Raw genomic sequence first — 121,896 nt, 5'->3', positions numbered from 1 at the left:
AACAGTATGGTGCTAGGACAAAAACAAACAGATAGATCAATGGAACAGAATAGAGCCCAGAAATAAACTCACACACTTATGGTCAATTAATCTATGACAAAGGAAGTGAGAACATGCAATGAGGAAAAAACAGTCTCTTCAATAAGTGGTGCTGGGAAAACGGGACAGCTACATGTAAAAGAATGAAATTAGAACATTTTCTCACACCATACAGGAAAATAAACTCGAAATGGATTAAAGACCTAAATATAAGATCCGAAATCATAAAACTCCTAGAAGCAAACATAGGCAGAACATTCTTTGACATAAATCGTAGCACTATTTATCTGTTTCCTAAGGCAAAGGAAACAAAAGCAAAAATAAGCAAATGGGACTTAATTAAGCTTAAAAGCTTTTGCTCAGCAAAGGAAACTAAAGACAAAAGACAACCTACTGAATAGGAGAAAATATTTACAAATGACACGACCAATAGGTTAATATCCAAAATATATAAACAGCTCACACAATGCAATTAAAAAAACCTGATTAAAACATGAGCAGAAGACTTGAATAGACATTTTACCAAACAAGACATACAGATGACCAATAGGCACATGAAAACATGCTCAACATCACTAATCAGAGAAATGCAAATCAAAGCCACAATGAGATACTGCCTCACACTTGTCAGAAAGTCTATCATCCAAAAAAAACACAGATAACAGATGTTGGCAAGGATATGGAGAGAAGGCGACCCTCGTACACTCTTGGTGGAAATGTAAATTGGTGCAGCCACTATAGAAAACAGTGTAGAGGTTGCCTGAAAAACTAGAACTGTCATGTGATGTAGCAATTCCACTCCTGGGTAGGTATCTGAAGAAAATGAAAACACTAATTCAAAAAGATATATGCACCCCAATACTCATGGCAGCATTATTTACAATAGCCAAGACATGGAAGCAACAACCTAAGTGTCCATCAGCAAAGGAATGGATAAAGAACATGTGATACACACACACACAGTACTACTGGAATACTACTCAGCATAAAAACGAATAAAATTTTGCCCTCTGTAGTAACATGGATGCACCTGAAGAGTATTATGCTTAGTGAACTAGGTCAGAGAAAGACAAATACATGTTAGCACTCATATGTGGAATCTAAGAAATAAAACAAACAAATGAATATAACAAAATAGAAAAAGACTCACAGATATAGAGAACTAGTGCTTACCAGGTGGGAGAGGGAAGGAGGGGAGGGCAACATAGGGTAGGGGATTAAGAGGTACAAACTACTATATACAAAATAAACTACAAGGACATATTGTACAGCACAGGGAATATAGCCAATATTTTATAATAACTTAACGGAGTACAATCTAAAAATTTGAATCACTATGTCATATATACCTGAAACTAATATAATGTTGTAAATCAACTATACCTCAATAAAAAGAGGATGGTTGGGCTTCCTAGGTGGCGCAGTGGTTAAGAATCCGCCTGCCAATGCAGAGGTCACGGGTTTGATCCCAGCTCCAGGAAGATCCCACATGCCGCGGAACAACTAAGCCCGTGTGCCAAAAATAAAAAAATAAAAATTAAAAAAAGAGGATGGTTTTCTGTATGCACTATACTTGAATAAAAAGTTAACACACAGATAATGGTTTCAAATTAAATAAATGGAAAAATAATATGATCAACATAAATAGGAAGTTTCAATGCATCTTTTCAAAGATCAGTCCATTATACATAATTTGAACATATCTCAGTTAATCACTTGGCTATTTGGAATTCTTCCAATAACATATGTTTATTGAGTAAGTCCTATGTCTAGTTACTTTGCAACAAATAAAGGTTGTGGGGGGGGATATCCACAGGTTATTGATGAGGTCAAACTCTGAATTCTCTCAATGCCTCTAACTACAGTAAATCTCTCAGTGCTATGCACTGATGTGACCAAGGTTAACATAGCCCCTGGCACATTTGAGAATATGACTTTCACAGAAAACTGGCTTTCTGGTATAGCTTTCCTAAGTGTAAGTTATAGCAAATCTCTAAATGATGCTTTTTTGCAATTCTTTCTCCCTTTCATTTTTAAAGCTATATTGGTAATTTCTGTGTAATGTCTTACTTTCCAGTTGTTTAACATTTCTCTTGGCAGGAAGGAATTGCTTTTTGTTTGTTTAATGAGGAGAGATGTGAGAAAGGCCTGCCTCAGATGTCTTGTCTTACTGTATTCAGTTCATGCTAAGATCATAAGTATTCTGAATCTTAAATTAGGGATCTTCTCAGTCAGAGGTTGTTAGTACTTACACATTTATCATTAGGTTAGTATAAACTAAAGGAAAGAGGGAAAAAGCCCCTCATGGGGCTGAGGTTGGATTATGTTCTCATAGGAGTTCTAAACCATTTTTGGTAACTGTCATTTTCCAAGCATCAAAATGTGTAGAAAGTAAAGGGCCTCAAAACATGGGCTGTCACACCAGAAAATTACTTGAGCTAATCAATGAATTCGGTCAAGTTCCAGGATACAAAATTAACACACAGAAATCTCTTGCATTTCTATACACTAACAGTGAAAGACCAGAAAGAGAAATTAAGGAAACAATCCCATTCACCATTGCAACAAAAAGAATCAAATACCTAGGAATAAACCTAACCAAGGAGGTAAAAGACCTGTACTCAGAAAACTATCAGACACTAATGAAAGAAATCAAAGACGACACAAATAGATGGAGGGACATACCATGTTCTTGGATTGGAAGAATCAACATTGTGAAAATGACTATACTACCCAAAGCAATTTACAGATTCAATGCAATCCTGATCAAATTACCAATGGCATTTTTCACAGAACTAGAACAAGAAATTTTACGATTTGTATGGAAATGCAAAAGACCCCGAATAGCCAAAGCAATCTTGAGAAGGAAGGACGGAGTTGGTAGAATCAGGCTTCCTGACTTCAGGCTATACTACAAGGCTACAGTGATCAAGATAGTATGGTACTGGCACAAAAACAGAAATATAGATCAATGGAACAGGATAGAAAGCCCAGAGATAAACGATGGCCAACTAATCTATGACAAAGGAGCCAAGGATATACAGTGGAGAAAAGGTAGCCTCTTCAATAAGTGGTGCTGGGAAAACTGGACAGCTACATGTAAAAGAATGAAATTAGAACACTCCTTAACACCATACACAAAAATAAACTCCAAATGGATTAAAGACCTAAATGTAAGGCCAGACACTATAAAACTCCTAGAGGAAAACATAGGAAGAACACTCTTTGACATAAATCACAGCAAGATCTTTTTTGATCCACCCCCTAGAGTAATGGAAATGAAAACAAAAATAAATAAGTGGGACCTAATAAAATTTCAAAGCTTCTACACAGCAAAGGAAACTATAAGCAAGACAAAAAGACAACCCTCAGAAGGGGAGAAAATATTTGCAAATGAATCAACAAAGGATTAATCTCCAAAATAGATAAACAGTTCATTCAGCTCAATATCAAAAAAAACAAACAATCCAATCAAAAAAATGGACAGAAGATCTAAATAGGCATTTCTCCAAAGAAGACATACAGATGGCCAAAAGGCACATGAAAAGCTGCTCAACATCACTAATTATTAGAGAAATGCAAATCAAAACTACAATGAGGTATCACCTAACACTGGTTAGAATGGGCATCATCAGAAAATCTACAAACAGTAAATGCTGGAGAGGGTGTGGAGAAAAGGGAACCCTCTTGCACTGTTGGTGGGAATGTAAATTGATACAGCCACTATGGAGAACAGTATGGCGGTTCCTTGCAAAACTAAAAATAGAGTTACCATATGACCCAGCAATCCCACTGCTGGGCATATAACCAGAGAACACCATAATTCAAAAAGACACGTGCACTCCAATGTTCACTGCAGCACTATTTACAATAGCCAGGACATGGAAGCAACCTACATGTCCATCAACAGATGAATGGATAAAGAAGATGTGGTACATATATGCAGTGGAATATTACTCAGCCGTAAAAAGCAATGAAACTGGGACATTTGTAGAAACATAGATGGACCTAGAGACTGTCATACAGAGTGAAGTGAGTCAGAAAGAGAAAAACAAATACCGTATATTAACACATATATGCGGACTACAGAAAAATGGTACAAATCAACCCGTTTGCAAGGCAGAAATAGAGGCACAGATGTAGAGAACAAGCATATGGACACCAAGTGGGGAAAGCAGGAAGGGTTGGGGGCAATGAACTGGGAGATTGGGATACCAAATTGTACACTCTAAATATATGCAGTTTATTGTCTGTTAAAAAAAATATATACATATGGGCTGTCAGTAGTGTGGCAAATTTTGAACATCACCTCAGCTCAGATCTCTGTACAGATGTACCAAGTTGCAATCACAGAAAGGCAGTTTAAAATCTATTTCATTCAAATTTCTATTTAATTTCATTAATTTCTATTAAATGATAAACATTAAGAGGAATAACATCATTTTACATGTCAACAAAACTTCATAGTCAGCAGAAAACAGAACTAAGTAGCCAAATAGAACATTTCTATAATGCTTGAGCATTCAATACCTTCCTTGACATCATTTCTTAGGGCACTCAAGCAGGCAGCAGCCTATCACTTACAGCCCCTGTCATTTCCTCTTCCAATTCATTAAACCTTAGGCTTTCCCCAGAAACACACAACCCACATGGAGGTTCTTCTGCCAGTCAGAAAAAATCAATTCAAACGATGCAGCAATTGATATGCAACTCTTGCGTGGGCATGAACACCATAATAAATTGCTACCTACACATGGAATTATGTTTCCTAGGTTGATAGTGTGCGGGCAGAAGCAGCAGGAGCATATGCTTAGACCTTATAGTCGGGGCTTATTTCTTATTGACTGGCTTCTCTTTGGTTGCCAAAGAATTGATCAAGTTCAGAAGCTAAAGCCAAGTTGGCAATTCTTTATCTTTGCCTTTCTCTCTAAAAAATACCCTAACTAAGGCAGTATAGCCAGTTTACACACAGAGGCTTGATTAAAAACCTCAATCATTTGCCTCTTTCCTTCTCAGTGATACTTAAAATTCTAGGATTTCAGAATCACATTCACAAACACTTTTATAAACACCGCTGATCCAAAAAAAAAAAAAAAAAATCACATGGCTACTATATGCCCCAATGGAGATGAGGATAAAATAACAGCCTAACGCAGAAATGAGAGGGCTCAAAATAATGCAGCTGGTGCTCTCCTCTTAACCATGAGTGAGGCATCTGGGATTGCAAAGGCAACATTTAGCTTTCAGAAGCTTGTTGCTGACAGGAGTGGAAAGAAAGGATCTCACATCTCCTTTTCTTTCCTAGTTCTAAAGTGGTGGGCAAAATGTCTGTTTTTATTGGTTTGAAATGTCCTAAACCACTGCCAAAAAATGTGCAAAGGAAATTATATATACACATTCTCCTCCTAAAATGCCACCTCCTTTGTGAAGCTGTCTTGATTCCCCATTCAGAAGGCATAGCTTCCTTCTCTACACTCTCTCATATAATTTATACCTCCATTAATATTTGCAAACTATTTTCTATGTGAGTAATGTGTTTACAGGTCTCTCTCTCTTACTAAACTGTAAACTTCCACAGCTCAGGGACCAAGTCATTATCTCTCTGGTTCCCACAAGGCCAAGCAGAGTGCTTTATAAATGGTAGGAGCAAAATGTTTGATGAATGAATAAATATGGTGGTGTCAGCTTTATGATGACTAGAAGTTATGATGAGGCTAAGAGTAGTTGCTCCCCCCACCTCAATCTCTTTTCTCTGTATTTGGTATCATGATTATGTGCACTGAAGAGGGAGAAAGATTTAGAGATGTCTTTCAGAGAATATATTTTATATTAAATATGTCTATTTTGATAATCCTCAAGTAAACCATCTTTTGGAAAAGATTTCCAGGGTTAAACTGAATTCACTGGGGGTAAGTTTCAGACAGTCAGACAAAAGGTATCTCTACTTCTTGTGATGCAGTGTGCTGGCACACACCTCTGAAGAACTGCAAGATTCCAAAAGCTGAGAGCCTGCCTCCACAAGACTCTATTAATCAAGTACTAGCTATATAATATGATCAAGAAGAGGAAAGAAGGAATGTGGGAAGACATTCGGGAACCTTTCTGAAACCTTGAAAATGTTAAAGTATGTGGGCCGAGCGATGGGATTCAGAATGTCCTGCTTGAGCAGTGGAGGAACTGAGGGTGCGGGGCGTGGAGACTAATATCACCCTGTTTGGCCCTGAAGGACGGCTGGTTAGCCAAAGACGGGTAAGATTCCTCAGAGGAGGAACAACCTAAGACAGGCACAGCCGTAGAGGGGCCAACAGGGGTGGTGCATAGAGCCTTCCTTATATCACCCTGTTTGGCCCTGGAGGATGACTGGTTAGCCAAAGACGGGTAAGATTCCTCAGAGGAGGAACAACCTAAGACAGGCACAGTCGCAGAGGGGCCAACAGGGGTGGGGCACAGACCCCCAATATCTGAGAGAGGTCTCCTGCCCCCAGAGCTGTTTTGCTCTCCACCCCCAGCTCAAATCCACACCTGCTCAACTCGGACCCAGGAAGTAAACAAAGATAATTGCCTCAGTCATGTGAGGCCTTTGATTGTTTATGAGTGTAACCTGAGAATGTTAGCCCACGAACTCAATAAAAGCAACCTGGGATGAGTCAGCGGGGCTCTTGATCCGAGAGGTCTTGAGCCCCCCGGTCCCACTTTTCTCTTCAGTCTGTGTCTGTGTCTTCTTCAAGCTTGCGGCACCCATCACTCGCGTCGAGTCGCCGAGCTGGTCTCGGCAAAGGAACCCTGAATGGTCTTTAGTTCTCAAAAACTGAGAGTCTAACTAGAGACTAATGAGTGACAACTGTTTCAGGTACACAGAGTATAAGGAAACACACGTGTCTAAAGAGAGAAAGGTTAACTTTAGGCAATGAAAAGTCATCTCAAAAAAGATCCCCCTCCCCCCACCATTTTCATCTGTTTCACATGTTATTTTACTACTGCATACAGGATTTGGCAAAACTTTAACAACTGGTTATTTGGAAATTTCTAAATAATGATCACCTTCTACTGCAATGTTCAGTTTTTTCCTTCCAAAACAAACAAGATACTTTGCTTTGACAGGGACAATTTCCAATCTCTTGGCACGGAAAGGCATAAAAGATGGAAAATTGTTTGAATACCATACAGCACTTTTGAGTTTATTAGGCCATTATCCCCAGGGCTGGATTTAATCAAAAGATGAAGAGTACAAGCTCAAAAGCTTTTAGTTGACAAGAAGAAAGTCTTGGGCTTGGGATTTTTGTGTTTGAGCTGTAAGTGAGGTTCACAGAAAACTAATCAGAAACTAGACTGGCTGGAGATAAGAAAGAGCCTTGAAATGAGAGGTGTGACACCATGGGGTATACCTGTGACTTGGTCTTTCAACAAGCTTGGGGACCTTGAGGAAATTACCTAAACTCTCACCTGTAAAGTTCTTTGATAATTTCTAAAGCCCCCTGTAGTACGATCAATTTTTAATTATCTAATATTGTTCCTTAAGTCATCGATTAGTTCATTCAACAATATGAATACCTTCAGTGAACATAATAGAGAACAGTTTCTGCCCTCAAAGAGTAGATAAGTCAGTGGGAAAAGTGAATGCTTCACCCACGGCTCCTAGGTGTTCACTCACCCATTTAAGTTCTCAACAAAGATTACAAAGGAGCCCAGAAGGGAAGGTGGATCGAAAGGAGTAGGAGAAACTCTACAGAAGCTCTTGGGAGGAAGAGATGGTAATTTTCTTTCAGTTCACCAAGTTTATTGAGTGATTACTGTGTGCTAGCCACTGTGTTGGGCACTGGGGATCCTGGGGTAACCTGAAGAGATCAGGCCTCTAATGAAGGTTACTTGCATTCTAGGTGGTGAAGAGAAACAGGTTAACCAATACATGATATCCAGATTGTGATTAGTTCTAGCAAGATAATGAGAGAGAATAACTGGGGGGGGGGGGGCGGATGGGGGGTGGACCTCAGCATGGGGAAGGCTCTTTGGAGATGGTGGTGGTTAGCTGACTGAGACCAGAAGGCAGAGAACGAGCACAGCCAGCACAGAGGTGCTAGTGGTCCGGCTAGATAGAGGAAAGCAGGAAAATGCCAAAGCTGGAAAGGGCTGGAGCAGAGACCATCTGCGTGGTAGGTTTAAAGAGCAGTTACTTCTAGAAAGTATACAATTAAAGCAGTACAGCTGACACCTGAACAACGTGGGTTTAACTGCGTGGGTCCACCTACACATGGATTGGTTTCAATGAATACTTCAGTGATGCTACACGATCCACAGCTGGTTTAAATCTCCGATGAGGAACCTCAGACAAGGAGGGCCGGCTATAAATTTACACGCAGATTTTCGACACTGCGGGCTGTCAGCATCCCTAAACCCCCAGTTGTTCGAGTCAACCAGGGTGCATTTGACAACGTCTGGAGACATTCTGGGTTATCAAACGATTTGAGGAGGGAGCGTACTACTGCTGAGATTGAGAAAACCTGCACTAAAGGAATTTACTGCCCAACGTTTAGTTTGAATCGTTAGGTTATAAACTCATGTTTTTACCAACTTGAATCTTTTTTTTTTTTTTTTCCCCTTTACTGTGGAAACAAAGTAAAAAGAGGTTTCAAGTGGCCCGCTGCTTCATCCACGCTCTCAGGAAACCGCACTGCAGAGGTTCAAGTGAGAAGCGCCACAAGATACTAACTGTGCAGCTGAACCCGTGGGAAAGGGACCTGAGGAGACCCACACCCAACTGCTCGCGGGGTTACGGTGGCGGAAGGGCTGAAGTTAGGGGAAAGTGTAAGAGGACCACATATTCGTGTTTTATTTCCATAATTACTAATGAATATTTAAAAAAACGCAAAGTGAGGTCCACACGGGGACGAAGTGGAGACGCCCTCCGACGCGAAACCTCTGTCCCCTGGGCCTCTGCCGCCCTTCCGCGTGGACCCGCTCCCTCCAGGCTCCAGCCTCCCCTCCCGCACGCCGCCCCGCGCGGGCCCCAGGCCTCTCCGGGCCGCCCCGGCCGGCGCCTCGGCTCGCACTAACCCCACGGTCCCGCAGGCTCTCCCCCAAGCCCCGCCCGGCCCGCGAGGCCCTCCCCGCGGCCCCCTCACCTCGACGGGCAGGCGTCTCCTCAGGAAGGCCGGCAGCAGGCTGTCCTCGACGGAAGGGTTGCCCAGGAGTAGCGGCCCCGAGCCGAAGGCCCCATCAGGGTGTGTGGCGCCTCGAACTGGGCCAGGGTCTCTCACGTCCGCGAGCGCCGGGCGAGCCCTCGGAGACAAGGCGCCGCGGGCTGCCTCAGGGCAGGTGGACTGGGAACCACAGCCCGGCGGGAGCAGGAAGGGCAGGCGTGGAGGGCGGGGCTTGCTGGGGGCGTGTTAGCAGCCCGCCCTCTTTTGCATATTCATGAGACCGAGAGAGGCGAGCCGCCCAGGCGAGCGGGAGAAGTAATGAATTATTCATGAGAGCGTCTCGCACCGCCCAGGAAGGCCTCGTTGATTATTCATAAGCCCGAGAGGTGAGTTTGAGCCGCAAGAGGCCGTTGAGCTCCCCGCACTGCGAGGCGTCGACTCGCTGAGGTGAGGGCTTGCCCAGGCGCGAGGAATACGAAGAAAAACGGCGTTTGAGTGTTGTTAGTTCCCTTAGGTTACTTATTTTCCCTTTTCGTTTATTTTTTTACTTGAGGCTTTAAGTTTGATTTGAACGTATTTCTCTGAGGCCGGGAGTATACTGAGGAGTAGCGGGAAGGCAGGGGCTGAGGGGAAGGACAAAGGGGAGCCCCTAGGTAGCATTACCCCCCGCCCCCCCCCCCCCAAAATTCACATTTACTGGGAGTGGGAGAAGTGGGGTGGAGGATGGAGAGAACTGTACAGGGAACGCTCACATTCCCACTATCAAGGTAGCTTTTAAAGCGAGATGCTGGTGGAAAGGAAGAAATCGGTCCTGATGAGGATGCAGCAGCGGGTAATCGGCCGCCAAGCACCTGGTCAGGCCGACATCTGCGTGTTGCAACGAGTCGGATGGGGAGCTTTGGGGGGAGTCTATCTTCCAGCCAGATCAGGTTTTCTCCCTCCATTGAGGTATTCTGCCAAAATCAATGGCTGGCGCAGACCAAGAGGTGAGCGAGGGGGGTGTGAGTCCCCACGGGATGACCTCGGCTCCTCTTTCCCTTCATCCAGGATTTGCCGTTTAATCTTGTGGACTTTAGTTCCCCAAACAGTGCAGGGGAGAGAGCGTCTTGAAACTCAAGATTAGCCAATAACCAAAATGTGTTCAATTGTGCAGAGCGTTAGACTTGATGTTCAGTACATTATGTACTTGGCTGGTGAAAACGGAAAAAAAAAGTACGGTTCTTTCCCCAAAAAGGAGTTTTAATCTAATTAAGATAATGATCTAATTTCTCCCCCACTGGGCCATAAATCTCTGGAGCTGGGAATAGTATTTTACATCTTTGTAAGCCTACACGAAGATTAGCACACGGTAGTCGCCCAGTAAATGTTGAATAGAATGAATAATTGAAGTAGCGTGAAGAAGACATTAAAAAAAAACCAAAAGAGCATGAATAAATACTCAGTTAATATAGTGGAAACCATTTACTCTGAGTATGGAATAGAGAATTAACAGGACCAAATGGGATTTGTTAAAATGGAGAATAATACTTCATGGGAATAAACTCTGTGAAACCTCTATAACAGGGTGACCTTTGGCAAGCCAAATCCCCTTACTAGACTTCACTTTCCTCTTTTTTTGTAGCTTTTTATTTTACATTTAAATCTATGATCCATTTTGAACTAATATTTGTATGTGGTGTCAGATTTAGGTTGGGGGTTTTGGGGTTTTGTGTTTTTTTGGTTTTTCTTTTTTTTTTTTTTTGGTCTATGGATGTCCTGTTGTTCCAGCACTATTTGCTAAAAAGACTATCCTTCCTCCACTGAATTGACTTTTCTTTAAAATGAAGGGATTGGATTAGTTGCAGAGGATGTCTCCTCCCCCTTCCAGCTCTATGATGTGAGCCCTTTTATGTTGACATGTATTGTACTTCCTTTAAGTAAAGCCAACCTTCATATCATACACATGTAAGGAAGGTCATCTAGTTGAATTTTAGAATCCAGCTGTTGGATACTATTCATTTGATAGAAAAAAGATTTTCTTGTTTTAAAAAAGTGGTTTTGGAAGGTTGGGAAAGATTGGTGGAGAGCATTAGGAAATCAACTATTATTGTCTTTGGGCAAATGTAATGAAACTGTTTTTTTGTGTCACTCAGAATGCCACTATCCCCCCCACACACACCAAAAAAAAAGCTGGCATAGGCCTTCGGAAACTAAATAACAGCTGATTAATCTTTATCTGAATCTTGGATTAACACATAAAAGGGTAAAATAGTAATTTTGTCACCATTTTAAATAGGGCAATTGTGATGTAGGTCAAGAGGTAAGCCCAGGGTGTCTTTTTTGAGAAAACACAGAAATTTTGCCTCTTTCTCAGGAAGATCATAATTCTTGTTATAGAGTAGACATATGAAGCATAAGAATGAATGGTATTGATGCGCTGTGAAGTTTCAGATGTTTGTGGATCCAATATGCAAGCAAATACATGTCAAAGACATTTGAAAGTTAGAGTTCTGTTCTTAAAACCCACAGTTATGAAATCTCTCTTAGGTTTTTAGAACAAAGTGATAAAAAAAATCAGAGTAATTCTCTGAGTGTACATGATCTGTAGAGTCATACCTCCTGGGGCTGTCAGCTTGTGAGCTTTCAAAATTAAGCAGAGTTTGTGCTTGACTAGGAGACCTCCACAAAACATCTGCTCAAAGGGAAAACAACAGTAGCAACAGAATAATTAGAGGTTGAAAGGAGCCTGGCTATTTAAAACAATTATTTAGATCTTTTTTGCCTTTCTGAAACCAGCTTATACTAGAACACCAAAAAGAGATACTACCATATTTAGAAATAAGCAAGCAAGCCCCAACAACTAGGAAGGTGCTGGTAGTGAATTATATTAGATGGAATGAATGCAAAGGGGAATTTCATTGTGTGGAGTCATTGTAGAAAAACCCCTAAGTTGTGAGTCAAATTTTCTTGATTTTTATTCTCTGTTCTGCCACTAAGTGGTTGATTGACCTTGAGTAAGTCAATTGACTTCTCTGGACCTTGATTTTCTCATTTAGAAAGTTAGATGTTTGGACTAGATGACATTTAAAGTTCCTTCTATCTCTAAAATTCTGTAATTCTTTTCTAGACCCTTCATTCTTCCTTGTTCCTGTAGTACTTCTCTATTGATTCAGCAGATATTTATTGAGCACCTACTTTATTCCAGTACTGTCATGGTGCTAAGGATTCAAGAATGAGCTAACTAGACACAAAAGTTTATATATGATTCCAATTATTGAAACATCCAGAATAGGCAAATCCATAGAGAGAAAACATAGATTAATGGTTGCAAGGAGTCAGGGGAGGGGAAAATGAGGAGTTATTGCCAGAGGGTATGAGGTTTCTTTTAGGGTAATGAAAATCTTCTGAAATTAGGTAGTAGTGATGGTTGCAAAACTTTGTGAATATAATAAAACCTACTGAATTGTACCTTAAAATGAAAAAAACCTTAAAAAATATAGAGTGAAAGAGGCAGATACAACTTTGCCCTCACATTATCTCACAGCAGGTTGGGGTGGATATATAAATGCAAAATGATATGGTATATATTACAATGGGCACATCACCTGGACTTGGTGGTGAACCAGGGAATAATTCCTTAAGAAACTTATACTAAGCCATGTCTAGAAGATGAGTAGGAATTGGAAAGGGAGGAGGATGTTTCAGGCAGAAGGAACATTACAAAAGCCTGAAAGCTACAGAGAATATAGGTTAATAAAGTAAATAAGAATAGCTGATGCATAAAAGTATAAAGGAAAATGGTTAGAGGTGTGGCTAAGGAGGCATGAGCCAGATCTTGAGGCTATGGTAAAGAGTTTGGATTTCATCCTGAGGGCAGGGGAGCCACTGAAGTATTTAAGTCTAGGAAGTTACATAGTCAAGTTTGTAATCTAAAAAGACTACTCTGGCTACAATATAAAGAACAGACTGGAGAAAGGTAAGACCAGAGATAGGCAGACTGGTGGTTGAAGAGATCCAGGCAAAAGATCAGGCTGATCTGATCTAAAGGAGAGATGACAATAATGTACATAAAGCCGGGAGTGGAGGGACTTCCCTGGTGGCACAGTGGTTAAGAATCCACCTGCCAATGCAGGGGACACGGGTTCGAGCCCTGGTCCAGGAAGATCCCACATGCTGTGGAGAAACTAAGCTCGTGCGCCACAACTACTGAGCCTGTGCTCTAGAGCCCGCAAGCCATAACTACTGAGCCCACATGCCGCAACTACTGAAGCCTGAGCACTTAAAGCCCATGCTCCACAACAAGAGAAGCCACTGCAATGAGAGGCCCGTGCACCACAACGAAGAGTAGCCCTTGCCCTCCACAACTAGGGAAAGCCCTTGGGCAGCAATGAAGACCCAATGCGGCCAAAATAAAATAATAAAATAAGGAGTGGACATTTGAGAAATATTAGGAGACTGGATGTGAGAATGAGGGCGGGAACAGGGTTGAGTCATAGTTTTTAGGCTTGAGCATCTAGGTATTTGATGTTGTCATTCACTTAGCTAAGGTACGGAAATAGGTTTGGGCAAAAGAATTCACATTTGGATATGCTGGGAACACCAAATTGGAACTGGCTCATAGTCAGAGGTATAGATCTGCAACTCCCCAGTGAAACCTAGGTTGGGGGGTATACATATAAGAGTTGTGAGAATAGAAATAGTAATTGAAACAATGGGAATGTATTTATTCATCCAGGAAGTGTGTTTAGAAGTTAAAAAAAGAAAAAAAGCTCCTAGGACAGAGCCCTGAAGAACATCAAAAGCTAAGAAAGAGGCAGGGAAAAAAGTCTGAAGGTGACAATGAGAAGGAACAACTGGGAGGCTGGAAGAAAACCAGGAGTTCAAATACTAATATAAGATTTTAAAAAATAAACATGCTTTGTTACATATAATGAAATTTGTCAGATGGTGTTCCAAGTGCCTTACAAATAATGACTCAGTCCTCACAACAACCCTGTGATGCAGATACTGTTACTGACCTTATTTTACAGACAGGGAAACTGAGGCCACACCTGCACAGATGATATGGCGATATGAATTGCAGACTGGGATTTAATGCTAGGCAGTTTGACTCCAGAAGAATTCATGTACTTAACCTCTATGCTATGTTTCCTCCCCAGATAAATACATGCCTTGATAAACACTGTAAGAGCCCTAAAAGGCTGGATTTAGTGTCTTTTTATTTTACAAAAAGGAAACTGAGACCCAGAGAGATTAAGTAATTTCACCAAACCACAGAGGTACTAGGTAGTTGAGCAGAATTTGAACCCAGGTTCCTTAACTCCAAAGCCTTTCTCCTAGACTACACTGCTGGTTATTTTTCTCTGTATACACACACATGTGTATGTAAATTTTAACTTTACTTATTTTACAAATGTTAATTCCCTGGGTATTTACCAAATGCTAACAGTAACTAGCTTTGAATCCCTTCTCAAAAGCAAGTACCCTGGAGGTTTGAGTTTTCAGTGATAATTTAAACCAGCTTAGCCATACATTCCAAATATACAGATGTAGTAAATGCATTGTGTTCTAATTGCCTGATACTATTTTCAGGGCTTGATTTTCTAGAAATGTCATCAGAATATCTTATGATCGTAGAGAAATTTTTAAAAAACCCACCAATATAGAAAGTTATTTAAAAATCATTATTCCTATTGTTTATTGTCTCTAAGACTAATAACTACCCCAGTGGAGATGGTTTACCATGGTTTAATGGGCCAGAACTAGAGCATAAACTCTTGTAGTTACTTATTTTTCCCATTTTATTTCCTGCAGTTGTAAGGGAGATGATTGATATGTTGACTCAGTTTTGAAGGTTACACTCAGAAATGAGGTTATAGTCTGAAGTCAACAAAAGAGACCTTGGAATCTTTAAGGACCAAAGGACTATTGTGGTTTTCAGTCTCATAAAAAATCTTGTAAAAGAGTGTCCCCTAGTGCTGCTCTGAAAAAGTAAATTGAGAGAAATTAAGTATTACCTGTTTATAATCTATATCACCACCTTGTGGCAGTGTCCTTCAATAATTCTGCCCTCTTTTATTTGCAAAATCTCCCAGAATCTTGCATTAATTTATACACAAAAACAGTCACAAGCTATCCTGGGTGGTCCAGAATGGAATTTCTTTAAGTGGGTTATTTTACAAATATTTTGGTCAGAACTCCATAAAACGTTGACAAGAAACCACAATATAAATTAAGTCCTTTGAGAAGAAAAAGGGAAATTTACTTCTTTTTTATGTTAGTGAAGCAATAGAAGTGAAAACTATATGTATTTTAAACATTAATGCTTTTTATTGTGGTAAAATGTACATAACATAAAATTTATCATCTCAACCATTCTGAAGTGTATAATTCAGTGGCACTAAGTGCATTCACAGTGTTGTACAACCATCACCACTACCCATTTCTAAAAATTTTTCATCATCCTGAACAGAAACTCTGTACCCATTGAACTCCGCATTCCTTCTACCTTCTAGTCCCTGGTGACGTCTATTCTATTCCCTGTTGGTATTAATTTGACTACTTTAGGTTTCTCTACCTCATATAAGTGGAATCCTGCAATATGTGTCTTTTGTGTCTGGTTTATTTCACTTAATGTTTTCAAGTTTATCCATGTTGCAACATGTATCAGAATTTCATTCCTTTTTTAAGGCTGAATAATATTCCATTGCATATACCACATTTTAAAAATCCATTCAACTGTTGTTGGACATTTGGGTTGTTTCCACCTTTTGGGTATTGTAAATAATACTGCTATGAACATTGGTAAGTATCTGTTTGACTTCCTCCTTTAATTTTTTGAGTATAGACCTAGAAGTAGAATTGCTGGATAATATGGTAAATCTATTGAGCTTGTTGAGGAACTGCCATACTATTTTCCACAGCAGCTGCACCATTTTACATTCCTACCAGTAATGCAGAGGGATTCCAATTTTTCCACATCTTCACCTACATTTGTTATTTTCCATTTTTTGAATAGCCATCCTAATGGGTATGAAGTGTAAATTTTAACTTTTGAGTTGACTTTGAAAATCAATTACACATGAAGTTAATTCAAGAAATATTTCTGAGCCCCTGCTATATGGAGAGCACTGTTACACTCTGAGGGAATAACAAGGGTGAGTAAAATATATTGTTGAGTCTTTAGGGGATTTACAATTTATTTTTCTCCTCCAAATGTATTTGGGAACAAGTAAATCAACTTAAATTTTCATTGGGTGGTTGGAAAAACTAATCCAGAGATCTTTACTCTAATTTAATGGAAAATTGATAGTGGAGATAAAAATGTTTATTAAACTAATTTTCCAAAGAATACAATCAAATGCTAATTATATAGTTCCTTGGAAAATTTGCAATAAGGATTATATTACGCAAGGTCTCTAAATAATTTTTTTTTACAGGTTAAACTTGTTAAAATAATCCTGATACATTACCATAATGGCCACTGCTCAGCTCTCTCACACTACCAGAATTCACAAGGCATCTAAGGTATTTATTAAGAATTAAAAGAAAATCAATGACCATTTAGTGAGTTAGTTCAGAATCATGACTTTAATCTTTGGTGTTTTTTCAAACAGCAGTTTTATCAGTTAATTGGCACATAATATTCTGGCAGAATATGTCTACGTTTTAACTGGCTAATGGACTGAGGATGTTCAGGAAATTAGATTTCTGTAGAATAGATTCCTACAAAGTAACTTGTATGGTTTTAGATATTTAGACTTTCTAGAGTAAAAGAAATCAGAAGCAAAAAAAGATGTTTAAAGAGAATGGTTCTTTGTTAGACATTCACTTCCTGACACAATTAGGAAACTTCTGATGCACACTGTGATATAATTATAAGGACTGAAGGAGAGAGTACTGAGAGAAACTAGGATCCTGGGCCCTGGGGGAGCATGCCAGGGTCAGGCAACTCTGCTGGGTTCAACTGGGCAAGTTTATCTTGTCCCATGACATTCATTAATGAATCATTCATTTATTCATTGAGAGCTCAATATTATACAATATATATGTAATACTGTGTTATTCTCTGAGAGAGTTAAAAAAAAAATCTTCATCTTCCAGAAGTTTACAATCTGGTTAGGGAAATAAGATTTACAGGAGGTAAGTCAATATACAAAGCAGTATATGCATTAAATATATGTGAAGAGAGTAAAGCAATACAAATTATAGGAACTTAGAGATTGTATATAGACTAGAATGGTTTGTATATCCCTCAGGAAAGAGAGAGAATTTAAGGTGGACTTTAAATAATGAAGAAGATTAGGATAGAGGAGAGAGAAGAGAATTCCATGTGGAAAAACTAGCATATGCCTTGGCTCAGAATAAGAACTGAGCATGGCACATTTCAAAGAATAACACCCATCCTGACTGGAGTGGAGTTGCATCGTGTTGGACAGAAGTAGGAAATAAAATTGAATGGGAACTTTGGCGACAAAGTAATGTGGATCTTAAAAGCCAGGCTACGGAATTTATGCTTTATTCTTCAATCAATGGAAAGTCAGCGGTTTTACCAGGACAGTGAGTAAATAATGTTTTAGGAATATTAAGCTGTAGCAGAGGTAAGAAAGATTGAAGTTGAAGGAGAATTAGGGCAGAGAGAAAGCAGTCATCTTTCTGGCTCGAATTCAATATACCCACAAGCAGACTCCTGATCTCATTGGGTTTCCTAAGTGTGCTTCCTTCCTGGTGCGAAAATGCTGAGCTGGGCAAATGAACTGCAATCAGCTTGGCAGTCATTTTTCTCACTGTAAATTAACAAAGTGACCTTTTGATATAAACAGATCTTTGTAGTTTGGACTGCACGAGCTACTTCTTTCAGTAAATTTTAAGTGACTGTACGATTTTGCTATTTAGCATTTAAAACAACAATAAGAACTATAGAAGCCAACATTTATTCAGCACTTACCATGTGCTGGGCACTGTGCCAAGGGCTTTATATTATTATTTCAATTAAGCCTTGAAATAAGGAGAAAACTGAAGCTCAGAGAAGTAAAGTAACTTGCCGTAGGTCACGTAGCTTAACAGCTGTGCTGTCAAACATCACCTGTCATTAGCACACTTTCTTTTTTTTTTTTTTTTTTTTTTATAGTTGTGGCACATGGGCTTAGTTGCTCCATGGCATGTGGAATCTTCCCAGGGCAGGGCTCGAACCCGTGTCCCCTGCATTGGCAGGCGGATTCTTAACCACTGCGCCACCTAGGAAGCCCCAGCACACTTTCTTATTAAAATAATTTATAATAGTGCTTTCTATTATCAAGGCACAGTATTTTCATGTATTAGACATTTATAAAAACATGAATGATAAATACGGGGATATGTGTATAAAAACAGATGATTGAACCTGGTGTACCCCCAAAAAAATTAAAAAAAAAAAAAAAAAAAAAAAAGCATGAATGATAACCCTTAAAGTATTTGATCAGCTGAGCTGAGAAAAAAATCCCTGGAGTATGGAAAAGTAACAGAATTCTAGAGGCCTTTTCCAATTATTGATCTTCATTACTACAAATGGCCTTTTAGATTCTATGTGTAGAAGCTATATTAAATATAAGTAAATGTCTTTATATTTTCAGGTTATTTAATTTTACAAATGATTATTACTTAAGTATTGCCTCTGAATTTTGGCATGTTTTCAACAAGTTATTATCCAATAACCCCCAAAGAACCTTAATTTCTCAGGATCTATGGGTATAAAAAGCAATTTTCTGTAAAATTTTACACATACACACATATGCACATTACATACTTAATTCTCCTTCAACTTTAATCTTTCCTACTTCTGCTGTAGCTTAATATTCCTAAAACAACTGTTCTAATCACTCTCCTGATCAAACCTGCTGCCTTTCCACTGGTTACAGAATAAAGCATACATTCCTTAGCATGGCTTTTAAGATCCATATTAATTTGTACCCAAATTTACTATCATATTTGTAAGAGTAATAATTTGATATATCTTTTAAACAACTGAATATGATATGGTTTGACAAAAAGGATGAACTAATAATTCACTTTCACTATACAGTATACCAAAGAAGTAGCAAGCTTATATTGCAAAATCATGTTTAGAATGTCCAGAAGACATTCTAGAAGCTAGATACAGAAAAGCTTTTTTGGAGTTCTCTTTCACCTAAAGGTGTATTTGTGGGTGGTACCTGCCTCTAAGTAACAGAATTATTAAAACTTCAACAGTTGAAACTGTGCAGTATAGTAAAAAGACCTCTGAATTTGAATGAGGTCATCAGAGATTTACCATCCTGACGTCTAACAGCATAGATTAGTTTCACCTGCTTTTGCATGTTCTATAAAGGAAATCACATAGTAGTACTCATTTGTATCAGGTTTCTTGCGCTCAGCTTTATGGGTGAGAGTCACATTGCAGAACTTTTGCTTATTAAGTAAAGCACAAAGGTGTGGAAATACATGGTAGTAGAAGAGTAGATGAATAGTAGTTCCACATGGCTAGAGAGTAGGGTGCATAAGAGGGGATAAGGGAGGGGGGCAGAGGAGAGTGGTGGGAGATGAGGCAGGAAAGCTGGGCAAAGATAAGATTTTGATAGTTTTCACACACCTCACTTGAACTCTATCCTGTATAAACACTGGGAGTGTCATGATAAGATCTGTATTCTTTAAAGTTAATAATGATGGCAATATGAAGGACAGATTGAATAAAAGGAATTGTTGGCAGGGAGGTCAGAGGCAACTGCAGTAATAAAGGGGAGAAGTGAGCATGTCCTAAGCCAAGGCAGTGGCAGTGAGAAGAGAAAGGAGAAAACAGATTTGAGAACTCTCCTGGAGAGGATTAATAGGACTTTATGATTGGATATGGGGTATGGAGGAGAGAGAGAAGCTGAAGATGACTACTTCTAGCTTGGATGATTGGAGTGGATGCTGATTTATTAGTCTGAGAATGAAACTTGGAATCAGGTTTCAGTCAGGGTGATAGAGATAAACTGAGTTTGAGGGATCTACAAAGTGGTCTAGGTACAGACGTTCAGAAAATAGAGATGTGGAAGTAGAGCTCAGAACAGAAATAAGGACTTGAAGTTTCTCCATATAGGCTGTAGCTGAAGCAGTGAGACTAGATGAAATTACCCAAGAAGGGAGAGTTATGAAAAGAGAAAAGACTGAAGACAGAATTCTGGGGTGGGAGCAAAATTTAGAGAGCAGAAAAACTGGAAAAAAAAATAAAAGAGATTGAGATAGATATGGAGGATAGGTAAAAAAAAAAAAAAAAAGAAAGAAAATAGGCTTATGGCAGCTGAGAAAGAAAAGCAAAAGGGGGCAAAAGTATCAAATGCTGCAGAGGAGTTACATAGTATGAGGACTGAGGTGAGGTCAATGATAGGATGTACTTGGTGACTTTGGAGAGAACAGTATAGAACAGAGCGAGTGAAAGACAGGTTGCAGTGGGTTCCTAGGAGTGTGTGCCTGGGAAGATTATAGAACTATAGTAAAACTCCCAGTTTTGCCTCAAATCCATGGATCATTGTAAAGTAAATTATATTAGTCTTGAATTACTTGGATAACCGTCTGTCCCTCTATTCTCTGTGTTGCCAGTGAAGATCTAATTTAATGCAATATTCCAAGCCCTGGTTCCTGTAAAGGTGTCAGATTTGCGGTCTTGAAAAATCTTTCCATTTTACTTGTAATGGCATGATGGGCTGAATATATTAAAGAATACTAATCTTTTTCATTTTTCTACCCTCCCAGGAAAAAATTTTCCCATCTCAAATCACTAATGAGCATGAGTCACTGGTAATGGTGAAGAAACTTTTTGCGACTTCTATCTCATGCATAACGTATCTGCGGGGCCTATTTCCAGAGAGCTCTTACCGAGAACGCCATTTGGATGGTAAAGTTTAACTAAAAGGTTACTTTGGCTGGTGGAGCCCTTTTCCTCTATTTGGCAGGAGTAAAACTAATTTCTCACAGTGTGCTAATTCCAAGTTATGGGCTTGTTCTTCAAGATCAATTTACTAATTCATTTTCCATTTTAATTTCACTATGTTTAGTGGTTTTACTTATAGGAACCATTAGTTCCTGGCTAGATACCAAATGACTGACTGAAAAGAAATCTGTATGGACAAGCCCAATAATTCTAAACTACACCTACAAAAGCAGCAGCCAGGTTGAATCTATTTGAGTGCTGTACATTTGCACTATTTTGTCTCAATTGAATTTTTTTCTTTGAGGTAGGCTTTGGCATTGAGGAATCTTAATTGAGAAGTTTAATTCTTCCTGTGAACATATACAAATATGCTGGGAAAAATGCATACCCATGCCAAACCCATTTGTTCACTAACATGGAAATGTAAACAATTATTATTCTTTTTTTTTTTTTTTTGGTATTTTTATTGGGATACAGTTAACAGACAATAAACAGCATATATTTAGAGTGTACAATTTGATATCCCAATCTCCCAATTCATCCCCCCAACCCTCCCCGCTTTCCCCACTTGGTGTCCATGTGTTTGTTCTCTACATCTGTGTCTCTATTTCTGCCTTGCATTTCCTCTTTCATAGTTGTTAGCATTTGCCTTATGTATTGAGGTGCTCCTATATTGGGTGCATATATATTTATAATTGTTATCTCCTCTTCTTGGATGGATCCCTTGATCTTTATATAATGTCCTTTCTTGTCTCTTGTAACATTTTTTATTTTAAAGTCTATTTTATCTGATATGAGTATTGCTACTCCAGCTTTCTTTTGATTTTCATTTGCATGGAATATCTTTTTCCGTCCCCTCACTTTCCGTCTGTATGTGTCCCTAGGTCTGAAGTGGGTCTCTTGTAGACAGCATATATATGGGTCTTGTTTTTGTATCCATTCAGCCAGTCTGTGTCTTCTGGTTGGTGCATTTAGTCCATTTACATCCAAGGTAATTGTCGATATGTATGTTCCTATTACCATTTTCTTAATTGTTTTGTTGTTGTTTTTGTAGGTCCTTCTCTTATGTTTCCCACTTAGAGAAGTTCCTTTAGCATTTGGTGTAGGGCTGGTTTGGTGGTGCTGAATTCTCTTAGCTCTTGCTTGTCTGTAAAACTTTTGATTTCTCCATTGAATCTGAATGATATCCTTGCTAGGTAGAGTATTCTTGGTTGTAGGTTCTTCCCTTTCATCACTTGAAATATATCATGCCACTCCCTTCTGGCTTGCAGAGTTTCTGCTGAGAAATCAGCTGTTAACCTTATGGGAGTTCCCTTGTATGTTATTTGTCGTTTTTCCCTTGTTGCTTTTAATAACTTTTCTCTGTCTTTAATTTTTGTCAGTTTGACTACTATATGTCTTGGCGTATTTCTTCTTGGGTTTATTCTGCCTGGGACTCTCTGCACTTCCTGAACTTGGGTAGCAATTTCCTTTCCCATGTTAGGGAAGCTTTCAACTATAATCTCTTCCAATATTTTCTCGGGTCCTTTCTCTCTCTTGTCTCCTTCTGGGACCCCTATAATGCAAATGTTGGTGCATTTAACATTGACCCAGAGGTCTCTTAGGCTGTCTTCAGTTCTTTTCATTCTTTTTTCTTTATTCTTTTCTGCGTCAGTGATGATCACCATTCTGTCTTCCAGGTCACTCATTCGCCCTTCTGCCTCAGTTAATCTGCTATTGGTTCCTTCTAGTGTATTTTTCATTTCAGTTATTGTGTTGCATATCTCTGTTTGTTTGCTCTTTAATTCTTCTAGGTCTTTGGTAAACTTTTCGATCTTTGCATTCAGTCTTTTTTCAAAGTCTTGGATCATCTTCACTATCATTATTCTGAATTCTTTTTCTGGAAGGGCGCCTATCTCCTCTTCATTTAGTTGTTTTTCTGGGGTTTTATCCTGTCCCTTCATCTGGTACAAAGTTCTCTGCTTTTTCATTTTCTCTGTCTTTCTGTGGCTGTGGTTTTCAGTTCCACAAGATGAAATACTGCTGATACTGCTGTCTGCCCTCTTGTGGAAGAAGCTATCTAGGAGGCTCGGGTGTGCTTCCTGATGGGAGGGACTGATGGTGGGTAGGGCTGGGTGGGAGGAGCTCAGTAAAGCTTTAATCCGATTTGGTGGGCAAATTTGGTGGGCGGAGCTCAGTAAAACTTTAATCTGCTTGTCTGCTAATGGGTGGGGCTGTGTTCACTCCTTGTTGGTTGTTTGGCCTGAGGCCACCTAGTGCTGGAGCCCACAGGCTCTTTGGTGGGGCTAATGGTGGACTCTGGGAGGGCTCACACCAATAAGCACTTCCCAAAACCCCTGCTGCCAGTGCCCCTGTCTCCTGCTGGTGAGCCACAGCTGCCCCCCACCTCTGCAGGCAACCCTCCAACACCAGCAGGTAGGTCTGGTTCAGTCTCCTATGGGGTCACTGCTCCTTCCCCCTGGGTCCTGGTGAGCACATTTTTTTGTGTGCCCTCCAAGAGTGGAGTCTCTGTTTCCACAAGTCCTGTGGAGGTCCTGCAATCAAATCCCGCTGGCTTTCAGAGTCTGATTCTCTGGGGATTCCTCCTCCTGTTGCTGGACTCCCAGGTTGGGATGCCTGATGTGGGGCTCAGAACCCTCCCTTTAGTGGGTGGACTTCTGCAGTATAACTGTTCTCCAGTTTGTGAGTCACCCACGCAGCATTTATGGGATTTGATTTTAACACGATTGCGCCCCTCCTACCGTCTCATTACGGCTTCTCCTTTGTCTCTGGATGTGGGGTGTCTTTTTTGGTGAGTTCCAGTGTCTTTCCGTCGATGATTGTTCAGTAGTTCATTGTAACTCTGGTGCTCTTGCAAGAGGGAGTGAGTGCACGTCCTCCTACTCCGCCATTTTAATCCTGACAATTATTATTCTAATCAGCTGTTTTTTTCTCAATGTTCTCTTTCTACTTTTCTTCCTTTTACTTCTTATGTCCTTAAACTCGTGATCTCATTTCCTTGTATTACAAGCTGTTTCTGTCCCCTTTCCTTCTCTTGTATTAAAAAGAATGTTCCTAGGACTCTTCAAGTTTTCGGAAATCTTTTTGTTTAAGAAGCTGGATTGCCATAACAATTCAGAAAATCTTGCTGATTTGTCACGAAAGTGGGGAAGTGGGGAAGTATCATTTGGAAAATAAGTATAGAGGGCTACAAGTTTTCTCATAAGATGTTATTTTTCAAACTCTTACTTTAAATTTCTCACATCTTTAATGATATGCTTAGGCCTCATTCCAATTTAATTTTCTTAAACAATGTTTGGTTCTCTACATGAGCATCAATGAAATGTGTGCTGGAAATACAAAAGCATGATATTTGATTGTGACAACCTCATTTGTGTTATGTCCTCTTTTAGTCTATAGGATATAAATCTGTAATAGTGAAAATGTTTATATGTAGCATATAGTTGCAGTTTTTCCTCTTGTTTGGAATATAGAATTGGAAAAAGATATGTTTGGGGTAATTAATTAAGCACGTATTGTGTGTCATTCACTAACTTAGGCATGGAGGGTAATACCATTGTTTTTAGCTTTATTTTTTGTGACAGTTTTAATGGAAGGTATATATCTCCCTCTCAATGTTTGCACTTAAAATAGCATATATCATAAAAATGCCCAATACTCCTATGTCACTCTCTTTATGGCAATCTCTAAATGTTATACCAACATGGAATAACTTTCATATCCCTCAATAGCAATAGAGGTAACATCAGTTTTAGGACAGGAAAACAATATGAAAAGGTGAAGTGACTTATACAGTCACACATGAATCAGTAATTGATTTTAGACTGATCTAAATCAAAACTTTTAATATGATTTTCCTATTCTTCCTTCCTATAGTAAGGTAGTTGACTTTCAGATGGAAATTAATATTTAAGAATAATCCATGGAAACATTTTTCATCCTTTTTTTCATTGAGACAGAGAGAGCTATCAGAGAAGTGATTTGAGATCGAGGTGTACATTTTAAATCGGTTGATGGAGATGGTCTCAGTACTACCTTATGATAACTTAGAATTCAGCAGAAGCAAAGAAGTGACACAAATTGATTTTGCAGCCAACTCAGTTGTGCTACACTGTAGAAGGGAGACTGCTAATCTATAATAAAAATGGGAACTAAGCCAATTATCAACATAGCGTTTATTTTTAAGTTATTTACAGATTCAAAATGTTTTTATAAGCTATAAAATTAAGTTATATAAATAAAATCATTAAAGGGAATACCCTTATTTAGCATGGACAATTTTAGTACAGCAGACTGTGTTTCTATTTTTGTAGACATCAGTTTAAAAATCCTCCGAGAAGATAACAAATGCCCAGGGTCAGTGCATATTATCAAGTGGTAAGTAACTGACATTCCACCAAAGTTGAACATTATTTTTATCATGGTTGAAATTACCCATAAGACTTTGTTTGGTAAGGACATTTCCTTAAAACTATTGCCATCTTCCTTTCTTTTCATCTTTTTTTTTTTAATTTCCTAGAAATGTGTAACCATTATTCAATATTACTTTAAGATACTGATTTAGTTTTGTTTTTGAAGATAATGGACTTTCTTTATACAAGAAAGAAAAATATCAATGAAAATTTAATTACTCATCATATGCACGTCAGTGTCTTAAACATTATGGGAGGCAAAAGGAAAAATAAGATGTGGTTCCCTACCTCAAAATTGCTTACCTATTATTTATAAAGTACTACCAACATATTAAAAGATACTAGGAGTTTCTAAAAAATGATTAAATGGGAAAGGTGAAATGGTTATCAGTGTAATGTATTTCAAAGCAAAAAACGTAAATCGATTTTGTACTTGGGATTCTTTTTGGCTTTGCATCTGGTCCAAACTGACATCAAACATTTATTTCTTGACAGGATTCAAGGTTGTTTTGATGCTTTGGAAAAGAGATACGTAAGAATGTTTTTAAATTTACACCAGGATCAAAGACTCATCCTTTATCCCTTTAAAAGAAAAATTTAGCCTTTAATTTGTTGTTGCGTTTTAACAGTATACCAGTTCCTACATTTGCATTCATGAACCAGTTTCTTTTTATTTTGTGTCTTTGTTGTCCTGTTGATGTCTCATTAGCATCAATTAGAAATGAAGCCCTCAGCTTTCTCTTTTACATACTCATAGCTTTTTGACCACAGAATTTCCTCTGAAGTGTACTGGAAGAGATCCACAGGATGTGGGACAGGGGAGACAAGAATCTGGCATTTAGCACAATGAAGATGTTCAAAATAGTGGCGATTCAATTTGCAGATATGAAAGGAAAAAATGGACTTGAATAATCATTTTTTATTTTACGTTAGTTATTTTGTTAGCTATGTTTGGCACATGTATATAACCTGTTCCCCCAATATAGCTAGTACAGTAGCTTGAATTTTTTTAAATGCAGCTTGAATTTTAAGTGCATTAGATTTTTCTTGCTGCCCAAGACATCTACGAAGGGTATAAAAATTAGAGACTCTAGTCCTAGTTGAAGAGATAATATGTAAATGAACTTTCCACCACTGCTTTCTCCCCCTTTCCCCATCTGTGTCTTCTTTTTACTCCTCTCAATTCCTATTCCTTTAAGAAAGCTGAGTAAGCCTTACACTGGATTATTTAGTTGCACTGATACATTTCCTTTTTCATTAAACAGTTACTTATGATTTATTCAACACTGACCTGGGGGGTTGAGAGATTAAAAAATAAAACAGATATGAGATCGTGCACACAAAGAGCTTATAGACCACTGCAGAAGATAAATGACACATACGCACGGCTGATGATCAGCTATTGCACACTGGCAGAACTGTACCTGTGGTCAAAATATTGAAGCACTCTATATCGGTGGTAAATAGTTGCTTCTCTGAGACCCCAAATGACCCTCAACCACGTCCTCCCCTTCATCCCATCAGTGTCTCTTCTGGTATCTCCCCAGACTGTTCCATAATGTAGCAACTAAAGGGCTGACACCTGGCCCAGGAGAAGCTTCCAGGAACCCAGCACCAGGGCTAAGTTTGCATCTTTTCTGATTGGTCAGTACCTATGCCATGTAGAGCTGTTAAATTTTGATTTTTTAAATATCAGTTTGATATAAATAACCGTAATAGTCATTAGAAAGTGATGCATGCCAAAGGCAAGATACTGATGAAGTGCAAAGGAAGTATGGAAAAGGAGGGGTTATATCCAGGGAGGGGCATGACAGAAATCTTTGCGAGAAAATGACTTCGGAGCTTTGAAGCCCCTTAGCATTTAGACAGGTTGAGAAGGGAAGAAGGTCATCAACAGTACACCAAACAGCACCATTCATTCTCCTTCATCCGTTCATTTAGCAACATCTCTGGAGTGTCCATCATGGAGTGTCATCAATATAGTTAAGGGCTCAAGTTTTTAAAAAGTCAGACTGAAGTGAATCCTAGTCCTGCCACTTTAATACCTGTGTGATTTTGGCAAGTAACCTACCTCTTGGTAACTTAGTTTCTTTACCATAATAATAGAAGCCACCTCAGGGTTGTTTGAGAATTAAATGAGTTAATAATCTAAAGCAGTTTTCAAACTGCCTGCACAGAATCAGCTGGAGGGCTTGTTAAAACACACACTGCCAGGTTCCACCCCAAAATTTCTGGTGTGAGAATTTTCAATTCAGACAAATTCTGAGTGATGCTGAGACTGCTGGTGTAGAGACCATACTTTCCAAGGCATTACTCTCACCATTGCTCACCATGTTCAAGTCACACGAGGATTCTAGAACATGCCAGTGCCTTTGACCTTTGTACGTATTGTTACTTTTGCCTGCAAAATTTTCTCCCCTACCCTACACCCTTTATCTGGCTAATTCCAATCTATCCTTAGGGCCTAGCCTAAATATTTACTTCCTCCGGGATGCCTTCTCTGACAACCCACCCCCCACCCCAGCCACCCCTCTCCCAGCCTAGACTGTCCATCTGTTTAATGTTGACAAGCACGCGGTGCTGCTGCTTCATAGCAATTAACATGATTGTAATGCTGTACCCATCTGTGTGCTTTTTTTGTGCTCTCCTGCTGGTCTGCATGTTCCCTGAGATCAGGGGCCATTTCTATTTTTGAATGAATGAATGAACTATTAAATAATTAATATAAATTAGAGTTTCACTGTGTAGTCTTAAAATCAATTGTATGCAGTAACCAAAATGGCCACACAGTGTCACTAAAGTTTTAGTTCTTTGGGTGAAATAGGTGAATAATTTGATATGAAATTATGGTCCTGAAATTGTCTCATTTGTATCCTAGTTTTAAAAATTTAGTGATGGGCTTGATTATATCTCCATCTCTGTATCTATATATTCTATTGTTCTTTCAAACAGAGAGAATCTGTTTATAGTAATTATATGTAAGGAGGACAGGGATTTTGTAGATGTACCAAACTTCAAATTTTTTACTTTAGTAGATTACTTCCAAAAGGCAAAATGTTTTAGAGCTGCTTATGGCATATTTAGCTTTTAGTAATAATGAATTATCTTGTATATCTTTTGCTTTCCAAACTAGAAAATGTAACTTATAGAGAGTAAGGATAGTTATCTTTTTCTTTTTTTTACATCCCTCCCCTCCCCAGCAGAACCTTGGGTATGTAATAGAGACTCACTTGAATTAATGAATAATTAGTATTCATTTCTCTCACCTTCTGAATAATTTTTTTTCCTACCCAAATCTTTGGAACCTCTCTGAAGTCATATTTTAATTAGACTTTATTGAAAATAACATAATACAGATGCAAGTATATAATAATAACAATAGTTTTATTTTCTCTTGAAGCTACACATGGCAGTACTTACAGTAAGTACCCATTTAAAGACCAAGCCTCTGTCTCTGCTTCACTGCTTTTTGGCAAGTGAAACATTAAAACCTTACCCTCCCCCATCTTCCCTGAATTTCATTGTCTGTCCTATGACATTTTGGAATTAAAAAAAAAACTCTATCAGAAGTTTTAATAACAGATCACAATCTATATATTTGTTTGGCATATTACAATATATGAGGAAATATTGGGTTGGCCAAAAAGTTCAGGTTTTTCTGTAATATCTCATGGAAAAACCTGAACGAAGTTTTTGGCCAACCCAATATATCGGATATATCAATACTATCTGCTTCATCTCTTGGCTATCAGAATTTCATTTTCTGAATTATTTTACAGACTCAAAGTTTGTTTTTGAAGTTTTGCAGACTCTTTTGAAGCTCTGTATACTTCCAGGTATAACATCGTATATGTAGTTAAGAATAGAAAGAAAATGAGAAGATACTGAGAGTCTTAGATATTTGAGTTATTTAAAAATTGTAAAACCATAACAAATGTATTAGAATTTATTTATAGCTCAGTCATAGTAATCATAAATACTTGGTTATTAATTTCCTTATAGTCAGTGTTCACACAATACTCTAAAGACATGTTCACAAAATAAGAGCTTATTCTATCTCTAGCTTGAAATATATATCTCAAGATATATATATCTGTATTTCAGTACTCAATTAATACAGTATAAATTGAACTCTTCACATAGAAAATGTATTCTGTGAGGACTAATCTAGTTTCAGAAATTAAATGCTGTTTATTTTTCCTTAAATAGCTTTATACAAATCCCAAGGAACCTGAGGTAAGAACATATATGGAGAAGGGCAGTGCAAGTACATTATGTTTAAATATGTTTACCTGAGTTGAGGTCATAGATTATGTCACTAGACTCATATGGTAATATATGAGCAAAGTAACTCGTAGTGAGCTCTTTGTGTGTTTTATTATACGTGTCACCAATTCTTTATTATGAGATTTTAAAAACTCATCTAGCGGTATTGGGAAAAAAGCATTGAGAACTATTCCCTAATACATTAACAGCAAGAATCAGATTGTATGAAAACTACATTTTATTTTTATTTTAACTGATGCTGAATCCTTTCTATTTGTGGCCTTTTGGCATAATGCTAAACTTTTTTTTTTTCATGGTTAACTAAATTCTCCTCTTCTGACCTTTTCATAGATTTTAAGCTTTACCTCTTCTCTCTCTAAATTCCTCCCCTCTGCTTATTGAATCCTACTCATCCTCTAAGCCAACTTATGTCCAAAACTTTCATGAAAGCCTCTTTGGCTATTTTGTTCATAGTAATTTTTTCTTCTCTAGATTCCTTTTTCTAGCAGGACCTCACAATGTAACCTCTTAATTGATTCATATAGATTACTTTATCTCCCTAACCAGACTGAATTCTTGAGGACAAGAGTCTTGTCTTCCTTCCGATCTCCCAGAGTGAACGTCATGGTCCTGGGTACATACTAGTTACTTGTGCTACTTTGAATGGCAGCTGTGGCAGTGGCACAAATGGAGGAAGAAGCCCTTCGTTCCTTCTTCTCATTCTATCCTCTATTTTCCTCCCAGCTTTCTTTCCTCTTTCCTTTTCCTTGCTTTTAATTTTCCTTCCCTAAGCCTATGGATTAAGCCTAACTGGTGACCTTCACAACTAAGTTAAGCATTTTTTAGCCTTTAATATCCTTTCTTTGGCAAGATTATAAATAGCCATTTGAGCAAGGCAGAAGGAAACTGGTGTATACAGGTGGGTAGCAATTCCTCCATGGCCGAGCTACCTCTTTTTATCTCTGTCCCTAGTTTAGTTTCACTTTTTTTCAGTAGGTTTAAGGGGAAGTTTCCCAAAGTAAGATCTCCTGATAAATTGTTAATATATTGGTCATTTCCTTAGTGCAATAAAATATTATGTTTCCTTATGCAGGCAAAACTCCTAGTCTGAAACTAGTAGTTTTGAGGTAGTGAAATGCTGACGAAATTAGGCTTATCTACAGAAAAATATTACAAAGCGGGAAGAAAACTGTTAAATGAGATCTGATGTAGGCAATATATATAATAATAAAGTTAGAAAGCAAAAGCTTATTATATGATAAGTTCTGAGCTATCATTTATGACCCAGAAAAAATATTTTGTGCTCTTACATATTGTTTCCTATAGCAGTGATCCCTCACCTCCATGTTCAGGGCACACTTCTGATTAATAGGAAATGTGGTGGCATATTTAAGGGTATTAAAAGACTCAAAAGGACACCAAATGTGTCAGCACTAATTACAGTCTGACCTGGCACAGCATGTTCACGGTGCCTGGACGTATCCATGGGGTTACACCGCTTCATGCTGGCTCTTTAGCATCAGGTCACCTATAGAACTATTTACTTCTTTGCTCTCATTCTCTTACATACTCGCAAAACAACATTCTCACATAAAGTCTTTCTTTGGCATTTATCTGATATGGTGCCATGTTTCCTGACTTGTACTGGTAGAAGCATATTCTCCCCTAAGCAAAACTGCACAAACAATAACAACATTAATATTTACCTGAAGCAAAAATGCATTTTACACGTGGACTCAAATCTGCAGCACTCTTGTGAAGAGTGTCATGGCACACCAGTTGAGAAACCTCTGTCTTAAATAACCAGTCCAGAGACCAACTGAGTTTTGGGCATTGCACAAAGTTGTGGTGCTTCTGCACTTGAGGTTTTGTTCTGGTTGCTCCACCTTAAGAAAGAGAAGAACTGACGAAAGTAGCTAAAGTAGTTAAGAGGGATAGCGTGGCTTTTCTGCAGACACACACTACAGAAAGGGTGGAGGGTATTAATAAGATATATAAGCCAAAATGTGAATATGTTAAGGAAATGTTTACACAACTTAATGCATGATAGACCTGTAAAGAATTACTATATTTGAATATTGTGAGGATATAAATCTTGCTGTTTCACCATCTGTTTTTCTTTGTGTCTTTTAGAGGTGGTCAACACCACTTTTAATAGCCTGCTTCAGGAACCGAACTATAGATGGTCCCTGCTTCTAGCCACAATATACTTTTAGAGACTTCATTTTTTAAAAAAAAATCCTGTACGATGAAATCCTAATTGAATATGAACTCTATTCTGGCTGAATATTTATTCATTCAGCAAATATTAATTGGGTTCCCCTTATGTGCATGAAACACAGGAGTTAATGGGATAGATAAGGGCCCTGCTGTCTGGAAGCTTACATTCCTATGAGGGAGGATAAACAATAAACAAGGAAACAAAAATTAGCAAAACAGTTTCAGATAGATCATAAAGCTATGAAGAAAATAAAAGCAGCTGGTATGCTGGAGGAAGAAGATTGGAGGGCAGTTCCTGGAAGGCCTCTCTGAGGGGCCACTGTTTGACTTGAGACTGAATGGCCAGAAGAGTCACCCTATGCAGGCTTGTGAGAGGCAACAGCATGTGATGGGCAGGACAGCACAGTATTAACACTGCAGGCGCGGGAGTCAAATCCCAGCTCTCCTACTTACTAGCTTCACCTATAATGATGTCATACCTACTCAGAGTGTGGCTATTAAGAATGAAAAGATGGGGCTTCCTAGGTGGCGCAGTGATTGAGAATCCGCCTGCCAATGCAGGGGACATGGGTTCGATCCCTGCTCCAGGAAGATCCCACATGCCTCGGAGCAACTAAGCCCATGTGCCATAACTATTGAGCCTGTGCTCTAGAGCCCATGAGCCACAACTATTGAGCCCATGTGCTGCAACTACTGAAGCCCACGCGCCTAGAGCCCGTGCTCTGCAACAAGAGAAGCCACGGCAATGAGGAGCCCACGCACCACAAAGAAGAGTAGCCCCCACTCACCACAACTAAAAAAAAGAAAGCTTGCGCACAGCAAAAAAAAAAAAAGACCCAACACAGCCAATAAAATAAATAAATAAATTTATATAAAAGAAAAAGAATGAAAAGATGTAGAACATTTGGGGAAGTGCCCAAATATCATGATTATCATCAACTGGAGACAACATATTCCAGAGTGCAGTTGTGTAAAGGCCCAAAGGCAGGGAGGCATCTTGTGTGTTCATGGACAAAGAGGGTGCCCTGAGCCTGGAGCTGTGTGAGTGGGAGGGAAGAGACAGGAGAGAAGGTCAGAGAGGTAGGCAGGGGACAGATGAGTAAGGCCTGTGGACTACGGTAAATTCTGGATTTTATTCTAAGGGCAGTGGGAAACCATTAACAAAGGAGTGACATGGTCTGATTTGCATTTTCAAAACTTTTTTTGGCCATAGAACAGAGAATGAATTTGGGGAGGAGGGGCAGTTTGGAAGCAAACAGATCAGATGGAAAGATGGTGTTGGCTTGGATAGGGGGAAGAGAATGAAGGCAAAGAGAACCAGATGGACTTGGGATGTGCTTTGGAGATAGACCTGAAAAGTCTTGCCAATGGATTGGAATGTGGAGGGAGAAGGACAAGCTGTATATGTTGCTGTTTCTCGGGTCCACGTGGCTACATTCAGCATGATTAATAGAGACCACTGGTGAGCAGTTTAAAGGCTCATATTTATTAGGCAACACATTATTGTGAAAAGCAGGAGAATGTTTTATGCAGTGTTAAGAAGAGACTAGTGCCTGCTGTAAATATACATTACTTGATCAGACTGAGATTGAAGTTACTAAGGATTATCACCTTCTGTAAAAACAATTACAAACATAACTCTTTTATTAGTTGCACTAGGAACCCAATAATAAAGTGTTAATAAAATTATCAGCCAATAAAAGATCTATTCTGATACAATTTTTAAAAAAAAAGATAGCTTGGAGCATCAAAAAGCTAGAGCTGGTTAAGAAACATGGGCGGGCAGGAAGAAGTGGCTGTTTACTTGACAGGGAGACTACACCATATCAGCCAAGAGAGGATACAGTGTATCTAGCCTGTCTGGAACCTGTCGCTGTAGGTGCTTCTAGCCTCACATCTCTCTCCTACTGTACTCACAAAGCCGTCTTCTGAACTTGGTTTGATTTCTCAAGTAGACTGTTTTGGTAGAAAAAAAATTTTCTCTTAAAATTAACTCCAGTACAGGTCAGTCTCTTTAGAGTGGAAGCACCATGAGCCAGTTTCCCCAGAGCCTGCTCACCTGTGATTAATGAGATACCAAATCTCAGAATAGACAAAATAACAAGAACATTGTGATTTTTTCTGATCAATCTAACATTCCCATTCCCACATTGTCAAGGAACAAATACTGAAACAGATGAATGATGGGTATTTTTTGTGTTCTGACTTAAACTCATACCCTTTGCCTATCTTTAGCACCTTCTCCGGCTCTGTGTATGGACTATTGTTGACCCTTGAACAACACAAGGTTTAGGGGTGGTGACCCCCATGAAGTGGAAAATCCATGTAGAATTTATGGTAGGTCCTCCATGTACACAGTTCCTCTGTATCCTTGGTTTTGCATCCTCGGATTCAACAACTGCAAGTCATGTACAACTGTAGTTTTTACTACTGGAAAAAAATCCCCGTGTAAGTCAGCCTGCATGGTTCAAACCCATGTTGTTCAAGGGTCAACTGTACATGTATCTGGGTCAAATGTTAGTGTCAACTACTAGGCAATTGCTTTATTTTGAATGGAATATATCTCTCATTAGGAAATTTGTCCTTTCTTTCTAGCTTATCTCTAGCTATTTGTCCAAATTTATAGCTAGTCGATAGCAGTGGTATCTAGTTTTTAGTGCAGGATCAAAAGAATAAAAATTTTAAAATACCTAATACCATAGAACCTAGTTCCTTTTTTATTTTTTCTAGCTTTCCTGTTGCCATTGTAGTCTTCCCTGAATTATTACAGGGGTGTCTCTCTCTCTCTCTTTTTTTTCCAGCAGCCTCTTAATTGTTCTCATGGTTCCCACTTCTCTGCACTCTTAAAATAGCCAAGGTGATCTTAAAAAATGCGAATCACTCCCATGCTTAAAACCCTTCAATGGACTTCTGGTTTATCTGGAATAAAGTCCAAACCCCTTAGTTAACAAGGCCCCACAACTTCCTCTACAACGTCATCTCCTACACTCTCCCCCGTGCTCACTCATCAGCCGCTTGGCCTCCTCTGTGATCCTGGAAGAGGTTTCCTTTCCTACTCCAGAGCCTTTGCATTGCGGTTTCTTCTGCCCAGGGTGCCCAGCACTCCCCCAGGTCTGCACATGACTGACCTCTCTTGTCAAAGAGGCTCAGCTCAAACATCACCTCTTTAGCAAAGCCTTCCTTGGCCCCTCCAAACCAAATCAGCACCTCTCCTTTCTGTACTCTGTCACAGCATCTGCTTCCCATTGTTCACAGCTCTCATCACTACCAGAAATTATTTTGTTTACTTATTTACTGACCGTTTCTCCCACCAGTCTGTGTATTCCAGAAAAACAGGGACCTTTTCTGTCATGTTCACCACAGTGACTCCACTGCTTGACACAAAGTAGACATTCAATAAATATCCGTTTCATGAATGAATGGTTTCTTAACTGGTTCCACTGTTATTTACCTAAGCTGGGTCAGACACTTAACTCTGTGCTTTAGTTTCTCCAGCTTTAAAATGTTAACAAGAGATTATGCCATCTAACTCATTTTTGGCATGGAGGAGAAAAAGTGTTATCTTTATATCTGGAAATATTACTCCTGAATAATGTAATGCTATAAAACAAAGAGGTATGTAGGAAGTATAGTAGGTATACAATGAAAGCGTTCCTTACCTCTTAGCAGATAAGATTCTGGATTTTTTGAAAGTAATTTCTTTCTCTATTCCCTTTGATGTTTCTAGAAAGTGACTGAGATATACCAGTTCAAATTCAAATACACAAAAGAAGGAGCCGCTATGGATTTTAACAGGTAGACTCTCACTGTTTAATGAACATGAGAAACATGTAGGATTGAGGTAAAAATAAGCTTCCTGAGGCCAGAGATAGGTCTTATACTTTCCTTTGTAACTTCCCCAACAATTCTACAAAAAACCACTATTATAAAAAGGGATTGTAATAATTGTTTAAATTTCTGAAATCCATAGATGAAGCTGGTAGGAGAAGAGGCTTCCTTTGCTTCTTTCCCTCTTCTCTTATAGGTGATAGTACCTGGGTCTAAAGGCAGTTAAGTTTCCTGGTTAGGGCTTCTAATTCCTAAGGCAGAAAGATCTAGCTTGTAACCCCAGCTCTGACTATTACTGGTCATATATAACTTTGGACAGAATAATCAACCTCCCTAAATACTGGTATTCTTATCTGCACAGTGGAATTAACAATATCTACTTCATATGATTGCTGCGATTATTAAATTATAATGCATATACAAAGCGTTACCCATGCCTGGCACATGATAAACACACAGTAAATGGTACCTAGTGGTGGTGATGGTGGTGGTCTTCGGAGGCAATGGTGGTGGGTGCGTGGCACAGCAGTAGAAATTATATTAGTGAGGCTGTCTATGTGGTGTTGATTGAAGAACTCCACGAGGCTCTATCTAGCCACTAACCCAAAGTTTCTCAGTTGCTATGCCAAGATATCCATCCTTTCTACCCTCAGTACAGCCAGATCAGGACTAGGGTAGATGAAATCCCTGAGCTAGTTACCTATAGACACACATATTCTCATCTGCTTACCCCAGTATGTCATACAAATTTAATTATCTATATTGTGTCCCTGTATGGAAAAGACTGGAAAGCACTGCATTTTCCCATCAAGTCTAAATTTCTCAGTGTTAGATATACTAATGGGTTCAATAGCAAGGACAAGGACATTTACTTCAGAAGGTCCTTAGTGCAGATGGTGATGTTTGTTGAGGAGCAACATTTATTCCCCTCCCAGTAGCTTCTGGATTTGGATACAGCTAATGTCTGGATGATGAGATGAGAATAGAAGTGCGGCGGGTGGGTGATGGCGAAAAGTCCTGGGTGGTAGAAAGCTCCACTTCAGGGGGATGAGTTTCTCTGAAATGGATGACTCTGAAGAGAAATGTGGCCTAAATCTCAATTTTCCATACAATTAGCTCTGTCTCATCATGTATTACTACAAGTTTGATGATTTCTCGCCAAGATTCACACCCTTAATTATCCTCTCATTTGTAAAACTTATAGACAGCACTAGGATGTGAAGAGGTAGCAAGTTCTAGGAATAGGAATTAAGGTACTAAGCGTCATTAGCTAACATCTGTATAACATTTCACAGATTGTGCAGCACTTTTCATACATATTCTCTCACATAAAGCAGATGCCTTTTACTCTCTAAAATTCAAATAGAAGTGCAACTGACAACCAGATTAGTCTCTTTTGTTACGAAGGCACATATGTCTAGAGGTGAACAGTAAAACAGAAATGGCCAAATCTTTCTGCTACTAAGGGGAAGAGAAGGTAGTGCATACAAAACCAAAGGTGGGCATTTGTTCAAGTGATTGTTCACACAAAATTACTTTATCACCTCTTCCATCCTCAGGATAATGTGCCTTTTAAGAGAGTACAAGGGAGTCTTAAAAATGACTTTCCATGAATATGATTTTATGAATATGGGGTGTACTGAAGGATCGCGTGAGCTACATGGCTACAGCCCTTCCCTCCAGTTACCTATTTCAAATTGGTTAAATCCTGGTAGACAAAACTTTAAGTTTTTCAAAACTGAAAAAGGAGCAAATGTGTTTACTTAATAATGTTTCTTTTATGAATTCACACTACCTCTAGTAGTTCAATTACTAAGGGTTACTTTTCAGTATTGAGTATGTGAAAGGCATTGTAAAATTATATTGCAGTCATAGTCCTTCCCAGAAACTACTCAAATGTGAACTGAGGAAAAAATTTTGGAGAGAAATAAAACATGTTTAGAGTTGGAAGGTAATTTAGTCCAACTTATTCATTCATTCATTGACACAACAAATGTTTATCGAGTACTTACTGTAGTTGAGCACCAATTTTAGTACAGTGGAGATAAAAACATAGCCACTCATAGTCTAAAGGGGACATACAGTTACAAACAGGGGTGAGGTAAGGGGTTACCAGGGAAGACTTCCCTGAAGAGAGGACGCATGAGATAGGTATTAAAGGATACATTCAGGAGAGTCAGGAAGAGAAGTGGGAAAAGCACAGTATGAGCAAAGTGAACGGCACATACAGATGCACAGGAGTAGGAAGGCACTGGGTAGTGGTTGCAGATGAAGGTGGAGGTGAGGGTGTGGTTGGTTGTGAAAGGCATTGTACACACTGTTCTGGAATTTGATTGAAAGGTGAGGGATATAATAGAAGAAACTTAAGAGAGTGGCATGAGTGGATTTTCCTGTTAGGAATATTATTTGGGTAGTAGTGTGGAGAATGTTTTGCAGTGTGGACAAGAAGGAAAGCAGGAAGAATAGTCATCACTGTCATAATCCATGTAACAGTGAGGAGAGGATGCCTCCAAGAGATAACCAAATGGTACAAAGGCCCGGAGCTAATGACTGATTTCACTTGGAGAGGTATAGAAATGTGTGTAAGCCTATCTCACAAAGGAGCTAACTGACCTAGAATGTCTAAGTGACTTGACTGGGGTCATCCAGCTAGTTAGCAGCAGAGCTAATATTAAATGTCAAGTCCATTGTTCTCACTATTATACTATGTGGTTATTTGTAAATCAAATTTTTAAAAAATCAGGTTAAGGGCAATTGCTACTTAAGAAATCCTTTGTATATACATTGCAAAGAGTACATGGGGCTTCCTAGGTGGCGCAGTGGTTGGGAATCCACCTGCCAATGCAGAGGACATGAGTTCTAATCCCTGCTCCAGGAAGATCCCACACGCTGCGGAGCAACTAAGCCCGTGCGCCAAAAAATAAAAAAATTAAAAAAAAAAAAAAAGAGAGTACAGTAACTCCTCTAATGTACATTCTAAAATAGTCTCGAGTATCCTGAGTTTAGTTTATATTTATCTGACCATATAGTAAAAAGTTTTGTTCTTTTTGAAATAGATTTTCAATACTATATGTGATTGAAATGTATGCTGTTTTTCTGTGTGGTTATAGCAGTAGCACAAGATTTGAAAATGGGACAAAGAGTGAAGATATTAAGAAAGCCAGTGTTCTACTGATCCGTAAACTGTATCTACTGATGCAGAACCTTGGGCCCCTTCCTAATGATGTTATACTTACTATGAAACTCCACTACTATAATGCAGGTAGGTGGAGACCTCTAGTCAAATGCCTTCTTCAGTGCTGAAGTAATGTTTTGGATAAACAGAAGGATTTTGGCAAGCATTGGAAACAGATGTCAGTTGTGACACATGAAAGAGTAACCTGACTTGTTCTCCTGAAACTTACAGTTTTCTTCGTTTTCTGCCCTTTTCATTTTGCAGTGACCCCAAATGATTACCATCCCCCTGGTTTTAAAGAAGGGGTAAACTCACACTTCCTGCTGTTCGAGGGGGAGCCTGTAAACCTGCAAGTGGGAATGGTCTCCACTGGCTTTCATAACATGAAAGTAAAAGTCACAACCGAGGCCACCAGATTGCCTGATCTGGAGGACAATCTCTTTCAGGAGAGCAGCACTACCGAGATCGCCCATCAGGGTCTAGACTGTGATGAGGAGGAAGAGGAACGTGACAATCACGTAAGGCAGAGCTGTGGCGACCCTCCCTTGCTTCAGTGAAACCCAATTGACATTTTTCAGTTCCTACACAGGTCATATCACAGTCACGGGTCCAACAGAGTGTGCCGGGTATAAAAACTGAAACAAAACTAGCCCCTGACCTTGAGTTTTTATCCTAAAAAAGCACTATCTTTAAGAAGGAAATATACTGTTAGATGAGACTGTCCATGGCTACGAGAAAAAAAAACTTTCTAATATACTTCTTTTTATAAAAGGTACCCAGGAATTTAGGAAATTTGGGATTTTCTTCCTTTAACTTAAAAGAGCATATTAAACATATTTAAAGATATTCTAGGTGTTTATTCCTACTCACTGGAAGTGTAAGTAAGTTCTTGATTACTGCAGTAGAGAAGTGCTATGGATAAACTTAAGTCGGAGTGCATTCATTTTCACTGCTCTTGAATATTCTACTCTTGATAGACATTCTTTCTTTCTTTGTAATCGTTATAAACATTCATGTCTACACCTCCTCCTACACATATGCAAGTGTCTCCAGGGAATATACCAAAGGGTCCTAGAGCTTGCACATTTTCAACTTTATTAGGTAATGAAAACTGGTTTCCAAAATGGTTGTACAAATTTATGCTCCACCAACAGTGCTCTACATTCTTGTCAACACGTAGTATTACCCAAGTTTATGTTTTCTGCCTAACTACTGGATGTAACTAGTAGTGCTTCATGATTTCACTTGGATTTGCATTTCCCTGATTATTAGTGACTTTAAGGATCTTTTCATGTGTACTCACTGTTCTAGTTTTCTTATATATACAGTAACTGTTCAAGTCTTTCATGCATTTTTCTATTGGGTTATTTACCTTTTCCTCATTGATTTAAAAAATATGTTCTGAATAATAATTCTTTTTCATTATTTATGGTGCAATTTTTTTTCAGGTTTGTAGCTTGTCTCTTCACTTTCTTTAAGATGCTTTTTGCTAAAGAGAAGTTTTTAATTTAAATGTAGTCAAATCTTTTCCTCTAATATTTGCTTTCGGATATTCTTAAGAAATCCTTCCTTATCTGAGGTCATTTATAATATTCTCCTCTATTTTGTTATAAAAGTTTTAAGGTTTTTCTTTTTACATTTACATTTTTATTTCACTTGGAGTTTGTTTTTATTTGTGGGGTAAGGTAGACCTGACTCCTTTTACATTTTAAAATCCAAGTATAATATACATACAGAAAAATACATACACCATCATGATACAGCTCAATAAATATTCACAAACTGAACACCAGGGCTGGGATGAGAGTGAGGCAAACAAGGAGGAGTGAGTGCCTCCTTCATACGGCTCCCTAGGTATCTTGTTTGCTTCGCCCCATTCCAGCCCTACTGAATACACATGTGAAATCAGCACTCAGACAAAGGAACAAAATACTCTCAGCACGCTGAGAAAACTCAGCCTTACTTTGCAGTCACTGTTCTGCTCGACAGCAATATCTCTATCCTGGCTTCTATTAGCATAGATTAGTTTCTCTTGTTTATTTTATAGATGTGGAATCATGGAGTATGAAACACTTTTTCACTGCTTTGGACATTCTGAATATGTTCTTTAGTGAAATATATACACATTTCTGGTGGGAATAGATTTGCTAGGAGTAGAATTGCTGGGTCACAGGATGTGAGTACATTCAGCTTTAGTAGATACTACAAAACAATTTCCAGAGTGCTTGTGCCAATTTACACTTCCATCAGCAAGTTTTGGTTGCTCCACATCCTCACCAACCGTTGGCATTTTCCATCTTTTTAATTTTAGCCATTCTGGTGGGTGTGTAGTGGTATGTCATTGTGGTTTTAATTTTCAGTTTCCTGATGACTAATGAAGATGAGCACCTTTTCATGTGTTTATTGGCCATGTTGGATGTCTTCTTTTGTGAAATGTCTTTTCAAGTCATTTGTCATTTTTCTGTTGGTTTCTATTGGGTTTGTCTTTCATTCTTATGGATTTGTAGGAGTTCTGAATATATATTCTACATATAAGTCCTTTATCAGATACATGTATTGTGAATGTCTCTTCAACTTTATGAGTTGCCTTTCTACTCTCTTAATGGTGTGCTGTGATGAACAGAATATTAACTTTAATATAGTCAACTTATCAATCTTTTCAGCTATCTTCAGCAGTTTTTATTTAAAACATTTTATCCACTCTAAAGTTCACAGAGATGTGCTCTATGATTTTCTCTAACAAGGAGAAATAGTTACAGAAACAGAAGTGATTTTTAAAATAACAGACCTCCATGAATAACGTCATACCATAAATATAAATAACTGACCTTTCTCTCCCCTATCTTCAAGTATTCATATATTTTGGTATGGTGTTATTCATGGAGGTCTCATAATCTTAAAAATTGCTTCTGTTTCTGTAGTTATTTCCCTGTTTTTACATCTGGTATTTATTTGTGCTGCATTTGTTTTTCTTGGTTATATTGGCCCCAAATCAGTGTACTCTTGGGTGTGCTGATCTCTTCTATTGCTTTGTTTTTCTATTTTGTTCATGTTTTGCTTTTATCTTTGCCTTCTTCTATTTCTCTGGTTTGGCTTTGTCTCCCTTATTCCAAACTGATCTCTCCATCAGTATACAGGTACAGATATTTTACAACTACCTCAAATTCAATATCAAATGGAATTTCAACTTCTGACCAAACATGTTCGTCCTCCTCCCAAGGCTCCTTATTGTTGTATTGCATTAAAACTTTACCAAACAGCCTGACCAGGAATGAGTTCAACTCCAATTTTCTTCTCACTTCTCACATCCTTTTGGTTACCATTTCCATCTGTTTTGTATCTGAGATACTTCTCTAGTCTGGCCCTATTGCTATTGTGCTGATTCAGGCTGCCATCACTGCTTTCTTGGTGAATGACAGCTAAGTCTCCTAACTGAGTCTCCCTGCTGTCAGCATTGCCTCTCTAATTTGTCTTCCACATTGCCAGAGAGTAAGGGTGCTAAAACTATGATGATCACTTTCAAATATTTCAAGTTGATTTATTTTGTGTAATTTCAAAGGTCAGAATGAGAGCCAGAAAATGAAAAATACATTGGCTGGGGGAAGCGTGCAGAGGTTGATTTTGGCTCAACAGAAGGAAGAACTTTCTGTTAAAAAATTTTAAGGCAGCATCATAATGATATTAAAGTAATTTAAAAAGCAATGCAAATCTTCCAACTGTCCTACCATCCACCAACCCATCAACACTGTTTCCTTGTTCTTTTCTTTTTGCCCACACTGCACGGCATGGGGGATCTTAGTTCCCTAGGGACCAGGGATCAAACCCATGCCCCCTGCAGTGAAATTGCAGTCTTAATCACTGGATGGCCAGGGAAGTCCCTATTTTTATTTTTATATGTTCCAACCCCTCTAGTCATTTTCCACATATATACATATTTATATGTGGTTTTAATCATGGTATAAATATAAATTTGTTTTATTGATACTTTTATACTAATATTAATTTTATAAATATGTCCCACCTTAATCTTCATATTTCTAATTTTAATGAACTTTTTTCCACTTAGATATTATACCATGTCCCTTCATTAAACATTTCAGTTAATTCCTGATTTTACTATTCTAAATGGTGCTGTAATAAATTCCTTTGTGTGTATGGCAGAATTTCCCCTTATTTTCTAAGGGTATAGTATCAGGAGTGAAACCTACAGAGCCTGAAAATTTGTATAGCTCTCAAATAAGTATTATCATTTTCCAGAAGCTTCCAGCTTCTCTAGCTCCTCAGGATGGATTTTCTAAACATGATAACTGCTTGATAAATCTGTCTTGAGAAGGGTGAACCCTTTGTCAACAGCTGTGTTCAAGTACAGGTATATACTATGTTCAAGATAGAACACAGATGATTGTCTCCAGGGTGCTGCAAGAGAAAACCATGATTTAGGGAGAAGGTTGAACTAGACTGACCTCTGAGGTCCCTTTCATGCTAAGATTCTCTGGGTTATATTTTGAATTTCCATTAAGAGCATAATGCCCTACTAAGCGCTGTGACGAAAATTAAGACATGTAAAATATAGTTTCTACCTTTGAGAAGTCTAGCTGAAGAGAAAACATCTACAGGATGTAATGAGAAATAATACTGGAGAGTGTATGAATAAGAGAAAGAATATTAACTAACAATATTGTGCATGGTACTCAGAGCTTCACATGTGTTACCACTTTAAATCTTCCCAGCTATTTTATGAGGTAGATTCTATTATTATCCTGATTTTACAAAGGAGAAAACTGAGACTTAGAGAAATTAGCCCAAGGCTACAGACACAGTGAATAAGTAGCAGGGCCAGAATTCAAATTAAGGCAGTTGGACTCCAAAGCTTGTGCTCTTAGGATACAGAAATAAGGGTAAACTGGCGCTGTGTGGGAAGGTTTTGAGTTGATTTTATGGCTACATCAGTTTGATTGGCAGAGATTAAGGCAGAGGACATTCTAGGCAAGTTGGAAGGTACAGTGTGGTAGCATCAGAACTTCTGTCTCTATGATTTGGAATTCTAATACTGAACCTTCCACATTTTTCTCTGTATCCTACAAGGCTTTGCTGAAATCTCTACTTGTGGTAACCTCTAACTCAGAGATTTTTCAAAACTTTTTTAAATCATAAAATTTTTCTGTTAAAACAGAAAGGTTACAAAATCTTGACCAAACAGCTTATGCTGCTTTTTCACCAGTGATCCATAGTAAAGAAGTAATTTAACATAATCATCTTGTGAGGTTATTGTAAGACTGAAAAAAAGAATAATATAATTTTCTTTTCCAGGTTATTTCTTATCTCAGTCCCAGAAAGACAAATATAAAAAGATTTCTACCAGGAGTTGAAATGATTGACTATCTGTACTCTTCATTTTCTGGTGTGATCCTTAAGATCTGAAGAACAGTGTAAAACTGGGAGCGTAGTTGGGCAATGGATCCAGAAATGATAAAAGCAGACAAACTTGAAATTTAAAAATTCTTAAGTAAGAACTCTTAAAACTTAACTCCATTTGGAAAATAGGATACAGAACCCAAGTAAAGAGACCAAGAAATCCTAGGACAAAAAAGGGTTATGTAGAACTGTCTGAAAAACCCTATCCTAAATGTGTCCTTATTTTATCTGCCTCTGTGACATCTTCAGAACAGGTCTTCCTTCTTTGTAGGGGTGGTTTGAGCTTAAAGCTTTAGGTAGTAAGGACACACAGGCACAGTGACACCTCACAGTACTCTGTGAAGCTGGACCCCTATTCTCTGTTGCAGTCAGCTGGATGGATAGCAATAGACATATACACTAGAGACAGACTCTTGGACAGGCTTCTTTAAAGAACTCGCCTATGTGGTTACAAATAACCACATGTTGTCGAATGGGATGTAGAATCTTATTTAAATTTTATGCTAAGTTTAAATGCTGAGGAAAAAGTACTTATTTCTAATAGAGGTAGTTAACCCAGGTTCCTTAAAAGACTAGTAATTACAGACACAACCAGACAGCAATAAAAAGAGGGGCAGCTAATGTTGCACATGTCTATTGTAGAGACCAATGTTCCTAGTTTATTAAACCATTACATTTAGATTTGTATTTTTATCAATTTTTAAGTGGGGACTCACAGGCTGTAATTTTCTAATTTTCTGAGCTCTTTATGAGATTTTGTACCCTCAGAAAGGGTTGCTTTTTCTTTTTGATGAATTCCACAAAAGAATACATATATTATAACAATATATGGCTTACCTGAATGCATTTTTTTTCCCCTGTGTGAAGGCTATTTCTTACCTTTTGTGCTAACACATTTGATTAAAGTGTAATTGATTTGTTTGAGAAATTAGAATGTAAAGTACATTGGTGCCAAAGTAAATGGTACCATTTAATTGTGGAGTAGAAAGATATTTTCTGGAATTCCTTAGAATTGCTTTGTATACTAGTCAGTGGATTAAAACAAGAGTCTTTTCATTCAGAACTTGTTTTCTCCCACTAAACTCTGAAGTTTTGCATTTTTGAGGTATACAGTCTGATGATTTCCATAGTATTACATCTCATGAAGCATATATGCCTTGTTTGATACAATGTAGTGTTGGCATGAATATCTTAGATTCTTGGAAATAGAGTTGATTATTGAAAACGTTGGAGAAAGCTCATTATCTACAGAAAATATTCAGACTTAAAAACCACACAATATTCTCTCTTTATCATGGGTCTATGTCCTTTTCACAAAGTTTCTTTTTGTCAAATAGGAAATTTTTTTCAATTAATTTTTCTGTTCTGCATTACAGAATGTAATTGTTATCTTCAGTTAACCATGAAAAGAGGGATGAAAGTTGGTTGACTTTCCCATCAGTCATATAAGTCATCTCTTTTTTTATATGAATCACTCTATAACATGTCAGGGAATTATTTCCTTCCTGTTGTGAGTGGGAAGAGCCACTCTGATGATCTGTGTATGTCTCATTTACATCAAGAAAAAAAAGAGTATATTGATATATATATTACAGCAGAAGAAGAGCATAGTGAGTGATCTTAGGTAGTAACACTTTGGATGTTACTATTATTAAACCCTAGCATTAAAAGAAGTAACTTTTTTTTTTAAAAAAGGAGTAAGACTGAAAATGTTCTGTTTGGTTTAAAAAAAATGCCTGTAATAATCTGAAATAACACAATGTTATCATTATACTAAAACCAGTGTAATATTAGATTCTATTTAAATTAGAATATAGACTTTATTGAGATTTAGTCAATTGCATATTGGGAAAAATATAATGATAATGTTACTTAATTGTATAAAACTATATACAGTTGGCCAATTTTTCTAATTCTTGTTATATGTTGCTCCTAGTTTTCCATTTGAAGTTACATTGTCTATTGATAAACAGATGAGATTATGGTTTGTAACAAACCCAGGCATTGTAGGGACAGAAATTCTTTTAGCATTTACATTAGGATCTCAAAATTGAGATTTAAGACTTAAGAAGATCAGTCCTTCAGACAGTGGTAAAGAAGAGCTAGGACCAGAAGTATATATATCCTTTACGGAGCCACCATCTCAAATTTGCTTCTTCCTGCTTTAATAACCAAATTCAGAACAAACAGAAACATTATAGTTAATGGCACTCTTTTGACATTTAAACAAGTCTACACTTAGCTCATTGTGAAGACAGTTTAAAATAATATTCTAAAATATTCTAATCAATCATAAGTTATCAACATTTATTCAGTCCACAAATTTATATTGAAGCCGACTATGCTTGAGTCACTGTACAAAGATAGCAGAACAAAGGTAAACAGGCCAAATCCCTGATTCAGAATTGCTCAGGAGAAATGGAACAAGTAGCTGTTATATAAAGAATAACAATAATCAGCATTTATTAAGTGCCTACAAAGGGCTTTATATAAACATGGCTTCAATCGAGCCCAACAACTTTGCATAACATTTTATAGTTGAAGAAATAGAAGTTCATGGACATTAAGTAGCTTATCCAAGGTCACCCAACTAGAAAGTATCAGAGTCAGTACTTGAACCTAGGTCTCTCTGGCTCCAAAGCTCATACTCAATCCATTAAACTTTGCATTCATTCATGTAGGGAAGAATGTTAAAAATCCCACAAAAGAGGAAAAATCCTACAGAATGATTAAATTCCACTTTTAGTCATGAAGGAATAATGTAACAGACTTGGTCTCCTGTTATAAAAAATTAGGAAATTGGGTAAAATGTATGAAGCACCTGTTTTCAGACATCAGATAACAGGAAGTACAAAACTGTGATCCCTGAGAGAAGAAAAACAAGATGAGACTTAAAATTGCCCTTTCTGTCAGGAAGTCCTTTGTGGACCATCGGTGCATGAAGGGGGAACCCAAGCAGAGCATGGCATCTTGCTAGGCTGAAGAAATAGACTGGAGTCTGAGGCAGCTGGGAAAACAGAGTGTCAGAAAGGGAGGACCCACAGAGAGAAAGGGCTCCAGAAATCATCACTGGCATCCCTTAAGTCTTTGGTTGAAAAATCAGCTTCTCAGGTATGGGCTGAAATTCTACAAGGTTGGACACAGAAAGCTATTGGGGGAACTGTAAACGATTCTTAGAGGTCTCACAAGACTGACAGATGTTCACACAACGATCAGTTTCAGGGAGAGCCCTTGTTGAACACCCGGAACATTCAATAGAGCCTCCAGAAAGATTACACCTTGGCATGAGAGCTAAACCAATCCTTTAGTGAAGGCCTCCAAACTGAACTCTAACAGCTTAAAAACAAGCCTGGAAAGGAACAAGCTTATTTGCCTGCCAAAATAACATTCAACATTTTTTAGAGGAAGACGACAAAGTCCAAACACTCAACTATGTAAAATCGTTATTGTGCAGAATCCAATAACAATTCATTCACATGTAAAGCAGCAGAAAAGCTGACCCATAACCAAGGAAAACTGGTCAACAGAAGGAGACCCAGAAATGCTGGCAATGATAAAATTAGCAGATAAGGACTTTAAAACAGCTGTTATACCAAGTGCAATGGTTTATACGAAACATTTATACAAATGTTTATAGTGACATTATTTATAATCTCCCCAAGCTGGAAACAACAAGGATGTTCCTTAATGGGAGAATGGATAAACTTAAAAGGGAAAAATTACTGGTACCTGCAACAACATGGATCAATTGCAAATGCATTATGCTAAGTGAAAGAAGCCAGAATCAAAAGACTACCTACTGTGTGGCTGTATTTTTTTTAAGTACTTTTATTGGGATACAGTTAACAGACAATAAACAGCATATATTTAGAGTGTACAATTTGGTATCCCAATCTCCCAATTCATCCCCCCAACCCTCCCCGCTTTCCCCACTTGGTGTCCATGTGTTTGTTCTCTACATCTGTGTCTCTATTTCTGCCTTGCATTTCCTCTTTCATAGTTGTTGGCATTTGCCTTATGTAGTGAGGTGCTCCTATATTGGGTGCATATATATTTATAATTGTTATCTCCTCTTCTTGGATGGATCCCTTGATCTTTATGTAATGTCCTTTCTTGTCTCTTGCAACATTTTTTATTTTAAAGTATTTTATCTGATGTGACTATTGCTACTCCAGCTTTCTTTTTTCATTTGCATAGAATATCTTTTTCCGTCCCCTCACTTTTCGTCTGTATGTGTCCCTAGGTCTGAAGTGGGTCTCTTGTAGACAGCATATATATGGGTCTTGTTTTTGTATCCATTCAGCCAGTCTGTGTCTTCTGGTTGGTGCATTTAGTCCATTTACATCCAAGGTAATTATCGAGATGTGTGTTCCTATTACCATTTTCTTAATTGTTTTGTTTTTGTTTTTGTAGGTCCTTTTCTTCTCTTATGTTTCCCGCTTAGAGAAGTTCCTTTAGCATTTGGTGTAGGGCTGGTTTGGTGGTGCTGAATTCTCTTAGCTATTGCTTGTCTGTAAAGCTTTTGATTTCTCCCTCGAATCTGAATGAGATCCTTGCTAGGTAGAGTATTCTTGGTTGTAGGTTCTTCCCTTTCATCACTTGAAATATATCATGCCACTCCCTTCTGGCTTGCAGAGTTTCTGCTGAGAAATCAGCTGTTAACCTTATGGGAGTTCCCTTGTATGTTATTTGTCGTTTTTCCCTTGTTGCTTTTAATAACATTTCTGTCTTTAATTTTTGTCAATTTGACTACTCTATGTCTTGGTGTGTTTCTCCTTGGGTTTATCCTGCCTGGGACTCTCTGCACTTCCTGGACTTGGGTAGCAATTTCCTTTCCCATGTTAGGGAAGCTTTCAACTATAATCTCTTCCAATATTTTCTCAGGTCCTTTCTCTCTCTCTTCTCCTTTTGGGACCCCTATAATGCGAACGTTGGTGCGTTTAACATTGTCCCAGAGGTCTCTTAGGCTGTCTTCATTTCTTTTCATTCTTTTTTCCTTATTCTTTTCTGCATCAGTGATTATCACCATTCTGTCTTCCAGGTCACTTATTCATCCTTCTGCCTCAATTAATCTGCTGTTGGTTCCTTCTAGTGTATTTTTCATTTCAGTTATTGTGTTGCATATCTCTGTTTGTTTGCTCTTTAATTCTTCTAGGTCTTTGGTAAACTTTTCGATCTTTGCATCCTGTCTTTTTTCAAAGTCCTGGATCATCTTCACCATCATTATTCTGAATTCTTTTTCTGTACGGGTGCCTATCTCCTCTTCATTTAGTTGTTTTTCTGGGGTTTTATCCTGTCCCTTCATCTGGTACAAAGTTCTCTGCTTTTTCATTTTCTCTGTCTTTCTGTGGCTATGGTTTTCAGTTCCACAAGATGAAATACTGCTGATACTGCTTGATATTGCTGTCTGCCCTCTTGTGGAGGAAGCTATCTAGGAGGCTCGTGGGTGCTTCCTGATGGGAGGCACTGATGGTGGGTAGGGCTGGGTGGGAGGAGCTCAGTAAGACTTTAATCCGATTTGGTGGGCAGAGCTCAGTAAAACTTTATTCTGCTTGTCTGCTAATGGGTGGGGCTGTGTTCACACCTTATTGGTTGTTTGGCCTGAGGCTACTTGGCACTGGAACTTACAGGCTCTTTGGTGGGGCTAATGGTGGACTCTGGGAGGGCTCACGCCAATGAGCACTTCCCAGAACCCCTGCTACCAGTGTCCCTGTCTCTTGCTGGTGAGCCACAGCTGCCCCCCACCTCTGCAGGCAACCCTCCAACACCAGCAGGTAGGTCTGGTTCAGTCTCCTATGGGGTCACTGCTCCTTCCCCCTGGGTCCTGGTGAGCACACTTTTTTGTGTGCCCTCCAAGAGTGGAGTCTCTGTTTCCACAAGTCCCGTGGAGGTCCTGCAATCAAATTCCGCTGGCTTTCAAAGTCTGATTCTCTGGAGATTCTTCCTTCCGTTGCTGGACTCCCAGGTTGGGAAGCCTAACATGGGGCTCAGAACCCTCACTTTAGTGGGTGGACTTCTGCAGTATAACTGTTCTCCAGTTTGTGAGTCACCCACCCAGCATTTATGGGATTTGATTTTAATGTGATTGCGCCCCTCCTATCATCTCACTGCAGCTTCTCCTTTGTCTCCGGATGTGGGGTGTCTTTTTTGGTGAGTTCCAGTGTTTTTCTGTCGATGATTGTTCAGCATTTAGTTGTAATTCCGGTGCTCTTGCAAGAGGGAGTGAGCCGCATGTCCTCCTACTCCGCCATCTTCTGTGTGACTGTATTTATTTATACAGCATTTTTTCCTTTCTTGAACAGCTTTATTGAGACATAATTCACAAACCATACAACTTGCCCACTTTAAAGTGTACAATTCAATGGTTTTTAGTATGTTCACAGAGTTGTGCAACCATCATCCCAGTCAATCTTAGAACATTTTCATCACCCCAGAAAGAAACCTCATACCCTTTAACTACCATCTCCCTATTTCCTCATTCCATCTCTCCCCTCAAGTCCTAAGCAACCATTAATCTATTTTTCTGTCTCTATAGATTTGCCTATTCTGGATATTTCATATAAATGAAGTCACACAATATACTGTCTTTTGTGACTGGCTTCTTTTACCTAGCATTATGTTTTCAAGGTTCACCCATGTGGTAGTGTGTATCATTCCTTTTTATGGCTGAATAATATTCCATTGTATGGGTAGACTACATGTTTATCCATTCATCAGTGATGGACAATTAGGTTGTTTCCACCTTTTGTCTATTATGAATAAGCTACCATAACCATCCATGTACAAGTTTTTTTGAACACCTGTTTTCAATTATCTTGGGTATATACCTAGGAGTGGCATTGCTGGGTCATATGGTAACTCTGTTTAATCATTTAAAGAACTCCAAAACTGTCTTCTAAAGTGGCTGCACCATTTTATATTCCCATCTGCAATATACGCAGATTCTAACTTTCTTCACATCCACACCAACACTTACGTCATTTTTTGATTTTAGCCATCCTAGTAGGTATCAAGTAAGTGGTATCTCGTTGTTATGATTTGTATTTTTCTAGTAACTAGTGATATCATTGTTTATTGTCCATTTATATATCTTCCATGGAGAAATGTTTAATAAGATATTTTGCCCATTTTTAAGTTAGGTTATTTGTATTTTTATTGTTGAGATATAAAAATTCTTTATATTTCCTGGGTACGGTCTCTTATCAGATATATTGCTTGGAAATATTTTCTCCCATTCTGTGGGTTGTCTTTTCATTTTCTTGATGATGTCCTTTGAAGCACAAATGGTTTTTTAATTTTGATCAAGTCCAAATTATCCATTTTTTCTCCTGTTGCTTATGCTTTGTGTGGTGTGTGTGTGTTATATCTAAGAATGCTTTGCCAAATCCAAGGTCATGAAGATTTGCTCCTTTGTTTTCTTCTAAGTTTTATCATAGTTTTAGCTCTTACATTTAGATCTTTGATCTACTTTGAGAGTCAATTTTAGTATATGGTGTGAGGTAAGAATCTGAGAGCATGCTTTTGCATGTAGATATTCCAACACCATTTGTTCAAAAGACTATTCTTTCTCCTGGAAATGGTCCTAGTGCTCTTGTCAAAATCAGTTGACCATAGACAGATGGTTTTATTTCTGGACTCTCAATTCTATTCCACTAGTCTATGTGTCTATCCTTATGCCAGTACCACATTGTCTTGATTACCATTGTTTTGTAATAAGTTTTGAATCAAGTATTAGTCCTCCTACTTCCTTCTTTTTTCTCAAGATTGTTTTGGTTATTCTGAGTTCTTTGCAATTTCATATGAATTTGAGAATCAACTTGTCAATTTCCATAAAGAAGTCAGCTTGGACTCACATAGGGACTGTACTGAATCTTAAGATCAGTTGGGGATCTTAATAACATTAAGGCTTTTGATTCATGAACACGGGATATTTATCCATTTATTTAGATTTTCTTTAATTTCTTTCAGCAATGTTAGTTGCACATATCCTATTAGTTCTGTTTCTCTGCAGAACCTTGGCTAATACACTTGCTGAACTTAGATATAATAGTTTTTTTAGTGGATTCTTTAGGATTTTCCACATACAAGATCATGTCATCTGCAAATAGATACACTTTTACTTCTTCCTTTGCAATGAAGTGGTAAGAGTGTACAGCCTTATCTTGTTCCTAATCTTAGGGGGAAAGCATCCAGTCTTTCACCACTAGTTATGCTATTGACTATGTTTTATTGGTAGGTGCCCTTTATCATGTTGAATATGTTTCCTTCTATTCCTAGTTTGTTTCTTTCTTTCTCTCTCTCTCTCTTTCTTTCATTGTGAAAGGCTGTTGGATTTTGTCAAATGCTTTTTTCTATTAAGATGATCAAGCAATTTTGATATCATGTATTACATTAATTGATTTTTACATGTTAAGCCAAGCTTGCATTTGGTCATGGGAGATACTAAATATATATATATTTCCTGAATTTGGTTTGCTAAAATTTTGTTAAGGATTTTTATGTCCACATACATAAGAGATATTAATCTGTAGTTTTCTCTTCTTTTGATGTCTTTTTCTGTTTGGTATCAGGGTAACATTGGCCTCATAAAATGAGTTGGGAAGTGTTCATTCCTTTTCTACTATTTGGGAAAGTTGGTGAAGAGTTGGCATTAATTTTTCTTTGAATCAAAGTAAGCTATCTGGGTCTGGGTTTTTCTTTGTGGGTAGTTTTAAACTTGTTAATTGAGTCTCTTCACTTGTTATAGATCTATTTAGATTTTCTATTTCTTCTTGAGTCAGTCTCGGTAGTTTGTGTCTTTCTAGGAATTTATTATTTCCTCTACATTATCTCTATTGACATATAACTGGTTGTAGTACTCCTTTATACTGCTTTCTTCTATTTTTGTAAAGTCAGTTGTAATGTTTGCTGTTTTATTTCTGATTCTAGTAATTTGAGTTTTCTCACTTGTGTTCTTGGCTGTAGGTTTGTCAATTTTTTTATCTTTCAAAGAACCAGCTTCTAGATTTGTCAATTTTCTCTATTGTTTTTGTATTCTCCATTTCATAAGTTTCCAATATAGTCTTTATTTCCTTTCTTCTGCTTGTTTTAGATTTAGTTTGCACTTTTCCAGTGTCTTAAGGCGGCAGTTTAGATTCTTTGAGATCTTTCTTCTTTCTTAATATAGGCATTTATACTTATTAAATTCCCTCTAAGCACTGCTTTAGCAGTGTTATGTTTTGTTCTGTTGTATCTTCTTTTTTATTCATCTCAGATTATTTTCTGACTTCTCTTTAGATTTCTTCTTTGACCCATTGGTTATTTAGGAGTGTGTTGTTTAATTTTCACATATTGGTGAGTTTCCTCAATTTTATTCTGTTCTTGATTTCTAATTTTATCCCACTGTCCTCAGAGAACATACTGTAAATTATTTTTATCCTTTTAAATTTGAGATTTGTTTTATGCTTTAATATATGGTCTTTGCTGAGGAATACTCCACATGCACTTGACAAGAATGTATATTCTGCTGTTATTGGATATAGTGTTTTATAGATGTCTGCTAGGTCTAGTTGGTTTATATTATTTTTCAGGTCTTTTATTTCCTTGTTAATTGTCTGTCTAGCTGTTCTACTCATTACTAAAATTGGGGTATTGAAGTTTCCAGCAGTTATTGTTGAATTGCCTGTGTCTCCCTTCACTTCTGTCAGTTTTTGCTCCATGTAATTTTGTATTCTATTGTTAGGTGTACATATATATATATAAATGTTTATAATTACTTTATCTTCTTCATGGATTGGCCCTTTTATCATCATAAAATGTCCCTCATTATCTCCAGTAATAATCTCTGCCTTTTTATGGGATTGTTTAATCCATTCACACTGTTATTGTTGATAAAGTAGGATTTATGACTGCCATGTTACTTTTTGTTTTCTATATGTTTCTGTCTTTTTTGTTCCTCTAGCTCCTTTACTGCTTTCTTTTGTATTGAGTGAATATTTTTAATGAAGCTCCTAAAATTCTTTAAAGATTTTTTCACTATATTTTTTGTTTTTTTTAATTGGATACTCTATCATATACATCTTAACTCATCAGAATTAGCTTCAGGTTTATGCTAGTTTAAGTCCAGGAAGATTTAGCAATGTTACTCCTCTATAGCTCTATTCCCTTTCCCTCTTTTCTGTGGTATTATTGTTATAAATATTACATCTATTAATGATACACACCTAGCAATACACTGTCATAATTATTACTTTGCCATTTGTAGTCATTCTCTTAGCCCAATGCAGCTTTGTTCCCACTCAAGTCCTTTGTGCTGATATGGGCAAATATATTACAATTCCCTATGTTATAGTTTGAACAATACATTATATACATATTATTAAATTTCTCCAGGATTCTATTCTAACAGGTCTGAGGTGATATCTCATTGTGGTTTTGATATGCGTTTCCCTGATGAGCATCTTTTCATGTGCCTGTTGGTCATCTGCATTTCCTCTTTGGAAAAATGTCTATTCAGTTCTTCTGCCCATTTTTTAATCAGGTTGTTTGGTTTTTTTGATGTTGTGTTACATAAGCTGTTTATACATGTTGGATATTAATCCTTTATCAGTCATTTGCAAATATTTTCTCCCATTCTGTAGGTTGTCTTTTCATTTTGCTAATGGTTTCCTTTGCTGTGCAGAAGCTTTTAAGTTTAATTAGGTTTCATTTGTTTATTTTTGCTTTTATTGCCTTTACTTTTAGGAGATGGATCCAAAAAATTACTACTGTGATTTATGTCAAAGAGTGTTCTGTCTTTGTTTTCCTCTAGGAGTTTATAGTATCCAGTCTTAAACTTAGATCTTTAATCCATTTTGAGTTTACTTTTGTAGACGGTGTTAGAGAATGTTCTAATTTCATTCTTTTGCAGGTAGCTGTCCAGTTTACCCAGTACCACTTACTGAAGAGACTGTCTTTTCTCCATTGTATGTTTTCTTGGCTCCTTTGTTGCAGTGGAATGTATTTCTTAAATAATATCACTTGATAGTCAAAATTAGTCCTTGATTCGTGGGCTGCAGAATGGATGCTGTATTAGCAGGCATGAAAACAGCATTAATCTCATTGTGTATCTCCGTCAGAGCTCTTGAGTGACCAGGTACATTGTCAATGAGCAATATTAGTTTGAAAGGAATTTTTTTTTCTGAGTAGCTGGTCTCAACAGTGTTATCAATAGACATGCTGTCATCCAGGCTCTGTTGTTCCATTTATAGAGCACAGACAGAGTAGATTTGGAATAATTCTTAAGGTCCCCAGGATTTTCAGAATGGTAAGTAAACACTGGCTTCAACTTAAAGTCACCAGCAGTATGAGCCACTAACAGGAGAGTCAACCTGTCCTTTGTAGCTTTGAAGTCAGGCATTGGTGTTTCCTCGTAGTTATGAAAATCCTAGATGGTGGAAGTCCAACAGTAGGCTGTTTCATCTACGTTGAGAATCTGTTGTGCCATGTAGCACCTTCATTAATGATCTGAACTGGATTTTCTGGAGAACTTGCTGCAGCTTCTACACCAGAACTTGCTGCTTTATCTTGTGCTGTTATGGAGATGACTTTTTTCCTTAAACCTCATGAACCAACTTCTGCTAGCTTCAGACTTTTCTTCTGCAGCTTCCTCAGCTCTCTCAGCCTTCATAAAATTGAAGAGAATTAGGGCCTTGCTCTGGATTCAGCTTTGGTTTAAGGGAATGCTGTGGCTGATTTGATCTTCTATCCAGACCACTAAAACTTTCTCTATATCAGCAAGACTGTTTTGCTTTCTTATCACTCATGTGTTCACTGGAGTAGCATTTTTAATTTCCTTCAAAATTTTTTCCTTTGCACTCACAGCTTGGCTAACTGTTTGTCACAAGAAGCCTAGATTTTGGCCTAGTATGGCTTTTGACATGCCTTCCTCACTAATCTTAATTTAAAAAAATAAATAAAAGCTTTCTGATTTAAAGTGAAAGATGCGCAACTTCCTTTCACTTAAACACTCAGAGGCCATTGTTGGGTTATTAACTGGCCTAATTTCAATATTGTTGTGTTTTTTACAACGAAACTTCTAGAAGACAAGGAATGGAAGGGAACTTCCTCAACCTTATAAAAGACGTACACCATGCACCTATGGGCAATTAATCTATGACAAAGGAGGCAAGAATACACAATGGAGAAAAGACAGTCTCTTCAACAACTAGTGCTGGGAAAACTGGACAGCTTCATGTAAAACAATGAGCATTACCTCACACCATATACAAAAATAAACTCAAAATGGACTAAAGATACATATGTAAGACCTGAAACCATAAAATCCTAGACGGGAACATAGACAGAACACTCTTTGACATAAATCATAGTAATATTTTTTTTTTTTTGGATCTGTCTCATAAGGCAAAATAAATAAAAGTAAAAATAAACAAATGGGACCTAATTAAACTTAAAAGTTTTTGCAAAACAAAGGAAACCATTGACAAAATGAAAAGACAACCTACAGAATGGGAGAAAATATTTGCAAATGATGTGACCAACAAGGGGTTAAAATCCAAAATATATAAACAGCACATTCTACTCAATATCAAAAAACAAAAATCCTGACTTAAAAAATGGGCAGAAGAACTGAACAGACATTTTTCCAAAGATGGCATACAGATGACCAATGAGCACGTGAAAAGATGCTTAACATTGCCTATTACTAGAAAAATGTAGATCAAAACAATGAGATATCACCTTACACCTGTCAGGATGGCTATCATCAAAAAGTCTACAAATAGCAAATGTTGGAGAGGATGTGGAGAAAGAGAACCTTTGTACACTGTAGGTGGGAATGTAAATTGGTGCAGCCACTATGGAAAACTATATGGAAGTTCCTTGAAAAACTAAAAATAGAACTATCATATGATCCAGCAAGTCCTCTCCCAGGTGTATATCTGGAAAAGATGAAAACACTAATTCAAAAAGATACACGCACTCCAATGTTCATAGCAGCATTATTTACAATAGCCAAGATATGGAAGCAACCCAAGTGCCCATCAACAGATGAATGGATAAAGAGGATGTGAAATACGTACATCCATATATATATGTATATGTATATATCTGTATATAATGGAATATTACTCAGCCATAGAAAATTAATATAATTTTCAAATACATATAATTTTATATGTACCTGAAAGTAATATAGTATCATAAATCAACTATACTTCAATTTTAAAAAAGACATTTACAAAGAACCTAAAGGTACCATTGTAAATAATGGTGAAAGACTAAACACTTTGTACCTAAGAGAGAGAGTAAAATAGGATATCAACTTTCACCACTTCTATTTAACATTATACTAGAGGTCCTAATCAGTGAATTTAAGTAAGGATAAAAAAATAAAAGGCATACAAATTGGAAAGGAGGGAGTAAAACTAAATTGCTTTGAAAATGACATGATTATATACACAGAAAATCCTAAGACACTACTAGGATTAATACATGAATTTAGCAAGGTCACAGGATACAGTGTCAACACATAAAAATCTGTTGAATTTCTCTATACTATCAATGAACAATTGGAAAATGAAAAACTTAAATGCTATTTACAGTAGCATAAAAATTCATGAAATACTTAAAGCCAAGTTAATAAGACATATGCCAAAACCTACATTATGAAAACTATAAAACATTGCTGACACAAAGACCAAAATAAATGCAGAGCTCTACCGTGTTCATATTGGAAGACTTGATTAAGACGTCAGTTCTCTATACATTCAATGTAATTCCACGCAAAACTCCACTGGCCTCTCTTTTGTGGAAATTGATAAGCTGATTCTAAAATTTAAATGCAAATGCAAAGGACCTAGAAAAGCCATAGAACTTCCGAAAAAGAACAAAGTTGTAGAACTTACTGTATTAGATATCAAGACTGTAAAGGTACTAAAGGCACAGTAAACAAGATACGGTGACACTGCAGTAAAGACAGACATATAAATCATTGGAACAGAATACAGAATTCGGAAGTACACCCGCACGTATATATATAGTCAATTGATTTTTTACAAAGGTACCAAGGTAAAAGATAGTCTTTTTGACAAATGGTACTGGAAAAACTTGGGTATCCATATATCCATATAACGTGAACCTTAATCCTTACCTCATACCACACACAGGATTCACTGAAGATAGGTTAAGGACCTAAACATAAGAGCTAAAACCATAAAACTTCTAGAAGGAAACAAAGTGTTCAGCAAAAAATTTTCAGGCAGTTCCCTAAAAACACTAACCATAAAATGAAAAATATTGAAAATTGGACTTTATAAAAATTTAAAACTTCTCTTCCAAAAAGACATTGTTAAGAAAATGAAAAGGCAAGCCAAAAAGTGGGTGAAAATATTCTTAATACATACATCTGACAAAGAACTTGTATTCAGAATAATTTTTATATGTACAGCTTATATTTATGCAGATTATTTTCAATTCAAGAAGACAATCCCATTTTAAAAAAAATGCCCAAGGATTTGAACAGACACTTCACCAAAAAATATGTACCAAGAGCCAAGTAAGCACATGAAAAGATGCTTCATGTTATTGGTCAACTGGGAAATGCAAATTAAAACCAACATGAGATACTAGTACACGTTCACTAGAATGACTAAAATTAAAATTGACAATACCAAGTGTTATCAAGGATGTACATCTTTTGGAATTTTCATACATCACTAGTGGGTATGTTAAATGGTACAACCCCACTGGAGAACATTTTATCAATTTCCTATAAAGTTAAACATACTCTTCCTATACGGTACAGCAATCTCACTCCTAGTTATTTATCCAAGAGAAATGGAAACATATGATCACAAAAATACTTAAACACAAATGTTCATAGCAGCTTTATTCATAATAGCTCCTAACTGGAAACAACCCAAATGCCTATCAACAGGTCCAGGGATCAGCAAATTGTGGTATCTTTGTACAATGAGTTAGCATTAGCAATGATAATAATAAAGGATAAACTGTGCAAAACTGTGAATGAATTTTTGAAAGTCAAAAAAAGTCAAACAAGAGTACATACCATATGATTTTATTTACATGAAATTCTAGAAGCACAACTAATCTAAAATGATAAGAAACAAACTGATGTTTGCCTAGGGATGGGGGTTGGATGGGGATTTAGTGCAAAGAGGCACAGGGAAGCTTTAAGGCAATGAAATGTTCTCTCTCTTGATTGTGGTGGTGGATATATACATTTATCAAAGCTCATAGAAATGTATACTTAAAATAGATGCAATAGTACATACACTAGTATGTAAACCTTGCCTCATTACAGTTAAATTTTAAAAAGCAGCGATCCACAGTATTAATCATTAAAGCCCTACTGGTAATTGTTCTACACTGGAAGCAACCTAAGTGTCACTCAGTGAAAAACTGGTTCAATAAGTTTTGGTAGACCAATAAAATGAGGCACTACGCAGCCATTAAGAATATAGTAGAGAAGTAAAATTATCGATCTGGAGAAAATATTTGTACTTTTTTGGTAAATGAAGATAAAACAAGCCACCTAGTGCTCTCCCAATATATAATTTATTTTGGGTTATGTCAATCATTTGCATTATGTATAACTATATAATTCTATAAAGAGCTGAGTTATGTAGTAAATCATGATTGCTTTTCCTTTCTTGCGTAAGTTTTTGCTTCCTCTGCAGTTAATAATTGTTCTTCATTCGCTTAGTTTTTTCTCTACTTATTCCTATTTCAATGCCAAACTTTCTGCTGATTATCTAAACCTGCACTATCCAAAGTGGTAGCCCCCAACCACATGTGGCTATTAAAATTTAAATTAATTTTAATTAAATAAGTTTAGTTCCTCAGTCACACCCACCACATTTCAAGCGCTCTGGCTACTGACTGCTGTATTGGACAGTGCAGATACAGAACATTTCCATCATCACAGGAAAGACCTAATGACAGTGCTGGCCCAAGTCTCCTCTAAGATACTCAGAAGCAGTCATTTCGTCCTCAGTGAGAAATTGCTCCTGTAGCTTCTCACCTGTGACCAAGTCTACATGATTGCTCTCTGCCTGGTGCCTGGCTCTCATCATGGAATCTACCTTCGACAATTTCTGGGGAATTCTTTGCCTCTCCTGTGTTAGACCCTTTGTTTCCTATTGTTTTCTATTTGTTTCCTATTCTTGGTTTTCTCCCTCATTTCCATGGAGCATATCCTCTGATAACTTCCTTAGAAGAAGGGTGATGGGAAGCAAGTGTTTGAGATCTTACAACCCTAAAATATTATTATTTTACCCTTACATTTGATTGAGAGTCTGGCTGGAAATAAAAATCTAGGAGGACAATTATTTTTCATGACAATTTTAGGCATTGTTCCTTGTGTTCTAGCTTCTGGTGTTGCTGTTAAGAATTTCCAAGCCATTCTGATTTTGAGTGTTTGTATATCATGTTTTTCCCTGGCTGGAAGCTTTTTCCTCAGGTTTCTGAAATTTTATAATGCTGAGCCTTGAGATAGGTCTATTTTCGTTAATTATTCATGCTTGCCACTCAGTGGCCAATTTGAATCTGGTAACTTGGGTGCTCCTTCAGTTCTGGGAAATTTTCTTGAATTATTTCCTTGATGAAAATTGTGGCCCCTCAAAACTCTCTATCCTTTCTTTCTGGATCTTCTAATATGTAGATAGTAGACCTCCCATATAGAGTTACTGTATTTTTAAAAATCTTTTCTCTATAATTTTCCGTATCCTTGTGCTTTTGTTCTGCTCTCACAGATAACTCTTCAATGTAATCCTATTCTTCGGTTGAGTTTTTATTTGTGCTGTTGTATTTTTGTTTCCAAGAGGCTTTCATTATTGTTCTCTGAGTGTTCCTTTTCACAGCATCTTGCTCTCATTCATGCTTACAGACTGACTCTTATCTCAGAGGATAGCGATGTCTCTAGGTACGTTTCTTCTCTCTGTATGTCTTTGTTTGTTTCTTCTATTTGTTTACTGTTTTCTCCTCTACCCCCATCCACCTCCCCTACCTCCCTCTCCTCAGAAGGCCAAAGACGGCTGGAAGTCAGTCCTTGGTTGTCTGTTCATACTTAAAAGTAGAAGGATTAGAAAGCTCTGAGCTCGTGGAAGACTGTGGTGGTGGCCTCCACTGTGGAATGGTATGACCAGGCCTTTGGGGGAATGCTCAATATCTGTATTTTTATGTCATTCCTCTTGGTCAGTTTCCTCAACGTACGTTGGCCACCAGTGTTTTGGGGGCCAAACAGAGAGAGAGGGCTGAAGGCCTCCACATTCAGTACGCATAGTTCCACTTAACTCCCCCATTTCCAGTACCATAACCCTGCCTCAACTATGCTCTGGATCCCTCTCTCCAAACACCTCTACCACCTTCTCCAGAGAATAAACATCCGATTTTATGCCTGGGTGGGCAAGGGGCAACTGTTTGGTTTTGCAGAATTGAAGAAGGGGTCTGAGGATTCCAACTGCTTCATAAATGTCTTTTAGTTGGTCTTTTCTAGCTCCTCTATGCAAATTTTATCCCTTATTCTGAAAGTACCTGATGCTGGAAATTCTTTAGACTGCTATATGTTTGGATGGTCCTTGGTTTGCCTCACTGCTGGTTTAAGTTACTGGCTACATTAGTTACCACTCATCCATCTGCTTTCCAGCTTCCAAAATTTCATTGCTGTTGTTTTCTCTCTTATCCTTGCTGTCCTTTGGGATTTCTACTCTTTAAATAAACCTCTTTACTGTCATTCTAGTGAGGTTTGGGAGGAAACTAAATAAATGTTGATGGCGTGTCAATCTACCATCTTTACCCAGAAGTCAGTAAATATACTCCTAAAAAAATAAATATGTCAAGAATTAGTTTATAGGAGCAGCAATGCCTTTTTTTTTTCTTTAAAGCATCTTGGTCTGAAGAATAAAGGTATTATTACTTGCTTTACACAGGATTTCTGAGAATTGGTAAAGTGTTGCTCAACAATTTTAACGTAAAAAACACTTCATAATACTATAAAGATACTACAAAAATCGTATTTAAAGAATTTAAGTCTAAATGGTTTCAAGAAGAGAATATTAGCTCACAGTCTTCCACCTGGAAATAAATACCTTAGATGGGTAGAAGGCCACTGCAGATAATAATGATATTATCTGAAAATATTTGCATGTTTTAAACTTTTCATGCATACTCTATCTTTTCAGAGCTTGCCAGAACATCCAGAGTCTCAATTTAGGGGAAAAAATTAGTAAAAGATAGTTTGAAAGTCCACAAAAATACTTTCCTATTAACTTAGAAGAACACACAGAGATCCAATCCTGCCACGTGGTCTTGGATGCTTTGTGTCGTAATCCTGACGTTGCTCAAAAGCAAGAGTTTGAAATTCTCGGAGTAGAAGGTGAAGAGGAAAATTTGAGTGAAGTTGTTCTAAACATCAGGAAGAAAAAGCCTTCTCGTGATCCTGATTATACCCTAGTTATTGTGCTGGTTCCTTCGTTTCCTTACCAAACTTTTCACAAGAGGCTTTCCATTTACTGCACCCCTTCTCACCTGCTCTTTGAATCTGAAAGCTGGCTCCTTCACTCGCCTTCACTTTCCTTCACTTTTCCTAACAATGACTTTTTGTTACGAGAGCTCACAGTCTTTACTCTTTTTTTCATTCTTCTTGACCCATTTTATGATGTCGTCTCTGTACTTTCTTCTAATGTTCCTTCTTATTTCTGTGACAAAATACCGTTCTCATTCTCTTTCCATCTGTCTGAGCTGTCATCTGTTTCTCTCTGTTACTTTTATTCCTTCTCTCACCTCTAGTTGTGGACAAACCCCAACCTCTCCAAGGTCTTGACTATGTACTCTTCAATGTCTACATAAGAGGGTGAGTCAAAAATGATCCGCACTCTGATAATATTAAAACTTCTGTAAATTCTACAGCCAGAGTACGGATCATTTTTGACTCACCCTCGTACTTTACTTCGGAGAATTCATCCATCCCCAGGGCTTTAATATCAGACGTGTGCTGTTGACTCCCAAATGTCTTATCTTATCCCCTGACCATCAGAACTGAACGGCTTCCGTTCTGTACCTTTAATCTTCCACTGGGCATTTCCACTTTGATGTCCCACTATCATGTCAAATCCAGTATGCTCACCTTTTTATCCACCCCTGCCCTCCCCTTTCCACACCCAGAACAACTTTCCTTACCCAGCTTCCCTGCCTCTCAGCATCACCTTTATCCTCGCAAGGTCTTAAGTTCAGGATCTTGAAATCATTCTTATTTATTTAGTCAGGTATCAAAATTCCCCCAAGCCTTCCTTTTCCAGTCTGTTCTTACTGCCAAAACTCGAGTCCAGGCCTTCATCCTCTTACATTTGAATTGCTGCCACAGCCTCCAGGCTCTCCCACAGCCTCCTGCTCTATCCCACATACCACTGCCAGTCTAATCTTCTTTAAATACAATTTTTCATCATTTCACTTCCTTAATCAGAATATCTCATGATTCCTGTTTCCTACTACATCAAGTCTAAACACCTCTACCTTGGCTTTCAGGCCACTCATGATCTGGCTCCATGTTACCTGTCTTACTTCCCGCTATTACCCAACCTGTTCCCCCTTCCTTAAGTCTGTTTTCTCACTGTCACTAGAACAAGCCAAGTTCTTTTCTGCCTCCATATCTTAACAAATATACTTTCTCTTGCTTGGAATGCCTTTCTTCTTTGTATTGACCTAAATCATATCCATCTTGCAAGAGAATCGTCTATGCTTGCTGTGTCCACTTCCCTGCTTCTGTTCTCTTTGACCCACTTTAATCAGGCATTCACCCCCACTACTCCACTTGCCTAATACACAGTTATTACCTTCCTATCATGAATCCATGAATTCACACCTATACCGCCAACTCCAACCTAATACTATGGAAATCATCCTAGTTTTCTCACTTTCTGTATTTGTAATTTCTTTCTCCATCAGTGAGAAACCTGGCTCCCATTATACTTCACATATTTACTGATGTTGTCCGTCCCCTCAAATGTAATCAAGCTCCCATCCTTGCCGCCTTCCCCACACTATCTCACCCTGCTCAGGCTCTGACACCCCTCTGTGCACAAGCCTCTCTGGCTCAGCCACGCTGATACTGGTGTTAGACTGAACTGCTTATTGAGGGACAGGAAGAGAAAGAAGAACTAAGGTCAATATTTTATTTAGAAAAAGCTTTCCAGTTAGTGCAGACTTGACTACAAGTTGAGAAGGCCATAACACTTCTGTTTCCTTTGTCCTAAAAAAGCACTTATTGTCAATATCAATCAGTCTGAAAGACCATAGGATTCAGTGAACAAGAAGTCAAGTCATTTCTGAAAGAATAACCAACCTAGATCAATGTAGAAACAAAATACCCAGATAAAGAAAGAAATATTTCTTCCCATTTTTCCATCTTTTGTTCAAATATTTTGGTAGTCTAGACAGCCTCAGAATCACTATCAAGTGCTGGTGACTATGGTAAATTCATGAACCTTACATTTTTGAAGATGGTGGTTTCTGATGCCTGAGTCCCCAAATTAATTTTATCTTTGAAAACAGAGAAATGCAAATATTTCGTCACAATAGCATTATCATCATTCGGTTAGACCTCTGCAAGATTGCCCTTGATAACCCTTTCACAGAGATGAAGCACAGATGAGGAGTCAGAATGTGGCCATCAAAGAGACTAGACAGCCCCTGGAGACCACAACTTTCCCAGGACAAAAATACCCAAGTTTGCCTCCAAATCCTTTAAAGATATAAACTAACCATTCCAAGAAGTAGCTTTCTCATTCCTACTTTACTCCCAATTTTCTTTGTCTGAGAAAGGCAAATTTAGCCTTTCTTCTAAATCAAGATATGATATGACTGGACTTTTGTTTAATTCTAAGCCAAAACATTCACAAACTCCCACTGCATTCCTGGGAAGCCCTAAATGCTATTGAAGTGCTCTCTTGGCCATGTCTCATTCCTTTAGGGAATCAAGCACGCTCCATCCGTACCCTCTCGGAGACCAAGAAAAGGGAACACAGCCTCCGTGACTGCTCCCACCAGGTAGGTCCAGATCAGCTTTACAATCCACTCACGAGGAAGCTAACAAGGCTCCTCTGTGGGTGTCTGGGCACACTTTACAAAACTACTGATGACCTCATGAGCCAAAGAAAGCAGGTCTCACATTGTGGACTAAGCCTAAATATTAATACTACTTTATATTTATGTAGTGTCTTTTTTCCAAGGAGCTCCAACCTCTTTACAGACATTATGTCATTAATCCTCAAAGCATTGCTGTTTGGTACATGGCAAATATTATCCCCCTCCCTTTTTTTTTTTTTTTTTTTTTTTTTTTTTTTTTACTGTGATGGAAACTTGCAAGTCAGTGATGGAACCCAGCCCCCTAGTTCTCAGTCTTTGCACTATACCGTGAAAATAACCAGATGAATAATTTTTCAAGCTTATTCATTGCTTCTTGGGTGGGATTTGAGAGGGTGTCTCAGTTTGTATGCATTTCAGTTTTCAGTGCCACTGCTGCATTTACAGGAACACTGCAAGTTTGTAGCTGAAATCTGAAGTGGGAGACTGTTATTGAATATATAATCTCACTTCTCACTCAGAGATCCCTTATACTTCTCACACCCCAGGATAAGTCAGATTTTTTAAAAATCCTTATGCCAGTTGAGGGCACATTTCATTTATAGCAACCACACATTCACCAAAATCAGGCAATGTTCAACTAGCTGCAACCAATTTGTATTGAGTGATTAACATGTACCAGATACTGTGCCAAACATTTTCAAATGCATGATCTTATTTTACATATATAATATTCCATGAGAACCTGTTAGATTAAGTCTAACGTGTATGGAAACAGAGTGGGACAAGAAAAAAAAGGCACTAATAGAAGTATGGCCTCAGCTGCCATATCCCTCCCGCCACCTCCCCCCCACACCACAGGGCTCAATTAACTCTAATAACTCCCTTAGTGGAAATCCCCAGTGTAAATATTTCCACAAAAAGGGAAAATGTGGCTAAATTCTAAAAACCGCTGGGAATTAGCTCAATACCCACAAAAAAAAAAACACAAAAAAACACACAAAAAAACAAAAAAACTCCAACAACTTAAAAGATGGGTTCCTGCATATTCACCAATTAAAGCAAAGCACAGAGAACAAAACACAACTGTATGTGATGAGGAGGATTTCTCGATTTCACTTGGTTAGACACTTCCTAATCAGGAATACTTGAGCCAGGAATTATGAACTATGGCAGCATAACTTTAAACACTCACAAAAATCAATTTCACATCTTGTTTTTTTATTCTTTTCTATGATCCACCATCACATTGTCTTCCAAATCGGTAGATGTCTTTACGCTGCTGAATTAGATAATGGCAGTGAAAAGAGAGATGCTGGGGGGAAATTAGAAAAACTCTTCTTCTAAAACAAGGAGAAACTTTCAAATTTTAGTCATTAGATGTGAAAGCCTCGGAGTAAAAATGTGCCAGATGCCCTGTAACAATAATACTATTCCACCCTGCTCTCTGGCCCAGCTTGATTTGAAATAGCCTTACATTTCTAAATAAATAGTATTTGAGACTTAGCAGCCCTATCCCATCATGGAAAATCTTTATACGCTGGAAAATATGTACAGTCTGTCATACTTTAGGTATATAATCTAGCCATATTCTGTAGCATAGCTACACTGCAGTTTATACTCAACAACCTTGGGTTTTTAGGAAAATGTATTCATATTCTAAGTATCTGTTTTTTTCCTTGTCGTAGGAAATAGTAGCCAAAAGGAATATCCTGTATCCCAAGTAAAAATTTAGTGATGGGGAAACTTAGAAAGTGGTAGTTAAAAAAAAAAAAAGTGATGTTTGCCCTCGCAGGGTTGCCACACGTGGTTGTGTTGATCGTGCACAACTCCGGGGGCTACCTAATGGCGCCCCCTGGAGGTGGGCAACGCCTGGCGGCCCCGATTTTCATTAATCAGTAAAGCCTTTGAAAAATGTTCATGTTTTTTCTCAGATTCACAACAAAGACCAGTTGTAAGCTGCAGCGGAACTTTTATTATTCATCCTTCTGTTTTTGTGTGTGTGCAGGTTCTTAGTTCTTCTTTTCCATATTGGTTTTAAGCGACTTCCCTACTGACAGCTTCAGCACACTGGTCTGGCATTCTCCCAGCTCTAGGTTTTCATGAGTCAGGGAAAAACGTGTGCTGTTTTGAGAAGCTCGTCAGACGTGCTCAAGCAGCCCTGGGCTAATTTATGAAGTCCGTCCCCCAATTCTCCTTCTCCCTCTACATACCTACACCATCCTGCTTGTATCTTTATTTAGCCCTTACTTCATCTTACCTGTGCTAGATGTTGGTTAGAGTTCATTGTTCCTAGATCTGTGTTCCCCATGACCTTGAAACGCTCTGCTGCCCATCCCTGCAGTGTCAGCCTGCTGCTCCCATCACCACCACAGCACTTAGCATCGCACCTTGAATCTCTGTTTTCCTGACCCTCCTTTTTAACCCTTCTAGAGTCTGGTTCTTTTTCATTTCCCTTAGGAGGAAAACATGTGGTCTCCAGATGGGGAAGATAGCTGGAGGCAAATGGGAAGAAAGCCCACCTCCATCTGATATGAGACCAGGAGTGACCCTACAGACAGGTCGGTTACTTGATCACAACCCTCCACTTCCTGGATCAGGCCAGGCCTAATCCAGCTTTAGTAAAACAATTTGAAGAGGATGATATTGTGAATTTTATAGCAGTTTAAGTTTTTTAATGGTACCGTTGATTTCAAAATGAAAACAGAATGGTTTCTGGAAGGATATGCAAGAAACTGGTAATAGTGATTGCCTTCTAGGCAGGGAATTGAGTGGCTCTGGGATGGCTACCATTAGCTACCACAGAGGTAATAGTTAATTACGCAGGCATTTGAAGGGAGGAAAGTAGCTGACATTTTTCTTTTGAAAAGTATCTAATATGAAGGAATGTTTGTTGTTAAAAATGAACCTATGTGAAATTAAAACAATGTACCGAATTGGAAGCAAAGTAATTGTTCTACCTCGTCATATTATAGAAAAGACATTAAAAAATTTAAAAAGAAAACAAAAAGAAAAGTATCTAATAATAGTTTGGAATCTCACTGTATACCTTTATTTTACACTTTGAATTTCATACTATGTGGCTGTATTAGTTATTGAAATAGATAAATAAAATTAAGAAAAAGGGAGCAGGCTATTAAATAACTAGATGTCAACTGAATTGATGCCATGGAAAGTTCTGTTAATTATAGGAAAAGATTCAAATATATTTTAAAAATTTGCTGAAAAAGTAAAATAAAAATTAAGATTAGGTGTCTGTCCCTCATGTAAAACCTGTCCTCACTCTTAGCACTCAACTACTTCATTTAGTGTTTTGTTTTTCCTTCATGTGAACTTAGGGCCAGTTTAAAGTGAAAATCTGACTTCTTAGTGAATGTATCTTTGCCACTGTGCCTCCACCTTGTATGGAAGAACTGTTCAGGGGATGCCAGAGTTCTTAAGTGTCATCTGCTTCCTGCCAGCAAGAGTAGGCAGTTATGACCCAAGGTCTGGGTAGCACACCGATAGAGATCTTCCACCTCCAACAGTCTTCATGCCAGAGTGGTCTTTTTCTATTTTATGGGGCCTATCTCTGTAGTCATTTCTGTACTTACAGTTATATTGTGTTGCTTTCAACACCTGCTGAAGCACTTTATAGAGACTCAGACTCAAGCAAATGACCTACATAGCAAGTCTATGAGAAGCAGGGTATCACATTTCCAATTCTGTATCTATTATCTGTTCATCTCTTTTTTGAAGAATCAGCAAACCTATGTCAAGTTTAGTACATCTAATAACATCATCATGTCATTGCCTGTAGGTTTCCTCCTACATGCCACAAACCAAAAACAACTTTTTCATTTTTATAATTACTTCAAGTATGTGCTTGAGTATGTTTATATGTGTTTTATATGTCTACCTTTAGCTACCACAGAGGTAACAGTTAATTACTCAGGCATTTGAAGGGAGGAAAGTAGCTGACATTTTTCTATTGAAAAGTATCTAATAATAGTTTAGAATATTTTATAAATGTAAAAGGTAAGCCAAACAAACTTTAAGGTTTTCAATGTTCTTTTATTACCTTTCCAGTTTACAAATTAAAATAGTTTCATAATAAAGCTTTCATCACATTGAAATAAAGGAAAACAAAAAGATAAAGTATGTTGATTATAAACATATCAATTAATAAAAGATATAATTTTAACAGAATAAGCAAATTAATATGGAACTTTATATTTTTAATATAACTTTAATTATACAAGTTACACATGAATACATTCTCACAGATAATTCAAAAACTACCAATAAGGGTATTCCATACCTTTGTATTTAAAACACACATACATACACACACATAAGACATGCAGTCCAATATGGAAGCCACTAGCTGCCATGTGGCTATTAACCACTACTTGAAACAGTATTCCTTAGCAGTAAAGTACTCTAGTTTGTTTCAATTTTCTCTTATTACTGGAACATTTAAGTTGTTTTCACTTTTCCTTAGGAACACTGTTTCAGGGAATGTCCTTGAACATGACTCTGTGTGCATCTGAGAACTCTTCTCTAGAACAGATGACCAGGAGAGATGTGAATTTGAAAGTTTTGTAAATCCTCTGGATTTTCCTGTTCAGACTGTACCACCATAGGAAGTATGTTTTCCTTAGTTTCATCTTTTTTAAATCACATGCCACTTTTTCTTTTCCATTGTGGTAAAAAACACATATAACAGAAAATCTACCATTTTAACTTTTTTAAGTGTACAGTTCAGTGGCATTAAGCACGTTCACATTGTTGTGTAACCATCTCCAGAACTTTCTTCATCTTCCCAAACTGAAACTCCATACTAACTAAACAGTAACTCCCCATCTCTCTTCCCAGCCCCTGGCAACCACCATTCTACTTTCTGTCTCTATGAATTTGACTACTGTAGTTGCTTCATATAAGTAGAATCACACACTAGTTGTCCTTTTGTGACTGGCTTATTCCACTTAGCATAATGTCTTCAAGGTTCATCCATGTTGTAGCATGTGTCAGAATTTCCCTCCTTTGTATGACTAAATAATACTCCCACTGTATGTATATACCACATTTTGTTTACCCATTCATTCATCTGTGGACATTTAGGTTGCTTCCACTTTTTGGCTACTGTGAATTATGCTGCTATTAACATGAGTGTAGACATATCTGTTCAAGTTCATGCTTTCAGTTCTTTTGGGTATATACGTAGAAGTGAAATTGTTGGATCATACGGTAATTCTATTTTTAATTTTATGCATAACTGCCATACTGTTTTCCATAGCAGTTGTACCATTTTACATTCCCACCAGCAATGCACAAGAGTTCCAATTTCTCCACATCATCCCCAATACTTGTTATTTTCTGGTTTGGGGGGTTTTTTGGTTTGGTTTCTTTTTTTTGCTGGTTTTTTGTTTGTTTGTTTTTTACTAATATCCATCGTAATGGATGTGAAGTGATATTTCACTGTGGTTTTGATTTGCATTTCCCTAGTGATTAGTGATGTTGAGAATCTTTTTATTTGCTTGTTGGCCACTTGTATATCTTCTTCAGAGAAATGCCTATTGAAGTCTTTTGCCCGCTTTTTAATCAGGTTGCTTGTTCTGTTGCTGTTGAATTGTAGTACTTTATATACTCTGGATATTAATTTCATAAGATGTATAATTTTCACACAGTTTCTCTTACTCCATGGATTGTCTAGCCCATCTCTTGGTAGTGTCCTTTGATGCACAAAAGTTTTTAATTTTGATGAAGTCAAATTTATCTATTTTTTCTTTTGTTGCTTATGTTTTTGGTGTCATATCCAAGAAAGTCTTGCCCAATTCAATGTCTTGAGGCTCTCCCCTACATTTTCCTCTATGAGTTTTATCGTTTATAGCTCTTATGTTTTGGTATTTGATCCATTTTGAGTTAATTTTTGTATGTGGTATAAGGGTCCAACTTCATTCTTTTGCATGTGGATATCCAGGTTTCCCAGCACCATTTTTTGAAAAGACTTTACTTTTCCCATTGAATACTCTTGACATCCTTGTCAAAAATCATTTGACCATATAAGTGAGGGTTTATTTCTGGGCTCTCTGTTCTATTTGTTGGTCTATATGTCTGTCTTTATGCCAGTACCACATTTTGATCACTGTAGCTTTGTAGTAAGTTTTGAAATCTGGAAGTGTGAGGCCTTCAACTTTGTTCTTTTTCGAGTTTGGTCTGGCAATTCAGGGTCCCTTGAAAAATGGATTTGTCTATTTCTGCAAAAAAAAAATGTCCTTGGGATTTTGACAGGGATTGTATTCAATCTGTAGATTGCTTTGAGTAGTACTGACATCTTGACAATATTACGCCTTCCAATTTAGGAACACGGGATAACTTTTCACAGTTTCATCATTTTATATCTTGCTTAAGAAGGTTTGTGCAATGCTAAAGCAAAAAACAGATTTTCCATATTTTCTTCTGATAAGTTTTTCTACATTTTCCTCTAATAAAGTAGTTTTGCTTTTTACTTTTGGCTCCCTAAGCTAGGTGGAATATTCTTTTTTCCTTGTGTGAGAAAGTTTTCCCATTGTGTTGGTACCACTTGAATTGTCTGCCCTTTCCCTGCTAATCTGAATGCCACTTTTATCATAAATTAAAAACCCATATACGAATAAGAAAAAAATATCAAATTGTACACTTTAAATATATGCAGTTTATTGTATGTCAATTATATCTCGATAAAAGTTCCTCAAAAAAAAACCCCAGATATATAGGTTTGTTTTTAGACTTGCTATTGTATTTTACTGTATTGATCCATATGTCTATTCCTGTATTACTGCTATTGTAGGTTTTTTTAAACAACATTATTTTTTTTAAAGCATACAATTTGATTTTTTTTTCTTATTAGTAATGTATATATGGCAATCCCAAGCTATTGGGTTTTAATTACTATGTTTTGATATCTGGACGGGCAATTCTTTTCCCCTCGTAGTTCTTCTTTTTCAGTATTTTAGAGATTTTTCTGTGTATTTTCACTTCTAGATGACTATTAGAATCATCTTGATAAGTTCCAAAAGACATATTATAGGGATATTGATGGGGACTGCATTGATTAGATAAAATTATCTTGGGAAAATTGTGACATTTTTACAATAAGTCTTTGCATTTTGAGAAAATTTATTTCTAATTTCTATATTCCTGTTATCACCATGGTCCCTAGGAAACTTGTGTGCTTGGATTATACACAGATTGCCTCTCTAAAGCAGTTCTGTCCAGTAGAACTTCTGTGACGATGAAAATGTTCTATGTCTGTGATGTCTGATATGTGGTTATTCAGCACCTGAATTGAGCACCCACATGTGACTTTTGAATGCTTGAAATGTGACTGAAGCAACTGAGGAACTGAATTCTAAATTTGATTTAATGTTGATTAATTTAAATTTAAATGGCCATGATGGCTACTGGCCACCATCACAGACAGTGCAGCTTTAGGCTATGTGAATAACTGTGTAATTGAATGCTTTTGTAGGTAGTAGAGGTAGGTAGCAAAAGAATTACTGATGTGTGTGAAAGACATCGCATAAAGCATTGCATAGAGTCTAAAGATCATAATATTAACACAAATGAATTCCTGTCCCAGGTAAAGGACAGATTGTTTACAAATATTAATGCTGTCAGGAAAACATAAGTACAAAAAATGTGCTGTGGGTATTTGCTCAAGAAAGAAAGCTCCAAGGAAGGGAGGGAATACGGGGATATGTGTATAAAAACAGATGATTGAACTTGGTGTACCCAAAAAATAATAATAAATAAATAAAATTAAAAAAAAAAAAGAAAGAAAGAAAGCTCATATCAGATTAAGGAAACAAGAAAGGTTTTGTGGATGAAATACCTGTAGAGGTTGACCTTGAAAGAATTATTCAAAATTTAATAGAAGATTTCTGTATTCTGGCATGCAGAGGAAATAGAGAAGAGGGAAAAGAATGAGGTGTGTTTGGCGAATAACTATTATTTTCCTAGGGCTGCTGTAACAAATTACCACAAGTTTAGTGGCTTAAAACATCAGAAATTCTCTCACTAAAGGCCAGGAAGTCCAAAATCAGTGTCATTGGGCTGAAATCAAGCCATGCCCCCTCTAAAGGCTCTAGGGGAGAGTTGGTTCTTTGCTTCTTCCAGCTTCTGGTGGCTGCTGGCATTCCTTGGCTTGTGGCCACAGGACTCCAGTTTCTGCCTCAGTGGTCACCCTGTCTCCTTCTCTTCTGTCAGTGTTCAAACCTCCCTCTGCACACATAAGGATATATGTGCTTTTATATGTGGGGTCCATCTGGATAATCCAAGATAGTCTCTTCATCTTGAGATCTTTAATCACATCTGCAAAGACTGCCCCCCCCCATGTCTTTTTTTGCCAAATAAGGTAACATTCACAGGCTCCAGGGACTGGGGCATGGACATCTTTTGGTGGCTCATTTTTCAGCCTACCACAAGGACTCAGTTTGACCGGAGTAGGGATATCTGTGGCAGTAGGAATGATAACAGCCACCCGTCACTGAATGACTTGCATGTCATTGCACCAGGTGCTCTATCTGTGCTATTTCATTTACTCATTACAAGAACTCTGTGTAGGCATTAGGAAATGAGAGAGGAATCTAGGGTGACTTTGTTTCCTACCTTTGATGACTGGTAAATGGTGATTAACAGAAATTGAAAAGTCATGAGGAAAAATTGGTTACAAAGGAAAATCAATGCACTCAGTTTGGGCTTTAGTTTGAGGTCCCAGTAGGCTATGCTCCAAAATGGTCAACCTCAGAGAGAAGCCCAAGAACCCTACATAGGGTTCTGACAGCCTGTCCTGCAACTTCCTACCTTCGTTTTCTCCTTTGAGTTGAAAGCAAATTATAAGGAGCACTAAATTTGAAGTCAGGAGACCTGTATTCAAGACTTCCATTTACTAAATGTGTGAACTGGACAAGTCATTTCACTTCTCTGAGCTTCAGTTTCTACATGTGTAGAAGAGGAATAAAAAACCCCTCCCTGTCCTCACATAGTCACTGCAAGGAATAAATGAGATAACACTTGTGATGTTCTTAGCGCAGTCTCTTGTAAGCATTCAAATGTTTGTAAAAAGAAGAGCAAAAATTTTAATATTTTTGTCAAACTTAAATATTTTAATTTGAAGGTGATATATCTTAAAGTTATCTGGATCCTAAGCAATAACTGTTAGTTTTTTAAAAGTCCATTATTGGCTCCTTTCCCATTGTCCATGCTTTTATCACGTAAGTGTCTTAAGTGTCACCTGAGACAATTCCTTCCCTTTTCTAAACAGGTGACCTAAACTCTACTTCATAGAAATAATTAAGGCCATTAGGTGCGAATCATCCAACTTCCTGCCCCCCTATTTAAAGATGCACCTGTATCTATATCCACTTTTACCACCTTCCTGCCAGACCTCAAGTAATAGCCCATCTTTTATCCAAAGTGAATACACTTTCTATGTGTGGTCCTGATGCAGTGTCCTCCATCCTGAGCTCCAGGTCACATCATAGTGCCCTGGTGGACATCTTCATTTGGCTATCTCACCTCCGATTCAGAATCTTGAAAACAGGGTCAGTTACTTCTCCATCCCTCCTCCCCATCTTGTTTCTACCACTCACCCCCTTAGCTTCCTCTATTCCCCATCTTGGTCAATGGCATTACCAGAAACCTGGGTAATTTCTGTCATTTTTTACTCCTTTCTTTCCTTTGCCACCTCTGTGCCCATTACAATGAATGGCAAAGATACGTTAGGGTTCAGGTTCAGGCCTTCATTCTCTCTCTCCTCTGCCCTCTGCCCCACTAGCCCTCTCCCGTCTAACCCTCACTGCTGTTCTTGTTCTTGCTTGAAGTAGCTGCATTGCTTCTTGTCTCATCCTCCCCAGCTCACCCCTCGCACTGCTGCCATAGAGACCCTTCTAAAAAAATCTGCTCTTAGAACGCTTCGGCAGCATCACTACAGTACAAAGTCCAAACTTCAGAGAGTGACATTGTCTGACCCAGCCCACCACCCTATGCCCTTCCCGTTGGTTCCACGGAAGGATTCCCAGTCCTCCAGAGGTGTTCTGCTTTATGTCCCCACCCCGTGCTTCTTTCGTCTAGAATGTTCCCTCTGCAAGGTCCATCCCTAATGCCATTTGCCTGGTGAACGTCTTCTCATCTTGTAGTACTTAGTTCAACTTTCACATCCCCTTTGAAGGCTTACCAGGCCTCCCCAGGAAGAGGTGATAAGATCTTTTTGGAACCTGCACTGTACCCTATACACGACTCTATCATTTCATCTGTAGCCAGTTTGTTTCCCCACCGTCATCTCTTTGAGGACGTGAAGTATGTCTTGATCATCTTTGTCTCTTTAGTGCTCAGCACAATGTCTGACACAGAAAAGATGCTCCAAAACATTTGTTGAAGAAAAATAATTTGTGAATTAATTACAGAACTTTTAAAGCCATACGATGCCATAGAAAATACAGAGGAAGGGAGAACTGATATAATAACCTTTAGAGATTAATGGAAATATGTGATTATGACTCTAAGGAGAATACATATTTACCTCTCAAATAGGGACAAACACGGTCCAGAACCCTGGGCATAAACTACAGAAAACCAAGAAAGTAAGTTAATGGGCAAACTCTTCATAAATGACAGTAAAACATGAGACACTTCCCAACATACCAGAGAGCTCACAGCTCCACTGGAGGTGGAGGTAAGCACTCTCTCTAGGCATTGGGTTTCTTACTGCTCATTCACCACAATGTTAACATGAGCTCCACTTTATGCTAACAGAATTTATTTTATAATTGCTGTTGATCTGCCTTGCATTGTGCAAAAAGATAAATTTTAAGGGAGAGGATTCAAAACTAACATCACTGGTATAACTTACTTATAGAGGCACAGACCCTCTCTGAACCATACATTTCCTTGATCTGGGAACTTCCAAGTCCAAAGATTCCATACTTAACACTTGATTATACATCTATGCTGGCAAGGACTGGTTTTCTAAAGAGAAAACATTTGCCAGATCTGACCTGACAAATAATCCTGAAGTAAGCAAAATTCACTACGCTCTCACCCCAGGCACAGAAAGCACTCACGATATCTCCTGGTTGTCTGGGGCTGCCCACCCCTTGGTTCCCCACACAGATCTGCCTCCTAATGCAAAGCACGGTGCCCTGAACTGCTCCTTCTATATTGATACTAATCTGTCTTCTTCCCAAAGCCTGTGAGGCCCTGCTTTCAGCAGGCTGCCACTTAGAGACCATTTGATAAGCTGATTTACACTAACATTATATTGAGCAATAATTCCAGGGGAATTTACATTTTTAAAGGAGTGCATTGGATGTAGATCACCTTACCCTAAGAGCCAGTCTAATAAAGGGACATTTCTCACTGTCCCATATACCTTCCATGTCTTTTCATACCTTAGTGTCTTTAAACATGCTGAAGAAACTTTCCACCTAGAATGACCTCTCCTACCCATCCCCCCATCTCCAGTCTGACAAACTCCTACTCAGTTTTCAAGACCCAGTTCAATGTCCCTCTTCTGCTAAGAAGCCCCTCTCTAAATTCACCAGGCTGAGTTGGTCACTCCCTCTTGACTTTTATAAAACAATGCATACTTGCTGTCTCGGTTTAATTTTTTATGCATTCTTCAGCTGACTTCAAGGTGACCTCTACCCCGAACAATCCAATGCACCTAGTAACCACCATGGGGCTGAATCAAGTAGACATATTTCAGTCCTATCTTCCTTGACCTCTCAGCAACACCAGACACTACTGACCACCACCCTCACCTCTTTTATTTTCTCTACTCCCTCTTCTTAAAACTCTCTTCCCTTGGCTTTCTTTGTAGGACAATCTACTAGACTTCTTTTCTCTCGCTCTTTCTCAGCCATCTTTGTTGGGTCATCTTCCACATGATCTCTAAATATTGGAGTTCCTTATGGCTATGTCCTGGCCGCTTTCCCTTCTCACGCCCTCAACTCTCAATAAGCAAACTCTTCCACACCCATGGTATTAATTATCCTCCACACACTGATGATGCTCAGATTTACATGTCCAACCCAGACTTGGTCCTGAGCTCCAGACTTCCACATACAGCTGCCGATTCAATATGTCTACCTGGGGTTTCTCAGGTACTCCAAACACAGCAGGTTCAAAACTCTCACTGTGAGTCTGCCTGAGAGAACCGTCCCTCCAGGCATGAAGTTAGCTAAACCAGAAACTGGGAGTCATTATTGACCTACCTACCTCTCCTTTACCACTGTATCCAGTTGATCATCCTTCTGACTCTATCTTCTAAATATTTTTCTCACTGTTGACTTCTCTCCATCTGCACTGGTACCCGAGTTATCACTCGACTACTACAGTAGCATGATTCATCACCCTGTACCCACTTGATACCTCCAGTACCTTTCTGCTCAGCAGGCAGAGCACTCTTTGAAGATAGATTGATTCAATCATCCATTCACTCAGTCGCTCATTGAAAAAAAAGTATTAAGCCCCTACTATATGCAAGCTGTGACCAATACAGACATGTCCCTGATCTCCTGGAACTCTATTAAGAGCATATGACTGGGGTACCTAACTTATCTGGAATGGGGGTAAGAAAAGTTTCTTTGAGGAAATAATTTTTCATCTGCGCTCTGAAGAATGAGTAGGAATTAGGCAAAAAAGAGGGCTGGTGGGGGGGAAAGAGCTTTTTCAACAGAAGGAATATCGTGTGCAAAAGTCCAGAATCAAGAAGAAGCAAACTGAGAGGGCAGAGAGTGAGAGGCCCAGAGTAGAGGAGATGAGGCTGGCACTGCCGGGCACAGCCAGGCCCCGGGGGGTGCTGACTCTAACTGGGAGGTATGTGGGGGTTAGGAGCCCCCTCAAACGGCCCGTCACAGCACAGCAGATGAGTGTGTGGTGGCTGTGGGAGCATTTCTCTAAGAAATGAGCGCAGAGCTTTCATCAGGGTCTTATAGCCAATCTGTGACCCCTCTCCTTCCCTAGAAGTGTAAAGAACCACTGATGTAGGAAAAACCAAGGTAGGAACTGTGGACTTTGGCCTATAAGTAGTGAGATGCCACTGGAAATCATTAAGCCACAAAGTAACATGGCCAGACTGTAAAATCTACAGGGCAGGGATTCTTATCTCGTTTGTTCACTAATGCGTCCCAAGCACCTAGAACAATACCATGCACAGAGCTGGCGCTCCTTAATAATTGCTGAATGAATGAATATCTATTGAGGCTATTGAATGAATGTCTGTTATGTTGTATTGCATTATATTGTAATCATGTGCTTAGTCTCTCCCCATAAGACTCCATCCTTGAAAACAACTGTGTCTTACTCATTTTTATATTACTAGAGACATGGTATTAGTCCCCAGCCCAGTGCACATTCATTCATTCAGCCAATAATTTAAGAGCACCTACTAGATGCCAGAAACTGGAGATACAAAAATGACTAAGATATTGTCATTAACCTTAAGGAGTTTATACTCTGGGTGAGAAGACTGGTAAGTAGGCCTGATAATACTATGTAGTAAATGCTACAAAAAGGGTAAGAACAGAGCACAGCCAGGGGTGTCAGGGACGCCAAGAGGCAGAAGAAGCTCCAGAGTGGACCCTGCACCCAGTGATGAAGGAGGAGCAGAGCATGGTAATGGGCACCAAAGGAAAAGTCCAGAGGGGAGCGAGCAGGGCCCATTTGAGAACTGCAAGTGGCCAAGTAAGTCTGGAGCAAAATGGAGCTTCAGGGATGGGCCAGGGCCATAGAGAGTCTGGACTTTATCCTGAGAACAATGGGAAGTCATAATGGATGGATGATGAATCCGTAGAGCAATGTGGTCAGATTTAATAAAAGACTACCTAGGCTCCAGAGTGGAGAATGGTTTGAAGCAGCAGCACTAGCGGGAGTTTGAGACCCAGTAATCGGGAGAGATGATATTGGCCTGGGCTAAACCAGAGGCAGTGACAAGAGAGAGAAATGGATGGATTTGGAAGATCTTAAGGAGGCAGGATCAGCTGGAATTAGTGATCAGTTAGATGTTAGGGCGAGGGTGATGCCGCAGCCAGGGGTGACTCCCAGGTTTTAACTTGGACACCTCCAGGGGAATGCTTGCCTGGGAAGCTTTGGCACCAAAGATGCAAACTCAGCCCATTGGATCACACCTGAAAAACGTTTCTCAAATGTTGCTTTGTATGGATAAATTTGTTGGTTTATCTAGTTCAGAGTATGGACTACTCACCTATGTTAGGAAGTATCCCCTGACTGATCACATACTTGCTTTCGAACCCACTGGTTTTCTATAAAACATTGAGACTTCCCAGACCTCAAGCTGCCTTGTATACATTATTAAAGATGTTTTGATGAACTCACTGCAATAAAATTACAGCTCTGAAACTTATGATAAAACTCTGGTTTACTTTTGAGCAAAGAAGAAAAAGAGAACAAACGTGTTAAACCCAAGCCAACTTGTGCATCCAACTTCTTTTCTTCCCAGTACATTCAGACTAGACAGAAGTAAGGATGATTTCATTTGAATGGGAAGCAGACCCAAGCAACATTTTTAGAAAAGCTGAATTTTACCAAGTACTTTTTTTCTTACCGCTACACTGTAACAAATTTGTCTCCTAGATAAAGAGGTTGCTATTTCCTTTCCTTTAGAGCAGACCATTTCAAACTTTTGCATATCTAAGCAAACCAGTTATTTGATGAGCAGCTCTACTTATATTCTCAGAGTTTTACTGTTCTATGTAGTCAATGACTTGGTTTAAGCCAACGGGAATTTGTGGTTTCTGAGATCAGAAATTCAATTACTTTCTAAAATGAAACGTTAGTGATTAAATTAGTCATTTGTAGGCCCAATCTTTGGTTCTAAATGGTAAATTCTTTATTGACATTTCTACTTTTTTGTAGTAAAAACATGTCAATAGTAATAACCTGCATCTATAACGAAAGAAAAAAGAATAATGTTGGAATCTCTACTAGATATCCTGACAAGTCTTGCTTAAAATATATAGTTTATTCCATTTTCTTACCAAAGAAAGAACAAAGAATATGGAAAAAGCTTTCCTCCCATCTAGTGGCTGGAAAATATAAAAATGTCCTCCATGTGTTTCTTGGAATTCCAGGCATTAGGGATCATGACACCTAGTTGTCTGCTCAGTTAAGCAAAAATAAATTCTAAAATCTTTACCAAAGCTGAGCCCAACGAAAAAATATATATCTATGATGATTCACTAGTCAACTTCTCTCTAATCAATAACATATGTCTCATCAAGCAGAAAGGGCCATGGTCCTTCCTAATTCATCAATCTGAACCTATGATAAAGAAAAAAAAGACTATGTTTCTGCTAACTGAAAAAGGGACTTCAATTATATCTGCCTCTACCCCAATCAGTGCCCTAGATCTCTCCTGACCCTTAACTGCTCCTTGCTGGCCCCACACCTTGACAACTCTTCTCTCAAGAGTTGGATGTGCTGAATTCACTAAAGAGAGCCAAGAAACTGTCCCTGAAAAGGGCTGCCTCCAGGGGCCTCAGCTCCCGAAACTTGGAATACAGCCTCTGATCCTGGCAGCCGGGCCTCTGTGCAGGGCTCAATTAGCCCACAGAAAAGTAGGTCTGGATCCGTTATGCAGCTATAGAGGGATTAATGCTTGGTCAACCTGTCTTGTATATGCCTTGTGCAGATGTCAGAATCTCTGCTGAATCTTGCCTCTCTCTGGTGATTCTCACAGATTCAAAGAATGAATTTTGTGTACAGTCAGCAAAGTTCTGAGAGCTCCAGGAAGACGAGGAAGGTCAGCGAACCAGTGAAAGCCTTCATTCCTGACAGAAAATGAAAGTTAGATTCCTTTGCTACTTTTATTCTAAAATAAGTTTATTTTGCAACAAATATGCATGAAGTATCTTAGTAGGAAAGTAAGTTCCTATCACCAAAACCCTTTACTAAATTTGTTGCTCAATGTTTTAAGTTAATTCACTAAGTGCTAAATATAGCACTGGGTAGGACATGGGTTCACTTTGCCACAAGGAAACAAGGTCACCAGGGCTGCTTTGGGACAGCATTACATCAAGGCTGAGTTAGAGATGAGACACGCTTTATATTTGTAAAAGAACCACAGCAGCTATTCTGAAAAGAAATACGCTGTTGTTCTCAAAGGAAAGAGGGTTTTCTTTGCATAATTAAACTCCCCAGGTACTTAGACTACTGTGAAATGTTTTAACTTGCTGTAACCTGTGTCCTGGAAGCCCTCTATAGCTTTACTAGAGTTCCCACAGAACTGCATAGCATGTGTACGGTGGTATTTATCCAGGTGTGATTTTCGTGTTAACTTCAATCACAAGGTTGATCAGCTAAGTGTTAGACTACAGTGTACTCTCCCTGTAGAGTTCCTCAAAGCTGGCCCTATGCCCTGTTCTGTTGGCCAGAGCGAGACAGGACAAGGCTGCAGGAGCCTGGCTCCCTTCTGAAGGCCCATATTAAATGCTTCCCCAAAAAAATTCAGTTCATCAGTCTGTAACCTGCAGATGATGCTACTAGTCCTCTCCTTATCCCAGAAGAATTTTGATAGACTTAATGATTAGTATCAGATGAATAATAAGTGACAAAGTGTTATTTTTATCATTTATATAACATGAAATTTAATAATTTTATTTAAATGGATAGGACCAATAAGTTAAATGTTATAAGTGTGTATATGCTTTCTGGTTAAATAAAGCCAAAACACAGGGTATTCTTTGGCTGATCTTTTTTTCCTGCATTCATATCAGTGCAGTAAGGACATCAGTACCTGCAGTGCTTGTTAAAATACAGATTACTAGGCCTGCCTCATTTCTACTAATCAAAAGCTCAGGGGGTGGGCCCTGTGGAAAACTCCCTGGGTTCTAATGCACACAAAAAGTTGAGAACCCAGGACCTCTGATCCAGGCTGGGAGGAGACTCTCTGGGGCCAGACATGCACTTGAGCCAGCAGAAAAATCTGCTGGGCTCCTGCCTGTCCAGCACTGCCCTTTGTGAGACTCTCATCCAGTTCTGATTGCCCACAGGCAGCCTCCAAACCGGCCTGGCCAGGGAGGAGCATTTTCCCTTCTCCCAGCATGTTAAGTGCACTCACATAAGCTCGCTCTGCCACTAAGAGGACAAGGTGGAGGAAAGTATTGGGTTTATTATATCCTTGATAGAACTGTAGCCTGAGTCACCGCAATTTCTTTTAAGAGTATCACATAAAGAGATTAGCTGTCTAGCAGAGGGATTAGGTTTATTTTGTGTCTCTCCAGAGCGTAGATCCGAGACCAAACTGGTGAAAGCTACAGGAGGTCATTTGGGCTCAGGGCAAGGAGGAATTTTTTAATTCCACAGCTTGTCAAAAATTTGAAAGGGCCCGCCTTGTGAGGCAGTGAGCCTACCTCCACCTCAAGTGTCTGAACACAAAGAAGCTTCATAAATACTCTAGGAGGCTTTGGTTCTCAGAGCAAATTAGTTGTAGGGAGTCACTAGTCAATCTGGATCTCAGAAAGAACCATTTTGTTTAAAAGGGGAATTTAGCTCTCAATCTATATTTATAATTTTCATAAACTTAGCCTAAGGTGGCAGATCCTTGAAGTCAAAGTCTAGAATCTGAATCTATCTAGATAATTTTTTAGTGATTGTATTGTCTCTAGTAACACCCCCTCCCGCAATGGGTGCTAATAGGTGGTGCAGTGTGTGTGTGAGGCAGCAGAGGGAAGTTGCTGGGCCTGTGCCCTGGGCTGGACACACAAGAAAGAGATCTGTTATCAAGAGGATCTGAGAACCATGAACACATGAACTAACTAATTTTACAGAGCAAAGCTCATATGGGCAACCAGCTATCAAGATTGGAGGGTGTTCAGTTCTATTTACTGGGTGATTTATTGGGATGGGGGGAAGAAAACCTATTTTCTAGTCTATTCATTTCTGTCCTTAATAATAAGGGAATGAGTAAACACAAGTTCATCAAGGAGCTGGTAGTTCAGTGAAAAGAAGGAAAGCTTAGACCCCGAGCTGGGGAGGCTAAGCTGTGGCACACTGGCCATTCCCTCACCCTGACCGTGCCTGGGTTACCAGTGTGCTTACAAAGATCAGCTACAGATAGCCTGGAAACTGGGACATTGTTAAATTAAGATTTATGTAGGGGAAATCTGACTTTGGCTGTCTGGGGTTTTTCTGTCTTTACAGAAAATTGGTCTAGGTGGAAAGAGACAGGTTAGGCTCGTGACTGCCACCAGCCTTTGAAGCCAGGCACCGAAACCACACCTTCATTTCCCTTCTCATAGTTCCCTCTGGTGTCTGGGTTCTTTCATTCTCCAGCTCACCTCTACCAGGAAGAGAATGGAAATGCTCACCAGTGTCAAAGTTACATTCACACAAGTTCAAAGTTGTGTATGTGTTTTTTTAAAAATAACACTAACCATTAGAGCCAGTTTTCAGCGTGTTTTAAACTTGTCAATTCACGGTTTCAAACCCAATAGTACTGGAACCTGAGAGATTTCCACAGATTCTTATAGAAAAATAATTCTCAGTTGAAATAACCATCAGTCAGAAGGAAGACCCAGATGATAAAATGAGACTTAACACACCATGCTTGTTAAGTTAAGGCGAGGTCCTCCCATGTACAAGGCTAGATTCCATACGAGCGAGGAAATGCCTTTGTTTCCCCCAAATGTACCCCCGTTAGAAATTATTAGTTTATATATATATATATATATATATATATATAGAAAAAGGTAACATCTTCAATGTGATTGTGCGTTTGTGTAATGAGGCCCTGGCTGGGGCTTGCTATGCAGTTTTCAGTTTCGGCAGAGGATAAGGGCCTTAATTAACTGGCTCTTTGGTTACACAATGGTAAAGCCAAGAGCCTATCCAGAAATGAAGAGACTTGAGGTGTTAATCACCTCATATCACTTCCCCTTGGGTGACTCCATCTCTGCAAATAGTGTCTACCTTCTGGGAGCGTCAAAGTCATTGAGACTGACTCTTGGAGGTGGTGGGCTCACAGGTTACTACTGGCTGACTGTGGCGGGTGGCGGAGGGTAAACTGATCCTTGCAACCTAGCTGGAAGCTGCACGTGAGATTTGCTCCATAGGGGACCCTAGGAACAAGTCTCACTGAACAGCTTCGTCTGGTCTCAACTGTATCATGAGGTTCAGCAGTATGAGGGTTTCCCCGTGGCGGGAGTGGCGAGGCAGGCTGATTCAGAGAGCTAAAAACACCTAAGGCAGACTGGTGGGGGGCGGGCATGGACCATTCCTTGGGGACTCAAATACTCAGGACAGAAACCTGGTATAAGAGTGGAGTTCGTCACTTGGGTATCGCAGGACTCCTGAAGCCTGGAGACGTCTGGGGCATCTGGATCCCATGTGGATAATTACTAACCGCCTCTAGGATAAGGAGGCAAGCTTAGGTTTTCATCTTTTTTGTGAGCAAGGTCGTTAATGAAAAGGCTAGGTTGCTGGCTGCAGAACCTGGCTGCCGTTTTCTGGACAGGTTATTTCCCTGCTCTAGCCCTCGGATTATTCAGTCTATAACGTGGATAATAGTGGTCCCTACCTAGTGACACAGTTGTGAGGATTAAGCCAGGCGATTCAAGCTAAGCTCCCAGTGTGCACTTAGCTCAACAGATGTTCATCACTTTTGCCATTATTTTCAACTCGTGGCACATCCCCTTCCTCGGTCTCAGGAACTCAGAGTCCCTGTGCTGCTTTCTGTCTACCCCGAGACCCTGCGTCAACACCCTCTCCAGGAGTGGGCTGGGACCTGATCCACGCTCCCAACTGCTTCTGCTCTCGGCACCCTCCCCACTCCTTTCCCTGAATAGAAACTCCCTTTCTCTCAAGACAGTTTGATGGAAGGAAAGCATCAGATTAAGCTTAATGTGCTGCCCTCCCACATCTGCATTTTAAAACAAGCTTGTTTATAAGAAAACTGAATCTCAGGTAGAGAATACGATATGAGAAGAGACTGAATAAACAGAGAAGAAGAGAGTCTAAGGAGAACTTCATAGCTGTCTCCAAATGTATGTGAGGCTGTCAGAAAATGTGGGAACCACAGACCCAATCTGTGTTGTTCCAAAGACAGAACACAGACCCAGTAGGAAGAAGTTGCAGGGAGGAAGGTTTGGGCTCAAGATATTGAAGACTTTCTTCCCTGTGCAAGGTGCCTGGCACATGGATTGTAATGTTTTCCTTAGCAATTAGAGCTGCCAGCCCACGGCTACTTTTTTTTTTTTTTTTTTGAATGAGTGAATGAGTTTTATTTGGAGTTTTGATTTTTTGGAAATGTTAACAAATTCTTTTTAATCTCTAATTTTTATTTTTACAGTTTCATGATTTACCACAGAGCAAATACCTAAGTATCTACCACTCATTCAAGAAATAGATCACTGAATTCCCTGGAGGTCCAGTGGTTAGGACTCGGTGCTTTCACTGCCATGGCTGGGGTTCAATCCCTGGTCAGGGAGCTAAGATTCCACAAGCTCCGCGGCACGGCCAGAAAAAAAAAAAAAAAAAAAAATCATTGCCAGCATTCCAGAAATTGCCTTTTTACCTCTAGCAAAGTGCTACTCCTCTCTTCCCCACAAAAGTAAGCACTATTCTTTGACTTTTTATCCGTAACTGCTTCTGGCTGTAATGAGTTCCCCATCACTAGAGGTGTTTAAGCTGAGTTGTCCAGGATGTTGCTCTTTGGATAAGAATTGAATCAAATGAATATTGAGGTCTCTCCTAGCTGTAAAATTCTATGACCCTGTTATTAAAGATAGAATTTCAACAGAGATATTTTGGAGAAAAGGAACATTTTATAAATCCTTTTCCCTAAAGGCAGTAGAGTGAAGTGGTTAAAGCTGAGGGTTCTAGAGTTAGGCACTGCCTGGGTTCAAACCCTGGTCGTCCTACTTACCAGCTGTGTGACTCTGGACAAGTTCTTTGCTCTCTCTGTACTTCAGTTTCCCCATCTGTAAAATGAGAGCCATAATAGTGTCTCCATCACAGAATTATCATGAGAACTAAGTGAGTTAATACAGGTAAAGCACTTCGAAGACTACCTGGCACAGAGTCAACGCTCAATATATGTTAGTTGTAAGTGATTATCTGATACCCTTGCCATTCTGCAGCTTTTTATGTCTTTTCAGTATGAGGAAGGAAGTCCCTTCTACCATAATTGACCCTGACCTTGTTTTTTCCTAAATCATATGCCAGCCATGGCCACTGTAATTAACCAGTGCATTTTCTATCTCCGGCAAGCAAGCTTTAAAGCTAAACAAGCAGACAGGGCCTGCGACACACAGCGTATGAAGGATCGGCTGATGAAACACTCATGGCTGTGTGGACACCTTACCCCTGCTGCATGCCTGGCAAGTGGGGGGTGCCCAGTAAATATTTGTTGAATGAATAGATGAACTTAGCAGGGTTCTTATTATTTCCTACACTACATTTATTTATTTTTGATTTGGTAATTTCATTCACATGACTTAAAATTCAAAAGGAACAAAAGGCTATATAGAGAAACACATCCCTTTCACCCTGTCCCCAATTCCCCTCCCCATAGGTGACTAAGATAACCACCTTCTCATATGTCTTTCTAGAGCTATTTTAGGCATAAATAAGTAAACATACGAGCATATGCATGTTTGTTTCCTCCCCTCCTTCTTAAACAAACTGCCACATACACTGTGCCAGGTATGTTTATCGATGTGGTCACAGAAGGCGGGGGTGAACATGGGTGCACTAAGGAGGAATTAGAGAAGAAAGAGCTCAGAGACAGAGAATCAACCAGGCAACTTTTGCATCAACCCAGATGTAAAGTGATTAGGGCCTGGGCTAGTGTATTAAAGGGGATAATCAGGGAAAAAGTTGTTTGAGTGGGTCTCTCTCTTTTTTTTTTTTAAGCTTTACACCAGGGTAACCGCCACCACAATCAAGATATAGAGCGTTTCTGTCACCCCCAGAAGTTCCTTCATGTTCCTTTGTAGCTGTGCCCCTCCCTGGGCCCACACACCCACTCCTCTGCTTTGTCAGAGTTTTTCAGCTTCTGTGTTTCAGGCCTACGTGGTGTGGCGGGACCTCCACTCAGCAGAGCTAATCACAGTATTAGTCAACATCAGTGGCACTTGTTCTGGGCCGGGCGGTCTCTCTACTGAGCACTCACTCTTATTCACTTAATCCCCTCCACAACCAAAGGAGACAGATCCTGCTGTTATCTCGATTTCTGATGAGACATCTAAGATGCAGAGAAGTGAAATCACTTGCCCAGGGTCACACAGCTAGTAAACAGCAGCGCAGGAATTCTGAGTCTAAAGCAATATGAAAATAATCAAGAAACTATTCAAACTCCAACAGAAAGACTTCATGACTATTTACCCAGATCAAGGAAGGGGGGTAAAAATCCTTCGCAGGTTAATATAGGATGGATTTGTCCAGCAGCCTTCGAGTGTGCTTTACCTGGCTGGTAGCCCTTCTTCACAGACATTAGTCAGTCAGCAGACAGTTTCATTCCCTCACCTTCAGTGTGCACACCCTCCACGCTGCTTTCTTCTAAGAAATTACAACATTCAGAACTATCGCTTTATGTTAAAGAACTGGTGTGGTCAGGGTATTACTGAGAAGACAGCTATCTCTGACTATCTACCGGTCCCAGAATATGCATGTCATTCTGAAACCACAAGGAATGTGGTTAAGTCCCCTGGTCATATCTCTCAACAAAGATTTATCTGTTTCACTGTTGTCTCCAAAGAGCTTTCCTCCTGGCCTAAGATGTTAAGTCACAGTGATGTCTACTAATGGGCCTTCCCTAAAGAGACGTCTATTAAAGGAATTGATTACATTACAGGTTCAGAAACTTCCCAGCATAATGAAATGGCTCCCCAGATGTAACTGTCTGAGAAAGAAACCATCGGTCTGAATCCTGAGACAAGTTCCTATAAAGTGAGAGGCGACTTTGCCCAGATAACCACCGACCCTAGGAGAAACAGGATAGTGAAACTGTTAACAATGAAACCAATTTTCACTCACTGATGGGGTTTTATTAAATATAGATCCTATTTTTCCAAAAATTTCAAGTTCTTTATTACCACCTCTTATTTGAGACCTATGTTTGCCACTTATTAATATTGCCAATTAACCTTAAAATGCAATTTTAATGTGTTTTTTTTTTCAAGTAAGAAAATAGTTCTCTCCAGTCAACATAGAGTAAAAGATAATGGACTTAGGATGAATTATGTGGCATCCAAATTCAAGAGAAGGTGGTAGAATTATCCTTTCTGGAGGTCTAGGTTGGTCTCAACACAGGGCTGCCTAAAGCCTGGGGAGTAATTAGATGACTTTCTGATCTCTTATTCCTCTGCACTTACACTGTGTTTACATTGTCTTTACAACGTGTTTACACATTCCTCTGTGTTTACACATTCCTCTGTGTTTACACTGTCCAAATCTCCAGAAATGACAATAACAGAAAAAGATAATGGCAGAAGATTAACTGTAGTGCTCAGGATTGTGCTAGTTGCTGATAAACCATCAATTTTTTGGTTTCTAGGTAGACTGAGGAGGGTGGCTCAGGGTAGTGTGATGTGGAGAACTGGCTAGCGATGTGTCAGTCAAAGTCTAGGCTTTCATCTTAATCTTGGTTCTCATACTTTATTTCTGGACAAGTCGTTTATCTCCTCTCTTCTTCTGTTTCATTAGCTGCAAAATGCCGACAGTGACCCACCTAGGGCTTGTAACAGCCAGGAGGGAGAAGCAAGGAGAGGTGACAGCCCACTCTAAATCCGCCCTGGTGCCTGGAATCCCTCTGTCTGGGCTCTGGGGTAGTTTGGAGGAGGAAAGAGAGCTCCCCGGGGGGCCCAGCCCATTCACCAGTGGTTCTAGAGAAAGCCCGGTCCCAGGAGCCAGGGGAGACCTCACCAAGCCTCTGGCCCCTCCTCCAGACATTGAGGTTACTGTTGAGCAAAAGTGAGATTTATCTGAACCTAGTCTACAGTCAACTGTAACAGGGGCTTCACTTGGAATGAACTTAGCTTTAAGGCTGGGGCCCAGGGGAAAGGGTTTTTTTAAGTATTATTATTAATGAAACTCATTTACAGTTACATTATACATAGAACAGTCATTTGCATGCTATAAGCTCTTTAGGAGATTATGGTGGTGACATACCGGCAAAGTGACTTTGGAAAGTTACAGAAGTTGCAAGATGATTAAACACCTTTCACTATCTTGCTATTGTTTGGATTTTAAGTGTTTCTTAGAATGGGCAAGCTACATAAAATCTAACCCAGTTCTAGCTAAAAGTCTAACAGTTCTGATGGAAACTGTTAAACCAATTCTGCAACCAAAAGACAAACAGCTTAAAACTGCCAGGTATCAGTATTATTGTAATATTCCCTTTATCAAAAATCTATAACTGAAATTTATAGGTAAGAATTTACAGTAAGCAGCAGGTACTTGGAAACTTGTCAGTTAAGGTTTCCCCTTAGAGAAGAACTTCTGCTGTAAGCTTTTTAACCCTCTAAGATCAGGGAAAAAAAAGAAAAGAAAAAACTTTCACAATTAGTTTCTAAGGAAATTATAAAAAAGTCATAACAACTAAGAGAAAAGTTTTAGATTGTCATTTCCAATAGGACATAACCTCCTAAAGAAAAAAACCAACCTGTATTTTTGGTTTTTTTGGAGAGGGCTGTATATAAATAACAATCAAAATCGGTATTCTTGATATATTTCTAAAGAAAATAGTTAACTAAATCACTTTAAAGTGACTTCATTTCCTGCTGCTCCCCCAACCTCCTCAAAATTGAGAATACAACAAATATTTGCATAGGTTTATTATTCACATTTAATCATGAATAATTCACTTGTACAGACAGCTGGGTAAACAAGAGATCTGGAGTTTCCTTTTTCTAGAATATTTTTCCCTTGGCTGAAAGGAAGCAGCATCAATGTGGTTTTACATGGTTTTCAGTACCATCCTGTCCTCCCTCCCTCAAGCAGGAGGCATCCTATCTTTTAAGCATTTTTCTTTTTTCCTTTCCCATTTCTTTCTGTCAGTTCTTGGGCTACACCTCACAAACACATTTTTTTTTTTTTAATTATGAAATGAAAAATGAGCTCCACCACTTAGCAATTTGGTCTGCAAGACATCATCAAGTATACGTTCACGGACCTGCTTTTCTCTCAGTGTTGGGAAAAGATCCTCCCCAGGTCATTCCTGTCTTGACAGTAGATCCTTCACCTTCTATCAGTCATTAGCAATTTCACAGTTGACTACCACAAAGCCGGCTCTCATTTCCCTCTGCTCCTCCCAGGCCTACGTGAGGAAGTGAAGCACGTATCACTGCACACAGGTTTACCCAGGGCATTTCAACCTTGGACAAGGGGGCATAATGTACCAAAGGTCAAGGATCCTTCCAGTTCTGTGAACGTCACCAACCAAACTGTGATCGTATAACTTGTGGTTTAGGAGAGAATTAGGCTGGCTGTAATTCAGTTATGACCAAATTGAGGGGATGGGGAGGGAGGTCACAGTATACCCTTGGGAAATCCCTGCTCTTTGTCATGACCTGGCAAATAACTTTAAGAATCTTAGCCACCCAGCAGATGCCACGCATCCACCCTAACTGCATTAGTTGAGGACAAACGTAGGCACAGGGATATACGTATCCTCTCTTCAGCAATACGCATCATAAAACATGAACGCCATAGAAGTATGGCCAAGAGCATTCCAGAGAAAAGTAACCGCAATTTAACTACATTAAAAATTACTGTGTTCTTCATTGAACAAAAGAGCTTACCATGTGCTAGACATTTCCTAAGCACTTTACACACACAAACTCTTTAATTCTTATAACAACCCTATGAAATAGGTATTGGGTTGGCCGAAAAGCTCGTTCGGGTTTTTCCATACCATCCTACGGGAAAACCTGAATGAACTTTTTGGCCAACCCAACACAATCCTTATCCCCACTTTACAGATGAGGGGAATGAGGCACAGAGAACTCAAGTCATTCATTTCATGTCACTACGGGAAGTGGTGGGGCCAGGACTCAAACCAGGCAGTCTGGCTCCAAAGTCTGTGCTTTCAATCACCACGCTGTAGTATGAGTATAAATACCTGCTTACGTAAAAAGTTGAAAAAAATAAGAAAAACATGAAGAAAAAAAATTACCCACAGTCCCACCACCCATTCTCATCTATTTTCTATGCACAGTTATGTATATATGTGTGTGTGTGTATATGTGTATATAAAAGCCATTAATTTAGTGGAATTTCTCATCGTCCCCCCCACCTTCAATTAGCTGTGCCTTAGGAACACTGTCCCATAGAAAGATATTACTTTGACTGAACAATCAAACAATTTTCTGAGTCTACTTGGTAAATGCCAGCCCAGTCAAGTTTGGAAGCACTCAGGATTGGTGGGGTGGAGTAGGGAGCTGCCAATTTAGTAGAGGCCTAATTTCCCCAAATTCAAAGAGCTTCCCTGAAAACAGGCTCAGCATGACTTCTTTTAAGTGACCTGAAAAAATGTGTTGTGTCTAGCAACATAGCGTGACTTTTCCCTTCAAAGCATTTCACGTTATGTCCACTTCATATTGTTCAGCTTCCTTAGGGGCGGGGCAGGGGGAGTGAGTCTGGGTGCAAAGAAAAATGTAGGCTAGTCAACAGGAAACCTGAAGTCCTTGATACAGCACAGTGGCCTCTAATCACACCCTGGCATAGCTGCTTTCTCTTTCTTTGACAGGTGTTGCAAAAAGAATAAGAAATGTTTGAAAGAACCATTTGCCTGGTAAACAAAGCTGTTATTAAAAACTGGTGTTATACACCAAGACATTGAAGAGCAGTCTCTGAAGCCAAGACAGTAGTGGTCATTGCTATGATGGGTGACAGCTTTAGGTCAAGTCACGTGCCATCCCATCAACAGAAAGAGAGGGAAACAGCACAGCTATGTGCCGACCTAACCTCAAAACCTCTCAGGAGCACAAGGAAATTGGCTTGAAAAGCCTGCTTCTCCTGTTTTTTCCTCCTTGTTAATTGAAGTTCTAGCTCTAACTAAAGTGGCAGAAACAGAAAACCATATTCAAAAGGGGAAGTCAAAGAATGACCCCCGTTTCCGAAAAAACACAGCTGCATCGATCCTCACTCTTTCCTTGAGCTGTTTCACCCATTTGCAGGTGAGGCAGTGGAGAGCAGGGCCAAGGGCCAAGCTTTTCAGAGGGCCCTCTCTGGGAATTACTTTCATATGCACAGAAATTTCCACAATAAGTACCTTCTGGAATTTGCATACAACAGAGTTACTCTTCCAAGCTTCCTGTCCAATGTTCTAACTAGAGTTGTGCTACAGGAAAATCAGGTAAGTATCTCAACTGCTAAGTCAAACTTGCCTTTTTCTGGAAACTAGAACTCACTAACTTGAGCCCCTAAATCCAGCGCCCCACCCCCATCTTCCCTTTAAATTACCTTTTACCCATAGTCACTGGTCCTAGGTCCCCTTGGAGCTGTTGAGGCAGGAGCTGTCCGAAACTTAAGATGCAATACCAGGCAGCCAAATGGATCAAGTGAAATTTTTCTTTGACCCTAAAACTAAGGTCAAATCTGTGTTCTCTTTCTTTCCGCTGCAAGTGTTTTGAAAACTAGTTCTACTTCTTCCTGTCTGCGTCTTATAATCCCTGGGGAATGACAAGGCATTGGGACTAAACCAATTAGCTCTTCTAACCAACAGCCTGCTAGGGATGGAGGGTCACCACTTCTCCCAGATCGCACAGCGCCTCCTTCAAGGGAGGGGTTGATCTGGGGTGAAATGAGAGGTGAGGACCACACTTACAACCTGTCTCTGAAGAGGACCTGAGCAGATCACCACCACAACGCAGGACAACACAGAGCTCGCCTTTACGTGGGATTTACAGAGTGCCTCCAACGTATATCACTTCTTTCAAGTTTCACAACTGTCTCGTGAGGTAGGTAACAACCACTGCCCACAGCCCGGAGAGACTGCATCGGCTGCCCCGGATCACCCCGTTCACATAGGACCTGGGTCTGAGGGCTGCAAGGCGTGCATGGTAGCCTTGCTCTCCCCGCCCTCTGTCTCCTTGGTCCACACCTTGTCCAGCTGAATCCAGGGCTTTCACTGCAGCCAAAGGCTGTCTTTCTCTAAGGTATGCTGATCAGTTAAATGATTCTGTTAAACAGTCAACATCTGGTCTTGGTGTCCCTCTACCTCATCCTGAAGCCTCCTCTCCTACGACCCCTGCTGCCTCCATTCTCCCAGGACTCCCTGAGGTAGCACCCCAGGCCTGCCCTCCTGGATGCCCACTTGGGCCTTGAACTTAGACCTTTTCTCCCACAGTTAAACCCATTGACTATGCATCTCACCTCTCCAAGCCCTACGAGGGGGGCAATTTGTGCTAAGAGACTACGCGCAGGCAACGGTATAACATTCTAATACATCAACCTCCCCACCCCCCGCGACCACCTGCTCGCCCTGTATGTTTGGAAAAGTAACTCAGCCCTCCCCACCCCCCCGAATTTCACATGCAAAGTGGAGGTGATAGTTCTTTACAAGTACAGATCACGTGAAATCACTCAGAATGCTATATAAGTCAACTGAATTCCTCCCCTTCCCCTCAACCCTTCTTTCTCTCCTAAAGCATCCTCTCTCACCCAGGTTACAGGAGCAGCCCTCCGACCAGACTCTGCCTCCAGACTGGCCCCACCACTCACTCTCTACCCTGGCTGAAAGAATCCTTCCAGAGAAGAAGTATGAACAGATTTCTCCCACCTAAAACCTCCAGCGGCTCCCCAGGGCCTCAGAGTCAAGTCCAGACTCCCCAGCTCGGCCCACACACCCTGCACCCTCGGCCCTTGCTCACCTCACCAGCGTCCCCGCGCTCAGCACCCAGCGTGTGCCACGCGCGCCTCTACCTCCAGGGCGCTGGGCAGGCTGTTCGCCTACAACACGCTCTCCCAGTGGCCTTTCTCATTTCTATTCATTCTTTAGTTCAAGCATCATTTCCTCCCGGAACTCCTCCTGAGTTGGGTCAGATGCCCTCCCCGTGGCCCTGTGCTGTCCTTCCCAGCTGGGCACCTGGAATACACTGTAACTGCCAGGCTGCCCACCCCTCGCTCGCTCTTAGCTCTCCGGGGGCTGGAACCACGCCGGCCCCCAGCCCCCTCTCCTGACTCAGGGCAAGCAAGAGAGGAGTGACTATTCAACCTGGCACCTTTCCTGAAACACAGAAAACGGTCAATTTTTTAAGTATGTTACTCTTACTTGAAAGTATTTGCATTTCAAAATGCCTAGCCTTTTCTTTGCCTCTCAAAATCCACTCAGCCTTCAATGCCTTATCCCAATAAGAGAGTAACTTTGGAATATGAAGTCTAGCCAGTGAATATAGTAGTATTTTTTAATCTAAAGGGAAAAGGGGGGTGGGGGACTCCTGTAATATTATAAGGTAAATTAGTGTTAATACTTCTATGGCATATTCATACAAATACCTCAATTTATTCCTATAATACTCTTACGAATTAGACTCATATTTTACAGGATACATTAGTTATAACTTTACAATTGCAAGTGGCAGAAACCATCCTGAGTTAGCTTAAGCAAAAAAAAAAAAAAAAGAGAAGGAGAGTTTGTCATACCTGTGCAGAGGTGGAACCCAAGGCTTACAGTCAGAGGTTGGAAAGGGATCAGAGCTAGAAACTGCAAAGCCTTTAGAAACCCACGGTTACTGGGGTCTTTCTTCTGCTTCTCTCCGCACATACAACCCATTCTTCTCTCTCTTCATAATGGTTCTTTCTGATACCCAGTCCATTGGCCAAAGATGGCTGCCCATGGTCCAAGGTCAACAGTCACAGGCCCGGCCACATGGGGAGGCTGACAGGCTGCCCCTTGGATCCAGGCCCAGGTCCTCAGTGGAGAGGGTCTGATGGCCCAGCTGCGTCGGGGAGGGGGGAGCGTTGACCACAATGACTGGGAGGGGTGGGAACCACACGGCACAGGTGCCCATTCTCCTGACCCTGTGGCAATGAGGAGGGGCTAGGAGGGGAGGAAAGTGCCCACAGAAAAGGGTCCCCTATGAAGAGGTTAAGGGAATCATCTGAGAGCAAATGAGGCCTAGACGGAGCCAAAATGAGAGAACAGGTGTCAGACACTAGCTTTGCCCAAAGGTCTACAATCACGTTTTAAAATCAAGAATCAGAAATACCAAGATTAGGCAGAATTATGACATATGGACCAAATATGCATTCTATAGCACGCACATGACACTAAATGTAGGTACTAAATGCCCGTTTACAGAAATGGCCTGTCGGCAGTGTGGCAAGAAGGACACTCAAAACTCTATGGAAACCTTTTGCTGGAGCTTAAAATTACATTAAAACAACCTTAAGTTAAATTCCAAACAAGAGAATTCAAAACCAATTAAGTTTATAAAACAATCATGCTTAAAACTCAAGAGTAATTTCAAAAACACATTCAGTAATGCATTTAATTTTAAGAGAAGTGATTTTTAATATTGATCCTATTGGCTTTAAATTTGCTTTTAAGAATTCTTCCGACACTTAGAGGCAAAAGAGAGAAAGTAAGTAGAGGTGGGGACCTGCCCTGAATTTCCTCCTAGCTGTGGGCCTCGCACGCGTCCACCTGGGAGTCCCCACTGTTCCTCTATGAAACCCTGGCTTTCTTCTGAGCAAGGGTGCTGCCCTGTTGGGAAAAATCTGTGATCTAGCCCAGATGCAAGAATGAGGCCCAGAGCCCTAGTTCTCAAACTTGAATCTAGAAAAACACCTGGGGAGCTTTTTAGAAATACAGATTCTCAGGCTCTACTCCCAGAGACCAGATCCGAGGAGTCTGAGACCCTCCCAGGCAGCCCGGCAGGTTCTGACACAGGGGCTCCTCCAACCCGCTTTGGCGGGAGCCATCGGTCCTAGGTCACTAGCTGCAGAGCCAGAACTGAGACCCAGGCCTCCTGATGTCCCGTGCAGTGCTTTTCCCACCACACGCCATCGACTCTCCAACTCTCCAATTGTTAAAATACAGACTTCACTATCTTAAAAAAGCAGAATCAAACAACAATGAATGAATAAACAAAATGTGGTATATACATACAATGGAATATTATTCAGCCTTAAAAGGGAAGGAAATTTTGACACACACCACAACAGGGAGGAACCTTGCAGACTCTATGCTAAGTGAGATAAGCCAGTCACAAAAGGACATCTATGGTATGATTCCACTTATACGAGGTAACTTAGAGCAGTCCAAATCATAGAGGCAGAAAGTAAATGGTACTTTTCAGGGGCTGCGGGAGAGAGGAGTGGGTACAGTTTTAGTTGGAGAAGATGAAAAAGTTCTGGAGATGGAAGCTGGTGACGGCTGCACAACAATTGCGAATGTACTTATTGCCACAGAACTGTATACTTAAAAATGGTCAGGACTGTAAAATTTTATGTTGTATCTATCTTAGCACAATTTTTTTAAAAAGCAATCAAAATCTTCTCTGCCCTGCAAGCAGATTTCATGTACCATTCTGTGGATGGGAAGACATGTACAAATCAGCTGGCTTCTGGATGTTACGGGCTCCCAACTGCTTCACTTGTGTGCCTTCAGCCACCCCCAGGATGGTCCTCTCTTGCCGTCACTCCCATGGTGCTGCCCTTTGATGCTGCTGTGAAGTTCTGCGTCAGCACCTGCTCAAGCCTCAGCCAAACCTGCTAACACCTGCTGAGGGGTGACAGAGGCCCTAAGGTCACGGAGGCTCACCCCAGAGGAAACGAGGGACGGAAAAGTGGAGGCTGGAAGGAAACTCTGGAAACGGTGACAGTGGTCCCGAGCTGAAGGCCAGGGAGCCTCTAATGTGGCCTTTCTCGAGAACCGCTGTAAGCATCGCAGTTTCCTAGGAATATGGATGAAGGTGGTGAAGTACGGGGTGGAGATCACTGGAAAATAGGCTTCCTGCTGCCTGCGCAGACTTTCAGACCTTCCTCTCACGAGGCTCAGCCTGACCTCGCGTGAAACCCTCTCCCAACAAGCTGAGCGGATCGCGTTGACCACTGAAAACCAGCGTCCACTTATGCCCAGAGGCTAGCCCTTCACTGGAGCTGCAGCCTAAGCTGAACGACCAGTTGCGGAGAAGGTATGAGAAAGGCGAAAGCCGAAAATCCACCTGTCGTAGGTCCCTGACGATAGCTGGGAACCCAGATTCCATTCTCAGTGGAGAAAGGGGGCATGAATTGCCTTGAGCAAGAAAGGAGAGTGAGGAAGGAGGGAAAAAGAAACAGGGGAGAGGTCAGGACTGACACCGGGGTGAGTTTCCTCTCCCTGCCCTGAGTTCACGTGGTGGTCGTAAATTCACCGTGTCGGGCAATTTCCCAAACGTTTGGGGAAGTTACTCATGAAGAAGCAGCCACCTCCAGACAGCTCGTTGGGAAATGTGGAGAGTCAGTGCCTGGGTGGTTTTCATGCTAATCTGAGATGTATTAAGGCTTGGAAAGCAAGCAGCAGAGAGGGTTTTGTAAGGCGAGTCATCGGCATTTTAACAGGAAGGAAAGTTTCTGGTCTGAAGGTGGCCCCAGGGGACGGGGAAGGGGGGTGCGGAGGCTCCTTTTGTGAGTGGAGTGGCAGAATCACTCCCTTCTGAGCCCCCTCCCCTGTCGGGTACGAGGTTCTCGATTGCAGCTGAGAGGAACAGAGCTCCATGATCTAGAAGAGCTAACTTGCCCCGCACAAGCCTGGTGTGACGTGTATCAGCACCCTGGCCAGGCGCTGCTGCTGCTGGGGGCTGCTGAACAGGTGGATTTTGCTTTACAACACTGACTTCTTCCAAAGTTAGAAGGAAATTAAACGTTGTTTTAAATCTACAAAGGTAGGGAAAGTAAGCCTACTAGAAACCTTTCATAAATCTAAATGTTTCTGAAAGGTGAGCAAACACCTCTGAAAACATTTTGTACGTCGCTCTGAATTCTGACGCGTCTCCTTTGCCACTGCAACATTCAGGATGTTGTAAATGTTGTAGTTTAATCATCTGTCACTGCCTATCTTCATCTCCCGGAATGTTCCATCAACCAGATTGGTTTCTCTTAGTCGATGATCCAATAAGTCTATAGCTTCCTTGGGACTTGACAATGTATCAATGCTTTACCAAATTTTCCTTTTACGAAAAAGAAAAAAAAAACCCTAAATAAAATTTCCAAAGACACTGGAAGGCCATCTGGCCCTAGATCATAGCTTAGGCTGAAGTTCCAGTGAAGGACTAGTCTCTGGGCATAAGTGGACGCTGGTTTTCAGTGGTCAACTCAATCCACACACCTCATTTGGAGAGGGTTTGGTGCAAGGCCAGGCGGAGCATCACAGAGGGAGATCTGAAAGTTTGCCCAGGCGGCAGCAGCAAGCCCTGAGGAAGGATGCAGTTAACGAATTCCACAAGGACCCAGAGCATAGAGAGGCCTGGAATGTGGAGGGACCGTCCCATTGGAGGGGGGCCCTTTCCAGCTAGCTCTTGAGGGGAGGTCGGGGTCTGGATACTCAGAGTCGGGCAGGAAAATACTTTCCTACTGAGGTGTGAGGCTAGAGGTACATTTGGGGACAGAAAATGGACCCATGTGGCAGGGTTTCCGGAAAGGTTAGATCCTGGAAACGTTTCAGAAGAAATTAAGAATTAAAGGTTTGTAAACACTTATGAGAGCACAGTAATTGTTAGGAATCACTAAGCATGGATTCACTAAGAACTAGTCATTTCCTGTTTTTTATACGATTACTAGACTGGTAAACTAGAGGGTATTGTCAAAGGGATTCTTGCCATTGGCTGGAAATTTCTATGGTCCAGGAGTGGAACAGAAGGCCCTGAGTTCTAACCTGTATCTCATTTCAGCAGGGCACCTGACATAGCTGGGCTCAGTGAGATGCTGGTCAAGAGCGTGGTTTCTATGGGAGAACACTCATCCCCAAAAGCAGCTGGTGATGGACTGATGGTTGGATGGAGGGCAGGCTCCAGTACTGACAGGGGTTCCATGTTTGGCCCTTTCTTCTATCTGTATTTGCCAATGGCATAGGGAAACACACATGCTGCATCTATCAGAGTTTCAGTCATATACAACTGGAAGGGGGACTTCCCTGGTGGTCCAGTGGCCTTTAAGACTCTGTGCTCCCAGTGCAGAGGGCCTGGGTTCAGTCCCCGGTTAGGGAACTAGATTCCACATGCCGCAACTAAAGCTCCTGTACAGGACAACAAAGATCCCACGTGCCACAGCTAAGACCCAAAGCAGCCAAGTAAATAAATATTTTTTTAAAAGCTGCAAGAGAAAATAAACGTATTCATTGATATATCAAAAAACGGTCTTTGGGGACTAGAATGATGTCAAAAATAAGCAGCGGAAACACAAGAGGTATTAAGCGTACAGTGCTGCCTCCATTATCAAAAAATCAACTTAAGATGCAGATGGAGATGTATGTCTCAGCAACAGTTGATGCAAGAAGAGACGTAGGGCTTTTATTTCACCGCAAGGGACCTAACAGTGCAATGTTCTTGGAAGAAAGGACTGTATTTAGGAAGCATCTAGTGTCTACGTATTCTCTGATTCAACAAATCCTTATTTAGCAGCCCCGACACGTCAGGCACTAGCTTGGGCAGTGAACACACAGGAGGACAAGACAGGTGGTGTCCCTGCCCTCATGCAGGCTGTAGTTTACTAGGGAAAAGAAGTAAACACAAATAAATAAATAATCACTGAATCGTATGACAGGTCTAGCAGGACAGAAATGAAGGTTGGAAAGAGTGTGGTGCGGGATGCAGTCACTTTTCCTGGGGTGGTCAGGGCAGGCCTCTCTGGGGAAGTAGCACTGAAGCTGAGGCCATATGAAGGGGAAAGGGAGGCAGGGTGATGGAACATTCCAGGCAGGACAGGGAGTTCACTGGCCCTGACCATGGAAGGAGCTTGGCATGCTCCCAGAACCTAAAGCCCAGTGAGCCTTGTCCATATTCATGGCCCCCAAGATCCATTCTCCCTTTCCTCCGGGGTGATGGGTGCTGACACGCTGCACCATGTTTCCCAGCCTCACTTGCAGTTGAGTATGGCCACAGCACCGAGTTCTCACCAGTGAGATGCTAACAAGTGGTCTGTGTCGGGAGCTAGGGCCCTTAAGAGGTAGACACACCTCCTCCTCACTCTCTGTTCTTTTCTTCCTGGTTGCATCCAGGACTCGTCAGCCACCCAGCTTGGACCAGGACACCCCATGGAACAGCGGAACCCCAGCTGGAAGCAGCCTGGGTCCCTGAATGACTGCAGAGAGCAGGGCCACTTGCTAACCTGGCTCACTCACCTCAGGCAGGTACCTGAGAGAGCAAAAACATTCTATATTCTTTAAGCCACTGAATTACGATCGCATCTCTTACCTAACCTGACTATTACAGAAACAAAGGAGATGCTAGGTCCACCACTGGTGCACACTTAGAACACTGCATTTAGTCCACAGGATCACCTTTTCTTAAGGGACACTGACCATCTGAAGCACATCCAGGGGAAGGTGAGGACAATGACATTTAGGAATCCAAAGACCAAGTGAACAAAACTCTGTTAAAGACACCACAGTTGTTCAGCCTGGAAAAGAGATTTCTCAGGGGTGGCTGTCTTCAAACATTGAGAGAGAGGAATGAAGCTGAATTGGAGCAGCTCCTATAGGAGCGACGGGTGGTTGGGATTTACAATGAGACATATTCTGATTCAACAGAGAGGAGAGGTCTCTAATGATCAGGGATGATTCGAAAAAGGCCAGATTGCTTTCAGGATCAGAGGTGTCTCCCCGCCACTGTGTCCGAGCAGAGACAGGCTGCCCACTTGTCAGGAAACATTTCCAGGGGTGATTCTGGCATCACTGCAGACATTCTAGTGAATTCTAGGACTTTAGGTAGGAGAGGTGGTAGGTAGTGCAAGCTGAAGCCAGGTCTTAACGGGAATTGAAAGTCAGTTTGGATTGAATCCCGGAGGCAAGGGAATCGCGAAGGTTTCTGAGTGGAGTAGCAACATGATAAAAGCAAGGAATGTGGCTTTGGCCAACACGGGAGGAAGAACTCCTGATTTTCACAACATCGCATTGGTCATTTGATGCTCAGATTCCCTGAATTGTAGTCATTTAAGGAAAGCCAAGAGTAAAGAGCACAGGTTCTCGTTGCTTTATTCTTGAGATAATCCAAAACATATTTGGGGACCAGCATTTGTTTTTAACTTTTCTTACAAAGAAATGAATGACCCATTTTAGTCCAAGGAACTCAAAGTACTTTACACCCCTTGTCTCATTCAGGCTTGTCTCCTATCTGAACTGCCATGTCAGGGGCAAGACTGTCAAATCTCCTCTCTCAGATAAGGAGAAGGACTCACAAAGAAGGCTAGTGAGCTGTTCAAGGTCACGTGAGTCACATGCATGGTGGCGGGGCAGACTCCTTGACTGAGGTCTCCCACGCTGCCCTGAGCCCACGCTAAGGGTGCCCTCAACTAGGAATGTCTCCCACGTACAGGAAAAGTCAACCTAAACCAACAGTCCTTCCCGAGACATTTCAAGTTCAACCCGTTTCATTTTGCAGGTGAGGAAACTGAGGCTTAGTGAGGTCACCTGGGCAAAGGCATAGCTATGACTTGAACCCAGTTCCTGGGATCGCTTGCGCTACATCTTACCATCCTGCCTGCCCGTAAATTCCCCAGGAACCACCCCCCCACACACACACAATTACCTGCAATCAAGTGGGTCATCACCATTAGCTCTGCTGTCTGGAAACAGAAAGGCTCATATTGGCTTTGGCCACCAAAGAGAGGAAACATTCTGCAATGCTTGAAAACTCACAGCTGAGGGGGTGGGGAGCACTGTTTGAGCCTTGTACTACAAAGTCAAAAGGGAAAACATGTGTTTCACATTTGTCTTGGGATGGGAAAGAAAAACTTTTCCTTTCACTTAATCTCGGTTTAAACAAACAGAGAGACTGCCCTTTCTGTAAACTCACCTAACGTCAAACATTGTTCATTAGCCTGGCATCGGTTTACTAAGCCACTACAGAGCCACTTTCCTCACGTAATCCCCTCAATTAGAAGGCACTTCAGCTTGAAAAGGGGGAAAGTAAAATACACATTTCCTCTGATGAACTGAACAAGAGTCAGCTGATGGAGTCAGGTTTCCAAATCTATAACCTCTGGTTTCAGCCAGATACCCGAGGCAATCCGGCCTTAGTCGTGACTCAGGATTTGGGAGTGAAAGCAGGCACGTCAAGTGATGTAAGAAAATTCCCCCCATTCCCCCATCCCCGTGGCATCCTGCTCCCCAGGGAACTCAGGCTGTGCGCCTTGGGGATGAGGAGTTGCCACGTCACTGGGTGCCGAGCTGCCTCCTCTCCCATCCCTACTGCAGTGCCCCTGTCCATCTGCAATTGACAAAGGAAGTACTCAGTTACAATTACTTTCCTGTTGGCCTGAGCAGGCTGAGATAATTGCTTTGTGATTGTGTGTGTGTGTGTGTGTGTGTGTGTGTGTGTGTGTGTGTGTGTGTGTGTGTGTGTGTGTGTGTGTGTGTGTGTGTGTGTGTGTGTGTGTGTGTGTGTGTGTGTGTGTGTGTGTGTGTGTGTGTGTGTGTGTGTGTGTGTGTGTGTGTGTGTGTGTGTGTGTGTGTGTGTGTGTGTACCTCATAAAGTAAACCAAGAAACAGAAGGGCCAGGTCTGGCCTAAAGGGAAGTGTCAAGTGGAGGAGGCGGGTGATGCAAGCCTGCCTTTGAAGTCACTTTGTTTGTGAAAAGTCTGCTGTGCTCTCTCTTAAGGAAACTCCACTGGAATGAGGTTTCTGTGCATGTGGGGTTTAGGGCTATTGTTTTTGGCTCCGATGTTCACCTCGAGCCCTAGCTAGGACATGTATAAATCCCATAACAACAGCCTGACATGAAATTGCTCACCCTCTGGTTGCATCAGGGGACTTTTACTCAGGCGGATTTTTGAATGCCTCATTGTTTAACAGGACAGGAAGTTTACTCTCAATGCAAATGAAGAATCTTTCTTTTTTTTTCCCTTACCTCCTTGGAAGATTTTCACAGAGGCCTGCCTTGTCATCCCTGGTCAGCTCCTTCCATGGGAGCAGCTAGCTGCACCCAAGTTCCTTCTCAGAGTAGGATTTTCTTGGGACCAGAGTTTCAGGCAGGCTTTTCTCTGGAGGTGACACTGGGTGATGGGCTAAGGCCCCTCAGGGACCGGGAAGGGTTGGATCTTCTGAAAAGGGTTGGATTTTTCTCTTTTCGGTCTCATTACTCCTGATCTCAACCTCGGTTTGTTTCTTATACACACAGAGAGGGAAGCCCCACCCCCAAACCTTATCATGCTTTTTCTCTTAAGAGACATCACCTGGTGACCAGCTCACACTGGGAATGGGGGGTTAGGACTCTGGCATCAACAAGATGCCTCATTGAGAACCATGACCCTACCCTCCACTGAAGCAAATCTCTGAAAAAGAAATTTCTAGAAAAAGCTTTTCGGGGTCCCCTGTTTCATGACATAATCTGTAGGCAAATTCTTTAAAAGGCATAAGAAGAAAACTCTTGACCTTTTGCTGATTCCCCCAGCCAAGAGACTGGCCAAGAGAGACCCTCAAAGAAAGAACAGCTTCAGGACCTCCCTGGTGGCGCAGTGGTTAAGAATCTGCCTGCCAATGCAGGGGACACGGGTTTGATCCCTGGTCCAGGAAGATCCCACATGCCATGGAGCAATTAAGCCCATGCACCATAACTACTGAACCCATGCACCGCAATTAGTGAAGCCTGTGTGCCGCCTCGAGCCTGTGCTCCACAAGTGAAGCCACCACTATGGCAATGAGGAGCCTGTGCACCGCAACGAAGCTCGCCACAACTAGAGAAAGCCCGTGTGCAGCAACAAAGATGCAACACAGCCAAAAATAAACTTAAAAAAAAGAGAGAGAAAAGAAAGGCTTCACAAATAACTTTTTTTTTTTTTTTGGCCACGCCAGCATGTGGGGTCTTAGTTCCCTGACCAGCGATAGAACCCCCACCCCCTGCATTGGAAGCATGGCATCTTAACCACTAGACCATCAGGGAAGTCCGCCCCAGGTACCTACTTTCAGTCAAAGGAAACCAGATCACAATGATGACGGGTTAAATGACAGGGACACTGACCCAAAGCCCTCGTTTATTTGGTTCTATATCTCCAGAATCTTTTTTTCCTATACATCCAAAAAGAAATCAATAATGGGAGGGAGGGGGCAAGAGAGGCAGGGAGGGAGGGAGGGAGGAAGGAAAAGAAAAAAGTCAAGCACCGTGCATAAGCCCTAGAGATCAGCCTAAAATTGCAACACCAGTGCAACTGTCCTCTGCACACGGCTTCATCAACACGTCCCCAAGGGTCACAATGATACCTGACAACATATGTGCTAGATTTTGTTTAAAATTACAGTGTGGACCAGGATTTTTGCACATGTGTGTGTGTCTATACAGATGTATGTACGTGTGTGTGTGTTTTCATTGTACCAAGTCAAGTGCAATTAACCAAGAAGGAGCAACCTCACTCCTGGCCAAGCCCTGTTCTCATGCCTGCTTTCACACTGCCATCACCTGCAGAGCTTCAGCCACAACACACCGGTGCCTGAGTGTCTCCCGCCAGAGATTCTGATTTAATCCGGAGAGGCTGGGATCTGGGCGCACGTTTTTTTTCCAGCTCCCAGGTCATTACCATGCACATCCAGGATCACCATCCACTGACCTCGGCCAGCCCCCCCACAGCCTGCCTGCACTGGCCCACAGTCAGCCACACTCCTTGCACAACTTCCCTCTTACTCAGGCACTGGCACTTCTCTCTGTGGTCCTCACCCTAGCTTCACCCCAAGCTCCAGCATCTGGAATCTGGCATCCCCTGTGACCATCACCGTGGCAAAAAAAAAAAAAAAAAGTTCTCCTGAAAATGCCCTCAAGCATAATTTAACACCCAAAGTTACTCCTTCACACTCAATAAAAACGACTGTGTGTGTAGCACATCTGGTAGTTCTTACATGATGAGGTGGGAAACACCAAGCTGTGTTCAGTGGCACGTGACTGCCTGGCTGCACCCTTCCTTGGCGAGTCTGCGACCCAGCTTCCTCAGGAGGCAGTGCAAAGCCATCCTGTGCAAGGCACACCCACCCACCTGTCACAAACCTTCTGGGCCCAGGGCCTGGTCCAGACCCTGGCACATTATACAGGCTCAGCAAACTTCTGATGGAACTGAGACTATTAAGCCTGCAAATTCTGGGTGCTTCCCCAACCTAATTTGGGTCTGGAAATTCAAACGACTGGATTAAGAAAAAAGATGTCCTGGTGATCACAAAATCCCCACTCTGAGAACACAGTGAGTGACAGAACCAGCCAAGGAAATGCAGCAGTGATCAGCAGATATGCATATATTTTACCCTCCCTGCCTCTTCCCCTTCCAAGCTCTGCCCTGGAGAAGGAACAGCCTCTGTGCCTTCACAAGGGCTTCTTCCCCATGACTGTATCCGTGCATCTCCAAATCTGTCTCTTTGTAAGGATGCCCATCACTGGATTTGGGGCCCACCCTACACCAATACAGCTTCATCTGGACTTGATTACATCTGCAGAGACCCTATTTCCAAATAAGGTCACATTCACAGGTGCCAGGAGTTAGGACTCGGGTGGGGGACATAATCCTATAACATCCAGTGTGCTGGTCTCTGACCAGGCTACACCTAGAATTTTGGGTCCAGCTCATGAGCCACATTTCAAGATGTCTGTTGAAAAAAACACTCATATCTGTGTTATGTGAGGATCAATTATGGGATCTACCTTCAGCTTAGATCCAGGAGGCATTAAGAGGAGTATATGTTTAGAAAACCATAATTTGAGAAGATACACGCACCCCGATGTTCACGGTAGCACTATTTACAATAGCCAGGACATGGAAGCAACCTAAATGTCCATCAACAGAGGAATGGATAAAGAAAATGTGATACATATATACACAACAGAATATTTCTCAGCCATAAAAAAAGAATGATATCATGCCATTTGCAGCAACATGGATGGACCCAGAGATTGTCATACTGAGTGAAGTCAGACAAAGACAAATATATATCACTTACATGTGGAATTTTAAAAAAGGGTACAAATGAACTTATCTACAAAACAGAAACAGTTACTGACGTAGAAAACAAACTTCTGGTTACCAGAGGGTAAGGTGGGGTGGGGGGCAGGGGAGATAAATTGGGAGACTGGCATGGACATATACACACTACTGTATATAAAACAGGTAACAACTAAGAACCTGCTGTGTAGCACAGGGAACTCTACTCAGTACTCTGTAATGTCCTATATGGAGAAAGAACCTAAAAAAGAGAGGATATATGTATAACTGATTCACTTTGCTGCATACCTGAAACTAACCCAGCACTGTAAATCAACCATATGTCAATAAAAATTTAAAAAATATATACATTTGCCTTCACTTAGTTACAGGTTTTCATGGTTCACCTAATCTGTGTTGATCCAGGCGGTGGCATTGAAAGGGAAGCACACTTTGGCTCAGGATAATTTGACTCAAAGATCCAAATGTTCTTTGGATGAAGGCCATCTGCCAAGGGCTATCTACCTGCAGCAGCAATGAGTTACCTCATCCTTCATCCATCTGATAAACATGGACCCAAGGCCCAGTATGTGCCAGGCAACAGGCATATGGCCAGACACTGGGGCAGTGACAGTCTCCAGAGACACACAGGCCTTGCCCTCAGGAGGCTTCCCATCCAGCGGCTGGAAAGGGTCCAGGCCGGCTGGGTGGGTACCATGCTTAGGACGTTACGGAGGGGGCGCTCTGTGGAGAGGGTGTGGACCACTGCGTCTCCTCAGAGCTAAGGCACTTCAGTCTTTATGATCCCAGAGAGGCGAAATGTAGAGGAAACTGGAGGTCTGCGGCGGGAGCATGGGGGCAGAATGGTTTAAGAAAGAAATTTAAAGGGTTTAAATGAACACAGAGGGGCTTCCCCTGGCGGGACCCAGGCAGAGACGCAGGCTCCCTCGCACCATCGTGCCCTCTACGCAGAGGACTTTTATCTCACAAGCCCGAGGCTCCGCTCTCCCGCTTCGCATCTCTGCCCGACCCCACCCACCCTAAGGAGCAGACACTCAACAAACAGCCTAGACCCACCGGGGCTGCCCGGGCTGCAGCCTCCTCAGTGGGGAAACCGAATCCCTCTCCCCAGTCTCCGCAGACAAAACAGCCCGGGCCCTAGGTGCTTCCCCTCCTGCGGGGACACCCAGCCAGGGAAAGCAAAGCGAGAAGCTCTAAATCAAGTGTTTGCAGCAGAACCAGGCCCCGGGGGTGGGAGAGAGAGGCCTGCGCTCTCCCCGAGGCTGCTCCTCCCTAATGAGCCTAAACAAAGCCGGTGCCAGGGAAATTAATCTGCGCTGAGATTGGGGAGCCACGCCCAGAGATGCAGCGGGAGCACCGGCCCCGGGCAAGGCTGCCCCAGGAAGCTGGGCCCGCAGAGTCCGCAGGCGGCCAAGGTAAACCTCCGTCTGCGGTGCCCAAGGCGGGCAGGTCTAGCCCTCCAGGAAGAAAAAACCCCCCTCTGCTTGCTGCCCTTTGACCACGTGAGAAAATAAATATATTTTTTAAAAAGATCTGTCCTGCGTGCTGGGAAACGCCTGGTACGCAACACCAAGGAGGTCTCGCAAAATAAAAAAAACCCATCTGGCGGCCAGCACAGCGTTCCTGCCCCCACCGTCCGTCCTCGCCCAGCGTTCCGACGCATGCGCACACGTCCTACCACGTGTGCGCAGACGCACTCAGGCGCATGCGTCCTCACACGGGTCTGCGTACACACACGTGCGCACACACCAGCGTGCATGCCTTCACCCTGTTTCACCCTTCCACACATCCCCACGCGCGTACGCACACCCTCACACATAGGGCACCTTCACACACAAACACACGTCGGGTACACATTCTCCAAGGCAGCATGTCCTCACATGCAGCACGCAAAGGTTCACACGCATATGCGCATCCCTGGACACAAACACATACGCATCCTTGCATAAACACACGCCCTCACACTTGGATGCATACTGACCCTCACACGCACACACACACCCCCTTTTTTTTTTGCTGCCACTTCCCCTCGAGTTGACTCTCCTCCTTTATGTGGAAAGGCTGACAAGTTGCTTACTGGGCAAGGTTTCGTGTGAAGCTCACAGCCTGGGACCCCGTTGGTAGACAGACGGCTGGTAGCAAAGACCCAGTGCCCGGGCCATGAACAGACCATGAAAACATCTGTCTGTCTGTCATGGAAGGAGTTGGGCCAGTAGGGTCCTCTCAGTAGCTGGGTGACCTTGGACAAGTTACACAGCCTCTCTGAATCTTAGCGTCTCACCCAGAAAAGGTGGCTAATATCATATACCTCATGGGGTTGGGAAGGTCGGGATGAGGTGGGTAGAGAGGCAACGCAGAGCAGGTGTTCAGGAGAGAGCTCGTTCCATTTGGCTGGCCTGCGTCACCAGAACTCCCCAGGCCACCATCTCCCAGGCCTCAGGCACGCGCAGGATGGGACCAATTAAATCCTAGTAGTAAAAGCAGTTCATGTTATTGCTGGTAAAAGGGGCATGTTATGAGGTATCTGGCTGTCCCGGGCCTCCCTTTGTGAAGTCTGGCCAGTTGGAGAAAAGCAGAGGAAAGAGAAGCGGCAGAAAAGGAGATCCCAAGGATCCGAACTGAAGGAGCTCCACGGCTGCTCCCTGAAACATCTGGAAATACACTAACTGGGCATGAGGAGGAGAGCACAGCGCCAAGCCACCTCTTGGCACCGCGCTGAGAGCCGCCCGAGGAGCTGCAGCAGACACTGTGGGACTTTTCCCCTGAGTTACTGCAGCTTCTTTCTGAAGCCAGCCTGGTGTGGCTGCTGAAATATGGAAACATGGCCTGAATTCTCTTCCCACCAACCACCACCACCTGGCTGTGGTTTCTCACTGTCTAAGGCGAGCAGTTCAGTGACAATGACCAGCCCATATTTCCAGGGAAAAATGATAATGTTGTGAGTGCCAGGCACCATGCTGAGTTCTACACATGCATCATCTCACTTAATCCTTAAGACAGGTCTGGAGGTGGTGATTAGCAAGCCCATTTTACACACAGGACAACTGCTCAGCGAGGGTGTCAGCCTTGCCTAAGATCACAGAGCTGGCAAGGGGACAGGGTGAGGATTTGAACCCAGAGCCATCTGTCACCTAATCCCTGTGCTCTCCTGCCAAAGAGGAACAAATGTTCATCCAGCTGGCTCTCCCCCGCCCTCAGAAGCCAGAACCTCCTGGGCCTGAACTGCCGGAAATGGATGACCTCAGCCAGCCTCTGCATTTCACAGACAACGGGGAAAGTGAAAAAGGCCAGGGACTGGCCCAAGGTCTCATCCTGTCTCCCATCCTCATTCCCGGACTTCACTCTCCCCGGCAGCCCCCAGACAGAGCTGCGGAAAAACTTTCAGAGATATCCCTGGGGAAGATAGCTGGAAGGCAGGGCGAGCCAGGGCTGTGATGATGCCGTGATGAGGTGGTGATGATAGGCCTGTGTTTCCCCCTTTTGAGAAATGCTCTGGCGTCAGACGAGTCCTGGGGGGAACGTAAGAGGAATTTGGCAGGGATTTGGTTATGAGCCACCTGGAGGCCCACGTGAGTACCAGAAAAAGCCCTGCCGGGTCAGTGTGGGCTCACCCGTGAGTGCACTCACAGCCTCCGCTCCCCGGAGGCTCCGCCGCGACCCGCGAGAATCAGAGGGAGGTGGCTCTACCCACGATCCCACAGCGGGGCAGGGACATCCCCCCCCCTCCGTCGAGTCTTGCATCCTTCGTCCTGGAGGACCCAGCGAGGACCCATTACACACTTGCCTGCTCGTCTGCAAGCGAGTCTCACGTCATTGCCTCAACAGGGGGACGTCCTAGCACAAGTCACCACTGTTAAGCAATCCCTCTGTGCCGGGACTGTGCTCAGCGTCTCAGCCACATTGTTGCTTCACCCTCACGACCGCGCTGGGGAGTCGGGACCAACACCACCCCCGTTTCCACTCCAGGACACTGAGCCCAGAGAGGTTTGATGAGGTTTCCGAAAGTGATAAGCGTGGTGCCAGAACTCAAATCCGAGTAGCTGAGGTCCCGGCCCAGGCTCGCATCCACGACACCGCACTGTACCTGTCACCACCTCCTGGCACCTCAAGGGACACCTGAGCATCTCTCAAGCACGAACGGCCTGAATCCTGGCCATCGCCCCTCCCCCCGCGCCCCACTTTCTCTTCTGAATTGGGGGCCTCGTCAGAGGCAGACCCCAGGAGATTCCACCCGTCCCCTCGTGTTGGCCTTGCTCACCCACGGATGAGTCAGCTGGAATTTTTGGACATCCCGGGCTCACAGCCGCGGTACCAGGAGCAGTCAGGAGGCAGGAATGCGCGGAATGCGGCTCCTTAGGCTCCGGCCGGCCCCCACCCCGCCCCGCCCCGCCCCCACTTCCCAGGCTGACTCCACAGAGAGGTTTGGAAGGTGAATGACACAGTGTTTGTCGAGGGTTTGGGACGACAGGTGCACGCGAAGATGAGGACAAAGCCCGATTCTGTTCCCGGGCCGCCGCCGCAGTTTCGCGTCCCTCCCACGCACGTCCGCGTTCCGCCCCGGATGCTCCGCGCCCCGGGCTCCGGCGAAGGTCGAGAACCCCTGATTAGGAAGCGAAAAGTAACAAATGTCCCGGCTTCTCAAAAGAGGGAATGTTCAACCTCTTTGCCCAACTCTGACTCGGCCCTGCAACTCCGCTGTCCCGAAACACGGCTCGGATTTGGTCTCTTACCTGCTCACGTGTCTTTTTGCAGGCGACACGGGCTTTCCAGCACCTTCTCTGCGCGGGGCTCTGTCGGGCACTGCGTCAAGGTGGTGGATAAGGCGGCAACAGCCCATCCTTCTCGAGCTTTCCTTCTCGAGGAGGGTTCGGATAATAAACGAGTGAGCGTGTAATTACAGAATGGGATCAGGTGCGGAAGGAAGCAAACCAGGTGCAGCTTGGAAATGGGCGGGGGTTACTTTAAAATGAAATCCAACCCTCAGAGCTCCGTGCTGCCTCATTTTGTCCCCTGCCTTTGAGGCCTTCTCGTGCCAGCTATCTAGAGCCCTTCTCGCCCACCTGCCACTTTGCCCAGTGGGTGCTGGGTCTCCTTCTCCTCTCTCTGCCCAGCTGGTGAGCCCCTCAGGGGCAGGAAGCATGGTTATCGCACACACCAGAGTCTCTTGGGGATTCTCTCTAACATAGGTGCCCCGGAACCTTTGATGTGGACGCCAGGCCCTGGAGAGACACGTCAAGAATACTTCTTTAGGGAATGGGCATCCCTGGACTCCAGCTGACTGTGGAAGGTTGGGAGGACCCGGGGCTCTGAGCAAAGAAAGCGTATTTAGGAAACGCTCCAATGCCGGGAGCCAGCCTGGAGCTCCCGTGGACTCAGAAAGTCCACATCACACACATGCCAGTTAGGAAAGAGGAAGGGTTGAGGGTAAAAACTGTTTGATCAGCCTCTCGGCCGGAAGTTCGGGCCCACGGATGTTGCCTTGATTACCTATCGAAATGAACACATGCCAGAATTCACCCAAGGCCTTGCTGACGCAGGGCACTGGAGAGACAGAAACCGCTCCGCTGATTATCTTGGCTTTATCCACCACATCTGTTTCAGCTCAGCATCTCTGTTTCTCATCTTTAAAGAGATGGTGGCAGAGTTAGAGAATCTCAGAGCTGGAAAGGGCCTGAAAGACCTCACAGCTCACCTCCTTCTTGTGAAGATAAGAGTAGTGTCACTCGAGACATTGTGACTCACCCTGGCCACACAGCTTGGGGGGGATAGGGGGACAGCTGGGACCGTGCTCCCGCCTCCCAGGCCAGAGCTCTTCCCGGTTCTCCAGGCTGTCTCTCGGATCCCGCCAAGTCATTCCCACCCTCGCCTCGGTTAGGCCTCATTAGTGAGAGAAGCAGGCCATGGCCCTGTCTTATTCCCCTCCCACCGCCTGGCGAAAATGGAAGGAGATTCCCTTCCAGAACCAAGCAAGGATAGTTTTGTCATCTGATGTCTGGTAAACCCATGCCAGGCTCCCTCCAGGGGTGCAACTCCCTGCCCTCACGTGGTATCAGAAAAGAATTCACCCTCAGGCCAACCTTGAGAACACGAGGCCATTTCTCAGCTGGGAATTCAGCCACCTCGAGGGCCAAAGCATCAGAGGGACTCTGCTCGGCCCTTACCAGCCGTGCACTCCTTGGCTGAGGCCTCCCCTTGGAGGGCAGGTGCTCCCCAAGGCATCCCAACCCCATTTCCTGAGTCTTCTATCTAGCCAGTCACCTCCACCCAGGCCCAGCCAAGAGTCCCTCCGGAAGGTGCTTCACATCCATTCTGGAAGGGGGGAATTATTATTCCCACCACCAGTCTTTTTTTTTTTTTTTTACTGGCCGCACCATGTGGCTTGTGGGATCTTAGTTCTCTGACCAGGGGTCGAACCTGGGCTCTTGGCAGTGAAAGCTCAGAATCCTAACCTCTGGACCGCTAGGGAATATCGCCCCCCCCACCCCACTGCCCCACTTTTGTTTTTTAACAGATGTAGAAATCCAGGCTCAGACAGGTTAAATTACCTGCCCATGGTCACCCAGCTACTGAGGGGCAGAGTCAGAATTTGAACTCGAGTCTGACTCCAAAGCCCATCTCTTTACACAATGCATCTCCGTGTGCCCCAGAGGGCTGGAGGCACCTCAAGAAGCCCTTGCACTCGTGCTCAGAAATGGTACCCCCTGGTCTGCCCGAGTGCCTGAATTCCCCCCATTGGAGTCATCTCCTGGTGACCCCAGCAATTCTAACAGGAAAGGCCAGGGATGGGCAGGAAGAGGGTATGCGAAGATTTGATCATGGCAGGACAAACTTGAGGCCCAGGGGCGGGGGATTGGGAGGGCTGGGAGTTGACAGGAGGAAAGGGAAAGGGCCCTGGAGAGAAAGGGCTGACTCGGGGGGCTCAGAGGCTGGGAGGACAGGGCGTGAGGGCAGCACGGGGCAGGGACTGGTTTTGGGGTGGAAGGGCCCAGCGTGACTGGGAGGCATTAGTCAGCAGTGGAGATTTATCAAAGGAGGGATTGTCCGGGAGCCTCCTTCCTCACCAGGCCAGTTGGGTTGTCCCCAGAGACCGGGAGCAGGGCCGGTATCAGAAAGGGACCGGGAACTCCAAGCTGCTAGCTCATTGCCCAGGTTGAATGGCCCCGGGGGCCGGGGGCCAAGCGTGGGGGTCTGCCCGGCCTCGCAGCCTGTGAGTCACAGCCTTTGGCTGGCGGGCTGGGTGTCTTCATTGTCCTCTCGGCCGTGGGACAGTGGGGACAGAGCCCTGGCGGGAGGCCCAACGGCCTCCTCTTAGGATAGAGGACACCCAGGGCTGATTCACGGGGTGCCTGTGCCAAGCCATCACCCCCCTGCCCCGCATCCGAGGCCTCCAGCATATTCAGCTGCTGTTCCTTCTTCAGTCATTCACATGGTCATTTTTTTCTTGCTGTTTTCTTTTTTGGGTCAATCTTTATTTTTTCCGATTGCAAAAGTAATCTATTGAATAGTATTCAGCCTTAAACAGGAATAAAATTCTGACCGATGCCACAATGTGGATGAACCTTGAGGGCACTATGCTAAGTAAATAAGCCAGCCACGAAAGCACAAATCCTGTATGAGTCCACTTACGTGAGGTTCCTAAATAGTCAAAATCATCGGGACAGAAAGTAGAATAGAGGTTGCCAGGGGCTGGGGGAGGAGGCGCAGGGAGTTTGTGCTGAAAGGTGCAGGGTGTGAGTTAGGGAAGATGGAAAATCTTCTGGAGACAGATGGTGGTGATAGTTGCAAAACAATACAGATGTACTAATACCATTGACCTGTACTCTTAAAAATGATTAAAACAGGGACTTCCCTGGCAGCCCAGTGGTTAAGATTCTGAGCTTCCATTGCAGGGGACACAGGTTCAGTCCCTGGGCAGAGAACTAAGATCCCGCATGCCATGTAGCATGGCAAAAAAAAAAAAAAGGAAAAAATTTGTTTACATTTTGTATATTTTATCACAGAAAAAATCTATTATTCAAATAATACATAAAAGTAAAAGATAATTGGTAAATGTCTTCACCCCACCCTCTAGAATACTTCAAACCTACTTGTGTTCCTGTACAATCATGTGCGTGTGTGTAACAAAGTGATGGGAGTCTCCCTGGTGGAGCAGTGGTTAAGAATCTACCTGCCAAGGCAGGGGACATGGGTTCGATCCCTGGTCCGGGAAGATCCTGTATGCCATGGAGCAGCTAAGCCCGTGCGCCACAACTACTGAGCCCATGTGCCACAACTACTGAGCCCATGTGCCACAACTACTGAAGCCTGCATGCCTAGAGCCTGTGCTCTCCAACTAGAGAAGCCACCACAATGAGAAGCCTGCTCACTGCAATGGAGAGTAGCCCCCCACTCGCCGCAACTAGACAAAGCCCGTGTGCAGCAATGAAGACCCAATGCAGCCAATAAATAAAGAAATAAATAAATGTATATTTTTTAAAAAGTGATGGGAAGGGAACAAGGTGCCTGGGTGCCAGCCACACTCTTGGTCTCTCTCTCTTTCTCTTTGAAGGATATACGCATCTCACTTGCTAACCCCAGGTGCCAGCTCAGGGCCTGGTGGCAAGGTCATGGCCAAGGTCATGGCATTGACAGTCACCACCATCCAGCGGGAGATTAGCCTAGTCCGACGTAGGGCTTAAGCCCTGACATGCACGCGCTCACTTCATCCTTTCACCCGTGTGGTGAGGAGGGGATAGTTCACGCGCACCTCCACGCCCATTTCGTAAAGGAAGACTCAGAGGCTTTAGAGAGTTGAGGGACGTGCCCAGATCACATCGCTAGAAGGATGCAGAGCGGGAGGTACTTCCCTGCTGAACCGTTAGGTTGTACTGCAGACAGAGATGAGCCGCAAGCAGGACAATCATTTATAGGACACTTGCTCACTTCCTAGTTCATCCCTTAATCTCTGGCTCCCCAGGGGAGGGCTCCTGTGGTCTCCTTCACGGTTCCTCCTCGAGCCCTGGAACACAGTAGGTGTTCAACAAATATTTGCAGAGAGAATAGTTCTCATTCGCGTCTCTGTTTGACTGTCCCCCACACCTGCGTGAGGTAGAAAATTAGGAAATATGATTGCTGGCGGTGTTAGTCATCTGGCAAGCCGGCGAGATGGTCACACAGCCGGGCTGGGCCACCGAGGTGGAGCCCCTGGGCTTCTGGCTCCCTTCCCAGGCCTTTCCAATCCCGTTGTGGCCCCTGCTGTTACAGAACAAAGGTATTTGGGAGCAGGAATCCTTTGAGTCGTTACCAGCAGTAATAATAACTGCAGTCATACTCGTAATCGTTAACTCGTGTAACCCCTTTCAATAAGCACCAATGAGGCGCTAATATTATCTCAGTGCTACCATCAGGCCTAGAGAGGTTGAGCAACTTCCTCAACATCACACAGCTCAGAAGCGGCAAAGCTGGGATTCCGTCTGGCTCCAGAGCCCACGTGCCACACGCCACTCACATGTGAGGACCAACGGGCATCCTCAGTTGGACCCACAGCACAGCCGGGCTGAGCTTTGGTGTGAGATGGGACTGAATCCTGCCTTCCTTCATTCTGTCAGTCAGTGAGCCTTTGCTGGGCCACACCCGAACGCTCGGCCGAATGTCTGTCCCTAGGACTTGACCCGAACAGGACAGAGGCCCTCCCTGCCCTAGCCGAGCCTTTGGTCTGGTGGGAGAGGCCAATGTCATAATTACAGGGTTAATTGTCTCACTGGGGCAAAGATGAGTGCCACCAAATGGGTTCGGGCTCTGCCAGCCTCTTATGGGCACAGCCCAGGGCAGGGGGCTGAGAAGGGCTGCCCCGTGGGGCTGACATGTCTGCTGAAATTGGAAGGGTGGGTCGGGATTAGGCGAGCCGAGTGGGAGAGCTTTGCAGGCAAAGAGCACCGCCTGGGCGGCAGCCTGGCTCTGACTCGGACGGAAAGCGGTGTGACTGGAGCTGGTGAAGGGGAAGGAAAGGACAGGGGTGTGGGGACAGCACCTGAGCCCTCCCGTAGCAACTAGGACTCCTGCGATGGACTTTCACTGTTATCCTTAGAGAGCACGTGGGAAAGGGAACGTGAAAAGTTCCTGTTCCTCCCTAGCTGGGGGCTGGACGGGTCCTCCCAGGAGCATTTACTCCACCACCCGCGGGTTCGTACGGCTGTTTGCACTGGATGTCGTGCTTGATATCCTGTGTGACCCTCATCACCACCTGGAGGGAGCAAAGCTGAGCAGGTGCACAGCAGAGGAAATCCAGGTAGGAAGAGGGGCCACACCTCTGGGACATGGTCTGAGGTCCAGGCCTTCCTTTCATGGTGGCCTTTTCTCCTCTGTAAGATGCACTTAATAGCACTGGGGTCTCTGGGTTGGGGTGGGGGGTTCCGGCGAGGGGGACAGGGGTAGGTGACAGAATCGAGGTAAAGAGCTGAGCGGGTAAAGGCTCAAGGTCAGTGTTGCCAAGTGGTGGCCGCCATCACCATCACCACCATCACCACCATCAGCACTCTTCTCTCTGAGAAGCTGCTCTGCTGTGGGCTGGGCACTGTGCCAGGTACGGGGAGGTGGGGAGGTACAGGGTGTGTCCCCTGCTCCTAAGGACGGTGAGGCCTAGTGAGGAGACAATTAACTAGCAACGCAGGCAGCCAGCGAAGGGCCCGAGAAGGAGCCGGGCTCTGGGTGGGCGTGGCGGGGGGAGCCCAGAGGAGATGGATTGTGAGCTGCACTTGGACCAAAGCTTGGACCTTGGGAAGGGAGAGCAGGTGAGGACTCTGGGGACACCTCAGACAGTTAGTGGTGGGTGTCCCCGGGGCTGGAGCCGACGGAGCTGAGGCTGGCGAATTAGTGAAGGTCACACCGGAAGGGATGGTGAGCGGGTGTGCACGGGGGATCAGGCCTAAGGACCACTGACTGGACAGTCACGGACAACACAGACACGGCAGGCACAAGCTACATCACTCAGTGCAGCCGTCAACAAGTGGAGCAGATGCTTCTGACACAGCATTTGTTTGGAATTCTTTCCTAATTATACACGTAAATTATGCACAATGCAGGAAAGACGGGACACAAACATGCACAACCAGTGGGGAGAACGTCCACATCGTTTGCAGCTCACCACCCCAGAGAGCCCTGGTTATCCCGTCAGACTACATCCTTCCAGCCTCTGCTTATTCCTCAAAGGGGCCAGTGCCAAGGGCTGTGAGGGGAAGCACAGGGAGGTTTCGGGGCCTGAAGACAGACGTCGGGGATGGCTTTGGGGAGAAGGGGAGGGGCAGGGTCTGGAAAGACCAGAGAAATTCCAGGCAGGGGACAGCACTGCGAAGGCACAGGGCTGGGGAGATGGATGCAGAACGTGACGGGTACCTTCTCTCGCTCCAGCTTCTGTTCTCATGCCTATTGCGTGTTACCTCATTTGATCTTCCCAACACCCTGTGGGGCGGAGACAAGAGAAGCCTCATTTTAGGGTGAGCAAATGCAGGCACCCCCACTCTGGCCAAGATGTGGCCGTGGTCCTAACCCAGGGTCAGCTCGGTCTCGAGCCGAAGGAGCCACGACGGGGGGCTGCGGGAGGGGGGGACTGGTGACTGGGGCAGGGGGGCCGCCCTGAGCTCCAGAGGCGAGCCTGGGCCCCTGGGGTGCCAGCCGTCCTCGTGGGGGAGGAGAGGAGCGTAAGGAGCCGGGGCCGTCGAGGCCAGCGAAGGAAGGGGCATGAGGGGACCTTGGGTCCGTCCGGTCCCGTGCTGCGGCGGCTTTATCAGGGCCCTGCAGGTCTTGACAATCACCCCTGCCCATCTGCAGCCTGGCTTCCTGGAGGAGATAAGGCAGCCCAGGTCATGCAACGCTAACCGTCAGTGGCCAAGCAGAAGGCGCTGCAGAGCTGGTGGCCGGCTGGAAGGGAAGCCCCTCCAGCGTCTTCTGACCACCTCCCCGGGACCCCTCCGGGTGGGAGAGGTGGGGAGGGTGAGGGCAGAGCCAGACGAGGAAAACTGCAGTGAGAAGGATACTTAAAAACTCTCCTATGTGTGCCTTTTGGGTCACAGAGCACTTCTACTCCCATTCCCAGCATGAAACAGAAAGGTAGGGCCTGGGAGCCGGCCTGGGGTCCAGGCCTCAGGCCACCACTTGTTGGCTCTGTGACCCCGGCAGGGGACATCACCTCTCTGAGCCTCAGTTTCCTCATCTGTCCCATGAAATCAGCAACACCGTGTCTCCTTTTCCTGGCTCGTGACTCGGTATCCCGCCAGCCTGTTGCCGCCCCCTCCTGGCCCTGCTCCTTCCACTCCCCAGTCCCCCGAGGGCACCACCTTTACACCGCACCAGACATGGGGGGCCTTTGCCAGGTGGGGCGTTGAGTCAGACCTCGGTCCACCAACATGCTGCTGGGGGGTGGACGGGCCCGGACAGCCAAGGGGTTCGTGTCCCAACTCCCCTCTGGCAGCCAGCGTCTGGCAGGCCCGGCCGGGGCTGGGTGAGAAAGAGGGAGGGAGGAGGGGAGCCCCCGACGGGAAGGCTCCGATTTTGCCAGCGAAGCCTTTTGTGCTCTGAAATGCCAGGCCAGGGCAGTCAGATTTGCCAACGAGGAGACTGGCCTCCAACAATAATGTTTTTCCCTGGGTTTCCAGAAGGCATCAGCTGCTTTCTAATTCAAACCATCAGGAGGAGGTTAACATGTGCTGAGTCTCAAAACGCCTGAGAAAGAAAACGGCTCCCCGTGCCAGACAAGAGCCGGCCTGGACTGGGGGGGGTGGGGGCGGGGCTGGGCCAAGGGGCCCCTGGGTGGGAGACTGTGAACACCTCCCTGGGCCCCCTTGCATCCAGCCCAGGTCCTCAGCTGGCACCTCCCCAGGGGCCCACCGTGCGCCGGAAACTGCCAGGCTTTGGAGTGATCACTGTAGCTGTTACTGTCGCTCTCACACTGATCAAGCACGTGTCATAGGCCAGCACTTATGCCAAGTGCTCTCCGCTCGCAGCCTCGGGACCACCTGCTATTATTCCACTGCACAGACGAGAAGGGTGAGGTTCAGCCAGGTGAAGTCCCCCAGCAGAAGTGAGGAGCCGGGCTTCCAGCCCTGGGTCTGCCTCCAGGGCTCCCCTGCCAGGCCTTGCTGCTCGGCACATGAGAGATGTAAGACGCGCCACTTCGCAACTACTAGGTTGGCTAGAATCAAAGAGTCAGATACTAACAAGCAACAGCCAAGATGTGGAGAAATCCATCATCGCACACTGCTGGTCGGAACAGAAAATGGTGCAGCCACTTTGGAAACGAGTCTGGCGGTTCCTCAGGCAACGAAACATCGAGTTACCATCGGACCCAGCCACGCCACTCCTGAGTATCTACCCAACAGAAATGAAAACGTGTCCACGCAAAGACTCGCACAGGAATATTCACAGCTGCGTTATCTGTAACAGCCAACACGTGGCAACAATCCACAGGGATAAACACAACGTGGTCTGTCCATACAAGGGAATATTATTCAGCCAGACAAAGGGATGAAGCACCGATACACATTACATCATGGATGAACCTTGAAAACATTACGCTAAGTGAAAGCACCCGGTCACATAAGTCCACATAGTGTATGATTCCATTCATAAGAAATATCGAGAATAGGGAAATCCACAGAGACAGAAAGGAGGTTCGTGTTTACTCAGGGTCAGGGGTGGTGGCGGGGGTGACAGGGAACATGTGGGATGGGTGATGGTAGCCAAAATGCCCAGGCTTTCTTTTGAGGTGACCAAAACATTCTAAAGTGGTGATGGTTTCCCACGTCTGTGAATATGCTGAAAACCATTTAAATGGGTGAATTGTATGGTGGGTGAATTCCATCTCAGTAAAGCTGTTTAAGAAAAGAAAGATTTGGGACTTCCCTGGTGGTCTAGTGGGTAAGACTCCGTGCTCCCAATGCAGACGGCCTGGGTTTGATCCCCGGTCAGGGAACTAGATCCCACATGTGTGCCACAACTAAGAGTCTGCATGTCATAACTAAGAAGCCTGCATGCTGCAACTAAAGATCCCACGTGCTGCAACAAAGATGCTGTGTGCCACAGCAAAGACCTGGCACAGCCAAAAGCGGATAATAACTAACTAAATACTTTTTAAAAAAAAAGAAAGAAAAGATTTAAGATGTAGCCTTTAAGGAGCTCACAAGGGGGGGAGGGCAGGGAAGCCAACAATTCCACTCATGACACCGGAAAGCACAGGCCACAGGCCGGGGTGAGGGTGCGCATGAGAGCTGGTGTGAAAGTAACGAGTTTTCCACCTGAGGCCATGTGGGCAGAGCGCTATGGGAAGAGAGGAGGAACACCTCTCAGCCCAGGGAGCTGGGGTGAAGGGGAAGGCAATCCAGGGAGGCATCCCGGAATAGGTGACACGGGGCTGTGTCTTGAAGAATGAGTCGGGCAAGAAAGTGAGGGGCAGAAAAGATGTCACGGGTGGAGGGGGCAGAAGCATCCCCAGGAAATGTCCTGAGGGTAGCAGTGGGGGAAAGGCTGAGGGAGGATTCCTGCCTGGCACAGGGGGAAAGACAAGGGACTCCCATCTGCCCCTACTTCGCTGTGTTCCCTCAAGCAAGCCCCTGACCCTCTCTGAGCCTGGATTCCACCAAAGCCCCTGCCATCTCTGAAGCTGTGAGTCTCTGAGCCGGAGATTGAGGAGGGCAAACTGATGACAGAGAGGCAGAAGGAGAGGGGGTGGTCGGGTGTCGGGGCCTGGAAGCAGAGGGCCCAGGACCCTGCAGACACATTTCCCGGCCTGATGGGTGGCTGCCCACAGGCCACATCCCCCCACCCCCGCCCTGACCTCCCCGGGAAACATGGAGGCCTGAGGAGAAATCGAAACAGAAACGCAGGTGTCTCTTCCTGGGCAGATTCCAAGAAAGAAAAGAAAGTGGCTTCTAAGGAGAGAACCTGTGAGCTTTGAAGTGAGGAAGGAAACAGGCCTGGAGAGGAAGCGGAAGCGGGAGGGGGGTGTGTGTGAAAGAGGGGCTGGTGCCCTGGGTGTGGGGCCCCCTCCCCGTGTTCGGGTGAACCCAGCTCCGGGAAGCCTCGAAGGGGCAACAGAAGCGTGTGTGACGGCAGCGTTTCCCACGGGTGGTGCCGGGCTGCCTCCCGTCTTCCTGCCCCAGCGTGTTCCTCTCCCTCGCTTGGCCACCTGGCTCTGGTGTTTGTGGTCCTAAACTTGAGCCAGAGGATCTGGCCCTGCTGTGTTTTTTTTTAATTGAGACATCGCTGATGCACAATATGATACGAGTTTCAGGTGTACAACACAGTGATTCGTAACTTGTAAAGGTCATACTGCATGTGTAGTGATAAACGATTGGC

The 121,896-nt window shown here is 41.9% G+C and overlaps 1 protein-coding gene across 2 annotated transcripts; it reads left to right on the top strand.

Moving 5' to 3' along the window:
- The first annotated feature begins 9,513 nt into the window (after positions 1-9,513).
- HORMAD2 (HORMA domain containing 2) lies at positions 9,514-81,424 on the top strand. 2 transcript variants are annotated; one of them, XM_057744084.1, is made up of 11 exons: positions 9,514-9,623; positions 16,595-16,682; positions 20,904-21,045; positions 25,395-25,458; positions 25,989-26,025; positions 28,894-28,914; positions 29,703-29,729; positions 35,707-35,774; positions 38,918-39,069; positions 39,247-39,500; positions 81,197-81,424. In XM_057744084.1, exons 2-11 carry the CDS (start codon positions 16,632-16,634, stop codon positions 81,299-81,301), a joined length of 921 nt encoding a protein of 306 aa, XP_057600067.1. In that variant the 5' UTR covers positions 9,514-9,623; positions 16,595-16,631; the 3' UTR covers positions 81,302-81,424. The 2 variants fall into 2 exon arrangements, with proteins under 2 accessions (XP_057600067.1, XP_057600068.1); XM_057744085.1 differs by lacking the exon at positions 9,514-9,623 and adding an exon at positions 37,864-37,872 and having other exon boundaries at positions 16,632-16,682; positions 38,921-39,069; positions 81,197-81,346.
- Positions 81,425-121,896: the final 40,472 nt, after the last annotated feature.

This window comes from Hippopotamus amphibius, chromosome 8 (assembly GCF_030028045.1).
Source record: "Hippopotamus amphibius kiboko isolate mHipAmp2 chromosome 8, mHipAmp2.hap2, whole genome shotgun sequence".
Taxonomy (NCBI): Eukaryota; Metazoa; Chordata; class Mammalia; order Artiodactyla; family Hippopotamidae; genus Hippopotamus; species Hippopotamus amphibius.
Note: the sequence above shows the minus strand (reverse complement) of the source record. Positions and strands in the feature narration are given on the sequence as shown.

Excerpts from the sequence above, each read along its gene's own strand:
- HORMAD2 (XM_057744085.1), top strand. The coding sequence starts at position 16,632 with ATGGCCACTGCTCAGCTCTCTCACACTACCAGAATTCACAAGGCATCT. Across the intron at positions 25,459-25,988 it reads TCAGTGCATATTATCAAGTG|GATTCAAGGTTGTTTTGATG; the intron begins GTAAGTAACTGA and ends ATTTCTTGACAG. Across the intron at positions 28,915-29,702 it reads TACACATGGCAGTACTTACA|CTTTATACAAATCCCAAGGA; the intron begins GTAAGTACCCAT and ends TTCCTTAAATAG.